The 144,179-nt window shown below is 39.5% G+C and overlaps 1 protein-coding gene across 3 annotated transcripts; it reads left to right on the forward strand.

Annotated features, from left to right (window-relative positions):
- The first annotated feature begins 11,413 nt into the window (after nucleotides 1–11,413).
- On the forward strand, nucleotides 11,414–112,948 carry LOC149238350 (alpha 1,4-glycosyltransferase family protein). Of its 3 annotated transcripts, XM_089372995.1 has the most exons (6): nucleotides 11,415–14,137; nucleotides 59,832–59,981; nucleotides 78,370–78,507; nucleotides 101,370–101,564; nucleotides 112,249–112,393; nucleotides 112,492–112,948. In XM_089372995.1, the coding sequence occupies exons 1-6, from the start codon at nucleotides 11,649–11,651 to the stop codon at nucleotides 112,660–112,662; spliced, it is 3,288 nt and encodes a 1,095-aa protein (XP_089229121.1). In that variant the 5' UTR covers nucleotides 11,415–11,648; the 3' UTR covers nucleotides 112,663–112,948. The 3 variants fall into 3 exon arrangements, with proteins under 3 accessions (XP_089229123.1, XP_089229121.1, XP_089229122.1); XM_089372997.1 differs by lacking the exon at nucleotides 78,370–78,507 and having other exon boundaries at nucleotides 11,414–14,137; XM_089372996.1 differs by having other exon boundaries at nucleotides 11,416–14,137; nucleotides 112,249–112,636.
- Nucleotides 112,949–144,179: the final 31,231 nt, after the last annotated feature.

Here is a 144,179-nt window from a genome sequence, read left to right on the forward strand (position 1 = left end):
CCTTCGCTTTCTGAAACACCTCATCATCATGGTTAACTACATCAACCAAATCAGTTTTCAATTTTGAATTACAACCATAAAACGCTTCATAATCAACATCAACATTGGGTTTGATCATAAGAAGCACTAAATTCTTGCTTGAATTCACTAGTATTTTCATTTGCCTTGCATTAACTAATGAAAGATTTAGTTTCTTGCGATGAGCTCTCACAATATACTCCACATCATCTTTGAACAAGTGTTACTTGTTTTCATGACGATAGAAGATTGCTTTTCTATCATAGAGGTAAGGACTACCCAAAACAATTCCTCATATATCAAGCGGTACAACATCTAATTCAACTTCGTCAATGAAGTTTGCTATTATTGCAAACCAAAGAATACATTTTCTTGTAACCTATAAGTTTGTGTCCTTGCATATCCAACCCAATGGATATGGCTTGGGATGTAACATGGTTTCAAGATTAAGTTTTTTGACTAAGTCATCAGATATCAAGCTGGCTTGAGACCCACTATCAAAAAGTGTGTTGATTTTTGTATGTTTTGAGATTACCCTCACATGAAATAATTCAGTCCTTGTTTCTTCATTTGGAGTGCTAGTGTGACAATTTGATATACTAATGCTAGCAATGAATTTTTTTTCTTTTATATCCATGGCTATAATTTTAGTTTCATCACCTGAATCAGATCCCAAATCCTCTTGAATGACGACGACTGTCTTTTCTTTTCCTTTGTTGTTGAATTTATTTGGTTTCATCTCGGGATGAAGCTTCCAACGATTAGCTTCATCGTGACCCTCTTTGGAACAATGTTTACATATTATTTTCTCTCCTTCCTTTTTAATGAATGCATTTTTCCTTCCTTTGAAACCCTTTTCTTTCTCTTTACCCTTAAATGGCTTTTTACTACCCTCTTCTGGAGTGTTTTTCCCTCTTGCCTCAAGATGAGTGGCTTGCACACACACATCATCTAGATTATTGGGATTAAACATTAAGATAGTATGCCTAAGGTAACTGTGTAAACCCCCTATGTACTTCAACAACATGTCTTGTGATTGCAAATCTACACCTAACATTAGAGACATTTTTCTGAATTCTTGGGTGTAATCTTGCACATTTTGACCTTTAAGTTGTCTAAAGTTATGCCAATTCATGATGGATTTCTGCATATAAGCTAGAGGGTAGAATTGTCTTTTAATTGCAGCAATGAAATCAGACCAAGAAATTGAGATCTTACCGTGTTTTTTTTATCTCCTCTTGTGTCTTTGATTCCCACCATACTAATGCTGCACCCTCCATCCTCAAGGAAGCTAATTGAATCTTTACGCCATCCTCTTGAAGGTTTTGAATTATGCAATAGACCTCCAACTGACAAATCCAATTATTAAGATTCTTTGCATTCACTTCACCATTATACATGGGCAGCTTAAATTTAACGTCAATTTTTAGCAAGGGTGATTTACTAGTTCCTTTTAAGGTATGTTGATGAGTATGAATAAGGGTTGTGTTATTGGAAGAGGGTGAAGATGCCCGTGAAGAAGAAAATGAAGAAAATGGTGGAGAGGGTGGAGGTTTACCTCCATTTCCATTACCTCCTCCTCCTGAAGAACCTTCTCATTTGGGATGTTTGGAGCTTCCACCTTGCACCCTGGTATTCCTCTCTTCATAGAGGACCTTCACCATCTTTGTCATATCAAAGAAAGCCTTCATGAAGAACTTCTCATCCTCTGTCATTGTAGGCTCTCCTTCATAAGACATGCTCACTGGAGTCTCAACTGCAACCTGAGGAAGAATTAGTGTTGGAGATTGTGGCAACCTTACCCTCCTTCCCCTTGACCCAACTTCAGGGCTTTCAACCAACTTCCCTTCTCCTCTTTTGAGTTTTAACCTTGTAAGCATGAAGTAAACTTGCAAATAGTTAAATCCTTCTTGCACAAATAAAACCAAGAGCTCTGATACCAAAATTATCTGATTAGGAATATTAGTTTTGTTTTGCTAAGATCCTCCTTAGATTATAAACAAAATGTTATTCATGTGTTTAAGGATTCATGAGTTTATTGCAAGTGAAAATGAGTTTTTATGTTAATTTTATGAGCAATTTAACATAAATAAGAAACTGAACAACAACATATAAATGTACAGAACATCACCAACAACACATCACAACAGGAACACGATGAAGGAGTTCACCCCTCCTGGGATAGGTCTCCTTGGTCTAGCTTCCAATGGCTTGAGCCTCTCTATTTTGCTCAAAATGTGTAAAAATGTGTTGACAATGCTCAAATGCTTCTGCAACCTGCTCCAATGAGTCCAAAATGTCCAAAAAATGGCCATCTAGCTTATTTTTGCTCCCAATTTGGTCGAAAACTTAAGAAGTTATGACCTCTCCTAGTTTCTCCACTATTCTCTCCACAAATTGCCCAAAATCAGGCACCAAACCCTCATTTTCGCCCAGATTCCCGTTAACTAGCCACCAAATTTGCCAGAATCCAGGCGGATTTGCCAGGCAGATAAATTGGCCACTAAGGCCAAAAACATTCAGAGATTAAAGCCATATGGAGGGCCATGCGCCCAGGGGCTAAGCCCCGACACTGGCCCCTTTCCTCTAGCGGTCGCATAAATGTTGGCGACTTAGACAACGATGTTTACATGGCAGTTATGTCCACGGGTTGGCCCCCACGGGCTAACCCAACCTCCAAACTACATGGTCATAAACTTTAAATACAACTCACGGTCTATACATATTAAGAACTACAATCGTGGTGTAATGGTCAAGACTATGTATTAGTGTTGGGAGGTCGCGGGTTAACCCCCATTACCTCCGCTCGAACTATAGCAAGGGCCACGTGTCAGCCCTTGGTTGGCCACTCCTTCAACCAATCAAAACCACTAAAATTCGACTAGCAAGAATGTGCCACTTGGCACGATATAATTTGCCGAGGATCTCATTGACCAAGTCAATGTCCACATACCCTGCCTAGTTAGCGCCACACCAATAATACAGATTATTGACTGGGCTGTCCTTTTTTTTTTTCTTTTCAAAATTCACATGTTTGGGAAAGTGAACATAACTCGTTTTTGGAGTCACACGAAGTCCGTTTTGTGTGAAACAAGTTGCGCCAAATTAAGGATGACTAGCACTACGCGGTCGTCCAGGTTCCACACCAATCCAACAACTTTGAATGTTGAGCTATTTTTTGAGCACCTAATCATTAGATTAAACTAACTTGTCAAATTTTAGTAAGTTTTTCTTTTTGGTTATTTTATTGTTGCTATATTTGTGGATAATTTTTAAACAAGTGTAATGATTTTTTATTCTTAAACTTTGCAAAAAAAATCATTCAAAATTAAAATCTTTAAAAATATTTGATACTTAGGTAAATAATATATTTTCCATTAATGACTTCCCATCATAATTTAAGTCTTTACATAAGGAAAAAAACGGGAATGGGAGGTAAATAAAAAGATGTTGTCAGGGTCTTGATCTTTGTTATGCTCTTAACCTGCAAAGTAATACCCAAACACAGAATATGCGAAGAAAAGATACCCAGAACACAGAATATGCGAAGAAAAGATACCCAGAACACAGAATAGCAATGATTTTATTATTCAAAGAGCAATGTTCACATGCCTCTTCGAGGGGGCAACCTCCAATAGAGCAGAGCTCGATTACAAAATAAGACACGATACTCCTCGCAGGGAGTCTCTATCCTTTATATATGACTCATACATGCAATACCACGGGCCAATACCGTGGGTTTTATTAATACCATCTATCTAATACTACTACCCATTTGCAACTAACTGTGGTCCCGTCATTAATTGCGGGTTAACCACTTACAAATATTAATATGGGCTTTATTGACTCTTGACTATGACGTGATCCCATGACATAAATAAGGGGGTTAGGGTGGGACCCTAACATGCCCTCCCCCTTAAGACTAGCCTTGTCCTCAAGGCTGAAGCTACGGATACTGCTGAAGAATCGTGGCTGGTTCCCAAGTTGCATCTTCCGGAGAGGTGTCTTTCCATTTGACGAGGACTTCCTTAATCATGCGGCCGCGCAGGTGCTTGTCCCTTGTGTCTAGAACCTGTTCGGGTTGAAGCCAGATTGACCCTTCTTCGTCCAATTCAGGTAGACTGGTTTGAACTCGGCAATTGTTCCCAATCACTTTCTTGAGGCATGATACATGGAAAACTGGGTGGATTTTTGCTGTAGGTGGCAAAGCCAACTTGTAAGCCACTTCTCCAATGCGCTAAAGTACTTGGTATGGTCCGTAGAATTTTGGAGAGAGCTTTTGACAACCCTTGTCTTTGAGTGATGTTTGCTTATATGGTTGCAGCTTCAAAAAGACCTGATCCCCTTCTTGAAATTGGCGCTCTGAGCGATGTTGGTCGGCCTGTTGCTTCATGCGGTTCTGAGCTTGATGAAGATTCTCGCGAAGATGGGCGAGCATGGTTGCGCGGTGTTGTAGGAGTTGATCCACGGCTTGTACTTTGGAGCACCCCGTGAGATAAGAAGTAGGGGAAGGCGGAAGTTGACCATAGACTGCTTCATAGGGAGTCATTTTGGTGGTGGCATGATAGTTGGTGTTATACCACCATTCAGCCAGAGGTAACCACTGTACCCAAAGGTGTTGCTTTTCTGAAGTGAAACACCTAAGGTAGGTTTCTAGACATTTGTTAACGGCTTCAGTTTGACCATCTGTTTGCGGATGATATGAAGTACTGAGTTTGAGTTGAGTGCCTTGTATTCTGAAGAGTTCCTGCCAAAAATTACTGGTGAAGATCGGGTCGCGGTCGGACACAATAGAAGTGGGCATGCCATGCAATTTGAAGATCTGATCCATGAAAGATTGAGCCACCAAAGTTGGTGTAAACGGTTGGGGTAGGGCGCAGAAATGAGCATACTTCGACAGTCGGTCCACAACCACCATGATGAATGACTTGTTTCCAGACTTTGGAAGACCTGTAATGAAATCCATGGAAACCTCCGTCCAAATTAATGCCGGAATGGGCAATGGTTGTAATGTGCCTGGTGTGTTGACGGTTTCCCCTTTGTGGCGTTGACAGACATCACATTCTGCTACGAAAGTAAGGATGTCCTTTTTCATGCCGGTCCAAAAAAATGATCTTCTGGTGCGAGCATACGTCTTCTGAAAGCCCGAATGTCCTGCAATGGGAGATGAGTGCAATTCTGCCAAAATGCGACTTTTGAGGGTGGATGTTGGTGATATTACGACTCTGTCCTTGTAGCGAAGAATATCATTCTGCCACGAGTAGCCCTTGCTGGAATTAGGATCTACCTGCAATTGAGAAATGAGTTGGGAGAGCCCGGGGTGTGAAAACCATTCCCTGCGAGCCTCTTCAATCCAGTCTGGAATGGGGAGGGAAATTGCGAGCATAGTACTTTCCTCCTCAAATTGGCGCGACAATGCATCTGCTACACTGTTGTCTTTCCCTTTCTTGTAAATGATCTCATAATCATATCCCAGCATTTTGGCTAACCATTTATTTTGTTGTGGGGAGGATAGGCGTTGCTCCAAAAAATATTTAAGACTGTGATGATCTGTGCGGATTTGGAAGCGTCGCCCCAATAAGTAAGGTCGCCAGGTCTCGACTGCATGTAAAAAATGGCCATCATTTCCTTCTCGTATGTAGATTGGCCCAGATTCCTCCCACTGAGTTGTTGGCTGGTGAAGGCCAATGGTCGCCCTTCCTGCATTAAGACCACTCCAATACCTGTACCCGAAGCATCACATTCAATGACAAAGGATTTGGTGAAGTCAGGTAGTGCTAAGACGGGAGTGGAACACATGGCGTTTTTGAGAGCGGTAAATGCCTGTTGTGCTTCCTCGTTCCAGAAGAAGGAATTTTTCTTTAGGAGTTGAGTGAGGGGCTTTGCTATGCGGCCATAGTTGCGGACAAATTTACGATAATAGCCTATGAGACCCAAAAATCCTCTCAAGCTCTTCATGGTCTTAGGTTGAGGCCATTCTTGCATTGCCTGGATCTTTTTGGGGTCCACCTTGACACCTTCACGCCCCACAATGTGGCCCAAATACTCCACTTCTTCCATGCCAAACGAACACTTAGACATCTTGACAAATAATTTATGCTTGCGGAGCAGTTGCAAGAGTAGATCTACATGCTGAAGATGTGCCGCCCAAGTGCCACTATAGATGAGGATGTCATCGAAGAAGACAAGGACAAAGTTTATGAGATATGGTTTGAGGAGGTGATTCATAAGGCTCTGAAAAGTAGAGGGGGCATTACAGAGACCAAATGGCATGACCAGGAACTCATAATGGCCTTCATGAGTTCTGAAAGCCGTCTTGGGAATGTCGACTTCCTTCATGCGAATTTGGTGGTAGCCTGAGCGAAGATCCAACTTAGTGAAGAATTGAGCCCCATTGAGTTCGTCCAGCAAATCGTCAACCACCGGAATGGGAAATTTATCTTTGACTGTCAACTTATTGAGGGCCCTGAAGTCGGGACACATCCGCCACTCCCCATCTTTCTTGAGGACCATGACCACTGGTGATGAATAAGGACTAATGCTGGGACGAATGACACCTACTTCCAACAATTCCTTGATGATTTTTTCTATTTCATTCTTTTGGGTGAACGGATATCTGTATGGCTGCACATTTGGGGGTTGGGCCCCTGGAACCAATGTGATGCTATGATCATGTTCCCCTCGCGAGGGTGGAGCTCATGAGGCTTGTCAAAGACCGTCTGATGTTTATTTAAAATCTGTTGCATCTCAGGATGAATTGGCAGAGACATGGTTTCGACTACCTGGATGGCATTAAATTGAGCTACCACTCCATGATGGCCCTTTTTTAACAATTTTTCCATCCTATGCGAGCTGATGATAGAGGGGGCTCCCGCCTGTAGTCCACAGAGGGTATGTGTGGAGTTGTTCTGCTTAAAACTCATATATAACTCCTGGAAATCCATTGTGATTGGCCCAAGAGTGCGGAGCCATTCCGCGCCTAGGACAATGTCGCAACCCCCCATGTGTATTGCAAACATGTGGGTTTTCAACTGATAATCCCCCATTTGAAGTTTGACATTTTCACAGCGGCCTTCACATTTCATTGTGCCCCCATCTGCAATTTGGACTTGGAAGTTAGAAACTGCCCGGACAAAACAATGCGCTGCTTCAGCGATCTTTTGATGGATGAAATTATGGGTACTTCCACTATCAATCAAGACTACTACTGGGCGATGTTTAAGAAAACCCCTGATTTTGAGAGTTTGAGGGGAAGAAATTCCTGCCAATGCATTTAGCGAAATAATTGGTTCGTCAGATACACTCTCCTTTTGGTTATCTTCTTCAATCGCCTCCGGTTCCTCAAGTGGTGGATCTTCCTCGGTGGAGCTGTAGTCAGTGGCATCTATTTGAAAAAACTTGGGCTCCTTGCATTTATGACCCAGGGAATATTTTTCATCACAGTAGTAACATAGTCCTTGCTTCCTTCTTTCGGCCATTTCCGCAGGTGACACCTTTTGAATCTTAAGTGTTTCAGTCGTGTTGGGAGCCTGTGGGGGACGACCTTTAGCGGGGAAGTTGGGGCGGCTGGATTGGGCTGTTAATGCACGTTCCACCTTACGAGCTACCTGACAAGCCTCTGTCCACGTGGGAGGGTGGTGGAGTAGAACCTGAGCTTTGATGGCTTCTTTAAGACCGCTGATAAAGCATTCCATGTAGAACTCATCTGTGAGACCCTTAGTGCGGAAGGCTAAGGCTTCAAAAGCGGTAATATATTCATCCACTGTACCCATCTGTCGGAGCTTAGTGAGACGCCCCAAAAAAGAGTCTTCCTGTTCAAAGCGATTTTGAAGAGCTTTGGCAAATTGGGCCCAATTCTGAAAATGTCCATTGCAACGCTGATGCCATTGCCCCCATTGCCATCGTTCATTGTCCAAGTACATGGTGCCCACCATAAGGTTAGTCCCCTCATCTATGATATGATTCAATTTGAAATACTGCTCCATTTGTGCTAGCCATGCGGACGTGTGAGAACCGTCAAATTTATGCATATCCAACTTGGGAGGTCGCTGACTGGGTGGTGGATGGGTGTGCCAGACGTGGGGAGAGTGGCTAGACTCACCCTCATGGTATTCATGGCCATTATACGCCTCCTCGTGGGCTGGCTCCTTGCCCTTCGAGAGTGCATTCTGTATCTGGATACTTATTCCTTTAATCTCATGTTGTATTTCGTTCACCGCAGTTTGGATGGAGTTCACATGGTCTTCAATTTTGTCCATCCTTTCATTGGCCATCGCTTGAGCGCGAGTTTCTACCATACACCAACCTGATGAAAAATTGGGACCGCCTAAATTTTTTTTACTAAGAAATTGAATGGTACCACCTTGCTCAGCTCGTCGTCCTGATTCTGATGGGCTAGATCACCAATAAGCGCCCCGGAAGATCTCAGACTCTTTTTTTTTGGAAAACTCCTAACGAAGTTTTACTCCTTCTTGATCAATACTGTAGTCGCCAAATCCTCAAAATGTCAATGTCGCCAAAAGTCCTGCGAAAAGTATATCCCGGTACAGGAACCCTTCACAACTACTCTGATCTGGTGGATCTGAGAGATTTGAATGGTGGAACAACTGCTGCTGCTGATCTGATGGAGCTGCCGAACTGATGTCTGCTGCTGCTGCACTTCTTTGCACCCACGGATCTGGAATAGATGATGTGTGATCCCCCGATAGAAAGGGAACTATGGTCTTGAGGAGTGTCAGGTGCTACAGATCGCAATATACATAAGGGTCTGACAGTAGTACTCGGCCCAATGTTTTAGGGCTCTAACTAAGGAGGATCGACCGTACCCTTAGCCGTACAACTCGACTACCCTATCGTACGGGCGAGTAATCTCTCCGAGTGCTGTTCTCGGTGTACTGTAGCCACAAGACGGCCGAAGGTTTATCTATGGCGAGGTTTCAAGGGAGCCTAGGGGGCTTCCTATATACCCAGAGGGTACGTGGAAGACAGTCCGTGCGCGGTTCTGTCTAATGCGCTACTACTCGAAGGGGTACCCACAGGGGTTACAAGGGAGTCCAACAGACGTGACCACCTCTTGTATTTCCTGCGTGCATGCCTCCCCAAATCCGCAGGTTTATGCGCTTAACGACAGATCCCGTGGTTTAAAGACGCCGGAACACGTCTCTAGCCAAAAAGATTTTGCTAAAAATTGGAGATCCCACCGAGCCCTGGAAAGTGCTTTGATACCACTTGTTATGCTCTTAACCTGCAAAGTAATACCCAAACACAGAATATGCGAAGAAAAGATACCCAGAACACAGAATATGCGAAGAAAAGATACCCAGAACACAAAATAGCAATGATTTTATTATTCAAAGAGCAATGTTCACATGCCTCTTCGAGGGGGCAACCTCCAATAGAGCAGAGCTCGATTACAAAATAAGACACGATACTCCTCGCAGGGAGTCTCTATCCTTTATATATGACTCATACATGCAATACCACGGGCCAATACCGTGGGTTTTATTAATACCATCTATCTAATACTACTGCCCATTTGCAACTAACTGTGGTCCCGTCATTAATTGCGGGTTAACCACTTACAAATATTAATATGGGCTTTATTGACTCTTGACTATGACGTGATCCCATGACATAAATAAGGGGGTTAGGGTGGGACCCTAACAATCTTGAGATGTGTGGAGAAAAGTAATAACGTGAATCACGAGCACAAACATCATCATCATTAAGGGAAAAAAATCAAAAGCTCTGTGTCCATGGATAATTGGCACACTGCCGGACCTGTGAGATCTGTAGAGGGATGTAAGAGTGGGGAAGCGAACGTGAAGGACAAGCCACAAAAGGACCAAGTCAGCCATGGGTTATGATGTCAGAGTGGGGAAGCGAAGGTGAAGGACAAGCCATCAGGGTACTCATGTTGTTCATTTAATGGGGAAGACACTAACATTGGTAAAACCTTGCAATTCAGATGGAACAACACATGTTTACTCACATGTTTTTATGGCAGAATATATTTTTTCTATCGCTTAATATTTTATTGTATTTCATTGTATTGGGTAAAAATTGGAAGGAAAAATGTTTGTAATGAGATACTCTATTTTTACATTTGATTTTAATTAAATTGTAAAAATTATTATTATAATATTAATTATATTTCTAATGAATTAAATGTTTTTCAAATCCCAACTCCAATAAAAAATAGTCTTCGATTTAATGATTTAATTTGGATAAAAAATGGGTTATGGGCTATATTTTTTTTGGTTGAATACTAAAACTATTTAATTTGTTTTTTTGTTTTGTTTTTGTTCTTGGGTTACGAGCTATGTTTTTTGGTTTACTATTAAATAATGATGAAAAGATAAAACCCAGTTAAATGATTTTTAAATGATGTCCATCAATGTTGCGTGTGCATAATTGTAAACAATAAATGTGTCTTTACTTATGAGTGGAAATATGTTCCACTTACCTTTGAAGTGACAAATTATTTTGTTGGTAGTGTAAAACATTAGGTGAATACCATACTAGAGAGTTCATACAAAAGTTCCATGCATTGCAGGTCCATTAGATGATGTAGAATTATAAAAGTTTCCATTGTTGGCAATATAAGAACCATCCTTTGAATAACTACCACATCTTATATTGTAAGTGACAAGAAGATCTCATTTCTCATTGCTAAGTGTGCATATGGCACCAAGGCCTATTTGATATGTATAGACAAACTATGAGACTCCATAGAAATGGGGCAATGTATTGTTTCTGAGTTACTCCACAAATGCATATGTAGAATGTTATGCATTATGAAAGAACCTATGGCAACTGGATGTGGTACATTAAGCAAAGATCTCTTTAAGCAAACAATGTCATCCAAAACCTACTATTGAAGCAACCAATATACAACAATAAAGATTCTTCTAATTTATCATCTGTTGGGTCAAGTTCAACTTGATGCAAAGTAATAATATATTGTCTTGATTTACAACAATAATAGATAATTTCCTAAATGTGATAATCATCAATAATAGAGAATACAAATCAGAATAAGAATACAACATACATTTACCCTTCATCAAACGACATAGAACACCTAAAATAAGGCAAAAGTAATTTGTACATTTTGTTTCTTCTTTGAATAAAAATTACCCATTCTAAAAAATCAATATTTCTTCACAATCATTTTATATATTTCATTGGTAAAATAAATAGTAAATTATATCAAAATCAACTTTCATCATTTCAATTATTATTTTAGTTGTGAACTAAATCAAAATACAACTTTTCTAATTCCACCATTCTAATTTAACCACCAATGAGCTTTCTTTGCGCCTTTTGAGGCCATTGCTAATTATATTGTCCTACTTAAACACATTAAAAAAAACTAAAATAAAGACTGTCAGTTACCAAAATATTGGATAAATGTACCGGATTTCCACCATAGTGTCGATGCATATCTCCACTGTGTTCTACAATCCTCAACTGAATATCATAAAATTCAATCACTAGGCATAGCTGTAAAATCATCTGGGTGTCAATAGCTCTCTGGCTGTTACAAATATTCTTCCACCGCCATGGCAGCTTCTCCCGTCTGACTCCCACAGATCTGGCTGTATCAAATTCGAACGTTACATTAGAAGATGCTGAAGAAAATCCACACGAGGGCCCGGCCGCGGATATTCAAGCCCACCATGGCCAAATCCCGTTGGAAATCCAACGTCTGTGTGGTTTTGGCCGTCTTTCTTCTCTTGCTCTCTGTATCTCTGCTTCATAGCAGGCTCGGCGCCGAAGGAAACGATTCGAAGAAAAACGTTAAATCAGTTCATGTAAGTAAATTTCCCGTTTCCAGGAAGCAGTTAATAAGTCGGGGTACAGATGGCAAAGATAGGGTTTTGGACGGTTCCGAGCAGCTTGGTGCTAGGACTGGCGGTGAGGATGGCAGTGGGCTTTTAAAAGGTGGAAATGATAAGAACTGGGAAATTGATCAGAAGGAAGTATCTGATGATGCAGAAGAAGATGATGACAATGGCGGAGATGAAGATGCAGGGAATAACGAAATGGAAGATTTTGATGGTTTCGACGAGGAGGATAGAATTGATGAACTTGATGAGGGGGATGATGTTGTTGATGATGATGATGGCGGTTTTCGGGAAAAAGGAGGAAGTAAGGCGGGGGATTCGGAGAAATCTCTTAGTGCTAATGAAAAAAAAATAGAAGCGGAGGGTGAAGAGAATGGCTCAGGAGATAAAACACATAAGGTTAGTACGGATGACAGTATGTTTAGCAAAGATTTGAGAGAGGTATCTAAACAGGTAGAAGAGGAGAAGAGGAATTCGGGAAAAAGGCTAGAAAGGTTGGCGAATATACGAATTGATCGGCAGTTAAATTACAGTGATGAGCAAAAGAGATTGAGAAATTCGCTGGATGCGACTTTCATTCAGGAAATGCCGCGGCAGCTTTCTCACAAGGACAAAGCAGGATTGTTTTGGGATCATGTGATGGGAGTGACAAGGAAGGCGTTTATGAAGCACCGAGAGAGGAGGCCGAAGTGGACAGATCCAGGCAATGGGAAAACAGAGGAGGGACTTGATATTCAAGCCGATGGAGGCTGGAAGGATGAAATTATCGATGATTCGCTTAATGATGATAGAGGCAAAGAAGCATTTAGTTCTGACGATGAACCAGTTGATGAAGGTATCCGAAATCGGTTAGAGGAAGTAGCTGCCATAGAGGATGCATTATTGCTGAAAAGCAGTGATAGATCATCACCTCTGAGGAGTGGTTGGGCTCCCTGGTTTGATAATGTTCAGAGGAGAGCTTCTAAAGGTGATTTCATAAAGCGAGATAGGATGGCGAGATCTACTCTAGACCTGCTGAATCCTATGAACAATCCATTACTACAGGATCCAGATGCGATTGGAGTGGCAGGGCTGACCAAGAGTGATAAAGCTATACAGAAGGCTCTGAAGAAGGCTACTATTGAAGGTATCCCCTTTGTCGGAGATCCTTCGTCTCCATTGAAAGAAGTGGCGGACAAGAATTTGGAAGAGGAAACAGACATCGTGGAAAAGAAAGAAATACAGAATGCGGTAGCTCTTGGAAAAACTCTCGAGGAGAGTAATTTAGATGGCGGTGAAGAGGCTTCTCTAAAGGAGCTAAACAACGCTGATAATGATGATGATGCATCATTAAAGACTGGACTCACACAGTTGACGAGGAAGGCTTTAGATAAGAGTGATAGCAACAGAACCTATTTTCTAAGGAATGTGGATGAAAGGAATAGCAGGTCTTTAACTGAAACTTTGAGAGGGAATGGGCGGGTGAAGTCTATGAGTTTAGCAGAGGTAGTGGAAAGGAGTGGATTGTTGGACAAAAGCTTGAGCAAAGACATCAAATCCTTAGGCAATAATATTGAGAGACGAAAACTAGATGCTCAGAAAAGTAATTCCAAGAGGAAGAAAATGCTGCTGAAAAAGCGAGGAGGTGGTAGTGAGGAGGATACTGCAAGAAAGCTGCATAGCGTGAGTGCATCAAATCTACACGAATCAAAGTATCGGGATTCTTTGGGCTTTCAGAGCTCATCCTCTGTTGGTACTCGTTCTGCAGAGATATATAGCTTGAAAACTCCGAATAGAATTGCAGAAGACGTTATTGATAGTTTCCCAAGCGACAACATAGTGAGTTCAACGAATAGTGCGGATGAAGATATGGTCAAAATGAGTAACAGCAAGAACATAGATGCTGAAGATGTTCTGATACATGAAGGGAACAAAACCACAGGAATCACAGACACTGAGGAAATACAGAGGCGAGGAGATCGAAACCATAAGAATTCAGTATCTCATAAGAAGGTCCAGAGAAAAGTTCATGACAATGAAGACACTCGGAGATGGGGTTATTTTCCTGCCCTAGATCCTCTCCTATCATTCTCAGAATTTATGGATGAATTTCTAGAAAATGGTAACTGTTCTCTAAGAGTGTTTATGGCATGGACAACTCCACCCTGGTCATACACCGTGAGACACCAGCGTGGCCTTGAAAGTCTTCTATACTTTCACCCTCGTGCTTGTGTCGTGGTGTTCTCTGACTCCATTGAACTTGATTTCTTCAATGATTTCGTTAAGGACGGGTACTTTCCATTCATTATCTTTGTATTGTTGCTTGTTTTGCTGTTTTTTAATTCCTGAACATGTATATTGCAGTTTGCTTTGGATAAACTGAATCTGGATTCTACTGCAGTGAGTTGTGTGGCAACTTCCAGACAGCGGTCACAATTCAATTAACAAACAATGCCTAACACCAACTTGCTGCTACTGAGCCGTGATGTGTAATATGAATTGCCCTTTTTGATTTCATGAGTGCTGAATTTTGACTTTTTCCTGATTGGGGGATCTAGGGCAATAGATGATATTGTTTTGTAAGAAAATGGCACGTTGTTTCCATGCTTCACGTGGTTGTCCAGAGAGATGCATAACTCTAGGGGAGTCATGAGTGAAACAAGGCTGCCCTATTTCATTGACATTGCTAGGATTATATAGATGGTCTGAAAGCCCAAGCTGGAGTTCATATTCAAGAGACCACCGAGGCAAAGCATTATGTTGTGCACAATTAAAAAAAACAAGGTTGCACGTTTCCATTGTTCTTGTTCCAACTATGTAAACGGGATGGTACATAGGAGCTAGAGAAACCTAATCAAGAGACCATCGAGGGGTGGTTTTTGCCATTCACTCTGTTATGAGTGTCCTCATATTGTTTAAAGATATGATTCTTTGTGAGTCCATTCTCTAACCACATGCATTTGAAATTCCTTTGCATCTTGTTGCAACTATTAGAACTATCTTATAAAAGTTAATTTTGTTTTAAGGTGGTTTGGGTATACAATCATTTTTCTCCATTTGTCGATAGAGATCAATTGATAGAGTTAGTTTTGTGAGAAACTGGTTTGGGTATGCAATCATATTTCTCCATTTTTGAATGTGTTTGACATTGATATCTTGATTGGGTAACTGCCCCCCTTGCACCCTTGGAAGCATAGCGCATTGAGCTTCACATGTCAAAACTGTTTGATACCCTTGTTAGACAATTACTAGCTAAGGAGGCTCAAATTGAGAGTATTTGGAAGGATGCCATTATATATCGTATATTCTATATTTAGAATTGCCAAAAGTATTATATAAGTTGAGTTTGGTGCAAACCCATTATGCCTCGAGATTGCGTTGGAGATAACCATGTCTTATATATAAGGTTTTTTTTACAGATGGTGCACATTTATGTGGGGAGAACAAGATATCCAAGTGTAGAATTATACTTTTCTAGATTAGATTGCGTTGAGTTTCATCTAGGTGCATGAGTTGGTATGTTAAAGTCTTATAATCAAGATCTACTCATTGGTAGCTGCTATCAAAGTCCACATGAATGTTTGGAATCTCAGTCTATGTAAGAATGTGATAACAATACCCTCAATGGTAGATCTATACAAGAATATATTTCTTTTATGGTTTACAGTTTTCCATGCAACTATTCAAAGCGTGTTTGCATTTAGCTTCACGTATTGCATGGCTGAAATTGACACATGTATTGGCAACGGTTGGTGAGGTTTGACAATGATCACTTAATGTCCAGTGTTTCCTTTAACACAAGATTAGAGTAAAATACAACTGCTTGTTAAGATGCTCTAAAGCCTCCCTTGTCACTATATCCTTCATACTGGTTCAAGATGCATCAGTGTTTCCTTTAACACAAGATTAGAGTAAAATACCACTGTTTGTTAAGATACTCGAAAGCTTCCCTTGTCACTTTATTCTTCATACTGATTCAAGATGCATCGATAAATTTCTGATTTGAAATGCATCAACCAACTTATCAAATAACTTTTCGTTGACACAAGAGATTCATGTCTAATATCCATAGATATCCTACTACATAAAGATTGATTATGTCATTCCTCCGGTCTTTGTTATACTTGTCAATAATCAAATTCCCTTCATGCTTCATTAATAATTCAGCATATTGTAATATACTGTTTTGATATATTGTACAGGGGCTGCTGTGTAAATAGTATATATCTAATTTTGCCTAGTTTCCCAGTAACGCGGACTTATAATAGGTGCCTCCCATTGTATATTTTCATTTTGTACATATGTAGTAAGTTGCATGACCTTGTAAAGATTCACAATAGGAGCCTAAAGCCAAGGTCAAGGCCAAGGCCCTAGTAGAGAATATAATTCGCTTTATTTATGCTATTTATACGCCCCCCCAAGTTGGACGTGTTATTGCACAATCTAGCACCCCATTGTAAATCCTCATTAGGTTGAGAAGGGTGTAACATAGGAGGAACCCCTGTTGTCACCTTACAGGTCTCCTCTATATTTAGTGTAGGAGAAGTTTCTTACACAAGGGGGAGGTGTCCCTAATTGGGTCTAGGAATCAAATGACAAGGGGAAAATCTAAGTCATGTTGAGTTTCCACGACCTTGGGTATAGGTTAGAGTCTTAAAATCACTGATGCTACCAAACCAAGAATCTCAAGCATAAACTACTTTGCACAGGCGGAATATAAAGCAGTAAATCTCATATGCACAAATATACACATTTTTTAACAAAATATTGTATAATATGTACAACCCAATTTTCGTTATATTAAACCAAATCTGAATAATACAACATGGTATACAAGATACAAGGACAAACTTCACTGCAACTTCTTTGTCGTATCTTGTCCTGCCGGTCCTTCGCACCCGTACTGCTCACTAGTAGTGCCTTAGTCCATCAAGGCCACTACACATCGAGGCTCTAGGAGGGCTGCCAGGTGGGCTGACAAGTGGCTGTTGGAAGCCCTAACCAGGCAGCAGTCAAAAGGTATGTTTGACCGAGTTTTGTCTTGTGATTGGGTCATAGTTGTGACCAGATTTGGATCGGTTTCTTAAGCAGCCCGTGGAAGCCATGAATTGAAGTTGACTTGGGTTGAAAGAAGACTTCAATTAGTTGCAGATTTCATAGTGAAGGATTGGGCATCTTTGGATTGTTGGAGGGCAGCGTGTGGATGTCCAAAGTAGCCCTAGACAAGCTATCTTGAAGTGATGAAGAAGAGTTGAAGGTTGGGTGAAGATTGGTGTGCCGAAAGTGCAGCACTTCGATGGACAAAAGTGACTGTTAGCCTGGTAGATTGGAGCTTGGGAATTGGCCAGCCTAGAGAGTAGATTGGATCAGCCTGTGTACATGCAGCAGAAGTGAGACTTGTAGCAGTGTTAGGTGGCAGCTCCCTGGAGTCTCGATGTGTTGTCCTTTGAAGGACTAAGGGGCATCTAGTGAGTAGTACGGGAGCAAAGGACCGGCAGGACGAGATACGACATAGAAGCTGCAACGAAGTTTGTCATTGTATCTTGTATACCATAGACTGTTGCATTATTCAGATTTGGTTTAATATAACAAAGATTGGGTTGTACATTATTGTACAATTTTGTTAAAAAATGTGTAGACTTGTGCATATGTGATTTACTGCTTTATATTTTCTGCTATGCAAAGTAGTCCTTGTTGAGATTCTTGGTTTGGTAGTGTCAGAGATTTTAATATTCTAACCCAGACCCAAGATCGTGGAAATTCAACAGGGTGACGTGGGCCTTTTTGATGATGGTGTCACGGTGGAGATGTCACTGGATGTACCCATGCACTTTGACGATGTCCCTTAGATTGAGGAGCACTCTTGGACCCACTTTGTCACTTGCTTGATGAAGATGCCCATTTTTAGAGAATGACATCTTGTTGGAGAGCCTCTTCTCCCACACGCATGGAGGAATTATGACATATTTCTTATGTCTTATCATTTTGTAAAGCTATCTTAAGGTCAGCTTGTGACCTTTGGGCCTAGTTGAACTCTCTAAGCAAACTTTTTGGGCTTTTTGTTGTAAATTAGTGAACACTGAAAAGTGATATGGTTTCCCTCATATAAATAGAGGGAAGTTATTTTCACTTGTTCATCATCACACACACTCATCTCTTCTCTCTTCAGTGAGTGCACACTAGCATTCTTTATTTTTTTTCTCTTTTTCTTTAGATTGATGAAGTGATTCTTCATTGAATGGTGTAAATTTGTTGTCATTTTTATATGATTTGGCAAGCTATTTTTTGAAATGAGGGTTTCTATTAGGCCATGTTAAAAAGTGCAAAATATTTAATGAAATCTTGTTTCTACATGTTATGAAAAAATTTTCATTCAAGAATTCATCAAAGGAACTTGTTGAATGCACACAATTGCAGGAACTATCCCATCCCCCACCGTCCTGTCCGAAATTGCACACCGTGACCAAAGCATCCCTGGAACTGTGCTTCCAAAAAACAAAACCATGCTTTGGGTTCAATTTGCACAGTGCCTGCAAATATAGAACCACCACATGCTGAAACTTTCTTCCATGTGTTAATTTGTGCTTTCCGGATGCTATGGTAATGTTAAATTTTTAAAGTAAAAGTGACATTCTCCTTTATCTTTCATTTCCATCTTTTACTAAATTTTTTAACATTACCATGAATTGACTTAGGATGTTTGAGAGTGGTTCTGACCTCATTGGATTTCATATAGAGAAAGTAGAATTTTAAATACCACTCAAAACAACTTTCAGGATTTCAGGATCAATGGGATTGTGACATTTCATTAGATTCTATCATGTATGAGGGTATGTGATTGGCATTTAATCAAGAGCACCAAGCCATATGTTCACCCCAGTGTTGGTGGTGTTGATTGTTGAACTCCTCTGTCATGGCCTTAGCAAAAATGTACCCTTCACTCAACCAAAATAATTTATCAGGCACGTGAATCTTTTTCTACCATATTTTAAGGCTTGGATTAAGCAGTTTGATCAAAATTGGGCGGTGTTGATTTATGTCCCTATAGAATTGAGGTAGAGACAAAGGATTGACAAGAGGAGAATAGTGAAGGGTGATACTAGTGATGAGGACCCCGATATAAGTGATGGTGGAATATTGTTTATCAAGGAGTGGTGGAACATGCATGGCAATGCTACCCCATAGCTACAACATTTGGCAACCTGGGTGCTTTCGCAATTAGTGAGCACTTTCTTCTAAAGAGAGGTGTTTAGCAACTAGCTCAATTTATTGTTTTGGACCTTTTGGTCTTCATATTTTGGTGTGTAGATGCCCTGTTTTGTAAACATAACTATTTGGTCATTTTATTGTTGACAATTGCTAGATAACCTATTTCATTCCATATGTTAATGGTCTACTTTCTATTATATGACTTAAAAATTTGTATGTTTGTTTGTAATTGATAGAATTTAGATTTTACATGGTTGATGCTTAAATAATTAATCATTAATATATTGTGGATGCCATTTCTGTCTTGGTTTATGTACAAATATGCATGCTTTCATAGATTTTGCAACTAATTTGGCATTTTGGATGTATTTTTTGAATATACATGCTATATATATGTATATATATATATATATATATATATATATATATATGTATGTATATATATATATGTATATATACATATGTATATATATATATATATATATGTATATATATATATGTATATATACATATGTATATATGTATATATATATATATATATGTATATACATATATATATATATATATGTATGTATGTATATGTATATATATATATACACGCTTCCCAGACACTTCGCTTATGAGGATTTTTGGAAAATGATGCTTTTGACGCATTGCTTCTCAAAAATGTACCAACTTCGTCCCTGCTTCATGCAACATTGTGCATGCATCCTTTGACCTTAAATCTACTACTACAAGAAATCGCTAGGTTTTCTAAGAGAAGATATTTAGTCTTCCACCCTCTTCATGCAAGTCTTTTTATCATTCACCTTACTCTCTTTGATTCCATAACCGAATTGAACAGAGGCACTAGTCTAGTTTGGGGATCACCTTGTGAAATTTTTGTCTTTTCCATATTTCTTGGTAACTAGGGTTAGGGTTTGGTCTAAATCTACATTTTATAACAATTTTACATCTATATGTTATTGTTCTATTGGTAGGAATTGCATTTAATAAATTTAAAAAGGCAAAATCTAGCATTAATGGTATGTTTCAACTTTCACCTCTAAAATAGGGTTGAAATCTAGATATTTATTGTTGTTACATGCATTTTTAGCCATTAAAAACTTAAAGTTGACCTATGCCTTGCTTATCTCTTTGATGGCCTTTAGTCCTTTGTTGATTTTATGATTTAAAGGTTGGCTATTTCTTTGTTGTTATATGCTATTGCATGCTATAAATCTGCATAACATAAGGACCCTAACTTGTAACAACTTTCCTTTAGTTCAACGGGGTTGGTGGAAGGTGTACATAGACTTTTCTAGATGATTTATCTCCAAGATCCTAAGAGAGCCATTTGGATTGGAACCCTAGTCATCTAACCTTGAAGTCTTGTTAGGGAAGCCTCCCTTGTGAGGATAACATCCAACCACGAAACAACAGGAGAGAGGTCGCTAGTAACAACTTTCCTCTAGTTCAACGGGGTTGGTGGAAGGTGTACTTAGACTTTTCTAGATGATTTATCTCCAAGATCTTAAGAGAGCCATTTGGATTGGAACCCTAGTCATCTAACCTTGAAGTCTTGTTAGGGAAGCCTCCCTTGTGAGGATAACATCCAACCACGGAACAACAGGAGAGAGGTTGCTAAGGTGACACTAGTGGCTAATCTCTTTGTTGCCATAACTTAAGTTGCCTAGTGAGGCTTTGCACTAGGCCTACTAGGTTTTCCGGTAACAATTAGCATATCTCCTAAGAGCTATACGTGCCTTTACTGAATATGTGGGTTCTCCTACATGCCCCTGTGCATCTTGTAGATTATGAGTAAGCTAGTTTGGCTTCTCGCTTCTATTATGCTTTAATATTAAACTTCTAGATGCTTTGCTCAAATATGGAACAATAACAATTTACGAAGAATGGAACCCCTTTCTTTCTTAGAAGCCTAACATTTAACGTAACCCAGTAATAGTCTAAGGTTAGGGTTAGAGTTTTTGCGTGACTCAACTCTTAACTAATATTAGGGTTTTGGACCCTCTAGAATCTTCTTGAAAGTCCACACATGAGTAGTACCACATGTGTGAGTAATGTAAATTGACATTGTGGTCAATATGATAAGTTAACTTGCAAGAGACAACTTCTACATATGAACATCAACTGAGGTGATCTTTGCATTGTTGGAAAGCTATTGATTTGTAGACCAACATCGAGAGGCTAGGAACTTCATATGCATATTTTTGATCCGAAAATCAACTGTTTAAGTCCTAAAATGGGCTTTGGAAGGTTCTAAACCCCAAATCACCAAAGTGGGACTTGCCCCTAAAATGGGCCTTAAAGCCAATAACTATAGTTTTTCTACCCAGAAAGTATGAAAATAGAGGACAAATTTATGTAATGGTCCATTTTGGATTAAAATTGGATAACCAAATGCCTATGTTACCAAGATGCGGATATGGATCCGGATACAAATCCACCAGTTTTTGGAAAAACCAGGATCTGGATATGATAGGAAACAACAAGTACAAATAAATATAACTATAATTTAATAATTTTTAAAACTTAAAAATATGTAAAATTATTTATAAATATACAATGTTTATAATACATATATTTTATAATAAATTTGATGTATATCAATTTTTATAGTCATTTTATTTATATGATAAAAATAATATATAAATTATATATATAGGTAATATAAAAGTTTAATTACAATTTATTTTCTATGTGGTTCATGGTCCTCGAAGATCGGTAACCGCTACGTTCACGAAATAATTGTACTAGGCAAATTTACTCGAAAGGATCATTTCTTGCTGGCTCAACCACGGAGCCTGACCCCTATAGTGTCGAGAGAATTGAACATGTGACCTCTCAATAGCAAAGGTGCTTTAACGATGGGGACTTGACCAACTAAGCTAACCCTCGGGGATAAATGTAATTGATTACCTCATCTCAAAATTAGTTAACTTAAGCTATTTCTAAAATAGTTGTGGCTAAAACATACTGTGTTGGCACCTATAATTGGTGATTTAATTAATATAGATAATGTATATGAGACTCGAGGGCACACTCTAGAATGATAGACAACACAAAGGACAAAGTATTTAGTGGAGGTTCGAGGGCACATTCCAGCATGACGTGTTGAAAAATGTAACTAGTTTCGGTCTTCATTATTGTTGTACTCATTTCAATATGTATCATATGTAACAAACAAGAAAAAGAAAAGATAAATTATTATTATTAAAGCATGGGTTTCATGCTCATTATCGATGATCTTTTAGGTAAAAGCATGTTCTTCGCGCTTCTAGGGTTTGTTAGTTCTTAAGATTTATTGTCATGAGTCAAAGGAGTCAAACTCATGCTTATAAGACCCTTCCAGGCAATTTGTAATTGTAAAAAGAATTATTTTTGAGACTAGAAAGTCCTGGAATGTCCAAGAGGACATGTCGGCCCCGGGATCCTCAAGTTGGCCTGAAGGAGGGAATTTGACCCTTTGAGAAGGCTATATAAAGAGCAATTCAACTTCATTCAGTGACACACACACAAGTTCGATATCACAAGAAAGAGTTTGATCTATAGTTGGGTAGCTACAAGGAGAGCGAAGGTCAAGAAGAAGGAAGAAGGACGAAATTTCTTGGTTTTTGGGCTTTATATCTCTCACACGTGCGAAATTCTAGGGTTTCTGGGTTGTAAAAAGAAGTTGAAATTGCAGGTTCGAGTTATAGTAGGACAAAGTGCAGAAACTTGTAGTTGGCAGGAAGGAAACTCTGTCTAGACCTCGCTGACCTTAGGAGCTGTCTTGCTCTTGAAAGGTCCCAGAAGGAGGCTTCATTAGGGTTTCTTCAGGAGCTGCAAGGCCGAAGTCGCAGGTTGAGTAGTGGTGTTGTAGTTGGTAGGCTGAAGTTGTAGGTGTAGTAGCACTGTAGCAGTGCTGTAGTTGGCAGGTCGAGGTTGCAATGTGTAGTAGTTTGGTGCAGATTCGAGAAGGACTTGAGGAAAGGGCTGACTTGGTATTGGGAGAAGGACTTGGTCTAGGGTGTTGATCTTGCAAAGAAGTCTACTTGGAAGACATCAATCTTGGAAGTTGTTCTATGAAACATCCTTCAAGGAAATCTCCTCAAGGCTCTTGAAGATATCAAGAAGGTTGGAGATATTGTTCAAGTACATATCACACTATTTCATAATGACTGAATCTTCAAGTCATGTAGGTTATTTTTGCAAGAAGAGAAATAAGCTCATTTGGGCTTCAAACTATCTAGTATGGAAGAAAAGGATTGACTTGATACTCATAGAGCAAGATGTAATGGGATATGTTACTGGATAAGTTATTGAACCTGAGAAAGATAAGACACAAGAACTAGCAAGGTACAAGAAAGGGGAAGTAAGAGCTCAAAGAATCGTAGTTGAATCAACCAAGGATTCTCTTATTCCATTTATGGGAAACCTGAAGACTTCTAAGGTAATGTATGACAAGCTAGTGAATTTGTATGCTGTATGTACAACCTGTCAAAAGATGTCATTACAGAACAAGCTATATAGAATGAAGAAATCAAAGGATGAGGATATGGCATCCTTCCTCATGAGAGTCTCTTAGCTAAGAGACCATTTGCAACGAGGACTTGGGGAACCTATCGTTGATTATGAGGTAACCATATGTGTTCTAAATGCATTGCTGCCAAAATGGAGCAAATTTGCAACAAGTGTCTACTCCAAGAAGGATTCATCTCCCTTTGATGAATTGTGGGCACAATGAATTCTGGAAGAATTGAGGATTGAGGTCAAGGATGACATTGGATCAGATGAGTAGTCTCAAGCCTTTCTAGCCCGAGTCAAGAATATGAAGAAAGGAAAGTTTGACAAGTCCAAGAAGAAAGATATGTCCAAGGTACAATGCTTTAAGTGCAATGAGTTTGGACACTATAAGAGGGACTGTCCAAATCAACAAAACAATAAGGGAAAGGATAGAAGTGAAGCTCATGTAGCTGAAGCAGTGGGAGAACCTGAGAAGAAGGCAAAGAAGGAAGAAGTGAAGGATATTTACTACTGAAAGAAGGTTCATTGACTTCTAGGTTCTTTATGAATGCTTGTCTTTCTTTTAGATGATATGTTTTGCATAAGCATAATAGGATAGAAGTATATGATAGTAGCATGTCTAAAATTTATTATGTTGCTTAGTAGAGATCATCTATGATATAATGTTAGACCTTTTTGCATATTGCTCATCCATATATTATCTGTAATATCCCTAATGGAAATATTAAGTGATAACAGTAGTGGAATTATAAACATGCAATAAAAATTGTACACAAGCAAAAATACTAGATTACACCAGAAATAACACCCAAAACGCTGAGCTTTTTTATTATATTAACCAGATACAGTACAATGAGTAGGAACAAAAGAACCAGGGCTTTCTACAACAAGCAAGGCAAGATCCTAGGTGAATAGGATGGTACCTAAGTACTGGAAATGGCTTTGCTACCAAATCTACGTCCACCCATAAAACTATTGCTGCTGCTAAAAAGGAATTGCTGATTTAGCCCTCCAAACTACTCCAAAAATTCTGAGAAATTAGCCACAGGTTCTACTCGACCCGCTCAACAGAATCCAGAAATATCTCGCGAACCCAAGTGGTGGAAATGATCCCAGAATAAACTGTACCCTCCAATAATTTCTGGTGCTGCTTTCTAAATGCAACTAGGAATTCTGCCCTCTGGAGTGCTCAGAAAATTCTGCTAAATTAGTCTTGGCCTCTCCTCAACAAACCCAGAAAATCTCAGAAAGGGTTGGGCCTAATTCCAAACTCTGAAATTACCCCCAATTGTGGCTTGCTCCTCTAACAATTGGGTAATTCGACCTTGCAGGAAATACTGCTGCTCGCTGCCTCCAAAATGCTGAGCATTCTCACCCACTATCCACCTTATGTCCCCAAGCCAACTCAGCCCAAAATCACTGATCAAACCTCCACAATGAGTGGCCTTTTCCAATGACTGTGCAGACCCCAAACCATTCACTTATGTGCTAGCCTAGAAGAGAAGAATTCGGCTAGTAAAGTAGCCCCTCAAACCACCGAGCAAACCTCTGCAAAATTGTTGTTGAACCCTGAGGGAATATGCTTCTAAATTCCCAGAAATGTTGCTGCTCTGTAGCTCGTTCTCCTCGGGAAAGCGTGGTACCTCTTTGCGCCCAAACTGCTATAGAATGCGACAAATGAACTTGCAGAATTACCTCCCGAACATTTCCACAATAAAGCAAAGGCTCCTCTAGGGTGGCACTCGAAGTCCACCGAAGGAGTTGAGATTTCCCCTTAGAAACCTTGTGTGCTAAACAACACAATGTTGACTTGGCTCAACAACTCAAGCAAACAATAGTATAATTTTTAGATTGAGAAAAGCTCCCAAATGATGGCCCCTCCTCTTCTATTTATGCTCGCTATCCTCTTCCTTTCCTCGTGGGCCCCATTATACACTCGTATGTCTTCCTTCTCTCTCCAGAAGTGCGTTTTCCTAAGAGGAGTGTGTATTCCTTTTGTGTGTGCCCCCCACAACCCGCTAAGAATTCAATTTTCTCACTCTCCTAAGTCAAAATACCCAAAATTGTTGCTAATTCTAAATTTGTCAAAAAGTGTAATATTTCCTAAGTGGCTTAGGAAAATTGGGGATATTACAGTCCTCCTTGCCAAAATTTGTTTGTCCCCAAGCAATGCCTGAACAATCGTTCCCACTATTTAATGGCCCAAACAGTCACTGCAAATAATACCAGGGTCCCAAATGTGCCACTGAGTCATCCCTGTCCCATGCACTATCCTGTCACAAAGGAATCCCTCGATACTAGGATCCCAAGCCACCTTGATCAGTGTGGAGCACCCCTTGCTCCACTCAATATCCAACCAAGTGCAGGTACCAGAAACCCTGCATACTTTCAAGTTTCAATAAGTAGAGCATCATGATAATGCAAGACTTTGTCCAACTCCCCATGAAGCGACCCTACCGGGTAGTCCACCTCATGCACTCAAAGAGTAAACTCCTGAAGATACACCCCAACCCCTATGGGGAGGAAGTCTCTCCCACATGAGCTTGCCCTGATATCCTCCTGGTTACCAACTTGCCATGCTGATGAAGTCCCCCATGCCATCAACGGGTCACAAAAGCCTAATGGAAGATCTGGATGGTCTCCCCCTGTAGCAGCCAGATAACCCCTAAAGGTTGTTGAATGTGATGCCCGGGTCCCATGCTCATCTCAGGAAAGCGCCACCATGCTATCGTTGCACCATTCCGACTCTAATAGGCTTCCCATTGTGTGAACACTGCATTCTCCTCCCTTGAAGCTTGGTGGTGAAATATTGTTGAAGGCTAAGCTCATCCTACCCAGGTATCTCTATGATGTCAATATCTACCCTTCCATCGCTAATTCCGATCCTAAGCTACAACTGGAAAATCCTACCTCACTAAACAATGGAGGCTTTAGCGGTCCCCCATGTGTCAACCCCAAAGTGAGCTAGATCACCCTCTGCTATGGTACCGCTTCTCACGAAATGGAGTGGCCTATCAACCAACTGAATCCCTAGATCCCCTAGCCTGACCTGCTACGACATAGCTCTAACAACTACTGGAATCCATTTGTGCCTCGTCCTTAGTCCTTGCATGCAATCAATATATCGGCCCCATATATCACGAATTAATCTGATGCCCTGTGCCTGCCACTGCGTAGTACCGATGATCGTTGGAAGCCACATGTCCCAAATAGCTATCCCCTGAATGCAACCAATAGATGGGTATCTGATACTCGCAATCGACTCAGTGTATGCGGATCCATGCTGATCTTGCCAACCATCACCACTGAGTCTGCCATCCGCCATCTCGTTAATGTGCCAATACAATGTCTGGAGTCAGGACACATATTGGAAAATTGCCTTAGCCGTACACAGTATCCTCTGCTCATGAAGGGTCCCGACATGCCCTGTGGAAAGAGACACACGTCTCCCTCGTGACCAACTCCCCAGGTGTAGGCTCAGTGATGAATGATATGCCATCCCTGCAGATGATCACCTCCTCTCCCAACCTGTGGCTGCTAACTCGCACACCGACCCAATACCACCACTGAGAAGTCTATCCCCTAGTGCACTGAGTGTCATCCAAATATCTTGGGTGAGCTCCCTGTCCCCCGCTGCTCGTGCCCAGAGTGTCAAAGGACAATAGCTAAATTGTTTGTGCCTATAAGTGGTGTAGAAGAGGGACAGGCGTGTGGGTCCCCATGGATACCATCAAGTGTCACTCCTCTGCGTCCCCGTCGATCCTAGGTGAACTCAAAGGACAATAGCCAAATCGTCTGTGCTTGTAAGTGATGTAGAAGAGGGACAGGTGTGTGGGCCCCCATGGATACCATCAAGTGTCGCTCCTCTGCGTCCCCGTCGATCCTAAGTGAACTACACCCAAAGGTATGTCTAGTATCTTCGTCCATAAGTCTCCTTGGAGGCAACACTCCAAGACCCCGTGGTGCAGCACCATATGCCCCTGCATACCACCAAGCATCCCAATACTCCTTGGCATGCCACTGTACATTGTGACCTACCCTTGTATACTGCTGGATACCCCTTGCTATTGGTGTACCATCCTATTCCGTCTCGTGTCTTGCCTGTGTCATTGTATCTGATACTCCCCACGAGTATTCAATCTGATGCTAGTCACTCCTCCTACTCCACAATGTAAACCAACATGCTCTGGCATACCACCATGCATCTCCATGCTCCTCTGCAGGCCATTGCTCCTTGCTACATAGCCTTGCACACCACTGGATGTTATGGTCTAAAATTGGGTTTGTATGCATCAGGCCACATCCCTCTATATAACACTGGACCCTACGACATAACTCTGTGCAGTCCTGTGTACCACTGCCTACTGTCATACCACCCTGTAACATATGGTATCCCGCATGTGCCAAAGTATTTGCCACTCTGCTAGTGAATCCACCATGACATGCGTCATGTCTCCTCATCCATCCCGGTAGACCTGAGCAACCTAACTCCACACCTGCTAGAGGGGATATCTCTGCTATGCCGATCCTCAATGACCCCTGAGCCCAATACCTCAATGGGAGAACATCATCTCCATACAATGCCCGGTCCGGTGGCCTACCCATGCCACCTCCTCCAACTAGCTCCTGCCAGAGAATGCTAATCATCTTGCGACCCCATGTGAAACCAACATGCCAAAACAACCCATGGAGTCTGCTCACAAACTACCTAGCCACTAGTGCCGACTGGAACTCCCCTAAAGAATGCATGTGCTCAGTCATTGGGTCGACTACCTCATCAATGCCATAGCCATCCTGCATGTTTGATATCGAATAGGAAGCCCCACTTGCATCCCAATGCTAAACTAGGCCTCCAGTACCCTCGGTGTCTGAGAGATCCCACTGAGCTTCACTTTGGACTACGACCATCTCCATGAGTCGAGCCCACTCCACTGGGTACCAACTCAGAATCTCTCGCCATCCAACCCTAAGAGAGGAATCGAATGCACGAACTCTCGCACATAGAACAAGCCCTCCATCTTGTGAGTGCTGCACCCTGCGCAACTCATGTCGCCTCATCTCACCATCCTGGTCAACACATAAAATCTGTCGAGGTGACTCTGCATATCTCTCTCCGATGTGCAAGAGTAGCCTAGCAATCTTGCAAGCCCCATCTATAGAAGTACCGCAACTCTGTTGATGGTCTGTGCATCTATCTGCTCTAAATTGGTGGTCAACCCAAAAGATGATTGCTCGTCCTCCTCCACCATGGGCTCAACATGTGTCACAAATTGCCCCTCCATGACTAGCTCATGTCCCTCTATGTGTTCTTCATGCTGTTGTAGGTGGTTGCTGCCTGGGAACTCAGTCATGGCTCCAGGTACCTTTGTGTCTCCTGGAACCCCATCTAGGAACGACATCTCATCAACATATGGCTCTATGGGTTTATGCTCTACTCTCTCTGCCAAGGTGTCAACTGGTGCTATCAAAAAGGTCTCCAACAATGGTGACTCCTGTGCTACACTGGGTATATTAATGTGCTCCTCACACTCCTGTGTGTACTTTGCCTCATGCTCAACCTCCTCCTCAGGCTCCTTATATCTAAAGCCAGGTCTCCACCAACAAAAGCGCCTTTCGGTCTCACCCTCTAACTTTCCCTGTCCTACCTGCTCCTTTGAGGAGATTTGGTGCCTTGAGTCGGTCGAATTTCCCCACATGGTGTAGATGGCTGCACCCCCATGGCCTGTGCACCTCTAGTGTCTCTGTTGTAAGGATGAAGATGGGTTTGGCCTATCACCCTCCTCAATTGGGCCACCCTCTCATCGTTCTAATGGATTCCACCCCAGAATTCCTGCATACTAAATCTCCTTTGAGCCATGGGTTTGTCTACGGTTTAACCTGTCACTGTGCATACATACCCAAATCTTCCATGATCTTGCTGACTACCCACGAATGGGCCAAGATCAAGGCTCTGATACCATTGTAATATCCCTAATGGAATTATTAAGTGATAACAATATTGGAATATTAAACATGCAATAAAAATTGTACACATGTAGAAATACTAGATTACACTAGAAATAACACCCAAAACACTGAGCCTTTTTGTTATATTAACCAGATGGAGTACAATGAGTAGGAAGAGAAGAACTTGGGCTTGCTATAGCAAGCAAGGCAAGATCCCAGGTGAATATGATGGTACCTAAGTACTGGAAATGGCTCTTCGACCAAATCTACGTCCACCCAGAAAACTGTTGCTGCCTTTGGAAAGGAACTGCTGATTTAGCCCTCCATGCTACTCCAAAAATTCTGAGAATTAGCTACAGACTCTACTCTACCCACTCAACAAAACCCAGAAATATGTCGCGAACCCAAGTGGTGGAAATGATCCCAGAATAAACTATGCCCACCTACAATAGTTTCTGCTGTTGCTTGCTAAATGCAACTAGGAATTCTACCCTTTGGAGTGCTCAGAAAATTCTGCGAAATTAATCTTGGCCTCTCCTCAACAAACCCAGAAAAACCCATAAAGGGTTGGGCCTAATTCCAATCTCTGAAATTACCCCTAATTGTGGCTTGCTCCTCTAACAACTGGGTAATTCGACCATCCAGGAAATAGTGCTGCTTTCTACCTCCAAAATGCTGAGTATTCTCCCCTAATATCCACCTTATGTTCCAAAGCCAACTTAGCCCCAAAATCACTGATCAAACCTCCACAATGAGTGGCCTTCTCCAATGACTGCACGAACCCCAAACCATTCACTTCTGCAATAGCCAAAAGAGAAGAATTCAGCCAGTAAAGTAGCCCAGAATTCAACCAATAAAGTAGCCCCTCAAACCACCAGACAAACTTTTGCAAAAATGTTGCTGAACCCTGAGGGAATATGCTCCTAAATTCCCAAAAATGTTGTTGTTCTGTAGCTCGTTCTCCTCGGGAAAGCGTGATACCTCTCTGCGCCCAAGCTACTCTAGAATGCCACAAATTAACCTACATAATTACCTCCCGAACAACTCCACAATAAAGCAAAGCCTCCTCTAGGGTGGCAATCGAAGTCCATCGAAGAAGGAGTTGAGATTTCCCCTCGGAAACCTCGTGTGCTAAACAACACAATGTTGACTTGGCTCAATAGCGCAAGCAAATAGTAGTATAATTTTCAGATTAAAAAACGCTCCCAAATGATGGCCCCCCCTCTTCTATTTATGCTTGCTGTCCTCTTCCTTTCCTCGTGGGCCCCATTCTCCACTAGTACGCCTTCCTTCTTCCTTCTCTCTCCACAAGTGCGTTTTCCTAAGGGAGTACGTATTCCTTTTGTGTGTGGTCCCCACAACCCACTAAGAATTCAATTTTCTCCCTCTCCTAAGTCAAAATATCCAAAATTGTTGCTAATTCTAAATTTGTCAAAAAGTGTTATATTTCCTAAGTGGCCTAGAAAAATTGGGGATACTACATTATCTAACATTATGTTAGAGGTTGTCATCTTGCTAAAATGGATCATCGTGATCCAGGAAGGACCATCATTTTGGAAAGTCCTTGTTGATTTGGGGTAGCATCGGATGTGCCCTAGCCACAGAATTTGGTGGAGAGGTTGGGGCACATGAGATCTTCAATACCCAGAAATGGTTTGGGCAGATTCTAAATAGATCAGGAGATATTAAAATAATTAATATTTTTAATGGAGTCCCTAAGTCTAAACTTAGGGAAAATAAAATATTAATGTGTATTAATATGAATCTGTGTTAAAATGGTCCAAAAGACATGGATCAAGCCAGATCTAATCTTAGCCGTTGATTAGGGACTTAATCTCGGCCGTTGATTTATCAACGAGAAAAGTATAAGAGGAGGCTTGAGGGTCACTTGGAGGACATACTGAGGGAGACCAGTCAGTTCAATTTCTGGATGGGGGTTTGCTGAGAAATTGAACCAGTGGTTTGGAGAGCAGTTAGGAGGCAGCAAGTACGAAACAGAGAAACGGGAGGTCAACACAGAGGCAGAAGAGGCGGACGCAGAGCCAGAGGAACCCACACAGAGCTAGAAGGGCCTGCGTCATCCACGTAGAGGCTGCAGGAGTGACACAGAAGGCCAGAGAGGCTGCGTAGAGCCTCAGTAGGCTGATGTAGAGGGTTTCAGGCTGATGCAGAGGGTTTCAGAAGAAGTGCTGGAAATTTGTCTATCTGTGGGTAAGCCAGTTTAGCACCCTGTTGTACTAGCAAATTGCTGAATAATAAAATCCTCCCTTGCTGCACCGATTTTCCCACATTGGGTTTTTCGGGGACATTAGTCCAAAATCACTGTGTCAATGTGTGCATATGTTTGTTTCTGTATTACAGTGTGATATCTGCAGCAGTATTTATTTTAATGTTTGTTGAAGTAATTTCATGAATAACTTATGACGAAATAAGTAGGAAAAGTAAATCAGTTGCTGCAGCAATAGAATTTTCACATGGTATCAGAGCAAGTAGAGACAGAAAGGGAAAATCAGTTATGGGCGAGACCACAATGCAGAGGCATCCACCTTAGGGGACTCACGTAGATTTTCAGAAGATTGCACAAGAGAGAGAGATTTCGATTTCTCTATGTTGGCTTCCAGGTTGGAAGAAGAAGTGGCATGCATAACTAGTGAGTGGCATGCATAACTAGTGCTGCATCATCAGAAGTATGGTATATAGACAGTGGAGCCTCATGGCATATGACGGGAATCAGGGAGTGTTTCTCGGAATATCGAGAAGAGAAGATGAATTTTCAGATCACCATGGGGAACAAGGCAAAGTGTACTCCAGTAGGAAAGGGTACCATAGTTTTTTAGACAGAATCAGGAGAACGATTTCGTGCCACAAATGTGCTGCATGTACCAGGATTGGGGATGAACTTACTTTCCGTGTCACAACTACAAGGCAAGGGCTATGACGTTTACTTCATCAAGGAAAAGGTATACGTCAAACACCCGAGCTGGAAAAAGAAAGTGCAGATCGGGATCAAAAGTAATCGGTTGTATAGGTTACAACTAGAATCTCCAATGGCACTAATAGGTAGTCATGGGGACAAAGACTTGAACGAACTATGGCATAGAAGGATGGGTCACTTGCACCATGGAGCTCTGAGAATTCTTAGGAGCACTGTAACAGGAGTTCCGGATCTGAGTACGGAACGAGATGATGTATGCAGGGGATGCGCTCTAGGAAAGTATGCCAAGGCGACATTTCCTAGGAGCAACCACAGGGCCAAGCATGTACTAGGATTGATACACTCAGATATCTGCGGACTTATGTCCGTCAAAGCTCTCAGCGGTGCCGAGTATTTCCTTGTAACATGAGTTCCGGATGTGAGTACGGAACAAGATGATGTATGCAGGGGATGCGCTCTAGGAAAGTATGCCAAGGCGACATTTCCTAGGAGCAACCACAGGGCCAAGCGTGTACTAGGATTGATACACTCAGATATTTGCGGACTTATGTCCGTCAAAGCTCTTAGCGGTGCCGAGTATTTCCTTATCTTCATTGATGACTACTCGAGGAAAACTTGGATCTATTTTCTGAAAACCAAGGATGAGGTTTTCGATTCAAGGAGTTCAAGGCTCTAGTGGAGAATCTGACAGGTAAGAAAATAAAAGTCTTGCGCTCAGATAATGGTGGAGAGTATGTCGATAAGGACTTCATTGATTATTGCGCTAAGGAGGGCATCAAAAGAGAGTGGACAACTCCCTACAATCCGGAGCAGAATGGGGTGGCAGAAAGGAAAAACAGGACTATTGTAGAAGCAACTAGGGCCATGCTGTATGATTAGGATATGCCAAAATTCCTGTGGGTAGAAGCATGCAACACAACTGTCTACGTTCAGAACAGGACTCCTCATCGGGCATTGGGCAAGATTACTCCAGAGAAAGTCTTCACTGGGAAGATCCCCGAAGTCAGTCATTTAAGGATATTTGGGAGTTTAGCATATTGTCGCATACCTGAAGAAAAGAGGAATAAGTTGGATCAGACTGCAGAAAAGGGGTATCTGGTAGGATATAGCGAGAACGCTAAGGCATGCAGAATCTATCTTCCAGGAAGCAGGAAGGTAGTAGTAAGATGAGATGTAAAGTTCATGGAAGACAAAGCTTTTAGAAGATCTTGCGAAATGCCTTCCGAGGAGTAGTTGAAAGAGGATCCGTTGGTCATGCCTCTTCAACCAACGGAAGTAAAGAATTCTTCCTCAGATCAAGAAGATTCTCAGGATGAGGAGGAGGAGCAAACAGAAGCACTTGCTGGCAGAGGAAGAACCAGCAGGGAACTTCGTCAGATTCTGCGTGATGCAGAGAACTTCATCGGAGAGCCAAGGAACAGTAAGAGAGAGCGGAAACAGCTAGACAGGTATCAGGCGTTAGCAGCTCAGGATGGGGAGCCTGTCAGCTTCAAGGAGGCAACTCAACATTAGGTCTGGCTAGATGTGATGGTGGAGGAGTATAACTCCATAATGATAAACGATGTCTTGGAGGTGGTGTCAAGGCCTCAAGACAGATCTGTGGTAGGTTCAAGATGGATCTACAAGATCAAATATGTTGCGGATGACAGTGTTGAAAAATACAAGGCCAGGTTTGTGGCTAAGGGGTATGCTCAAAAGGAAGGGATTGACTATGAGGAGACCTTCGCCTCGGTAGCCAGGTATACATCTATTAGGACCGTGATATCTCTTGCAGCTCAGATGGGATGGGAGATCCATTAGATGGATGTCAAGACGACATTTCTAAACAGGGTAATAGAAGAAGAGGTATACATTGAACCACCAGAGGGCTTTGAGACTCATGAGAAGAAGTCTCATGTATGCAAACTAAAGAAAGCCTTGTATGGGCTGAAGCAGGCACTGAGAGCTTGGTATGGTCAAATAGATGGCTACTTGCAGAAGATGGGGTTTGTCAAGAGTGATGCGGATCCGAATCTCTACTATTTGGTCGTAGAGAACGAGCCACTTATCTTAGTATTATATGTGGATGATCTCTTCCTGACAGGGTCATCCAGACTCATTGAGGTCTGCAAGAAGAATCTAGCCATAGAGTTCGATATGAAGGATCTAGGACGAATGCACTATTTCCTAGGGTTGGAAGTTTGGCAGCAGAAAGTAGAAATCTTCCTTGGGAAAGGGAGGTATGCTATAGAAATCTTGAAAAGGTTCGGGATGGGAGACTGTAGACCTATGGCTACGTCAACGATCACCAATTGGAAGAAGATTGATGCATTAGAATACAAGGATGTTGATCCCACTCTATATCGATAGCTCATAGGGTCCCTAATGTATCTAGTCAATACCAAGCCAGATATTTGCTACGCTGTCAACGCCCTCAGTCAGTTCATGGTGGAACCAAAGAGGGCTCATTGGGCAGCAGCCAAACACGTTCTCAGGTATTTACAAGGAACAATTGATTATGGGCTCTTGTACACCAAGGGGAAGGATATCAGGTTGAGTGGATTTACTGATGCAGATTGGGCAGGAAGTTCAATGGATCGGAAAAGTACCTCTGGGTACTATTTCAACATTGGGTCAGGAATGACCTCCTGGTGCAGTAGGAAACAGAAGTCCGTGGCTCTGAGCTCGTCTGAGGCAGAATATATGGCAGCAAGCACAACTTCGTGTGAGGCCATATGGCTTAGAAAACTGTTGGTAAACCTATTCAGAAGAAATATGGAGGCGACTAGGATCATGTGTGATAATCAGAGTTGCATCAAACTCTCTGAGAATCCATTATTCCATGATAGGTCGAAGCATATTGATATCCGGTGCCATTTTGTCAGAGATTGTGTCCAACGAGGAGCTGTACAGTTGAGCTACACTCCTATAGGGGAACAAGTGGCAGATATCCTCACCAAGGCCCTTGGAAAGTCAAAATTTGACTACTTCAGGGAAAAGATGGGGATGGTAAAGAACCCCTTTCAGAAGTAGTGTGTTAGCAGCACAAATGAAGAGGGAGTTGTAGTGCAGATGTAGTGTTGGGAGAAAGAACCAGCAACAACACAGATGCAGAGGGAGTTGTAGTGCGGATGTAGTGTTGGGAGAAAGGACCAATAGTAGCATGGATGCAGAGGGAGCTGTCGTACAGATGCAACAGTGGCAGTAGCAGAGTCATGGGCAACAGTACAGGATGCAACAGTGCAGAGGATGTTGGGCAAGGAGGCTTAACATCAACACAGGGACCAATGCTGGATGATCAGAGTAATACTTAGTAAGGAGTATTTCTAGAGCACAGTCCTCGCTAAGAGGGAGTGTTGATTTGGGGTAGCATCGAATGTGCCCTAGCCACGAAATTTGGTGGAGAGGTTGGGGCACATGAGATCTCCAATATCCAGAAAGGGTTTGGGTAGATTCTAAATAGATTAAGAGATATTAAAATAATTAATATTTTTAATGGAGTCCCTAAGTCTAAACTTAGGGAAAATAAAATATTAATGTGTATTAATATGAATCTGTGTTAGAATGGTCCAAAAGACATGGATCAAGCCAGATCTAATCTTAGCCGTTGATTAGGGACTTAATCTCGACTGTTGATTTATCAACGAGAAAAGTATAAGAGGGGTCTTGAGGGTCACTTGGAGGACACACTGAGGGGGACCAGTGAGTTCAATTTCTGGAGCGGGGTTTGCTGAGAAATTGAACCAGTGGTTTGGAGAGCAGTCAGGAGGCAGCAAGTACGGAACAGAGAAACGGGAGATCAACAAAGAGGTAGAAGAGGCAGACGTAGAGCCAAAGGAAGCCACACAGAGCTAGAAGGGCCTTTGTCATCCACGCAGAGGCTACAGGAGTGACACAGAAGGCCAGAGAGGCTGCGCAGAGCCTCAGTAGGCTGACGCAGAGGGTTTCAGAAGAAGTGCTGGAAATTTGTCTATCTGTGGGTAAGCCAGTTTGGCACCATGTTGTACTAGAAAATTGCTAAATAATAAAATCCTCCCTTGCTGCATTGGTTTTCCCACGTTGGGTTTTTTTGGGGACATTAGTCCAAATCAATGTGTGTTTATATTTGTTTCTGTATTACGGTGTGATATCTGCAGGGGTATTTATTTTAATGTTTGTTGAAGTAATTTCATGAATAACTTATAATGAAATAAGTAGGAAAAGTAAATAAGTTGCTGCAGTGATAGAATTTTCACAGTCCTTGGAAAAAGCATCACGACAAAAAATAGTATGTATTCTATGTAATGTGGAAACATACCAGTGAAACAGGAATCGGCGATTTAGCCGATTAATCGCGATTCCCGCTCGGCTCGGTATGGAAACGATAAGATCCGAATCTTCCGGAGTCAAATCGCGTTTACGGTTTATCACTTTTACTGGTTTACGGTTTATCACTTTATCGACCAGCGTTTCTGTTTGTGGCGTTTACGGTTTATCGGTTTATTCATACTCCCGCTTATTCACGAGTTCGAGTTATCAATACGTTTAGCTAATATAGGAAGGATAGTATGGACGCGGCTTTCTTCTAGTCAAAAGCGACTTCACATTATTTCAATATCAGAGTCTGAAACGTGATTTGTTTGTGCTAAAATCAACAGATGCAGAATATCATAACCGGGATTGGTTGTGTGCTAGAACCTAGGTAGTCCCAATTGAATTGTTAATTAATAATAAAGTTGGCATTGAATTGTTTTTTACTCAAAACCATCGCTTTGTGTTGATCAATAGTAACAATCTGTATAATTTATGTTTTATTGCAATTGGTTTTTTTAAGTGAATGTGTCCAGCTACCTCCTCGTATAAGATTCATATAATAGAAGGAAACACAATTTTTTCAAATAAAAAGTTATTTACTACCTTTATATTTGCAAACAAGCTCAGAACCATCATAAACTCGAACTCGTGAATCTGCAGACGTTATCAATACGTTTATCGGTTTATCGGTTTGGTAATGCGGCCGGGCATTTCATTCCCAACTGCATGCGCTTCAAAATTTGAATTGAATTGGCTGCACAAAAGAGAACGATCCAGCTTTTTGTTAATTTCCTTTTTGTCTGGTTTTATTTTTTCATCTCTTTTTTTCTTTTTTTCCAAAATATTTATTTGGTTTTAAATTATAAATACTTTTATTCGACTTTTAATATTTTTAATTATCAAAAATTTTATTAAGCTCGTTTTAAATTATAATGATTTCTATTTAATTTTTAATATTTTAATTATTAAAAATATTTTTATTTGACTTTTTGTTTTTTTAATTATTAAAAATGTGTATATGGTTTTAAATTATAAATATTTTTCTTTAATTTTTGATATTATATTTTATTTTTAATTGTAAAATCGATTTTTATTATATTTACCATTTTTTATATATTTAAATTGATCAAAAACTTGATTGAATTTTGAAAAAGGAAAAACTTAGGCAGGTAACATCATAGTTATTAAAATATATATGTATATATTTTAATAACTATGATGTTACCTGCCTAAGTTTTTCCTTTTTCAATCCAATGTTACCAGACTCGGAATCGGATCATGTGTGGACTCATAACACATATGAGATACTTATTTATTCATGATATTTTGGACATCTATTGATATTATGCATTGTTTGGACATACCTTTACCCAATATTAACGAAAAATGGTTTTTTTAATTCAATATATGTGTATATTTTTATTTAATGAATTCAACGATTTTTTGCCGATTTTTTCCCGATTCGATTAAAACTCTTCGCTCTTTTGCCTCGCCGATTCCGAGTCTGGTAACATTGAAACATACTGGCAAAAAGGGTTGAAGGGTTGCAATGGGTCAAGATGCAAACTTTTTGTGAGATATATGGATACCTTGATGATTGGATGAAAGCATAGGAATGTAGAAAAGTAAACTTTAGATAAGATTCACATGTGCAAGAATCTTATGAAATGAAGTTGGTTACAAAGATATGCTTAAGTATTAATGATGCTAGAAAATAATAGAATTTGACTTACTTAAGAATGTATAGAAGATTAGGACTTTCTCTAGAATATGTAAGATCCAAGTATAATCTCCAGAAGAAAAGTTGTAACTTGGTAATCAAGTTCGATCCTTGGGCACTCTGATGCATGAAGGAAGTATCAAGTGGAGATGGTCAATGTGGATGTTGATGGTATGAGAAGGTCACCATGGTGAGGTAAGTCTATTTCATTTATGGTTTGGTTATTTGGCTAACATATTATTTTTGGCTACCGGGAAAAGAATGTTGCAGGAATACATTATGACAGTTGGGGCAAGTTCAACTGTATGAATGAAGAATGTTGAGAGCTCAATGTCTGGTACCTGGCAACTGTAAAGTCAAGATGAGTCCATCTTGGGATTGAAAGGGTAGTTGTACGAGAAGATAACCTGAAGGTCAAGGAAGATCACTTTCATGATCAGATTGAAGATCGAGAAGGCTCAATGCAATGCCTTCATGATTAAAGAAAAAAAAGTGATGAGAAAGTAAGATGACCTGGATCGTGTCACAAGAATGAAAGTGGAAATGGCTCCATGATACCTCGAAAGAAAACAAGTGATGCAAAAGAAAGAGGGAGCCATGTGGCTATGAAGATCAAGTAGCTGATACTATCATGAAGACAAGCAATGAGGCTTGTGTAGCTGGTTTCCATTATTGGAAGGAAGGAATCTCCTCTGGTTTGAGAGGGAGCATGAGGAGTCTCCGTGAATAAGGAGCAAGGTTCTATTCTCAAGGTTAATGGAGAATAGGGATATCCTCTCTGATTGAGAGGGAGTGATGGTAAACATCACATCTGCATGCTCTTCTTCAGGTGGTGAAGAAAGAATGATAGAGGATTGGATAAGCATCTATGGTTTCCTTGTGGATATAACATCCAAGAAAGGAAAGGGATCGACACTCTTTGAGGATGGGACAAGAATCCAAGAGAAGAATGGTCAAAGATGACTGCTATTTTTTGAGAACTTAGGTATGTAGATCCAAGATAAGAATAGTCCTAAAAGGACATACCTTGTGGACATCCGAATGGTATAGGTACCTTAGAGAGGTAGTATGGTATCACACATAAAGCCTCCCGGCATAATGCTCTTCAATAAAGAAGAGCTTGTCCAGTTAGGCCTCAGGGACAACGCTGGCTATAATGATGATGCTTACAACATGGCTTATCAATCCTACTCTTCTTAAGAACTCTTTAGTTTGAAATATGATGTTGCACTGGTTGTACAATTATGAATACCTCCCTAGTTAAGAGGGAGTGTTGAGAAATGTAACTAGTTTTGGTCTTCATAATTGTTGTACTCATTTCAATATGTATCCTATGTAACAAACAAGAAAAAGAAAAGATAAATTATTATTTTAAAGCATGGGTTTCATGCTCATTATTGATGGTATTTTAGGTAAAAGCACGTTCTTCGTACTTCTAGGGTTTGTTAGGTCTTAGGATTTATTGTCATGAGTCAAAGGAGTCAACATCATGTTTATAAGACCCTTCTAGGCAATTTGTAATTGTAAAAAGAATTATTTTTGAGTCTAGAAAGTCTTGGAATCCCAAGAGTACAAGTCTGCCTTGGGATCCTCATGTCGGCCTAAAGGAGGGAATTCGGCCCCTTGAGAAGGCTCTATATAAAGAGCGGCTTGATTTCATTTGGTGGCACTCTCACACACAAGTTCGATATCACAAGAAATAATTCGATCTATGGCTGGGTAGCTGCGAGAAGGAGAGCAAAGGTCAAGAAGAAGGAAGAAGGACGAAATTTCTTGGTTTTTGGGCTTTATCTCTCTCACACGTGGGAAATTCTAGGGTTTTTGGTTTGTAGAAAGAAACCGAAATTGCAGTAGGATGAAGTGCAAAAACTTGTAGCTGGCAAGAAGGAAACTCTGTCTAGACCTCGCTGACCTTAGGAAGAACTGTCTCGCTCTTGAAAGGTCCTAGAAGGAGGTTGCATTAGGGTTGCTTCAGGGGATGCAAGGCTGAAGTTGCAGGTTGAGTAGTAGTGCTATAGCTGGATGGTCAAAGTTGCAGTGTGTAGCAATTTGGTGCAGATTCAAGAAGGACTCAAGGAAAGGGCTGACTTGGTACTAGGAGAAGGACTTGGTCTAGGGATTGGGTCTTTGTATCTCATTTGAAGTAGATTCTAAGAAGATGAGTTTTCAAGTTTTCCCCATGCAAGTGTTTTTCCCTTGCTGAGAATCTACGTCTGTGTACTCTTTTGTTGTTGTCGTCTCTTGATATTGTTTGATGAAAAGATCTAACTAAAAGAACATAAAGAAGATAACTAAGATTCACAAGCAAGTATCAAGGTCAAAGAAATAAGTTTAATAAGCTACCACTTTACATTTTCTAACATGATGGGCAAAGCATTTGAGGGAGACCCGAGGGCACATTCCATGTGATCACCTTCAGAACCATTGAAAAACACATTAAAAATTATTATTAAAGATAGCTTGTTGATAGGTGAATCTAATGGTTGAATTTAATTGAAATTATATGACCTTTCTTCATATGTGTCCCAATTTGAGTTTTATGAATGGAATTTTACGAATGAGTTGACTTCGGTTGACGTTAATGTTTGCTGTCCCTACGAATTTTCCATTTGTACAAATCCCGAGTGTCTAGACTCTGTACAAATCTTGAGCGGATCACAACGCATTAGATCCAAATCCTATTAGATCCGGGGATCTGTGGATCCAACACCCAGGCCTGATGGATCTGGTAACATAGCCAAATACACATTGTCAAAAAAAATCTAGAACCCCCAAAATGTAAATCCCAAGTAGAAGGTGTTAGTTTGTGCAACTCAAGATGACTACCCACTTTCACCTTAGTACTTCTTCCTTTCGCTTTAGGATGGCTATTCTCCAACTTTGGGGTGGTATCCCTAAGGCAAGTCTATGTCCAATGTTTAGATGTGTTAACAAAGTGTTTAGGGACCATTGTGGTTTGATTTAGAATCTAGTTTTATAGGTGTTTCAATGAAATGTGTATGTTGAGATTTCCAATCGAGTTTAAGTCTAGTGTAGGATAATGAATATGAGGTTCTTAGACTTGTGTCAAATCTAAATTTTAATGATCTTCTGTGAAATTTTCTTTTCATATTTGCAATTAAAAATGAAAATTGAGCTAAATATGGAAGAAATGAAAATGCAAATGCCTAATAATGCAATCTAGAAATTAAATTTGTGTTAAATATGAATGCAAAATGCAGAAATTTAATAGTGAAATTCTAAAGAGAGAATTCCATAATGTTAAACATACAACATGAGCCCGATATGTGATCTAAAAAGTGATATCTAAGGTTCTAATAAAATCTGGAAAAGGGAAATTCTTGAACCATATCAATTGTTGGAAATGCACTTGATGTAAAACAGATTCAAAACAATTTTCAGAATGCATAAGATCAATTCTAACCTAGTTTATGATGAATTCTTGAGATATTAGGTCACTGTGCAATGTTATAAATGCAAATATCTGAATAATTCCTCTAAAGCCCTACTACTGGAAATTAAACAGAATACCCAAATTTAATCACAAATGAAAATTTGCTATCCTAAATTATGAATTAACCAAACAATCTTAATTTTAGTAAATCATTTGCTAGTACTTACTTGAATCTCTTGTGTGAAGGTGTTTTTTTGGTCTGCAGTTGCTCCTGTTCCTGCTACCAAACCGACCATTTCCTCCCAACCTATCTGGGATCAACCTATCCGGTTTATAGATCCATAAGATTTGTCTTCTGGCCCTCGTGCCCAAAACTCCAAGAACAATCAAGCTCAATCTTTCTCTTTGTCTGTGGCTCTATTGGGATTTTCTCCTATCTTTGTAATCCTCCAAAAGAAAACTCTTCTTCCTTCACTTCACTACCCAGGGCAAAATTCCTCCCTCTCAATGTCGTAACCCTTCTCCTTATATGTCCCAAAATCACCGCCTCTTCCATTCCACTGTCTTAGCATTTCTCAATATAGTAAGGTTTCCAGTACTCTCTCTGTCGATACCTGGCACCCAGAAAGGCCTTTTATGAATTCTTGAGGTGTCATGTTTAAGAGCTGACCATCATAATTTTGATTTTAGTTCAAGTGACAACTAACTTAAATAATTTACAAATATGTATTGAATTCAAAAGAATACCTCCAAGCAAAGTCAAGTCTCCTCCTATGATAAGGCACCATCAAGAAGCTCCTTCAAGCATGCAACACCACCTAAAGAACCATCCGAAGTCCACTCTTCAAGTCGGCTTGCAAACAGTTGACTAGTTGGCCTTCTAGTCGGCCTAAATGGAGGGACAATCCTCTATTTATAGAGGTTGTCCACTCCAATACAACGCATTGATTCAGCTCTGAAATCCGCAAAGGAAAGAAGGAGAAGAGGAACGAAGGAAGCCGAAGAAAAAGGGTCTACAAGAGCAACGAAGTAAGAAGGAAGAACAATGAAGGTAGGGGACTGTTTCTAGGGCTAGAAACAGTCACATGTGCGAGGAGAAGGAGGAGAAATCTGCGGATATGACAACTGGGACAAGCAATCAACATTCTTGTGTTGTTTGGGTTTGAAATGAAGGTCTACAAGGCCTCCCTCAAGAGCGAAGAAGAGACCCTCACAAACAAAGGAATAAGGAATAAGGTCGAGGAAGAAGAGGACTGTTTCTAGGGCTAGAAACAGTCACACGTGCGAGGAGAAGAAGGATAAATATGCGGATATGACAACTGGGACAAGCAATCAACATTCTTGTGTTGTTTGGGTTTGAAATTAAGGTCTACAAGGCCTCCCTCTAAGAGCGAAGAAGAGACCCTCACAAACGAAGGAAGAAGGAATAAGGCCGAGGAAGAAGAGGACTGTTTCTAGGGCTAGAAACAATCACACGTGCGGAAAAAGAAGAGGACAAGTCTGCAGTTGGTGAATAGTCCATGTCACATCATTGTTTGGGTGAGAAATCATGCCTACAAGGACTCTCAAGTCTAGTGAAGGTGTCTATCTCTCTAGCGAACGTGGAAAGGAGGTGGAAGGACCTTAGGACGAAGTGCTGGGGGACAAAGTGCCAGAAGCAGGAAGCCTATGTGCCGGGGAACAAAGTGCAAAAAGGAGGAGAGGACTTGACTTGTGCTTGGAGGATATTCTAAGTCAAGGTTCTAGGGTTTGGCATTGACCAATAAAAACTTCAATAGGAGAAATTCACTAAAGGGTTTTCCTCTCAAGAGAAGAGAGGTTTTGGCTGTGGTAGAGAGGCAACATCTTGTGTTTTTGTTTTTATGTTTTGGTAGCAGTTTGATGAAGTACACACATATGCACTAATAATAAGAAGAAGAATAAGCTAGTAAGGAAAAGTAAAAATACTCCACAATTTGTTATCAAAGTAACGAAGAATCACACTACACTACTTTGCCCTAGATTCTTCAACATGGTATCAGAGGTAAGGTGACACATCAAGGAAAGGGCAACTCAAGAACACTCATCAAGGAGAAGCATCTACAAGGTTGAAGCATCAAGCCTAGAAGTCTCAATCACTTCAAGGACAAGAAGGGTATACAATCCATCATTCATCAAGGAGGTCTACAAAGCTAGAAGAAGAGCCTTACATAAAGGCACCTACAAAGAAGAGCAGATTGAAGTAGGACCTACACCAAGGCACAACTCATCAAGCAAATTTCATCATCTAGCAAGTCCACTTGGAGAAGGCAACGTGAAGAACATCAAAATTCAATGAAGACAAGCCATCAAGCCTTCAAGGAGGAAGCAAGTCCATTACATCTCAAAATCTATCAAGTAAGTACATGTCCCCTTTTGAATATACATCAATTTCTTTTTGCAAGGAAAACATTAAATTGGTAGGTACCAATAGCTTTCTTGCATGGAAGAAGAGGACTGATCTACTTCTCAAGGAGAATGAACTCCTAGAACATGTCAAAGGGAATATCACTGTCACTGCTAAGGAAAAAACTGAAGCCTTAGCCAAGTACAATAAGAATGAGACAAGAGCTCAAAGGATTATGATAGAATCAATCAAAGACTCTATCATTCCCTATGTCTCCAAGTTTGAGACATCAAAAGAAATTTATGATAAGCTAGTAGAGCTATTCTCGGGATCTACAACTGGAGAAGTAATATCTCTAAGGAATGACTTGTTCAAGGTGAAGAAAACAAAGGAAGGAATAGCTCCCTACTTCATGAAAATCTATGAAATGAGAGATCAACTTCAAGAGCTTGGGGAAGTCATGTCTGACAGAGAGATGACAACTGTAGTACTCGATGCTCTACCTGAGGAGTGGGGAAACTTCACATCAAGCATATATGCCAAGAAGGAAGCAACCACTTAGTGAAATGTGGTCTCTATGCAAGACAGAGGAAACCAAACTTAAGGCGAAGAAAGATGTGGGATCAAAGGAGCAAGCATTTGCTACCATGGCCAAGAGAAAGGGTAAAATTGGCAAGTTTGGTCCATGAAGAACAAACAACAAAGACATGTCCAAAATCTAATGTTTTGGATGCCAAGAATATGGACACTACAAAAGGAATTTTCCTAAGCTTAAGAAGGACAACAACAACAAAAGAAAGAGGAAAGAAGCTCACATAACTCAAGAAGTGAAAGAAGAAAGAAAGAAGCAAAAGAAGGAAGATCCTCCGGATCTCTACTATGACGAGGTCAAACTCTTTACTTCTAGACTTCTTTCAAAATTTTGAGTAGGATAGGAGCATGTAGGAATAGATTAAAATTGCATGGCTAGAAACATCCTCTAGAATCTAGAAGCATGATGTACATAGAGTTCTAGATACTCATGAAGACGTACCATTTATAATAAGAGCAAAAATGCATGAGTAGAAATATTTTCTAGAATATAGGAGCATGATAGATATAGCTCAAGATATTCATGTAGAAGAAGCATACCTAGTATAGGACCTCATCCACGATGAAAGGAAAATTGATCATGATTAAGAATCTTAGAAGACCTCCATCATAAAAAAGAAAAGAAACATTTGCAAGGCAAGGATCTTTAAGATCCTATGATGGAATCTTCAAAAGAAGGTTCATGGACCAAAGCAGATGTCTCATTGGGAATCCCATTCATGGGATTCAAGAAAAGGATGATATGTAGGCAAGCTAAGATGAAGCAAGAAGGGCCACACCAAGGACAACCAAATGAAGCTAAGATGATCAAAGGAGAATCAAGATGAGGTATGTATACATCAAAGGTTTAGTCATGTTATCATTTGTATATTATTGAGTCATGGGAATAGTTCTATAACATGATCAAGTATGAAAGAATCTCTTTCACCATAGACATGCTCGAAGGCATGCACTACATTGCAATGAAGGTCAACAAAAGAATATGCTCACATAAGGAGCATAAGATTGCTGACTAAGAAGCAAGAAGAAATGCTGACAAGTCCAGAAAGCAAGCAATGAAGGAATTCTCTCACAAGAAGCATTAGATGGTTGACCTATCTATCTGAGAAGAAGCAAATGAAGAAAGAGATCAAGCATGTGAAGAACACCATGATCACCGAGAATCACTATCTGACAAAATGCTTTGAAGATATCTCCCGAAAGAAGGCAGGACAACTCTGACAAAGAAAGAAAGGACCCTTGACACCTATGAAGGCCTTGGAGATATGAAAGATGAAGATAATTGATTCTACTCTACAAAGATGTCGTGATGAATAAGCCATCCAGCAAAAGAAAAAGCAATGTTGAAGCAATATCAGGATGAAGTCATAATGGGCTACTAGGTCAAAGCATGTAAACAAGCAAGTACAACGAAGCATCCATGAGAAGAATATTCTGAAGCATGGACAAGATGACAAAGGAGTAGCCAAGATGACAAGAAAACCTGATGTATGACATGAAAGCCACTTTCCACGAAGGAAGCAATGACATGACAAACCAGGGAGGAAAGTGATCGATGGATGGTGCCCTACCTAGAAGAAGTTCGAACAAAGACTTCATGACATCAAGAAAGGAAGGAGATCAAGCAGCTGAAGGACCCACAAAGAAGTTGGTGATGAATGAAAGAGTCCCTAGTTAAGAGGGAGCTCTGATAGGTCCCTAATCAAGAGGGAGTTTTGGATCACCCCTGTTTACAAAGGAGTGACAATTGTGTTTTCCATCTGTCATCAACTCCACATGACTGCTCGTGCTCCTCTAAGGTATCGTTGTATGAACCCATGGACTTGTCCAACGAAGATTCCTCATCATGACATACATAACGAATATCTCCCTGCTCTACCGTTGTCATCTCCTCAGTGTCACTCACTCATGAGTGGTCAGGTCCCCAAGGTCCTTTGCAGATGAAGCAAAGTCCCTTCCTCCTCATCTCATTCTTGCTGCATGAGCCCCCAAACCTGAGCTGCTCCTCCCTGGTCAACTGTCTTCTGAATAGCCCAATGTTTTGCTCAACCAACCTCTCTGCTAGATCATAAGCAGCAGGTGAAACCAACTGCTCTCTCTTCCAAACAGACAACAATCGGGACTGCAACTCCTGACAAATGGCATCACAACCTCTCATACATGAGGACAAGATGGACTGCATGTGTACTATGACTCTGTCGGGATGATGTTTCCTAATGCGGAAGAAGCATTGGAACATCTGTAGGATCAAATTGTCACACTCCAAATCAAACAGGATCTCATAAGTCCTAGTCATGGCCATGCCTTCTAGAATATCAAGCTTCTTCCCAAAGGTAGAGCCTGCACTGTTGTCCAAGTCTCGGAAAGTTTCTATCATCAGTCTGAAAACTCTCCTCATAACATCATCATTGTAAGGAGCTATAAGGGCGATCAGTCTCATGATGTTACTGAGACAAGATGCAACAGGGAGTCTAACGCCTTCACAAGGTTCCTCCAAGAACTTGTGTTGTATGAGAGCAAACATCTCTGGTTTTAGAGCCCAAATTAATTTCTTCCCTTCTAACTGGCTCACTTTGGTAAGGATGGCATTTAGTTCATCAAGTTTGATGAGAATCTTCCATGTAACCCTCATGTGCTTCAAATCTGATCCAAGTTTAAAGATCTTGTGTCCTATTTCCTGCCGTTTCTGTAAATTTTTTGGCGGTTCTTGCTGGAGAAGGGTGTGGATCTCTTTTGAGAATGGTTTGCTGTTCTGTGTGGGTTTTTGGTCCAGATTGCAGTCCACCAATGTACTGCTGTGTTGATTTAAGAGGTGCTTTAAGTATCCCATCCAATGTTGCTTGGGAGCGGGAGCGGGAGTGAAAACAGAAGCGGGAGTGACCATTTTCAGAAGCTCCCGGTTTGGGAGCGAATCCGGGAGCAATTTTTTAAAAATATATATATTTTTTATATTTTTTAATTTTTGATATAGATATGTCAACAAAAACATGTAGAATGATGAATTAGACATAAAAAACTTAAAAAACCATAGATTGATCATTGAACCATATCACATCAATCATCTAGAAATTATAATCGTCATCAACCATGTCCACAAGTTAGTAAAATACATATTACAACTGCAACATATTGAGTCTCATGAATCATGATTCATCAAATTCAATCTTAAAGTTTTAACTTCAAGCTTTCAAAATTGAAAATTCAATAACATTTATCATCATTGATCACCAAAGTTGTACTTGTAAGCTAAGTTTAACCATTACAAGAAGTAATATCTAAGATATTTCTAAGTCCTAACTTCTAACTGTTAACATGATATGAAATGTTATAAATTTATAAAATGAAACATGAATAATGAAATGAAATGAAACAACTTTAGTCTTTCACGAAGCATCATATTCATAATTCACAATCATTTCCAATGAGTTATAATTGCCAAGGCCCAACTTCAAACTTCAAATTTTCATTGTCACAGTGATATATTGTTTACAAAAAATATCGTTATGATATGAAAGAGTCAAGAGTCAAGAGTCAAGGACTCTAAACTCAATAGTTATGAAAACTAAAGTCTAATAGAAACTAAAAAAGACAAGTAAACTGTAAATCTACATGTGGCCCTTGCCACGAGAGTCTCCAGGAGTATAAGCAGGTCGTGGTGGTCTTCTAGGAGTCTCCCGCACAGACCGACGACCAGAACTAGAACCTCCACGTGAGGGTGTAGATGGAGGTGGCGACAGCAAAGGAACAAGACTTGGACCTCGAGCACTGCTACTGGATGGTGGAGGTGGAGGTGGAGGTGGCATGGCTGCTGCAGCTGCTTCATCTTCATCCCTTACAAGTTCCTCTTCCAGTTCTTCAATATGTACAATGCCATCCTCCAAATTGTCATCCTCTGGGTGATTGTCCCAAATTTTATATGTGGGATCCTCATAAGCCCGATCACGGTAATGACTCAACAACCTCAAGTTGTAGTGCACATAAACCAAGCTTTCTGCTCGGTTTTCATTGAGTTTGTTTCTTTTCACATTATGTATGTAGCTGTAGGTGCTCCAACACCTCTCTGCAGAAGAAGTATTTACAACCTGCGAAAGAACTTTTTTGCCAATTTTGGCAAAAGTCCATGCTCGCCATATGTTTCCCACCATGTGAGAGTATCAAATCTATCTCTGTCGTCCATTGCATGGAAGTTACCATACAAACCAGTGCCACTGAAGTATCTGCCTATTTCAAAGTGCACAACGGCACATTCCTCCCTGTCAGGTACCAACTTTTCTAATGCTTCCAAATATCCTTTAGTTACCTCTGGATCTAAATGGGGTTTGGTCCTAACCCCACCCCCTGCTGCAGGTTGGCCCAACCAAGATGTAGAGTAGTATTTTGGCGTAAGGATATATGCCAAGCAATGTAGTGGAAGATTAAGCCTATTCCACCGTTCACACACACAATCATGAATCAGTTTGTACAAGTTGGGATCTCTATTATGAACAATGTCTTTTATTTCCCCCAACATGGTATCCATTTGCTCATACACCTCGCCAATCACTGGTTTGTCTGTATCTGCAAACCGAATCATGTGATAAATCGGCTTGGTGAAATCCAATCCCTGCCTCACACTTGTCCAAAACTGCCCATCAAGAGCGGCCTCCTCCACCATTTCAAAACCTGCCATGTCAGCTACATTTGTAGCCCTTTCCTTTAATACCTGCCAATGTGGACTTGATACCATGCTAGCTAATGCCTCTCTTACCTTCAAAAGGCGCCTGAAGGTGAGGTAATAGCTACCAAATCTGGTCTTCGCAATCTTCAACAACTCCAATCTCGAGTGACTACGGAAAAGGCCATGGGTATTGCTATGATTTGTAATAAATTTTATCATTTGTTTGCCTTTCTTGTACAAATCACCAATCAATTGGTATTGTTCATTTTTGTTCTTGACAATATCATGCAACAGAAGTTCAATGTGTGAACCAAACATCTAGACCAAAATATGTTGGGGTATTTATCCTCAATAATTGCTCCCGCTGCCTTACAATTAGGAGCATTATCAGTGATGACTTGGATGACATTGTATGGGCCAATATGCTCAATTGTTTCAAGTAATGCTTTTGCAATGTTGATGGCGGTCTTGAACTTGTTTGAGTAATCATGTGCAGCTAGAAAGATGGGACCACTAACAGACACAACAAGAACACTTATCAATGGATTGCCTTTTACATTTGTCCATCCATCAGATACAATGGACACCCCATGGTCAGTCCAAGAACTTGTCATTCTATTCAAAGAATGTGATATTTTTGCTTTTTCATGATCAAGGCCAACGGTTCTTGCCTTGTCATACCCAGGGCTCTTGTATCCTTTAGGGGCATCATTTATGGCAGAAACCATTTTGTGCCAATAAGGTGAGCGAAGAACATTGAATGGTATCCCACATGCATAGAGAAACCTGTAAACCTTTGAATCCACATCATTCCTACACCCCTCATCAAGGAAATCTGATATGGTTCTACGCCTTAAAGATGATGACCCTGTGCCTCCATATCCACTGCCTTGGGAGGATGTTGAAGGAGTTCTTTGTGATTGTGAGCTTGGTTCAAAGAAACCCCTTGATTTTTTTGATCTGTATTGGGCTTCCTCCTCTTCCCTTATGTATTTGGCTCTATCCGCTGCTGACACCGCTGTACAAGTTTTGATCCCTATTTGTTTGTCTCCATCCCATGGCCTTTTCTCGCAGAGGTGTCTTCTAGCACGGGTGTATGAACCTGTGTAATTAGTGTTGCAATGGGGGCAATGAAATTTAGTGGTTCCACCGCCTCTCCCTGTTTCAGCCCTGTTAACATATTTCCACGATGGAGTTTGGTCTTGTTTAGTTTTTTGAGGGTCATGTTCACCCTCTTCCAACTCCTCCTCACCGGGGTTTTCACCAATTTGACTTTCTCCAGCTTCTTCATCCCCCTCTTCAGTTTGGCCCCTCCGTTTCCTACTCTCCAGCACCATAATAACCATAAAAGGGACCAGGAAGAGGAAAATGCCAAGAAATATAGCCAAGTCCATGGTGTTTGATGTTTGTAGGGTTTTGATTCTTGAATCTACAAATTAATTCAATTTATTGGGATTAATTAATTTAATTTATTAATTTAATTTAAATTTATGATTTTTAAACTAAATAAACTAAATTAAATTAACTAAATTACTACCTAACTAACTAAACTAACTAAATTACTAAGTTACTTACCTCTGCAGGCTTGCTCCTCGCTCCTCGGCACTTGCTCCTCGCTCCTCAGCACTTGCTCCTCACTCCTTTGCTGTTGCTCTTGCTCCAAACTCTTGCTCAATGAAGTGACAATGAAATTTTTTTAGGCCCATTGGGCTTTTAAAACCATATTTTTTTTTTTTAAATTCGATTTTTTTTGGCGTCCGCGGAAATTTTTTCCGCCGGATCGCTCCCGGCGCCCGTCGAAACGCTCCCGGGCGTTAAAAATCGCTCCGGGAGCGACGGAGCGATCGCTCCCTGCAACGCTCCCGAAAAAGGCAGGGAGCGCAAATTTTTTTTTGGGAGTGCGCTCCCAAGCCGCTCCCGCCCGGAGCGTGATTTGGGAGCGGGTTCAAGGAGGGGGGGGGGGGGGGGGCGCTCCCCCGCAACTATGATCCCATCATTCCAGAGCAGCAAGACATCAACATACAATCAATTTGATCTCAGCTATGGTTCTGGTCATCAATTTACATGGCATTAAGACATACACATAAAATCCTCATTCTCTGACAGCAATACCGACCTTTACTATGGGTACATACGGTGTTATACTTTAGATTTACTAATGAAGGCGCTATTAGATATTGAGAATCTGGAAAGTATGGCCTAAAAAGTGTTCAGCCCTTCCTCAACATAAGAAAACTTCTGCAAGGAGAATACACCTTCCAGAATTGTGTAGTCGTTTTAACAGGGACTCAGCTCTATAATTATGCAGCCGCGAAATTGCCACTGTATCCTTAGGATAACTTAGGTGACTTTCTTAAGAACCCAATTCTCATAGACAGAGAAATTCTGGTTGTAAAACTCAGATTTAGAATCTCTCCCAAAATGACTCAAATTCCGAGTTTTCAGTGACTGTTTCAGCTAGGCATTTAGTCAAACATTTCACAGGCATATTGCTGTAGGTGAAGTTCTCTTATTTCAGTTTACTTTTGTCTTGAAAATTCAAATGTACATGCTCATATGTCTCACAATCAGAGATATGTCATGCATTAAACTCAATCCCCACCAGTGTTATTTAAAACAAAAGAATTATAATGAAATCTGCCATTCTCCATGAACATATACATTCACATTGAAACACATTTGTTATGAGACTGTAATAGAGAACTGGTATAAAAGTTGAGAAACAGAGAACCTAGTTATAAGGTGGAAACAGCATCCCTTTCAGCGTGCTATAACCCAAAAAATTGCAGAATTCGTGGCATTTGAATCTTGGCATATAAGGCTCTTCCCATTAGTCTTACGCACAGCCAATGAAAGGGGTGGCCTAGCTCTGTTCAGCAAGAAAGAAATGACTCCTAAATGTCTTCCAGCAAGTTTACTCATGCAGAAAATGATACCACCAGCACCCACGTCCAACAAAAAAGTGATTCCGTCACTGATTACAAACACAGGCAGCTACGATCTCTGAGATTAGATAGTATTTTGTCTTTTGGTATAAAATATGGATAACAACCCTCAACCTTCTGCTCAGAAATTAAAATAGACCGTGACGCTTGCACAATTCGAGGACCCCATAATGTTTGTGGATTTGACCCCTTCTCAAGTCTGGGATATCCCACCAAAACGCTGCCTTCAACTGGTTAGAGGGTACTGTACTTCATGAGCTCGATTTCAGCAAGGTGATACACTGTCTCAATGGGCAGAACTTGAACAGGAGGTGTTTGAGACAAGCTCGACTTCCTCAAATAGGCTGCTACAGGTATACTTGGAATGTAACAACCAGTGTCTACTCGGCTCCCTCCAAAGATATTCATGTAGACTCCCTTAACAAATAGTGATACTTCGAGCCTTCCTCTGAAATGGCAAGTCTGCTACAGAAAATAAAAATAATGCAGTCACTTATATAATGATTCTGGAACCAATTATAAGTGCCACCCGTATTCGACCTGGAGCAAGAAAGAAATGACTCCTAAATGTCTTCCAGCAAGTTTACTCATGCAGAAAATGATACCACCAGCACCCACGTCCAACAAAAAAGTGATTCCGTCACTGATTACAAACACAGGCAGCTACGATCTCTGAGATTAGATAGTATTTTGTCTTTTGGTATAAAATATGGATAACAACCCTCAACCTTCTGCTCAGAAATTAAAATAGACCGTGACGCTTGCACAATTCGAGGACCCCATAATGTTTGTGGATTTGACCCCTTCTCAAGTCTGGGATATCCCACCAAAACGCTGCCTTCAACTGGTTAGAGGGTACTGTACTTCATGAGCTCGATTTCAGCAAGGTGATACACTGTCTCAATGGGCAGAACTTGAACAGGAGGTGTTTGAGACAAGCTCGACTTCCTCAAATAGGCTGCTACAGGTATACTTGGAATGTAACAACCAGTGTCTACTCGGCTCCCTCCAAAGATATTCATGTAGACTCCCTTAACAAATAGTGATACTTCGAGCCTTCCTCTGAAATGGCAAGTCTGCTACAGAAAATAAAAATAATGCAGTCACTTATATAATGATTCTGGAACCAATTATAAGTGCCACCCGTATTCGACCTCTGACCCAGAGTGTATATGCTCAGCCAGTCACACGAAAATCGCAAACCTGTTATGAACTAGGAAACTCGGCCTCTAATCAGCTAATGGAATTCGACCCACAAAACCTGGGAAAGATAGCAGAACAAAGGGTAATCAGCTCCACGATAAGTGACAATTTTTGTCCTCGAGGAATTTCGAACAGCTAATTAATTGGCTCAGCAAAAACTGAATTGGCTCAGCAAATTCACATTCTTTGTCTCATAACCTTGAGTGGACAGAGACCTCTGCAAACACTGTGTTGCATCAACTCGCAGCCTTCACGCTAATGGGGGTTCGGTCCCTTTGCAAATGAATAGTCAGCCATTCAAGTCGAAGAATTTTAGTCGGTTCCTTTAGTTGTGGATTTTCAAAAAAAAATTAACTCTCGGTGTTCAATTTCACCCCATGGTGCTTAACTATAATAATTTTGCCCTCTTTAAAAAAAGATAGTCGGCCCCTTCCAATATAATACTTAACGGCCCTACTTTCAATTTACGGCTCCACCTTCAATTTAATCAGCCGCAGATTTTTGGATTTAAAAGAAAAAATGTAATTCGTGCCCTCTCTGAAACATTAAAAATTTTGCCAAAAGTATTGGCCTCCTCATACGAAATCCGATCTTTGCCCCATTTTTGATGGTACCTTCCCACCTTCAATAATAGAAATGACACCGTGTCAATAATAGGAACCCTGAAAATGAAACTGCAGCTTCACGATGAGATTTTTATCTCCCTTTTTAATAATAAAGTTTGACTCAAATAATCATTTTGTGAAACCAAAATAGCTGCAATTGAATACTGAAAACCTGCAGGCTGAGCCAAGTTCAAGGTTCTGATACCACTGTAGTGTCCCAAATCAGAAATTTTTGGAACAAACGCTTCATATAAAACTAACATGCATTTTCCAGAGGATTGCCATGTAAAACCAGAACCATAAATCTATAAATTGCACGAAATTTCATTAAAAGATCACAATCCGAGGAACAATGACAAATGCAGCAACCAAAATCCAGCTTTACTATATATAGATAAATGCCATTACAATAGCTAGGAATGATCCTCTGGTCTCCAAACTGAAATAGAAAAACAATCACTACACCTGTGGATTTTGAATGAATCCACCAATGGGAGATGGGTGCTAGCCCAATCTCTCTATATCACCCGAGGGTTTTCGTCCTGGGGCTACCAAGGGAGTAGGGAACGAGGTCCTCAACCTCTCATACAAGAAACAATATAAAAAACAAGATGTCCTCCAATGGTTTCCTCCTCTTTTATAAATTTGATGGACTCCTTTAGAACCTTCTATTTTATTATTATTTTAATCATGGAGCACTTTTCCCTTTTTTATTTCAATTAAAATATTCTTTTAATGCGGGAAAAGTGTAAATTGGCCACCATGTCTCCTCAGGCCATTGAAACTCATATCTAACCATCCCATCCTGTAGATCTTCCCGTTCCAGTTCCAACGAGCTATTACACTGAGGTGTTCCACCAATTAATCTCCTCGGAATGCCACCTCGAGCATAATTAATTAAGTTATGCCCAATAATAATGTTGATTTCTGAAAGTTGTCAGAATGCGATGGAACGAAAGGCAAACTGTGCGGATGGTGGAATATGCCAAGCGAATGCCATCAAATCCCATAAAAACTCCGCAAAACTCCATCGGAACCCCTGATGACATAAACCTGCTCCACTGACCTGGCCATCTCCTGCCCTGGAAATCCACCCCGGCTGCACTATGAAGAAGGATAAAAATGGGGACATGACACACTGCAAAGAGAAGTCACAAATTAACTGTCTGTCTAAGGCATAAAAGCTGACTGTTGCACAGCTTGCTTCAAATAAGCACAAATTCTATATATAAAGAACAAGCAGCCAAATGCCGAGTGACCGAGTGCACAATGTTCTATTTAGGAAGCATCATGTTATAAATAGAAACAGAGGATAACATTCCATTGACTAGGTTTGACTGTTCCACAGTTGCAGTGTGTAGAAAAACAATTTATGAAAGCCATACAGGTAGGTCCTAATTTTCCAGAAAGGAGTTTAAAGCGACATGAATCTCGGTTGTGTGGTGCTACAGCAACATAAAAAAATTGCCTGCGGAAAGAATATCTAAGGGTTGACTGTCAGAAAAAAAATCACAAAATAGTCTCCTGCTTGTTGATCTTTTTGCAAGAACAATGGCCACTTTCATAAATAGAGTCACTATTTGAGTTGTGCTGTCACTTGCCCTTGTGGGTTATTGTGCGTCTGTGGCTAAGAAGTTGAACGTGGGAAGTTGGGTCAACCAAAATTTCCATGGTCGCATAAACCAATTTAACTTAAAATCACAGTCATAATTTCCTTTCTATTCTTTGGTGGTCAAATCTCTCCACTCAAATGTCATGTTGCGCTAAACACATATATCACATAAGGCTATTTAATTTAATTTTAAAGTAGCTAATAAAAGTTCATCTAACTTGGCTGGCAATGCTCAAAGTCGCCTCAGGCTATTTCAAATACTCTATGATATACACAGAAAACTTGTTATATAAGTTATACCCTATTGAGAGACACATAAGGTTCAATGCCTTGTACATTAAAAAAATTCAAGTGGAAGGAGATATTATAATAAAAATTTGGAAGTCTATCAAGTGTTATTATGTATTTAAAAAATAAATTCCGAGTCCGAAGTGGAATTATAAACTGAGGATCTAAGTCAAGGTGCTTTTTATCTCAAGGGAAAGTAAGGGTATTTTTAAAGGGCCCACAGGATATCATTATATGAGCGGAAACAAATGGATTTCCGTGAAAGTAAGAAAGATTTTAGAATTTATTTTAGAAAAAAAATTCCAAGTGCCAAGTGGAATTATAAACCAACGATCCAACTTCCAAGTTAAGGTACCTTTATCTCAAGGGAAAGTAAGGGTATCATTAAAAGGCCCAAAGGATACCATTATATAAGCAGAAGCAAATGGATTTCGGTGAAAGTAAGAATTTTTTCTAATATAATGGTCATATAAAGGTCACCTTTCCTTTATTAGAACTAAGAGGGACCATTCAATGGAAGGAAGTTGTTATTAGAAACTCGAGTGAGATCCACAATCGCATCAATATTAAATTGGGAAATCTACTACAAATTCTTGAGACAAACATCAATGAATGCCGAACTCTTGGTGGGAACTAGATGTAACCAACAAATTACAATTGATTATTGGCCATTATGCTTTGGAACATCATACATAGTCTCAAATATATGGTGTGATTTGGACACAATTTTAGCTGCTTCATGGATGGAAACATTAGATCCCTTCACCTTAAATCTGAATAAGAAATATTTAACATTTTTCCATATCAAAAGAACATAACTTGGCATGACATTCCAATGAAGTCCCGTGTAGAAGCAGTCTCAACAGTTGACTTGGTTGATGTGTTAGAGGTCAGCATTCAAGGTGATGGAAGGTGCAAAGGATGAAAGTTGAAAGAAATAACTTAGAAAGATAATTACAAGACTTTAAATAAAGAGTCAACTTTAGATGGAGCAATCCCTTGACTTAAATCAAAGAAAGATAAGGGAATCATTCGTTTAAAAATTCGAAATGGCTTCACTCACAAAATTTAAAAAATTGCAAAGATGGAAAAAGATTAAAGTGGAAGTACAACTTGTCAACAAAGAAACATTGATGGATCCAATTGAATTAGGAATATTTTCAGAAGCTGAAGTACAAACTATGGATACAGAAGCATGAACAAATTCAACCAGAGTTAAAAGATCAAGTGTCATTACTAATGAAATACCAATGATTGACAGAAGCACACATCTGTGATGAGCATATAAAACCTAAAGCTAATGAGGATAATATTAACCCAGAGATCAATACAAATTGAAGTACAAGGACAATTTATCGACATCCTAATCTCAATTATTGTCACATTAAATGACCAATTTATCAACACCATTCTGAACAAGCACAGTATGCTGTGAAGAATCTCAATTTCAATGCAACCTGGTCTCTTATTCAAAGCCATCCTTGGAATCACAATCCAACAAATTATGTCCAAGACTTTTGTCAACAAACAGTCCTAGGGAATATCGACCTAGGATGGATTGATTAATCTACAATGTGACAAAATTGTTGAAAACTTCAAACATCTTTAGGTTGGGTTTCTTCAACTACTTCTAGTATGAAGCATCTCGACAAGGGTGACATTTATTGAACATAAATTACATTGTCAATTATAATAGTTACTATGACCTATGGTTGCCTCCCTAAGCATTGACATGTCTTGTGCACTATATAAGGAGTTTTCTTGATTACCTTCTAGTCATTGTTGTATCGATCATTCTTATTAAATATTTTTTCTGTCCTTTGGACAGTATATTTATGGACTCTTGTCCCTTATGGGATGGCTCAGTTAATGAACCCTCTGGTTTATTACAGTTTAATGGAAACTAACTTTGAAAAGTTTACAGGAAATGGACTTATTGAAAAGTACATGAATCACATAGTAAAGTTGAAAAAGCTTTGGATAAAATTTAGCTTAAACAGGATAAATTATTGGATATCTTATAACAGTTTAGAACTTCATTTGTATTGATGAATATTTCAAATCAGTTTCTTAAGTGTCTGTTTAGAAAATATTTTGTTCACCTACCAAGTCCAGGTTAAAGCCCCACAATCCTTTTGATTCAGTCTTATAAGAATTGCATTTTTGGCCTCTTAGCTTGATTCTGTTGAATTTGTACAACCTTTTTCTAAGCATTCATATTTTTCATGTGTGTGAAGTCCAATATTGTGCTTGTTTTCCTATGGAATACTCGATGCTCATCGAGAGATATCTTACTATGCAAATGCATAACTGCATAATTTTAAGGTGCTTGTGATATCAGCAGAACAGGGACATTCTGAAGGGACTAGGACTATGCATTTAAGAAAGTGTGGGATGGTGGGGAACCTTTATTACCATCAAAATATAAGTTGTAGAAAACATTTAGTGTAATTCTACACAAATTAAAAATTATCAACATTTTCCATAGGAGTCAGGATGGTTCGAAGATCAACACTATTTGGATAACCCCTTGTTCTTCAAACTCAGGAGTTCTTGGGTGGCAGGTTCTTCTGAAGGGGTTGGAAAACAAACACATGCTTGCCAGGACTGGCGTTTTAGATGTTTGTGTGTGGAAATTGGTTTTTCTCTGGTGAAGCTCAGGGCTCAACCATAGCTCCATTCTCAGTAGGCGTCTGTGTTTTCACAACAGCTTGGGAGGTATGCACTGGTCACTTATTAATTTTCGATCATCTTAATCTATCTGCTTATGATTTTTCTCATAGCAGTCCTGGTGACTGGGTAAAGAGTAAGGACACTAAGCATATTTGTTTTGGGAATGGCACTGCGAGGAAACTTTAGAAGCAGATTTGTAAGAGGTTCCATGCTCTTTTTAAGAGGCCCATCTAGTGGAGAGATGCCATGTTTGTTGATCTAGATTTCTTTAAGCAAAAAACTTGGTAGTTCTGGTTTGTGCTTCATCTTACTTCTACCTTTTTCCTTGCTTTGCACTGTAGGTAGTTCTGAAGAATCTAATTGTTCTCCTTTAAAATGGTTTGGCATCAGTTTTTTGATGACCTATCAATTCAGTTTATTGTGAAGTCCTTTCTTCTACAGAAGTATATTGTAGCTAGAGGTATTGGAGCATGGCCAACAATGCTTGCCCTTCTAGCCTGGGTTAGAAGAAGTGCAGTAATGCAAAGCTCACTTTACAATATACTATTTTGCTACCCTTGTATGTAAAACACACTGTTGTTGTGAAAAGAAAATCTTTTACATATTTTATAGAGGTAATTGGTGATATTTTTCAACAAAATAATCATGTAGGTGCATGTAAATTTTCATGTTCAACTGCTTATTCCTTTTGGGAAATGTTGGACAAAATGTCTGTATCATGAATATTAGCCACTAAAATTGCCCCTGTTCTAAACACTAATTCACAGATGAATAATAGCTGGATGGATAGTTGAAACAAATTTGTCATGAAGCTAGTTTGGCTTCTCCTATTTTATTTATTTTTTCATATGATTAATTGAGTTTAATACCTCAAATTTAATACTTGATCCCTATAATGTGAAACCCTTTCTATTTGAGACAGTTAATTAGAAGTAGTTGTATCCATCTTTTCCAATGAACACAATAATTTGGTCCAGTTTAATTACATTTGCGTGCTTTCTGCTAGGAGCTGACTTAAGGGAGATTATTGATTCCTCACATGAAATTTATCTTGGACATTTCAGCTACAGAGTTGCAGTTGTCATGCCAAACCTGGATGAGCTTTTGATCGACACTCCAACACACATATTTGCTTCTGTTTGGCTTGATTGGAGGAAAGTTGATCTTTATTATATTCATTACACTGAACTTTTGCGGCTTGCAGCACTTTACAAGTAAGTTTTCCTTCATAACTTAGATTTAAAGCTTCCATTTTTTGTAATTACAGTATTGAAGTAGATACACCATAGACCAAGATTATTAAGTGAGTAGTCTTTTGACGAGGGAAGATATCAAATGCATATAAAGTGATAAAAGCTTGAACTGATAAACTGCAAGTGAAAACTATGTGTATGTTTAAGGTATGCTATTAGGTGTTTGGGCATGCAAGTTTGTTAATAATTTTATATTAAACCCATGGGAGTGGTGGCAAGTGGCAAGGTGATCGGGCTTGCATTAATATGGAGACCTGGTTTTAAAACCTCCAAAGTGGATGTGGATGAGGCTATGTTCAAGTCTTGTGTGACTTTGACAGCATAGATATTCCCCTCATAGCATGGCAGCTTAGCCAAATAGATTCTATACAATCTCTCTCTCTCTCTATATATGTGTGTGTGTGTGGCAACTGCTGTTATCACATTAAAATTATTGTCGTTGTGATTTCATTGAGATGAATTTCTATTGCTAAGTCCTTCCATTTGATTAGTTGCCCTGTCAATATTCACTTAATTTTTTTATTATGAAGAAAAAGTCGTGCCCATAAACCACTGTGTAGTTGTCATGGCTGCTAACATATTGAATTCCTGGTGAAGACTATGCCTATAACCTGTAGTCCATATTTACAATTTGGTCAGTATCCTTCTAGAATTGAATGTTTTGTTAAATGTACAAAATTTGAAAATACCCATGATGTATGATTTATTTTTATTTTTATTTCGAATTTGATCAATGTGCTAGTAGGCTTACCGTTTTAAAATGTCGTGTTACTCCTAGAAAGCATCCATGGTGGAGGATTCTTTGTAATGTTCTACTACAAATACGTTGTAAGGTTGACCGTTGTATCCTCCTTATATAGAGTATATTTATTTTGATCGTTATTTTGTTAAGGCACTGCATTAAAACTTCCTAATTTTTCGATATATTTTCTGACAGTTGCTTGTAAGTTTGCATCCCATAAACTGTAAGGATGAGTTATCCTTTGATATATATAACCTCCAAGGTTAATACTGGGAACAGTGTTTACTTTAATCGTGAGAATGTTAATTATATCACTTCTTGGAGGACTTTCTATATATTTTATATCTATGCTACCACAGATCTTTATACCTTTTCTCTCAAATTTCTTAGCTTTAAAAACGTACTTTTTGTCTCTTATTTTTGATAGTATTGAGAGAATATTCCCACTTTTCACTTAGAGAACTTCTTTCCCATAAATTTGTACTAGGGGAACTCTAAAAGAAAATTTTGTTTTTGGCTTTCGATGCTGTCAATGTTATTTCTTGGTGGCTGATACTCTATATATAGTGATTGAGGTTCCATATTTTAAATGTTTATTTTATTTCGTGTTGTCTGGGAACTGTTCATGTGTTACAAGGGAACATCTCTATTACATATCTAGGCCTCCACTACAAGGCAATGATTACTTTCATCATTTGCAACAGTAACTGGTGCCCAAGCTTTGCGCTTTACTACTCTTGTTGGTTCTCGAGCAAGGCTTAGTTGAAGAGATTAGAGCAGATTCTCAAATTCTTTCTTTGGTCCAAGAATGGTGGTGCACAAGGACTTCCTATGGTTCATTGGGATGTGCATACTATGTCAAAAGACAGAGGTGGTCTTGGACTTATTGATGTGGTAACACAGGGTCATATCTTGGCCATGAAAGGGATAGTTTAGTGCCTTGAGGGATCTGCCCCTTTGTGTATTCTCTTGCGTCCTTAGTTTCAGTTTGCTTAGCATCTAGTTTTGTTCTGAGGCCCCTTTGGGCTGTGTGATATAATTTTTTTCCCCAAGCTCTTTAAGGTGTCTGGTTTAGTGATCTGTGGGATTATTTGGGAGGCTTGGAGGTTGATTGCTTCTTTGGTCAGATGGAACTTCTCTAGGTGTTATGCAGGATGGGATTTTTTGTGGCAGTCTATTTGGAGTCGGTGAATCAAGGCTAGTCTATCTTAGATTGTCACGGATTTAAGGTCATAGGCTAGGCAAGAAGGGGGTCTTCTTTTGGAAAGATCTTTGGGACTTTTCTTCTAGGGATTGGAAGGATTGGAGAGAGCTAGCCCACTAGAAGGCTTTTCTTTTCTCTATAAACCAACAATCAGAGATATTATGGGTTTGGTACACATTGAATATTGACATGTAGGGCCCCTTTTGGAGAGATTGGGGACGGAGGTTTGGAAAACTACTTTGGCAATATGATTCAAAGAAGTTTTACTCTCTTCTTCATGAGAAACACCGACTATTTGTTGTCGTGAATGCTAGATGGATGTCGTTTGATCTTCAAGCTACAAATGATCTGCCAGTTGCATAGTGTTTGGTCACTCTAGTTGAGATGCAAGCTCTAGGTCTTTTGTTGGTTACTTTGTTTATGAGGGGCTTCCTTCCAAAGGTTGTCTTGCCAAAAGTAGGATGATAGATGGCTTCTGCCCTTGTTGCAATCGCTCAAAAGCCTTGAAACATATTTTATGTGACTATAGTTTTGCTAGATCATCCTAGTGGTTGTTGTAGGACCAACATTCCATGTTGCTTAAAGGGCAACTTCATTGGCTTGCAACTCTTCTTGTCTACTTAAAGTCTCTTGGTATTGTCCCACTTCTTGGCCATTTGGCATGGTCTTTGAGTTACGACTTTATTTACAATCTAGAAACTAAGATGCAAATATGTCTTCTTCGATGAGGTTAGTTCAGTCCAATTGTTTTCTAACCCTTGGTGAAAAGAGTTATGTGTGCAATTGATTAAGGATGCCAAAAAATTCAATGCACTAGCTAACTTTGAGTTTATTGCTACCCTAGCTGCTCTTAACAAGAGGATATGGGAATCCATTGTATATACCCTTATGCATTTGGTTTGACTTTTTTCAGCTATCTTGTAAAGTTTTCCATTGTAATATATGATGTATTTTGCACACACAAAAAAAAAACTAGTGTTACCGAAATAAATTTTTGAAATGGAGGGCATGAGAAGTAGAAACGCTGAGGTCAATCCTTGAATCATAGTAGATGGTCGATGCCTTGGATTATAATAGATAACCAAATGATAATAAATAGATGGTGAATGACTTCCTTGCATCTACAATTTTCTAACCTAGGCTATTCTTGTGGGCATGACTTTGTGGTCTCTCACCCACCTAGGTTTAGGTTGCCCCTACTTGCGACTATTGCTTACAATTTCAGGTTGTAGCTTCAAACTATCCTTCTATTTATAGGTTCACGTGGTCTCTCTTTCTTAGGTTAATGTTGCTTTAGCCACAGTTGATTGTTAGTGTTGTTGCTTTCAAGCTTGCACTATTCTTTTGTTCGTTTTGCTTCAGTGCTCTTGTAGCAATGACTTTGTGGTCTTTCTCCCTAGGGTTTAGTTGTTGGTGTGGGTGGCTTGTTGTTGGTATTTGCAATCAGTGGTTGTAGGCTTTGTGACACATAGTGGGGTTGAAATTTTGCTGAGTCACAATTTTGTTCTACCTACCTAGTTTGTTGCGATTGTTCTTGCTTAGTTGCATTACGAGCCTATGTGTGTTGAGCTTGTGGTGTAGGAAACTTGGAGTTATGGCTTCCTTGGATGAGGTAATTGATGATATTATGTCTTTTGATGGCAATGCCTTGATTGCTAAGGTTGGAGTGGTTAAAGAGGGGTTTAATGAACTTTCAATAGAGGATCTCTAGTTTATCACAAATAATCCTCTATCGAATCCTGATATGGGAGATGTTGCAATGAAAGTGTTTCATGTCACATGGATTCAAGGGTGCTTTGAGCAAGAATTTAGAGGTTTAGAGTTATGGTGGCAACAATAAGAGGAAGTGACATGTCAAAAAACTCTTCTATTTCAAAAAGTTGACTATCGAGCATAAAGGTAATCTTGAATCTCCTCCTCATGAGCATGCACGCGAGGAAGTGAACTAGGATAATTTCGCCTATCTGCACAAGCAAAATCAAGGTTTAGATGGATGGTCCTATCCATCAAAGTCTCTCTTGAAAGTTGGAACGTAGTTTTTCTTGACCATTGGTAGTGAATATCTATCCATCTATCTATCCATATGTATGTATGTATGTATGTATATATGTAAGCATACATACATATGCATATGTACATATGTTGTATGTATGTATGTATGGATGGATGGATGCATGTATGCATGCATCCATGTATGTATGTATGAATGTATGTCTGTATGTATGCATGCATGTATGCTTTAGCATATGTGTAGCCCTAGCATGAGGCTCCTATGTAGAGTTTGTGTCTCAATAGATATCCTTTTTGAATGGTGTTCCGTTGCATGCTTAAACACTTTTGGGCCTGAAGGAAGAAGCTACTGCAACCTTTTAGTTAGTTGCTTACTGGAGATAAGCTTGGTTCTCACACTTTGTGGCCCAGTGCGAGAATTTGCTTAGAAGTGGATATTGCACGGTAGCTCCTATCCAATAAATGCATTTTGTTCCATTTCTCTATCCATGTATGCATGTATGTGTGCATGCATGTATATATGTGTGCATGCATGGATGTATGTATGTATGCATGGATGCATAGATGTATGCATTGATGTATGTATGTATGTATGTATGAATGCATCAATATATGGATGTATCAATATGCATGTATGCATGGATGTGTGTATGTATGCACGTACACATGTATGTATGCATACATATGCATATGGATGTATGTATATATGTATAGATGCATATGTATGTATGTATGTATGTATGGATGCATGTATGCATGCATATGTATGTATGTATGTATGTATGCATGCATACATGTATGTATGGATGTATGCATGGTTTAGCATATGTGTAGCCCTAGCATGAGGTTTCCAATATAGAATTTGTCTCAACAAAAATATTCTCTTTGAATGATGTTCCATTGCATGCTTAAATACTTTTGGGCCCAAATTAAGAAGCTAGTGCAACCTTTTAGTTAGTTGCTTGCTGGAGATAAGCTTGGTTCTCACGCTTTGTGGCCTAGTGCAAGAATTTGCTTAGAAGTGGATATTCCAAGGTAGCTCCCATCCAATAAATGCATTTTGTTCCATGTTTCTATCCATGTTCAAAAGGTCATGTATCTCAATCTCTCAAATTGTTGTTTTGATTGTTATTTTCCTTCTCATTCTATGAAGAATCCTCTCATGTTTATGAAGAATCCTTTCATGTTGCACCTTCATCATATAATTTCTTTATTGAAACACAAAAAACCATTGAAACAACTTGAAAAGTTAAAACTAATCGACAATTTTCAAGTGTGGCAAGTACAAAAAAGAAAAATTTAAAATAAGTAGGTGCCAATGTAAGGCACAACCCTTGTGCCTTAAGCATTCCTTGTGCCTTCAATGGGTATAAATTTTAAAAAATTGATGCCAGGTAGGAGTGGTCAATACAATTTGTACGACATGTTACAACTGGTCCTATGCATAGTGTCTGGGATAAGATAAAATGACTAATAATAGGGGGTGTTGACACAGTGCTAGTGCAATGCAATAGTCAACAATAAATTTACTCATAGTGTTGTACCACTTAATCAATCAATTAGTTTGCATGCCTCTTTAGGTATTCCCCCCTCCAAGGATGTTATCGTTAAAACCTCATTTCTATCCTCTTGAGTAGGGACTTAAGCAGGTTTGCCCAAGAAGCAAAATATTTTAGCTTGAAATGTTAAAGGGGCCTTTGGTGATGATAGATGGAGTAATGCTAGAATCACCATGGCCAATCTACATATTGATGTGTTCTTCCTTCAAGAGGTAAAGTCCCCGACTTCACGTTGCACTTGTTGATGCACATTTGGAATGGTATATATGTTGCTACCTCTCATGAAGAAGGCAAGGAGGGGATATTTGTGTAGTTTCCTCTTGGTTCGTCCCTCTTATTCTTTCTAAGGGGGAGAAGCCCTTGGTATAGTGTTGTCGGTTGACAATCATGCTAGCTTGCAAGGGTGGGGATGTTGTTCGGTGTTTGTCCCCAATGATCATGTTAGTAGAACGTATTTTTGGAAATGATGCCTGATGTTGAGTGGATACTTGGAGTGGACTTAAACATGGTTGAGTGGGATGGGAACCATATTGGAGGGCATGAGATGATGTTTCCATTGGATGAAAGATAGGCTTAGAAGTTGGAATGTTTATAAAAGGATGCCTGGTGTGTTTGACATTGTGTGGAGTAGAGGAATATTACTCTAGTATGAAGGTAGACTTGGTCCAATGGACAAGTGGGTAATGACTAGATCTAAAGTACACCTCACAAGTTATATGAAAATCTTGATATTGTCATGTTTCTCTTCAATAGCGAGTGATTTATCGATGTGGACTTGAATATCATTGGCTTTTATAATTTCCCTATCTCTACATTTATGCTCATTCCTTGTGATTGCTAGCATGAGGATTCCTCTTCCTTCAAGTAAAAAATATCTCTTTTCTTGAGTTAGAAGAATGCTAATGAGTTGTTTGCAAGAGTTCGGCATCATGCCTTTGCCAATAGGGGGCAATTTTGGATACTTTGATGCAGGGAAACCATTCAACGCACAAGCAAGTACCTTAGTGGTTGGGCAAAGATGGTTGCTAGAACAAGTAAAGGAAAATAAAGCCAAGTTTAGTATCGACTTTAGTAAGGTTGCTAATGGTTGGAAGTGGACCCATTTAATGAACAAAATCAACAGGCCAATGCGCTAGAGGTGTAGCTTAGAGCATTTGAAAATTATCGAGAGGTAATATGGGTTTTATGCAATGGATGGCTAATCAGGATGTGTCATCTAAACTCTTTCTAACACCTTTAGGGAAAATAGATATCAGAGTGGTTCTCGTTTTGTGAGACCCTAGTGGCAATATGTTATAGAAGGATGAGATGGAAATTTGTTGTATTTTTGAAGAACATTTGGAAAGGATCTTCATGTTAGTAGTTTCCTATCCTCTTCATGATTCTTCTATGGAGCTTGTTAAATAGGTTGCTCCTTAGAAACTAGAAACTCTTTAGAGGGTTTCGCTTTCCAAAGAACTCGATTTGGACAAATTGAAGGTGTTGTTCTCTTTTCTCACTAGGGTCTCAATGTGGGGGCATAGTGTGTAGGAGCACCTTCATGCACCACTCTAGGCACTCAGACTAGGGTGGGTACCCTCAGTGGTCCTAAAGTATTCTGAACATCACATTTTAACATTTTTTGCAATGAATCTCTGGCTGGATTTATTGTAGGGCAGGATGGTGCATGGTGTTGCCTCTGCAATTTCTTTAAAGCAAAAATAAAAATAGTCTAAATAGTGGTTTGGAGATGACCAAGAAGCAAAGCAACTAGAGGATTCAATAGGTTTCAGCCATAGAAATGATCTTCTGAACTGTGGGCACCATGATTTAGTTTCTGCTTGACAGATAACTCAGAGAAAATGAACAAATATATGCTGGGGCTGGACTGCTTTTCTAACACACATTCATTAGACAGAAAACCAAATGGGCATGGCAAACATAGATCTATTGGCTTATTCAACACCATGTGAAATAGGAAATGAGGAGGGAAACATTGATAACTTGCTTAAATCTATTATTTCACTAGTTGCCAAAGCCTTGGTTCTGATTACAAAACAAACCCAGCAATCCATTTATAAAATAACAACTCTAGGGGTTGGGATTATAGAATCTCAGTTTTGAAACGACCATTTATTGAAGACAACCATGGCGCCAAAGGGGACTATCAAATCTCAGTATTGGGCTTGCTTGCCTCCCTTTCATATTCTTTTGCTTAGATAAAGCTTACAAGGATAATGAGAATGAAATTAAAGAATTAGAAGAGGAAGACTGTTGCACTTACAAAAATAGTGATACACCAGGCAAATCTTTAGTTTCTGATGGCCTCTTTGCTCTATTCTACGGTCTACCTCCTTCTGCTGCTGATTTGAACATTTGATCATTGTGAATGAGAAAACATTTTTGTTATAGACTGCTGGGAGAAAAACGTGAGCCCAAAGATTAGGTCAAAGTTTTTTATCTCTCCAACAATGAGAATGCTTCTCTTTCACTTTTGTCAGATTCAGTTAGTAGCCCAATTTGGGACTGAGTTGCAGCTGCAATAATTTTCTCTGTTTTAGCTGTAGCAACTTTTTTCACAGCCTATTAGATGCTTTTACCCATTGGCTACACACAAATGCTCCAAATCTGGCACATTCCAATCTAAAAACAAAATCCCTATGCAAAAAGAATCAAAATGGTGAAGAGATTAACTGATTTGGTGCTGATTTGGTCCTTCTTTAGCTTTCACAATTATTGTTGTAGCGACTGTAATTTTCTCTTTTTTTTTTTTTGTAGCAGCTTTCTTGAAAATTCATTAGAATCTTTAGTCCATTAGCTACACAAATTTGCTCCAAACTGGCCCAATTGAAGTTGAAAACATATGTGAAAAACAAGCATATTGGTGAAAGAATGATTTCATTTGGTGGTCATTTGGCCTTCTTTTGGTTTTCACAGTGTGATTGTAGTATCTCTTATAGTGGACAGGAATAGAACCCAGCAATTCCATTGGCCTTTAAGTGTCATTGCACTTTAAAGTTTATAATATAAACCCACTTTGACTTGAGCATTAAAAACCTGCTTAATTTTATAAAATGAAAGTCACTTTGTAGAAGTGCAAAGTGGTGGTTGAGTTGGGTGTTTTGGTGAGTGCGTGACATAATATTTTAAAATTAATTTAATACTCCCCAAGTTGGGGCACACTACTATGTATTTGTTGGTTGTAGCAGGGGGGGATGTCATGTTTCAAGTGTTCGCTTCACAATGTACATCCCCACATAATTCATGTGGATTAGAAATAAAAAATACCACCAACTAAGGCATCATATGATGCAACCCTTTGTAAACAATATTTAAACAGTTAACCTTGTTCATGGAGAAGGTGGTGAAGCCCAATCCAGAAATTTTTATGACTGGATTTGGTGTGGGCAGGCCTTTAATCCACTCTTCACTGCAAGTGAGATTTAGGGCACTGCCATAAACTGCCATCCCTTGATATGCAATGGTAGTTGTAGAATTGATATTGTGGGGGATTCTCATTGACCTTTTGGCCCTCCGTTTATGTCAAAATCCTTGGCTGTAAACTTCATTCAATACCTCAAGAGCTGAGGTTTGTTTTAGGTTCTGAAAATTCAGGCATAGGCTAGTCTTGGGCAGATTTAGACTTCCCTAGAGGATTTCTTGAATAACAAAGTGGATTGTGAGAATTTTGCCATGCAAGTTGATAGGCAAAGCCCCATTGTGAAAACTACGCTTGAGATTTGTTCCCAGTGTGATGTGCTTGAGCTCCTGAAAACTGAAACAAACAATGCTGAAAATTGAGATAAACAATCCTCATGCCTAGACTTAGAAACACTTGTTTTAGTTTTGGGTTTGAAGCATATGAAACATAGTTTTTTAGCGAAAAACATGGCTTATACATGGTTTTTTAGCGAAAAACATGGCTTTATATATATATATATATATATATGATGATGATGATGATTAGTATAGAAGAGGCGTGTCTCTAGGGACATGACCATTCATGAAAGGGCACTTGCATAGGTATATAAGTGGGCCCTCATTTGTAACAATTCCATCATCTCATATCTTCTCTACATTTCTATATATATATTTGTCCTATCACGGGTACTTATATATTTCAGATTTTTCTGAGTATTTTGTGCATATATGAACTTTGTTCATAACATTGGTATCAGAGCTGTTTGATCCTCTGGCTGTTCAACCGTTGCACAAAGCCTGTCTGATTTGGCCTCTGGCCATCAACCTATCGTCAACTTCGTTGCCGTCGTGATTCAAACATTTCGCTACACAGTTTTGGAGTTTCTCCATTCTCCCATTAGGCCTTTGACCATTAAAAAAAGTGACATTATACATATATTTAGAAAAGGAATAAAAAAGAAAACATATATAATTTAATTTAATTTAATTTTTTCGAACTTTTTAATAATATATATATATATATATTATTAAAAAGTTCGGAAAAAAATATATTAAAAAAAATAATAGTGAAAAGAAATATATATATATATATATATATATATATCCTTTTATCCCAGAGGAACCTAGTGGCTCCCCTGACACGTAACTACTAGTAAACCTCTGGGGGTCTACGACTTGTCCTCTTCGTAAATCGGGTCACAACTGGGGGATTTGAACCTTGGATCTCTTAATTTTCACAGATTTCACATGACTTCGATCACCAATTGAGCTGCGCCCTTGTGACATCGAAAAGAAATATATTAAAAAACAGTGATAAAAAAATAAAAATAAAAATAAAAAAGAGCAATGGACTGGCCCGCCGCCGTCATAGTCGCCCGACTAGCTGTAATTGCCATCGTTGTAGGGTCGCTCATTCCGCATTCCGCCGTTTGCATAGCCGTACTAGGCTGTGGTCTTCGTTGCACAGCGAACGTGCCGAACAGTAGTTGCCGATGGTTAGCTGCCACTAGCAATGCATTGAACAACAACTGCATAGAGTCTATGCTGAAAATTATTTCCTCCGCAGTGTTGCTAATTAAAATACAATGTGACCTGTTGCCACACAATATAGCAGGGCCCTAAGGAAGGGAAAACCTAAGGGACAACTACTAGACTAAGTGACAACAATGAGACAATGACCCACTGTCGCCTCAATCAATGTCCCTTGCTCTTTACGAACTTTCATCGATGGGAGGAGTCCCGGTAAATAGGAAATTACTTGAAATAAATATGTTAATAGCTAGGGACTAAGTGATTTCTCAAAGCCTATTCAAGGAAAGACACAATAAAGGCTCAATGCTTCAAAGAAGTTAACACGCTCTCTAAGAAAGACCTTGGGGAGAGAAGATCAAGACCTAGGGTTTGAGATATGCAATGGTAATATGTATTCCTAAGGTCAAGACTTTAGGGGATGAGGTAGGACCTCTCAAAGGAGCTCTATGTAATGATTTAACACTTCTAAAAGGCTCTTCACTCTCTTTGAAAGACCTATGAAAGACCTAGGGTTTTATGAATAAGCATGGGAAGAAATACTTCTAAGGTACTCACTAGGTCAAGGCAAGGGAGGAGAAAGGGCTTCTTCTGATTTATTCCAATGAATACCAAGCTCATACAACCCTCAAAGAAATCCCTAAGGTGAGAGAAAGACCTAGGTCTTCCCTCTTGGAGTGGCATCTAGGGCAAGAGATTTTATGGATGAAACTTGGGCGGATGCCCACCAAACTTGGAGCATAGGTAGCATAGGCCTTAAACTTGATGTGTGGACCCTCAGATTCCTGAAAAACCGCCTCTTAAAATTTCACTCCAAGCCCTAGATTTCCACCCTACCTTGAGGGGACCGAAATCTAGGAGGAGAAAATATGGAGAAGAGAAGTGTTGATCACCAAACCTCTTGGACTAGTGCCTAGTCCTTTGGGCTATGGAGTCTTAGATGATTTAAAATTGGCCAAACTGCCCTTAAGGAGGCTAAAGATTGATGCCCTAGCAACCAACCTTTAACATTTACCCACTTAAGATTCTGGGCAATTTCAGCACAAAGCCAGGAGAGAGAAGCAGCATGTTTGAGAGGGACTTCTTATTGTTCATTTGGGCTTAGCTAGCTTGCCTTGAGCAAGCCCAAGTGCACTCTTCCCAACAACTCATTGTACCCTCTTCTTATTATAATAAAATGGCTCAGCAATGCAGTTTTTGGCTTTCAAATGGTGTTTTGATGTTTGAGTAATTTTCTGTGTGTTTTTGGCTATGTTTGCTTTGTTTATCATTGTAAATTTCCATTAGGAATATTACATCCCTTTGCCTTTGGAATCACTCGATCTGGAAAGATCAAATTTTTCTGCCCCTGACTCAGAAAAATTGAACCTCCTCAAGTAGTTCGGCCTCCTAGCAGATTGATTGCACTGCCCTTGGGAATTTCGGCCAACTGCCCACAATGAGCAACGAAATTCCTTCTCTCTTCACCTCTGAGCTTTCCAACTGATCAACTGCGCTTTGATACGATGTGAAAATTCCAAACCAAAATCCTATTGCAGCAACTTGAAATTATTCTCCTAATTGTTAATTTAATTTAACAATTTATTTGCTGTTTGCTATAACAAATACTAAATAAATCACATTGCAATCTACACAAATAAAACTGCAAAAGAATAAACGTTAGAAGAAATGCTAGCACACACACATAAAATAACACAATTATTTTTGGACAAAAGTCCTCGGAAAAACCCAACTTGGGAAAACTAGTGCAACAACTGAGGGTTTTAATATTAAGCAACAGTGAAATAATCTAAGTACATCTAGATGCCAAACTGGTAATTCTATAGAGAAATATTGGCAAAAATCTGGAGAGGAATTTTCCTCACCCAACAGGCAACCTTCCGGCACAACTTGCCTTTAGAATTTCGGCCCTCTGAGCCTTTGCGTTGCTGTGTAGCTGGCAGGACGTCTAGCCTCACGCTGGACTCTGATGAAGTCGTCTTACCTTCTGCTGACCAGAAAGACGCTTCTCCGACACTCTGGGACTCCTTCCTAGCCTTTGGAACTGAAAATGTCAATCACTCAGAGCAAATCGAATTTGCGTCTAGAGGCTACTGCGCTGCCCCAACGTCAGCCTCTCTGTGGCTCTCTTGCCTCTCTGCAAATGCACTCACCAGATCTGGAAACCTTCCTCCGGCTTCACTGTCTTTTCCCCTCTCATTGCTTCGATCTCACTAGCTCTCTCTCCAACAACTGACTGCTGCTACTCAGGAAATCGATCTTCTCATGAAATCGAACTGCTCAAGTGTCTTCTCCATCACCACATCGACCTCCTCTTATAATCCTATGTTGGAGCACCAATGACCAAGATTAAAACATAATCGATGGCTAGGATCATCTTGGAGTCGATTCTCGTGAGTTTCTAGATCATTCACACCTTGACTTAATTAATTTTGATTAATTAACCATATTCCCTAAGTTTAGACTTAGAAAATATTTAAAAAGTGGTTAATAATCTAATTAAGTCATTTCTAGGTGGAATTTCTAGAAACGATTTCTGGGTTTTGGAGATCTCATCTATTCTGGCCTCTCCACAAAATTTCAAGTCTAGAAAACATCCGTGCTACAAAAACTAACATGGAGCACCACAAAAATCACTTGTGGGCTTGGAACCCAAGGTTGGGTTTTTGCACCCATCGATGTTTGGGCCAAAACCATGAGGCATTTTCTACACGAGATGGATGGAGATGATGGAGGATGGCAATGAGAATCCAACGCAAAAAGAATCGTCGAAATCTGAGTTGTAGGAGATGAGTAATGAATTTTTGAAGTTGATAATTGATTTTTGGGCATTCAAGTCATGTAGGCTTGAAGGAGGAATGTCCAAAAGACATGTCTCTTGGGCAATTCGGTGGAGCCCTCTTGTTTGGTATAAATAAGAGGTGATGTGAAGTCATTTCATCCATCCAAGTGCATCAAATCATCACCATACTTCTCTGAGGCAGCCGCAGATGCAAAGAAGGACTAGCATAGGGCATTTTATGTGTCTTTTGTCATGGTACAGGTTCGAGCTAGTGCAGGAAAGAGGCCGCATTACAGAGAGAGGTTTCAGGGTTGTTTTAGGTAAGGTTTTGGGTGGAATTTCTCTCCTACAGTAGGTCGCAACCCTAGTTGTGTGTTACGGGGAGGCTGCAACCCTAAATGTGTGTTATAGGGAGGCCACAAGCCTAAACTTCCTTGGACAGAGGGTCGTAAGGCTGGTTACTAGAATAGAAAGGGCCACAGGTCTGAACAGGAAGCCGAGAAGGTGTTTGTGGGGTACACACTAGCCTAGGACAATAGTAAAGTGTGGACAAAAGTCATTGGAGGGAGGCCGCAACCTTGGAGGAGGTTTGGAAAGTAGGATAAGGGGCTGCAATAGTGTGTCATCAGCCCTAACCAGGACCAAATCCGTATTGCAATTGAACAGTCCTAAAACAAAGGTATGTTATGGTGATTGTTAGGTTGATTTGATGCTAGGGATGGTGTCCTAGCGTGGACAATTTTATTGTAGCCTGTGGGAGCCAATTGGGAGGCTTGACTTGGTGGTTAGAAGCCTCTCCAAGGAGCAGATTCTACAGTGATTAGATTGGGTGCCATTGGATTGGTGGAGGGTAGCGTGTTGGTAGCCCAAAGTAGCCTTTGACAAGCAGTCGTAAAGGGAGTTTGACAGTTGAAGTTTGGGTGAAGATTGAAGCTTAATGTGCAGTACATTGATGGATTAGTGTACTGCTAGATTGGTAGATTGAAGCTTAGGTATTGGCCATATGGATTAGTGTACTGCTAGATTGGTAGATTGAAGCTTAGGTATTGGCCAACCTAGAAGAGCAGATTGGATCAACCCATGTTCATTGTAGCAGAAGTGACTTGCAACAGTGATAGGTGGCAACCCTCCTGGAGACTCTATGTGTTGTCTCTTGATGGACTAAGGGGCAGCTAGAGAGCAGAACGGAAGCGAAGGACCAACAGGATGAGATACGACATAGAGGCTGTGATTGTGCACTAGAGCAACAAGTTTGTCATTGTATTTTGAATTCTTGTACTTGTGGATAATTGAGGGCCATTATCCTTTGTATGGGAGCCCTAGACAACTGTATTATTTATTTGGTTTAATATAATGAGATTGGGTTGTTGTACATATTTGTAAAAAGTTGTCTATACTTGTGCATGTGTGATTTACTGCTATTTATATTATGCTGTGCAAAGTAGCTTTGTTGAGATTCTTGGTTTGACAGCGTCAAAGATTTTAAGATTCTATCCTAGATCCCAAGATCGTGGAAATTCAACATGGTATTAGAGCGTGTCTGAGCTACTTTGAGAGACAATGAATCAGAGTGTGCACAACGAAGTACAACTTAAGAGGGAGTTGGTCACATTGTAGGTGAAGGGCTCACTACAATGTCAAAGTTGCAGGCTGGTCTTCGGTATGAGGACAAGTTGGAGGGGTTGTCCAACTATAGTCCATGGAAGGAAAGGATCAAGTTGGTCTTGCAGGTCAACAAGATTTGGGAGTTCGCCGAGAAAGCCATCAAGAAGCCAATTGACCCAAAGGAGCTGGAAGTGTATGAGGATTTAGATACGAGGGCGAGATTGATCATCCTAGATGGTGTGAAGGATGCCCTAATACCTCATTTGTCCGGGAAGAACACTACACATGAGATGTGGATGGCTCTTCAGAATTTGTTCTAGAATAAGAACGAGAACCAGGTACTAGTATTGGAGGATAAGTTGAAGTCCACCAAGATGATACAGGGTGAAGTAGTGACTTCTTATCTGACGAGATTGTCTCAGGTCAAAGATGACTATTTCAAATTCTAATATGGTGAGGATTGCTTTGAAAGGGTTCACTGAGGAATGGAAGTCCTTCATCAAGGGGATCGTTGCCAGAGAGAAGTTGCTAGACTGGAATACGCTATGGGACGAATTCATTTAGGAAGAGTCGAGGATCTTCATCCAAAGAAGAAGGTTTCGATGATGACGTGGCACTTGTAGCACGAATGAAGGGTAAACAAAAGGAGGACTTGAGTAAAGTCAAGTGTTTCAACTGTGGCGAGATGGGTCATTTTTTGTTGACATGTCCGATGAAGAAGAAGACAGGAAATGACGAGAAAAAGAAAGGGAAGTAGGTTGTCGGTGTTGCCACCTCTGCTGGGATAGATGCCCTCACCAGGAGTTTGGAGGATGAGGACTTTGCTATGATCTCTCATTTCTCGCAGGGTACTATCGATGAGGATGGATGGTACGTGGACAATGGTGCATCGAAACATATGACAGGGTCACAGGAGGTATTCGAGACTCTAGCTGAATGGGACTCGAAGTTGCACATGGTGTTGGGTGACAAGAGTTAGAAGGAGATCTAAGGATCGAGAGTTGTGCCATTCAGGATGGAGACAGGACGGGTGATGCAGGTCCAGGATGTACTGTTTGTACCAGGACTCAGATATAGCGTGATATTTATCTCGATGATCGAGAAGAAGGGGTTTGAGGTCTTATTCCAGGATGGAAAGGCAAGACTCAGGCCCAGAGGCTCTAGCTCCACAGGTATTGTGCTTGGAGTTAGAGAGCATGGTCTATATAGGCTGACAGGCAAGCCTATAGATCATGGGAAGAAGCAGGAGGACCAGGTGCAGGTTCCAGAGAAGCAGGTGTAGGTGCAGGCTTCAGAGGGGTAGGTACAGGTTCTAGAAAAGAAGGTCTAGGTTCCAGAGACTCAGGGAGAGTCGAGTTCTAGAGGGAGTTTGCAGATTCAGAGGGAGACTTTGCAGCCCAAGAAGAGCACGTGGTTAGTGGGGAGCAAGGGTGCTCCTACAACTACCAAGAAGGAATCATGGAGAGAGTGGAAGACATTCTAGGAGAAGAAGAAAGCATGATGCTTCCAGTGACATCGACACTTTCGAGAGAGGTGTAGTTCATACTATAGGGATTGCTATAGTGGTGAGCGCCAGGAGTTGGGCAAGTGTTGCAAGTAGTGATGATGATGATGAGTTACTTCCTAGTCTTGGAAGTACCTCCCTCGCTAAGAGGGAGTGTTGATTTTTGAGTAGCTTGGGAGGTACTCCAAGCCCTAGGGTTCGGGGTTTGGAGGTTGGAGTACCACAAAAGTCACTTGTGGGCTTGGAACCCAAGGTTGGGGTTTTGCACCCATTGATGTTTGGGCCAAAACCATGAGGCATTTTCTACATGTGATGGATGGAGATGATGGAGGATGGCGAGGAGAATCCAACACAACAAGAATCGTCGAAATCCGAGTTGTAGAAGATGAGTTATGAATTTTTGAAGTTGATAATTGATTTTTGGGCATTCAAGTCATGTAGGCTTGAAGGAGGAATGTCCAAAAGACATGTCTCTTGGGCAATTCGGTGGAGCCCTCTTGTTTGGTATAAATAAGAGGTGATGTGAAGTCATTTCATCCATCCAAGTGCATCAAATCATCACCATATGTTATGAATAAAATATAGATATAAATAATAATAACACATCATAAATAATGATTAATTAGTAATTAGTTAATGAAGAGGTATGTCCCTAAAGGACATGACCGTTCATAAAGGGACACTTGCCTAGGGTATATAAGCAGGCCCTCACTTTCATTTGTAACATCATTCTCATTCATACATTTTTAATATATATTCTTGTATCCTCAATGGAGATCTACATATTCCAAGTTTTTTGGAGTGCCTAACCTGCTATAACGACAACAAGTGTTGTAGTGGGTTGAGTCGAAGTGTCTAACCTGCTATAATGACAATTGACATAACAGTGGGTTGTTGTTTATAGTTTTCACCAAGTGCGAATAATGCTTATTTTTCTTAGGCATTTCCAAAACTTAGTCCTTAGCAGTTTACAGGCATAGAGCATTTCTGTTTCACTGGGCAAAGTTAATGTTTGCTAATTCAGGAATTAATTTATACGGGTTCTTTCTGGGACATTGTAATTTTTAGAGTATGCAGGACTACTGCAGAAATCTGTTCGCATGTGAAGATCAAGAATATTATTTAGCTAGTAGAGTGTGCCGAACAGTAGAGTCCAAATTGGGAGAGATGTAATTATTCTTCCAATGTTTCTGGATGAGAAAATGGAAGGTGCTTAATGTTCTGGATGGAAAATTTAAAGAGAGAATACAGAAACTATAAATATCATAAAAGGTCCAAAATTAGATCAGTGTATTGTCTAAGCCAGTTATGGTGGAATGCCTGATTTATACCCTGAGAAAACAAGAAGTAAAATAGAAAGAATCGGGCGAGAGGATTCTCATTGATTTAACTGTTTTTTTCTTTTAGGTTGGCTTTTATTATATTGTAAGGATGCACAGATTTGACTGGTGAGTAGTTCATCTCTTTTGGTACCTCTAGTTCAGTTATAGCTTTAGCATTGTGCACAATCGGGTATAGCCCATGAGAAAACTCTCCATCCATAATAATACAAAGAGAAAATTCTGAAGGAATATTTAAGATAGCCCATAAAATTCACTGAGGCATATGTCATGAACAAGAGGGAAAGGGAGAGGCTTCTATGGTAGTTTTATTTTTTCAAGGTTTCTGAAGCATTGCCATGAATGAGCTTGGTTGTTTATTAAGAGCAAACTGAAAATGTTAGAATGAGTTGAGCATGGTTGTAATTAAAGTTCATTGGGGTTGTATCGTTTGGCTATTCCCCTTTTTTTGAGAATTCATTCCTACACGTATTTTCTTTGGCTAATCTGGGCTTTGGTTTGAACCTTAAAACGTCCATTGTGAAGTTAATGGAGAAGATGATAGACCATCTTTTCATATTTTGATTTGATATTATTTACAAGGATCCATGATGCCTATTCCCTTGTTTATGTAGTTTTCTTGTAAAAGGAGTTGCTTCCGTTAACTTGCTTTTATGTTTTTTTCAAACTTGCAGATATGGAGGGGTTTATCTTGATTCAGACGTCGTAGTTTTGAAGCCACTAGATTCCTTAAATAACAGTCTAGGGACAGAGTCTCCTGTTGATGAGGAATTGAGTCTTAATGGGGCTGTTATGGCATTTGAAAAGAACAGGTTTGAGCATTCCTATATATCCTAACCTTTCTATCCCTTCTTTCTGTTTCACTAATTAACGAAATAGATGTCAAAGAATGATGTTTATTTGGTTTTGCTTTGGTAAATATGAAGGCTATATGATATATATGGCATCGAGTTGATAAACTCCATCCCTGAGAAAGAAAATTCCTTCTTTAGTTATTAGTTAGGTTATGTGTCATTTAAATTATTTCATTGCTTACATTCTTTTTGCATTTGTGCTTTGAATGGTGTGTTAATGGAAAATATAGAATTCATGAAATTTGCTTGGTGCCTATTTTTTACATTGAAACTATTGGGCTATAAGTATCATATTCTATCATTAGGCAATTCAGTTTTGAGGAAACTGAGCTAACAACCTGAGCTCTATATCCTGTCTAAGCTTTTTTAAAGCCGATTTCAATGCTGTGTAGGATTCTTGTTTCAAGCTAGAGCATTCCGTGCATTCCCTTAGTTAACTTCTATGTTTTCCAATTATTTTACAATGATTTTCTTCTTCTTAGGCATATCTAGGCTTGCTTTGAAAACTGTTTTGGCTACCTAGTACCAACATGTTGGTAAACCGTTGTGATGAAGTATTTACTATTTTTAGATATTAAGTAAGGAATGATGTGTTGGATTCGTCTTATCCTTGGATTTTAGGCTTGGATGTAAAATTGAAGGGCAGGAAATTATATTTGAGTCTACTCTTGTAAACAATATAAAACAGCATTGCAAATATTGGCAATATATCATCAACATTGTGATATATCTTGATTCTTTCAGCTCAGTGATATTATCACCAGAAAAGTTAACGAAATTTTTTTTTTTTTTTTTTTTTTCAAATTTTGAATATCATGATATATTGGCAAAATATAGCGAGAATTTGCAAAATATTGACTTAGCAGATTTTTGGAATTTTTTGCTCAGTTTGAAGAGGGAAAGTGGGGGATTGAGAACAAAGGAATTATTCACTGTGGACTTTCTCTTCATTGACCATGTTTGACCGAGTTGCTTGGGACTGTTTTGACTTCATTTTTACTAGCATTTAAGGCTGCATCCTTCGGTAGTTGACCAAGCTCTTTTGGAGGAGTTTGACCATTGACTTTTGGACTGGTTAGGGCATCTCTGACTGTTGTTGACTTTGACCAGAATTGCAGATTTGACTTTTGGGCTCATCTCTTGGATTTTCGATATTGATTTGTTGTAAAGTCAAAGCTGTTGACCTTTGAATCTTGGTTGATGAATTGGATCATTGTAATCTCTCTGCTGAACATTTTATGACAATCTAATAAGGAGAAGAATGAATTTGAAAGGGTTTTCCCCCTTGTGGGGTTTTGATGCCAAGGTTCTGCCAAATTATGTCTCGAAGAAAACAATTTGTATTAAATGTCAAATTTTACACAGTCACCCATTGTGAAGTGATTCAATCTATAGATTGAAAAACTAAATTCATCGAAATCCATTTGTGGTATAGCCAAATAGCCAAGTGATATCATTTCAACAATTGATCAACTTACTGGAATTTACAAACTTATGAACAAATCAAACTTCTGAGCAAATCAACTCTGGAACCACACTACTATTCTGGATAAAATTTCACATAAGCATGACATCGAGTCTAGCGCTAATAGATACCACTGAATTTTGTTGATAAACATGGCATATATTGCTCATCTCTTGATGTGGCTCAACAGTAAAGACAAGGGAAATCACATTGGTGGAGAAGCACGATCATGCTCAATCTGTGATTCCTACAACTGAGTTTACTCTGGCTGCATGTGTGACCTGATGTAGTATTCTAACACTAGTGTCTCTCTCCACTGCTATGTGCCATTTCGTAGTATGGGCATGGCAAATTTCATCAGATCCGTAGCTGGCTGAAACATTCTTGAGATTAACATATCATACTGTTAGTGCACAAACATTATCAAGCCAATGTTTCCATCAGAAAATAGAATATTGGGTGTCGCCAGATAGAACAATAAAATGGTTGCAATACAAATTAAACAAATGAGTGAACTTTTGAGACTGCTATGCATCACTTAAAGGAGAATAGATGGTGACCTCCACTAACTTCTGAATCGTTATATATATATATATATATACACACACATTGCCTGTATATTCATTTACAATACTCCACAAAACCAAAATAATATCACATCTTGAAAAATATATTACAGTAAGATAGTTTTTTCTCCAATGACTCAAGAGAGGATTCATAATCGAAAGAATTCACTTTCTCCTCTTCTTACACTCATACTGCCAATCCTTTTCTAGTTCACCACATACTTAATTATTTATAAAAATCATTCTGAATCTAAAATAGGATCAGGATCCATAATCAGTGGATAAGATCCATTTAGTAACTAATTTGGAAAATCAAATAATATTGGATGATAATGTATAGATAGTCCAACTAATTATTACAAAATTAAAATCATTGCATGACGAATCCAAATTCCTCGAAATAAATAATAATGTCCAATAATGTTTATAAAAGTTTGTCAATGCTCCTGCATCAGACTCCTGAAGAACAAAATATTCTTGGACTCCTGTACAGGAGATCTTTAACCCTTCGCTGTAACTTGACTTTGGCTGAAATTTTTCATGATGGCTTTAATTTCCTCCATCATAATGTTTTCCGTTCAACAAATGAAGTCTATTTTGGTATGCTCTTGGAAACTTAGCTCTCTCAATCCTTCTAGCTAATTCCTTCAAGAATTTCTTTGGAAGGACCCGAACGTATACAATTGAAACCATCTTTCCTGTGCATGAAACAAATATGTCGGAATTAATTTGAAAAAATTTCTCTATGGTTCCCAAGGTACTTGCTCTATTGACCGCTTCCATTTCTTGTCCAAAGGATGTTGATTTGTGGTAGCATCGGATGTGTTCTAGCCATGAAAATTGGTGGAAAGGCTAAGGCACATGAGATCTCCAAGACCCATAAATCGTTTGGGAAAATCCCACCTGATTGGAGAGATATTAAAATAATTAATATTTTTAACGAGGTTCCTAAGTCTAAACCCATTAAAATTAAAATATTAATGGGTATTAATATAAAACTGGATGAGAATGTTCTAAATGACATGGATCAAGCCAAATCTAATCTTAGCCGTTGATTAGGGACTTAATCTCGGCTGTTGAAGACTCAACATGAAAAGTATAAGAGGAGGCTTGAGGGTCAGTTGGAGCGACACCAAATTGATCAGTCAGTTCGATTTTCTGGAGCAGGCTTTTGTTGAGAGAAGCGAGCTAGCAATCTGTTGCGGCGAGGGGTAGTTCAGCACGAGGCCAAGAACACATAGCAGAGAGGCAGAGATAGTGCTAGAGAGACAGCGCAAAGCTTGGGAAGGCTGGCGCAGAGGCAATTGGGAGCTATGCAGAGGCTGAGGAGGACAACGTGGGTGACGTAGAGGGTCTGAGGGCTGATGGAGAGAGCCAAGGGGCTGATGCAAAGGCATCAGTAGCTGCGCAGAGGCTAGCAAAGTTGACGCAGTGCCCAGAGATTTTTCGTGGGGCATACTGAGTGCTGGTGAGCTGGGAAGGGTGACACAGTCCCTGCAGAGTGATGTAGAGCAGTAGAGAAGGTTGGAGCAGCTTTCGTTGTCCAGCTAAGGAGCTGCCGTAGTTGTTGTGGGATCGTTCATCCGGTGACTGATCAATCGGAATATCTGTCTTTGAGGATAGGTACTTCTGTCGAGGGCATTCTCTGTTGGGTGAACCATTTCTGGCACCCAAGTTGTATTCAGAAACTGCATAATAATAAAACCCTCATATCTGCTGCACCGGTTTTCCCGCATTGGGTTTTTCCGGGGACGATTGTCCAAAAATAACAGTGTCCCTTGTGTGTTTGTCTCATTTATTTCAGTTGCTAATATGTATATGTGTTAAGGCTGCATATGTGTTTATTTTTGGTATTTATATTTATAAATAACTTGTTAATGAAAAGAACAAGTAGGAGAAAATAAACCAGATAATGTAGTAGGGCTGTCTGACGTGTCAGATTTAGAAATTTCAACATGGTATCAGAGCATTGTAGATCACAGGAGGACTGAAGGCACCAACAGTAATAAGAAATTTGCATCAGTAGCAGCTGTCTCGAGAGATAGCGCTGTTCCAGAGCAGAAGTAGCAGAGAAGAAGTGATGCAGAGGGCTTGCATCATCATTTTGAGCCAGAAGGAGGGTCAGCGCAAGGGCAGAGAGGGGGAAAACACACTGACACAGTGCCCAGTCATCTTTCTCAGCCAGGAAGGATCGACGCTGTGACCATGAGGAGCAGATTCTGCCGTTGCTAGGATTGCGCAGAGCTTGAAAGGCTCAATTTTTTCAGTTGCCTAGGCTTGGGGAGCTGTGGGCAGATTGTGATTGAGAAGTTGGTGGGGTGTTGTTTTTGTCAGAACAAAACAATACCTAAGGAGACGAAACCAAGGTAGAGGGAGTCACTACCTTGACGGATTTCTAGCCAAGAAATCCAGATCCGAGTTGTGGTTGCAAGGAGGATTGGAGAGGAGCGGTTCGACAACTGGCTAGAGGATTTCCAGGAGGGAAATCAGGACTTAGAGGGAGATTTCCAAGAGGGAAGTAGAAACTCAGAGAGAATCCAAAAGAGGAGCTGAAATGGCAGTGAACGGACTGAGGGATCAAGACAGGTTGGACGGGGCTTCCAACTCTGTCATCTGGAAGGCCAAGATCTTGGCAGTCTTGGATCGACATCACATCAAGGACTTTGCCTTGAGAACCATCGCTATCCTGGTCGACCTGGCTGAGAATGAGAAGTATGAGGATGCAATGGCGAGGGCGAAGTGCATGATCCTTGACGGGGTCAAAGATCATGTCATACCACATATTGTTGAAAATAACACAACAAAGGAGATGTGGGATACTTTGAAGACCTTTTATAAGGGCACTTCTGTGGAATGGAAGATGCTATTGGAGAATCAACTGCGGTCGTATTAGATGCATAAGGGAGAGCAGATAGATCCATTCCTTCTCAGGTTGCAGGAGATTCACAACCAGCTTACTTCCGTGGGGTCTACACCAGATCCAAAATTTATGGTTAGGATTGCCTTGAATGCAGTCTCCGAGGAGTGGGAGACATTTGTCCAAAGTATTTTGGGCAGCGCCACTCTTCCAGGATGGGAGGAGATGTGGGCAGCGCTTCGCTAAGAAGAGATCATGCGGATGACTAAGGCGAGGCCGAGGAGTAGTGGCAAGGGAGGTCGAATCAAGAAAGAGGAGGAAGAGGATGCGACTCTAGCATCTGCCGGACAACAAGGGTAGAGGAAGAAGGACATCTCCAAGGTGAACACTGAAGTGCTTCCACTGTGGGGAGCTGGGACATTATGCATCCCAGTGTCCCAAGAAGAAAAACAAGGGAGAGGCTTCCGATTCCAAGGCAACTCCAGCTAAGGCGGAGAAAGAGGTCGAGACTGATGACGACTGTGCCATGAGTGCTCATGCACCTCTAGAGAAGAGGTGGGGAGACATCGAGTTGTAGTCAGGAGGACTACAAACTAGGGGCAAGATCCTTGAGGTGCCCAAACTCTTGGATCATATCCGGCTACGGGAGCCCTTAACGACAGTAGCAGAATGACAGATGTCGGGTGGAGCAAAGTGTAGTGGAGTAGCAAGGCAGTGCTTGGGTGCAAAAATTTGAGGCAGCGCAGTGGAGGTTGCAGCCTTGCGAGAGGCACAAAGGTATATGCAATAGTGCAGTGGCAACAGAGGGAGCACAAAATAGTAGCAGAGGTAGCTTCAGTTTCACGAGGCTTCCAGACTGACTGGGATGTTAGTATTTGGGAGAAGTCAGTTACCTACTTCTCGGTCACTGAGTTGTGGTGCAACAGTTAGTAGTGGCAGTGCTAGGGGCAACATGGGCAAGATATTGAGAGGGAGTTGCAGTACAGATGTAGTAGTGGCAGTGTCATGGGTAGTAGTACAGGAAGTGGCAATGCAGATGATGCGAGGCAGCAAGCCAAGCATCAACACAGGTAACGATGCAGAGGATTAGTGTGATGTTTCCATGGTTAAACATTACTAGAGCACATTCCTCGCTAAGAGGGAGTGTTGATTTGTGGTAGCATCGGATGTACTCTAGCCATGAAAATTGGTGGAAAGGCTAAGGCACATGCGATCTCCAAGATCCAGAAATCGTTTGGGGAAATTCCACCCGGTTGGAGAGATGTTAAAATAATTAATATTTTTAATTGGGTTCCTAAGTCTAAACTTAGGAAAATTAAAATATTAATGGGTATTAATATAAAACTGGGTGAGAATGTTCTATATGACATGGACCAAGTCAAATCTAATCTTAATCGTTGATTAGGGATTTAATCTCGGCCGTTAAAGACTCAATAGGAAAAGTATAAGAGGAGGCTTGAGGGTCAGTTGTAGAGACACCAAATTGATTAGTCAGTTTGATTTTCTGGTGCGGGGTTTTGCTGGGAGAATTGAGCTAGTGATCTGTTGCAGCGAGGGGCAGTTTGGCACGAGGCCGAGAATAAATAGCAGAGGCAAAGATAGTGCCATAGAGACAGCGCAGGGCCTGGGAAGGCTAATGCAGAGGCAGCTGGGAGCTATGTAGAGGCTGAGGAGGCCAGCGTGGGTGACGTAGAGGGTCTGAGGGCTAATGCAGAGAGCCAAGGGGTTGACGCAGAGGCATCAGTAGCTGCGCAGAGGCTAACAGAGCTGACGCAGGGCCAAGAGGCAGCGCCGAGAGATTTTTCGTGGGGCAGACTGAGTGCTGGTGAGCTGGGAAGGGTGACACAGTCCCTGCAGAGTGACGCAGAATAGTAGAGAAGCTTGGAGCAACTTTTGCTATCCATCGAAGGAGCTGCCGTATTTGTTGTGGGATCGTTCATCCGGTAATTGATCAGTCGAAATATCTGTCTCCGAGAAGAGGTACTTCTGCCGAGGGCATTCTCTGTTGGGTGAGCCATTTCTGGCACCCTAGTTGTATTCAGAAACTGCATAATAATAAAACCCTCATATCTGCTGCACTGGTTTTCCCGCATTGGGTTTTTCCGGGGATGATTGTCCAAAAATAACGGTGTCCCTTGTGTGTTTGTCTCAGTTATTTTAGTTGCTGATCTGTATATGTGTTAAGTCATTTGTGTTTATTTTCGGTATTTATATTTATAAATAACTTGTTAATGAAAAGAACAAGTAGGAGAAAATAAACCAGATAATGCAGTAGGGATTTCTGACGTGTCAGATTTAGAAATTTCAACATTCTGCACTATGATTGTCTTCATCTGGAATTTGGAGTTTTTCACACATTAACTTCTCACTGGTTTCCAATCCAACCTTCTCCTTGACATTCTCCTGCTGTTCATTTATTAAAATGTCTTCATTCATAACCATTTCTGCTATGGACACTCTTAGATGATCTCTATTTTCTACCATAAACATTTCATTGATTATCATATTCTCACATTCATTGAACAAATCCTGCTTTTCTGGAAACAAGTGATTTACCTCAATTAGTGGTTCACATTCCTTGCATTCTGCTTCATCCTTAAAAAATTCTTTGTTAATCAACCTTAACACCTAATTGCTGCTTGCATCCTTTAATGGTAGAAGAGTATGTACTTTCCCATCTTTTTCAAAAGTGTAAGTGTTTTGGTTTCCATTATGTGTTACATCCTTGTTGTATTGCCAAGGTCTTCCTAACAGAATATGGCAGATGTCCATTGGCAAGACATCACACACAATTTCATCTTTATAACTTCCAATTTGAAATTCTACATTACATTGCATAATAACCAAAACTTGATGACCCTTTGTTAAATTATGGTATGTTCTATGCTTAAGAGCAATTTACTTCAAATTTTCTTATTAGCCCAATGTTAATTTCCAGAGTAGCAATCACATCAGCGTGATAGTAAAATGCAGATAGAACATAAATGTAAACAGTGGAAGACAAGCCAAGACAAGAGGACACAAGATGTGGCACCGGCCAGGGACAAACCCTAATGCGGGGAAACCCTTGATCAATTCTTCTTATATTCTTCAATAATTCAGCAGAGAGAGAGTACAATTACACAAATCTGTAATTTTGTGACAGCTGCAACAAAACCCTAACCAACAAAGTCAAGGCTGGTCAAACAGGTCATAAGTGACCTCAAGTCAACCCTAGTCAACTCGGCCTCCAACAACAAGAATGTACAGCTCAAAACAATACGAAAATGATGGTCAAACTGCAGTCAACGAAGGTACAGGTCTGCGGTCAAAACTCAACAGTCAACGCTAGTCAAATGGTGGTCAAAACAGGTCAACGTTTGCTGTCCAGAATTGCGGCCTACCTAGGAGAGGCTGCCCAAACAAATCCGTAGTCAAAGGATGCTCCACGCTAGTCAACACTGCCAAAATTGTCCACCTGTAGCTAGGTCAACCCAAGTCAACGCTACCCTAACCAGATCTGTGTCCTCCTTCCCATGTGTGAGAGCCTGCTCCTCCTACACATACCCAATCAAGCTAGGAGAGAAGAATGAGATGATGAGATGAGTTTGTTTATGCCACAAGGTCTCCTACTTTTATATGCCACATTGAGGATAAGCTGTGGGTGTAAAACATTGTTTTGCTTGTTGGTCGACCTTGACAAATTGTCAAGAATACAAATAAATTCATATATCCATGAATCCATGTCGGAATCGGATGATCGTTAGATCAATTCTACACCTCTCGATGAGAGGAATCCAAGAAAAATATCAGCTGCCATAAATAAGGTGACCCACATGGTGTTTGGCCCTAATTGCCAATTTTAACACTCCCTCTCAACCAGGGAGAACTCCATCTACTAATCCATCTGTCTGTCGATACTATCTCTGCCTTCAATGCGCTGCTCTGCTGAACTATGAAGAAGAAGAAGTGATCGAGAATGTATCATACCATCCTCTACTGACTCGGAGTCAGTCCCAAATAAAAGAGAGTGTCTAATAGCACTCTTACTGACCCAAAGTCAGTCCCAATGAAGAGAGTGTGTCATACCACTCTTACTGATCCAAAATCAGTTCCAAATAAAGAGAGTGTCTCATACCACTCTTATTGACCCGAAGTCAGTTCCAATTGATCCCAGATCAATATCATCCTAGCATAAGGAGTACAGTAGTTACATGATGCGTCCATCGGTACTACTATGGTCCCTATCCTCATTTCCCTACTCATTGGCCAGATGAGAGGTACTTCCCATGAGTCCCAAACTGCATGGGTAGGATGTCTCAGCAAGAGAAGGATGAACCACTCTTCCTGCCTACATGTCGCCACAAGGTATCACAGGGGAAGGCTGAACCACTCACCCTATGGTTGCTCATCGCTCCAAGAAGTACCCCAAGCTCCTCGGAGCTCCCAGAGCTCAATGTATATATCATACAAGACCCTCATAAGAGGGTCTCTCCACGACTCCTAGTCATTCTTGGAAAGTCAAGAATTTGACCTTTCCCAGGGGTTTTGTCAGAATGTCGGCAACCTGCTCATCAGTCCCAATATGATGGAGCCTTATTGCTCCTCGTTGTACCATATCCCAGATAAAGTGGTACCTGATATCGATGTGCTTGGAGCGATCATGAAATACGGGATTCTCTGATAAACGAATCCCACTCTGGTTGTCGCAGAGGATCACGATAGTATCCAACAGTAAAGAGCTTCCTCAACAAGACAACTTCACAGGAGGCCATACTCTCAGCAATGTATTCAGCCTTGGCCCTTAGTAGTGCTCAACGCCATTGACTTCTGCTTCCTGCTCATCCAGGATATTGAAGCATAACCCAAAGAGAAACAACACTCGTAAATGCTCTTTCGGTCCACCACACTGCCTGCCCAATCAACATCGGAATAACCATGCAGCCTCACATCTCCACAGTGTATCTCAATCCATGAGTGATTGTGCCCCGAAGATATCTAAGAAGATTCTTGGCACCAATCCAATGTGAGTGATGAGGCTCAACCATATATTGGCTCAACGTGTTGATTGCAAAACATATATCCGGACGAGAGTTCACCAAGAACATCAATGCTCCTATGAGTTGACGATACCCATAAGCATTTCCCAATACAGGTCTGACAACACTACTGCATAACTCCTTGAAGTTAAGCTCCATCAGGGTAGTCATGGGCTTGCAGTCTACCATCCCAAATCTTTCCAATATCTTCACCACATATTTTCCTTGAGATAGGAAAATTTATTTTGGCTTTTGCCAGACCTCCAGCCCTAGGAAATAGTGCATTAGTCTTAGGTCCTTCATCTCAACTTCGGAAGCCAACTCCCTCTTACATTTGTGAATGAGAGGGTCTGCACCTGTCAAAAAGAGGTCGTCAACATACAACACCAGTATGAGAGGCTGATCATCTTCAGCCTTAAAGTAAATGTTTGGATCGACTTCACTCCTAGTGAATCCCAACTTCATCAAGTAGCTATCGATCCTCTCATACCAAGCTCGGGGTGCTTGCTTCAGCCCATAGAGAGCTGTCTTCAACCTGCATACTTGAGATTCCCGATTATGAATCTCAAATCCCTCGGGTTGTTCCACATAGAGTTCCTCTTTAATCGAACCATGCAAGAATGTGGTCTTGACATCCATCTGATGTAGGTTCCATCCTTGCGAAGCAGCAAGGGCTATGATCGAGCAGATGGTGGTGTATCGGGCAACAGGTGCAAATATCTCATCATAATCCACACCTTCCTTTTGAGAGAAGCCTCGAGCAACAAAGCGAGCCTTGTACTTTTCAACACTCCCATAAGCTCCATGCTTGATTTTGTAAAGCCATTTCGAGGTGACAACTGATTTGTCCTGGGGTCTGGGGACCACATCCCAGACATCATTCTTCATGATGGACTCATATTCTTCATTCATAGCATCCTTCCATACCTGATGCTTCACAACTTCTTCGAACGATGAAGGCTCTTTTTGAATGATGGTGCTCATAATGGTCAAGCATCCCTGATACCTGACTTCTTGCTTTCACGGAAAGTCCCTCTAGGTGCAATATGTCTCTCAGCATCTTCAAGAGTCCCCCTAAGCCATGAGGGCCTCTTCCTAGAGGAGGAAGGCTCCTGTGGAGGGGGATCAATAGGATCCATAGGTTCTTCAACATCGCGCATCATTTTGTCTTACTTTTCACCTAGCTCCCTGGTGTCAGATTCTTTATCCTTCCTTAGAATAGGAAGATTGTCAACCTTGCGATTTATTATGTAATTTGCACAGTTAATTGCTTCTGCCCAATAATTAAGACTAAGTCCTTTAGATTGAAGCATACAATTAGCCATTTCCTTTAAGGTGCGATTCTTCCTTTCAGCTACACCATTTTGTTGTGAAGTATATGGAACAATATGTTGCATTTGAATTCTATTCTCAGTGCAAAAGTTGATGAATTTGTTGTTAACATATTCTCCGCCATTATCAGATCTTAGCTTAAGAATTTGATGTCCAGATTGTTTTTCAACAAAGGCCTTAAAGGCCAAGAACATGTTAAATACTTCACTCTTGAGTTTTAAGAAGTATACCCAAGTGCGTCTGGAGAAATCATCAATGAAAGTTAAGAAATACTTGTAACCAGAGAATGAAACAACTGGAAGTGGACCACATAAATCACTATGCACGAGCTGCAAAGGGGCTGAGGCGTGCCAAGAGGCACGTTTTTCAAAACTGTCCCGATGATGTTTTTCGAGTACACATCCAGAACAAACACCATCTTTGCAAGATACCATTGGAAGACCTATCACCATATTTTCTTTACATAGATTCTGAAGAGAGCGATAGTTTAAGTGACCAAATCGCTCATGCTAAAGTTTGCTCACTTCATCATTATGAGAAACAAATACTGAGGGAAGATTTGATGACCCAAAGTTGTGAAACTTATACAACCTTGTAGAATCATCAGCAATGCCAGTAGCTAAAATCTGTCTAGGATCTCTTAGGTCCTTAATTACAACATCGTGAGGTGAAAATTCAACAATTTTACCTTCATCTGAATGAGTTATTTGATATACAGATAGAAGGTTGCAGGATAAGGTTGGAACACATAATACATCATTAAACTGATCATTGTCTAGATGAACAGTTCCAATCCCTACAACACTAAGAGATCTATCATCACCAACATATATATTTTTGGTGTTACAATCATTTAAAGAAGAAAACATGGCTTTGTTTTTGGCCATGTGATAAGAAGCTCCAGAATCAATGAGCCACTCATGAGAATGAGAAGAAGAAGATACATTTAGTGCATAGCCAGACCGAGATGCTTGACAACCACATGCAAAAAGTGCCAATCCTGAAGATGAAGTTGAAGTTGAAGAGTGCTCCAAATGGATGTTATGCTTCTTCATTGCTGCTTCCAAGGCTTCCATCTTCTTAAAGCATTTGGATTCTAAGTGGCCATCTCGATTACAAAAGTTGCAATGTCTATCAGTCTTCTTCCCTTTGTTTTTATTTGTCTTATCATTTTGTTGAAATGATTTTTCATTTTGAGGCTGAAATTGCTTAGGACCCTTGTTTGGTTTAGGACCATTCCTTTTAGGATACAACTTCTTAGGATTCTTTGGATTTGGTTGCTGCTGGGCGGCTAACGCTTTCTTAGAAGAGTTTCCAAGATTAAGAAGACCAAGGTGTAAGAGTTTTTCTTGTTCTCTTATTAAAGAATCACAAAAAGAATCAAAGGAAGGGGACTTGTAGTCTTGTCCTTGAGAAATGAAGGCTTCTCTTGTAGAATGGAAGGTGGAAACAAACACAGAGTAGGCTAGTCCCAACTTAGTAAGAATGGAATAGATAAGGTTACTATCTTCTTTCTTAACCTTAACACCTTCCAAGAGAAGTCTAAGGGTCTTGAACTTGGACAAAAAATCTTCAATGCAAGAAAAATTGTTGGGGTCCAATGTAAGCAACTCATTTTCAAGTTGATGGGCTCTAAGTTAATTTTTTATTCCAAAAACTTTAGTAATCTGTTTCAATGCTTCATCAGGAGTATCAAGTTCTGCAATATGGAATCTAAGATCTGGAGAAATAGACATCCCTAGACATCCCTATCAACCCACGTGCTTGATCTTGCCTATTTTCCCATTTAGCTGCCTTATCTTCATCTTTCGGTTTGGTTTCTTGGCCTGAGGCTATTTTGTAGAGACCTTTACTTCTAAGTAAATCCACAATGTAGGACCACCATTGGAAGTAGTTGGTGCTGTCAAGAATAACTTGGCATGGACTTTCCATTTTAACAGAAACTGAAGCTATAGATGCTGAAACTAAGTGTTGCAATGGAAAGATCTCAAAAAATTAGGCTGTTTAAAAAAAACGGTTCTGAAAACAGCTTCCGGATGAAGAAGTTATGGCTTTTTGAAGAAAATTTGATGAAGATGTCGACGAAGTGCGGGAATGTGCGGAAATGAAAAATCCGCCCCCACAAAAAGGAGACTTGAACTCAAGACCTCTACTCTCATAAATTAGCTTTGGACCAAGTGAGCTATACAAAAAGTTTGAGAGAGAGAGAGAGAGAGAGAGAGAGAGAGAGAGGGGTTGAAGCTTTGGGTTGCGTGCTTGCTTTGAGAAAGCTCTTTTTCCCTACAAAACAAAAAACACAAAACCCAACACGGACATACAAAAAAAAACGAACCTTACGACTCGAAGTTAGCTTTAGCTGGAAACTAAATATTTTCCTCAATGTTTCTGATTTTCCGAGATCACACTAAGGCGCAGCGGAAAAGAGCATACGCATGAGAAAAATCCTTCCTTTCTGTTTCTGATTTGCCCAGATCGCACAGAGTCGCGGGGCAAAGAGCATATGCAGAAATGAAAGGTATAGATCCGGTAATAAAAAAAGCTAAATAAACCGAAACCGAAATAAACAGAGAGAAAATAACTGTAAACTGCAAATAAACATTGTATACCTCCAGATCTTAAAAATGACGCAGCTAGGGCTACCGGAAACCTTTTCGCGTGAAACGAAAGGGGTTCCTCACTGGAACAGATGCTCCCAACACAACAGAGCAGTCCTCTCGGCCCGAAAGCAGTCAGAAACAGTAGATCTAGGAAACGGTAGTTGGATGCAGTTCTACCGGCTTCAGATTTGGATCACCAACAGACGCGGCCCTCAAATAGCTCTGATACCATGTAGGAATTTACAGGGTAAGTTCCTCAGACAGAACACCAAAGGACACCGCTCACAAACAGATCACAGATCAATACACCAGTACTTTTGACGTGGTTAAATCCCTCAAAGAGGGAAACAGTCCATGGCCTGAGCCAACGCGGCCACTTCAGGCAATTTATTAATAAAAGAATGAAAATTTACATAAGCTTCTCTCATGGACGGGTTAACCTACAAATGACCCTCCATGCTCTTTAAAAAGAGATCATGGACCAATCGGGTGTTAAGCCACGAATCAAGTGTCGATAATACCGAGGAGAGAATGAACCGTCAGATCACTACATATCGTGACCGTCGGATTGTAAGTTACAAAATGTACATAGTAAAGAAACACACTTTACCTAACTCTATACTAGACCAAGTTATACTTAACTATTTCCTATGTGTCGGAATATCCTAACGTTGTTCATATTCGTGGTATTCTTCTCTTAGATGGTTAGGAGATCATTAATAACCACTTTGTAGATGATTCTTTTCTCTCAATTAGAGTGGAAAGGGCGTATGTTGATAGGGCCCTTGCTTTTCTTGACACATTTTGCTCAACCTTTAGTGCCATAGTCAGTGCTTATAGAATTGACTTCTGGATAGTATATTTGGATTCCTGCTAGATTGGATCCCTGTTGCTTGGTCTTATATTCAAATTAGGGTGATTACATGATATTTGGGGATTCCCTTAAGAGTTGAGCTTTGGCAATTGCCATGTGCAATTGGTGTTTGTAAAGGTTGCAAAGTAAGCTTCATATCTGGCATCATAAGGGCCTTACTTTTGTAGCAATGTTTATTGATATTGCTTGTACTCTTTAGGTGTCTCATGTTTATTATGTGTCCTTTTGGTTTCCTAGCAGTGCTTCGTTTTGGTGGCTTGAGCAGATTTTGAAAGCTTATTTGTGGTCGAAGTATGGTGGAGATTGAGGCTTGCCCTTGGTACCATGCCCAAGGACAAAGGGGGCTTGGTTTGGTTGATGTTGCCACTTATGGGAGTATTTTGGTGGCCAAGTGGGTGGTGCAGTTTCTTAAGCGTTCAACTCATTGGTAGATCATGATTTGACATCAAGTGCTTTCAACATTCAAGTTGAGTTTGGGGTGCTTTTGAACTTTGTAACATCATTTTGCCCCCTTGTCACTTTCAGGTGTCTAGCTGTCTCATTTTTTGGATCGTGTGGGTTGTGTGGAAAACGGTTGCCTATTTGTTTCATCGTTAGTGGGAGGGTAGTTGGTTTGGTTGGGATTTAGCTTCCCGCCCCATTTGGAGTTGGAAGATTTATAATTCATGTGTGCTAGAGCTGCCCCATTTTTTGTCTTGTAGATTGAGTGGGAAGGACATCTTTCTTTGGGGTGATATGTGGGATTTGATGTCTCATTCTTGGAAGGAGTGGCATGCTCTTGTTCAAGAGTAAGGTCCCCTTGCTTTTCATCATCTTTTGATTATTGAGTTATCGAAGCTTATTTTGGAGATTGATTTGTATGAATTGACCATTGGAATGATTGAGCCTTTTTGGAGAGATTGGAGGTGGTGTTATGGTTGGCTGCTTCAGTAGTGTGACTCTTGTTATCTCTATTATGTACTTCATCAGAGGCCTCTGTCTTTTCTGTCAGAGATGGGAGACAATGAAGCACTATTTTTGGGAGTGTCAATATGCCAATTATTGTTGAAGGTTTCTTGAGGATAAATGCTTAAGAGTGCCTCAGGGTGTTGAAGTTGTAACTAGAGTCGTTCTTCATAATATAGATTTATCATTAATGTATTTATCACATTTATTATTTTTTATACTTTGTCAAAGCATGTTCTTCATGCTTAGAAAGTCAAAAAGAGTTAAAATAACCTATTATGAGTAAAAAAGAAAATGTATTTGAGTCATGTCCCATTTGGACATTTGAAAAGAAAAAGAATTTTAATTTTATGTTGAGTCAAAAGTCCACAAAAAGACCAAGTCGGCCCTCCTTGGACAAGTCGGCATGGACCTCGAATAGACACCTATTCGACCCTCATGGAAAACTATATATAAAGTACAAGTTCGACTCATTTGAGAGCACATTCAAGCACACAACAAGAAGTATACTTGAACCTAGAGAAGAAGGAAAAGAAGCTGAGTTAGGGAAAGAAAGAAACAAGACAAGAAGTCGAGAAGAATTTCCTTGTTGACCGAATATTTGACTCTAACAACTTGCACGTGTGGACAAAATTCTATGAACGAGAGGCTGAATTTTCTGAGGTTATCACAGGCCGAAATTTGGCCCTAGTTGCTGATCCAAAATTTCTGAGGTTGACCATTTTGGAGCAGATTTGACCGGCGTTGACTTTGGTGGGGACTTGGAGGAGGGTTTGGACTTGGTCTTTTGGTGGCATTTTGGTCTTGGTCTTGGATTTCTCACTTTGATTTGTTTCTATAAGAGAAGGATTGTTGGGTTTTCGCCTAGTGGGGTTTTTCCCTGGCTAGCAGCGTAATTTTTGGTGGCTCTTGTCTCTTTGTGATCTTTATATTCCTGAAAGATTGAACATTTGTATAATTGCTTGATGAAGAAGATATAAGAAGTAATAAAAGAAAACATCCAATATTAACAAGTAATTATCAAGAAAGAGAAATTAGGTGTTGATTTTTACTACACTTGGTTTCTCAACATGGTATCAGAGCTAAGGTGAAGGAAGGCAACTTGAAGATCACAACTTCTTAGCATACTTGAAGATACCCTTATAGCAATTATCTCTCTCTATCAAATCTAATGAAGGAGGCTCGAGGATCATTCTCTTGAAAACTTCATTATAAGCAGCTTTCTCTCAAGAACATTCTTGAAGATACTTCTTTAACAAGCTTTATCTCTCACCTTCAGGTAAGTACTCTCTTATTCTACATGTCTAATAATCCCAACCAAATGGCATCTATCTACAAGGAAGGCAACAAACTTGATGGAGCAACCAATTTCAAAGCATGTAAAAAGAGTATTGATCTAGTGCTTAAAGAAAATGAAGTCATGCAATTCGTTGAAGGAAAGGTTCCAGTTTCAGATAAGAACAATACTCAAGAAGTGGCCAAATACAATAAAGGATAAATTAGAGCTCAAAGGATTCTCTTTGAATCCATCAAGGATCATCTTATTTCTTTTGTTTCAGATTTGTCTACTTCCAAGGAAGTCTATGATACATTGGTCAAGTTATATTCCATCAACACAACTGGTTAAAACTTAAAAGATATCCCTAAGAAATCAACTCTATGGAACAAGAATGTCAAAAGAAGAGGACGTGGCTTCATACTTTATGTTGAGAAATGTAACTAGTGTCGATCTTCAAAATTAAATAATGATGTAATTTATTTATCAAAAGAAAAAGAATTTTTTTATTGTAAAAGAAACTTGACTTATTAAAGCATGGATTTCATGCTTGGGTCATTTGTCAGTAGGTCAAGCCTCCATTGAAGGATTCTAGGATTGAGTCATAAGTATATGTCATTGTCATCATGGTCCAGACCCTTATTGGGCATTGTATATCAAAGAAACAAAATTATTTTTATGAAAATGAGTCATCTTATCCTCATCGATAAAGTCCGCTAGCCTAGCATTCATGTCGGCCTCAAGAACAGATTGAAACAACTATAAATAACCTGCATTCGACCTAATGAAAAGTGTGTCATCAAATCAAGCCGATCTGAAACTACAAAGAGAGAGAAGTGTGGATTACTTAGATGAAGGAGAGAAAGGCAAGCGAAGGAGATTAGAAGTCTAGAAAGGATCAAAAGTTGTCATATTCTGCCATACGTGGAAGTAGATTGAGATTTTGTTGCAGGGCCGAAAAAGAACAGCCCTTATTGCAGGACCAAAGATATAGATTGCAGAGAGAGTTCATCCTTGTTTTGAAGAGCTGAGCTATGTTGATGTAACTACATGGAGGCTGGCTTGATGGATGGAGGTGATTCTGTCTCACAGTCAAAAGGTGTCCAGGACTGTCTCATTTTGAATTGGTTCTACTAGTAAAGAGTTTGACTTGGTTTTCCCCTTCTTAGGGCTTTTGCCTTGGCTGAGTGCTTACATCGGTGTTCATTTGTTTTTGATGATCTTCATGATTTGATAACTGTTTGATGATCAACAATAATAACAAGAAGAAGAAGAATCTAATATGTCACAAGCAACTATCAAAGTAAAGAGAAATCAAATTAATTAATCCTAACTAAAGCTGCCCTAGATTTATCAACACTTTATGAGGATACCAAAAATCAAAGATCAACTTCAAGGGCTTGGTGAAACCATATCTGACTCTGAATTGATCACTTCTGTAATCAATGCTCTCCCTCCAGCTTAGGATGGTTTTGCAGGAGGCATCTATGCTAGAAGGGAAATTCCAACCTTTGAAGAGCTATGGGCTTTATGTGTTTTAGAAGAATCAAGACTAAAGGCTAAAGTTGATACTTAACCTAATAATGAAAACTCTCAAGCTTTTGCAGCCAAATTGAAAAAGAAGTTTGGAAAGTTTGGATCTCATGGAAAAAGGTCTCATAGAAACAAGGACATGTCCAAAGTTCAATGCTATGGTTGTCATCGATATGGACATCAAGTGAGATTGTCCCAAGAATCCTAATAACAGTAAGAGCAAGAAGAGGAAGGAAAGAAATGAAGCGCTATCAGCTAGACGTGAAGAAGCTCTGAAGAAACCCAAGGTCAAAGACAACACGGATCTTTACTACTAAAATTAATGAAGAATATGGCAGGTGTACTTAGCTCTACAATCTACTTTTGTTACAGGTTTGCAGTCAAGTTTTCTATTTCTTGTTTAGAAGATGGCAGATAGAATAGTATTTGTTGATAAGACAATTATATGATTTATGAGGGATAGCATAAAAGATTGTTGGGATTCATAAATTAAGTTTTTTCATGGAGATCGAAATTAAGAAGAGCTCATAGTTATCTACAATGGAGTAATTAGAATCAATTCATTAAAGTAAGAATAGGAGTCTCCTTGACTGTTGTCTACATAGAATGCATTACAAAATTCTAGAAAGAAGCTCTTAGATACATTTGCAAATAATATAGAAAGATTCATATTTACAAGATTTCATCATGAAGATTCAAAGGAAGCTAACATTTCTCTCCAAGAAGTAAGGAAGCAAACAAGATGGCAGTTAAGAAAGGGGCATAATAGTCAGGAAGTATGTCAGTGGAAGTCAATATCTAGCTTGCAGCATGTTAGAGATTCTTTCACCTAGAAAGAGTTCTTATTCACCTCAAATCTCAGTGAAGCCAATTCAAATTTATACATCAAAGAATGAACCAATGATACTACGATGACTAAAGCATAACATTTATGGTAGCATATTTTTCTACAACAGGATGTAGCAAAGCATATTCTACAGAAGCAGGCAGTTTGAAGCATGTACTAAAGAAGTCAACACTTAGCATTAGATGGCAGTGTGAGAGGAAGCCTTGAAGAAGTTCTCTTAGTAAAAAGGAGAAGTTCATAATAAGACAGTTATTTCAGTTAAGGTTACTCTTTGAAGACACAAAAACCCATGATCAAGAAAAGACCTTGTACTTTGGAATCAAATTGAATGATTTAAGAAGAACTCATAAGTTAAAGATATTATCTTCAGAGGGAGTTGAAAGCAGAATTTTACATATCTTGGATGGATATAACACTACTTGAAGTTTGGCAAGAAAAGCTTGTGATCAGGAATTCTTCAAAAGAACAGATGATAGATCTATGACAACTTCATCTAATAGAAATTGGAGAGTTCTGATATTGTTGGGCCATCATTGTACCCACAGCTGATTGGTTCTCCGTTACATTAATCTCAAGAATACATCGATTGAGTTGGCAGTACTGATAATGGAGAAACTACTGATAATTGGCTCTGTTTGGGATCTGATATGATTTCTTGAAGCAAGATTCTGTTGCACTGTGAAGAAAGAAACTATGGATGTCTGTACAGTCAACTACGGAGTAGTTCGGCTCTGTCAAGTGTTTGATGGACTATCTGATGGCATGTTGGATTCAAGTATGATACCTTGTATTGATCAAAGCTAAATGAAGATTGTCAGAAAACCAGGAAGGTTGAAGGACATTATGGGTTGTGACATGACGCAGAATGGAGCCATAAAGCTATAGTATATCTCCACTAACAAACTGGTGGCCGGTGCATTGATGAAGTTCCTTTCTAAGGGAAAGGATGAGTATTTTTGAGACAAGCTTGGGCTTGTGGATATCTTCTCCCTGTTTGAGAGGGAGTGAGGATAGACACCATATTCTCCATGTGTCATGAACTATGGCCAGGACTAACTGACGTAAGTCTAGTACATGAACATAGATAGGGAGAATGATCGATTGGATAAGCATCAAGGACGAACATTTTTTAGTTCTGTACTGTGACCAGGACTAACAACTGTAAGTCAAATACATTGATCTAGTATAAGAATGGTTCAGTGGACGAACCTTTCCACGGGATTAGGAAATGGTCCTGTGAGGACATACCTTGGTGAACCTAGGTGGGGTATGTGCCTTGAGAGGCGGTGGTGTCCAATTGAATGCCTCCCAGCATTGTGCTTTGATCTAGTGGAGAGATAGAGCTTACTTGTCAAGGCCTTGGTATTTTGACAATGCTGGCTATGATGATGTTATTGTCATTTGATGCTTATCAATCTGGGTCCTTTCTTATATGAATATTTCAAATTGAGATTATCTTGTTGAGTCGTTATGAATACCTCCCTAGTAAAGAGGGAGTGTTGAAGTTGTAACTAGAGTCGGTCTTCATAATATAAATTTATCGTTAATGTATTTATCACATTTATTATTGTTTACATTTATTATATTTTGTCAAAGCATGTTCTTCATGCTTAGAAAGTCAAAAAGAGTCAAAAGAATTTACTATGAGTAAAAAAGAAAATGTATTTGAGCCATATCGCATTTGGACATTTGAAAAGAAAAAGAATTTGAATTTTATGTTGAGTCAAACATCCACAAAAAGACCAAGTCGGCCTGGACTTCCAATAGACACCTATTCGACCCTCCTGGACAGCTATATATAAAGTACAAGTTCGACTCATTTGAGAGCACATTCAAGCGAACAACAAGAAGTATATCTGAACCTAGTGAAGAAGGAAAAGAAGCCGAGTTAAGGAAAGAAAGAAACAAGACAAGAAGCCAAGAAAACTTCCTTTGTTGACCGAATATTTGACTCTAACAGCTCACATGTGTGGAGGACAGAATTCTGTGAAGAAGAGGCAAAATTTTCTGAGGTTACCACAGGCTGAAATGCGGCACCAGTTGCAGGGCCGAAATTTCTGAGGTTGACCATTTTGGAGCAGATTTGACCAGTGTTGACTTTGGCTTTGGAGGTTACTTAGAGGAGGGTTTGGACTTGGTCTTTTGGTGGCATTTTGGTCTTGGTCTTGGTCTTGGATTTCTCATTTTGGTCTGATTCTATAAGAGAAGGATTGTTGGGTTTTGCTCTTGTGGGGTTTTGCCCTGGCTAGCAGCCTAATTTTTGGTGTCTTTTGTCTCTTTGTAATCTTTATATTCCTGAAAGCTTGAACATTTGTATAGTTGCTTGATGAAGAAGATATAAGAAGTAATAAAAGAAGACATCTAATATTCACAAGTAATTATCAAGAAAGATAAATTAGGTGTTGATTTTTACTACACTTGGTTTCTCAACACAGGACAGCATTCACTCTCTCAGTTTGCTTTATTTGGTGATTGGTGCGCTTAGGTTCAGCTAGCATTTGCGGGCTGTGGCATTGTTTGAGGATCTCAGCTTTATTTATTTTGCGGAAGATTAGGTGTAAGGCTGTTTCCGTTCACGAGGTTAGCTTGCTGTCTCCCTTTTGTTCTATGTGGTGGGATGAAGATCGCCATTAGCTTCTGGCCAAAGGATCTCTATTCATAAAAGATGTCCGCCCTTTGGACCCACCCTAGTATTCTTTCTTTCAGTGCTTCCTGCTTTGAGGAAGAGGATATGATCACCTTTGTATATACCCGTCCATCCTTTTTTGTACAGTTTTTTGTAAATAATTTTCTATAAATATAAGATGCATTTTTTCAGAAAAAATGGCCGTCAATGCCTTCTACAGTTTTTTTCCTTCTCAACCAGAGTTTGTCTTGATTTTGGCCAAAAAATTGTTAATTTAATGAGGGTATTTCAAAATGTAAAATGTTAGGTATATGTCTGGGAAACCAGAGTTTGTGTCTTGTTTTTGGCCAAAAAATGTTAATTTAATGAGGGTATTTCAAAATATAAAATGTTAGGTATATATCAGGGTGATTCATTATCGTAATGATTGCTAGTCAGAAATTTCTTATGCAATCATCTTTGAGAATATTACAAAAGCTGGTGATCTAAACTTGAGTTGCTTTAGGCAAAGACATCCTGTGTATTTGTGTTTGAGAGTATATAGAAGGTATCACTGATGGAAATTCTCCTTCATTGTGTTGATGGGGAATTTTTGTTGAAATGATTTAATCATAAAGTTCTTTGTTTGTATTGCATATCAGAGGATAGGCAAAGAGAATTATCGTCATTGCTCTACTCATTGTTGGTTCTGTATTTGATGGAGGTTTCTTTTCTATGAAGATGATTTGATAGAAATATTTTGAATTCTGCTCCATTAAGCATATTTATCATGGAGAATGTGTTTTAGATCTGGATATTCACAAATGGTCTACATAGATGATTAATTTTGACATTTAATTTTTTTCCCTCAAGTTTAATGAAATATCTAATTCCTGTTATTGCAGCTCCTTTATACTGGACTGTCTTACAGAATTCACTGCCACGTATGATGATACTTTGTTAAGGTGGAATGGTGCTGAGCTTCTAACTCGTGTAGCAAAAAAATCCATTAAAGGAAGTGGTAAAAATTGGGTGAATAAGACCTTTAAAATACAACCCCATTGGGCCTTCTTTCCTTTAAGCTTCCACAATATCAAAAGGTATGACTATTGTTCTCTAGTGTTTGCAATATAACAGTTCAATTGTTGTTCCATCTCCAAATGAGATATAAAGATGATCGCTTTGAGAATACAGAAGATAGGCATGCATATTTCCAAAACACTTTTCTTGAACATAGCATTTGTTTGGGAATTTTTTTCAATGCTCTTTATATTAGGAATGCAAGAAAGTTTGTTTGCTTCCTCGCTACCCTTCTGCTGTCACTCATTAAATTAATCAAATCATATATTCTGCCTTCTTTTCTTTATCACAAATTTGATCATCAGAGCAGGCAATGCTTCAAGAAATTTTAGGCTTACCAAAGTCGGATCATGAGGAAGAGCAAAGCCGCTTGATTATAGATTGAAAATGATCCATGTTGACAAAATTATATCTGCCTGAAAAACATCAATTTGCTGCTTTTTCGAGACCTGGTTGTGTGTACCATAAACATTATAAACTAATGCAAAGAAAAATATACAGCAAAAGAAGCAATCTGTCAGGAAGCTATATAAAAAGTGGAAATTTATATATATGATTATACTGAATTTTCTGACATATTATTATTTAATCAATATGCCATTTTTTGGTCCTCCCTGGCTTTTAGATGGTATTCGAGTGAATTTCAGCAGGGCTTTGAGGAAATTACTCCTCATGCATCTTGGACTGCTGAAACTTCTGACCAAGTAGGAATGAAGTAGAAAGCCTCTCAAACTACAATGTAAACATGTCGTAGATTTGTTAAAAGTTACAATTTAAACATTTCAAGGTCAGAACTGTTGTAACAGTAGCCAGTTGGCAGTGTGTGCAGTTGGTTTATTTAATTGAACAAATACAATTTTTTGAATAAAAGGTTATTTATTTAACCCTGCCTCCAAGATTAACTCTGGTGCGGCTTTGGGAGTGCGGGTTCGAGTTTTATCAAATGGGCATGTCGTACAAAGTGTCTAGGCACCACGACAATGCTCAGAGTAAGGGCTGTCACTCTAATCCTTACTCACTCCGTTTAGACTCTTCTAGACAAGTCAAGGGGGGTAGTCTCTAAGGTGAATGAATGAGAATAGCCTGTGGAATACAGGCTCTAGGAGATTTAAAGATGGACACCTTGATGAAATTAGAAGTAATCTTGGTCAACTGAGATGGATAGATTAAGATAAGACACAACTACAAGATAAAAATAATTATAGACCAGTGCCTTTATACTCAATTAAACAGAAACTAGATATCCTGAGCAATTTATAAATATGGCGAAGGTGACGATCATGAACGATTGAATGTAAACGCCGAAAACTTTATCATGCAAGAGATTCCAGATTTAAGATAATTTTCATTAATAACTCAGATCTAGAATAATTTATCATTCTCCAATAGTCAATGATTTTAAAACATTAATCACCCCTGACAACCACCAAAGGACACCAAGGAAATTTAGATTAACAATCTAATTATTCCTTAGGCAATTAATTTAATGTGGTAAAATGAAGAAATTAAATTCTTTAATATGACCAAAATTAATAAAATAAAAAAGGAATTTAATAAATTAATTTTTTTTATGGGCCGTAGGCCACATAAAAAATAAATTTTTTTTTTTTTTTAAATGTGAAAGTGAAAAGTCCTCTTTCGATTTTAATTCATTTAGGAAATTTGAAGTAACATAAATGAAAGGATTTTTAATTTTTAGATTTTATATTTATTTAAATTTTTTAGTTTTTTTTTAAGATTTTAAATTTAAAACAAAATCAAAATCAAAATATGAAAAGCCTAAGTCCTAAAAAAAATTTAAAACAAAAGAACAAAATCAAAATCAAATATCACAAAGATTAATTCTTTCTATTTTTTTTTTTTTTTTGAAGGAAATCAAATATAAAATAAAATTTGAAACAAGAAAACTAAAAAAGAAAATAAATGAAACCCAAAGACAAAATCGGATTTATAAGACCTAGCCCTAATGCATATTCAAAACAAAGTTAAAACAAATAAAAAGAAATAAATCGAATGTTATCATTTTTGGCTGTGCAGGTAGGCAACGGCGTATGGAGAGGAGCTCGAAGGAAGAGAGGAGCAACTCGACGGAAGGGAGAGAAGCAAGGGAATGCCGCGGGAGGAGAGGGAGCAAGCAGCGATGCAAAGGGATGATGTAGGCCGCGGGGATGACTGCGGGGAGTTTGAGAAATGCGGCAGGAGGAAACTCGAGTGAAGGGATTTGAGGGAGAGGCGTAGGGAGCAGCGAGGAGGACGTAGCAGAGAGAGACGTAGGTAGTAGGGGTTTGAGGGATGCAGGTTGGATAAAGGAGAGAGGGACGCAATAGAGAGAGAAAAGGAAGGCAGCATGTATATGGTAGTAGTGATTGGACAACGTTTGAGGGCTACGGGAGATGGCAGCGAGGTTTGGGATGAAGAGGGATCCGCAGGTTTGCAGTAGGCTATGGCAACGTAGAAGAGAAGGGTGAGGGACGTGAAGGAAGGGAGCTACGAGTTTGTAGGATGAGGGCAGCTGATGGAAAAAATACAGACAGGCAGCGTGAGGGGTTTGCAGATCTGCGGGTAGCAATGAAGGAGGAGCGAGGAGAAGGGAGAATGCTGCAAAGAAATCCAAAATTTTCCAGAAACCCCAAAACACAAAAAAAAAAATCGAAAATTTTTAGGAACCCAAAAAACCAGGCATCAAATCGAAGAAACCAATCAACAAAAATGGCAGCCCAGAAACTCTTTGAAACTCTTTCAGAAATCTTAATTAAAATGTTTAATCCACTTGCTTCAGATTTATCCGTTAAACCCTTACGAAAACTTCCAGATTTAGAACTTTTTAAACCCTTTTTTTTGAATAATGTTTTTGCAAAATTATGTTGATAAACCCCCAGAGAACCAAATCTTACCCTCCAGGGCCTAGATCTGGATTTTGCACAAATTTCCTCCTCAGATCTATAGCTGAACGACAACAAGAAAACACCCAAATCTAATTCCTCCTTAGATCTGTAGCCATTTGTAGCATATTTGACCTTGTAGATCCATCTCAAACCTACAACTGATCTGTCCTGAGGCCTAGGTACCACTTCCCAGACATCATTGATCATTATGGAACTGTATTCCTCCACCATAGCATCTACCCATACTTGATGCTGAACGACCTCCTGAAAACTAGAGGGTTCTCCAACTTGAGCCACCAAAGCTTGGTATCTATCTGGTTGTCTACGCTCCCTTTTCTCGTTCCTAGGAGCTCCAATGAAATCCTTTGCATCTCGTAGTATCTGTCGAAGTTCCCGGCTTGTTCTTCCACTGGTAGTGGGTAGATCTATTTGCTCCTCCTCCTGAGATTCCACCCGCTGTGATGCCTTTGGATTCTTGTCCTTTGGAGAAGTACTGGTGTTGGTTTCTGCTAGTCGAAGTGGCTGGACCAATGGATCATCCTTTGATTGCTCTTCGGAAGGCATTTCTCGAGATTTCCTAAAAGCTCTGTCCTCCATGAACTTTACATCCCGTCGTACTACGATCTTTCTATTTCCCGGAAGGTAGATTCTATATGCCTTAGCATTCTCGTTATATCCCACAAGATATCATTTTTCTGCAGTTTGATCCAACTTCTTCCTCTTTTCTTCGGGTATATGGCAGTATGCCAAACTTTCAAATATTCTGAAATGACTCACTTCAGGCTTCTTGTTGGTGAAGACACTCTCCAGAATAATCTTACCTAATGCCTTGTGAGGAGTCCTGTTCTGAACATAGACTGCGGTGCTGCATGCTTTTGCCCATAGAAATTTGGGCATATCCTGATCATACAACATTGCCCTCGCTGCTTCAATAATAGTTATGTTCTTCCTCTCTACTACTCCATTCTGCTCCAAAATATATGTAGCTGTCAATTCTCTTCTGATGCCTTCCCTTGCGCAGAAATCAGTGAAGTCCTTATCAATGTATTCTCCACCATTGTTTGAGCGCAACACTTTTATCCTCTTTTCTGTCAGATTCTCAACTAGAGCTTTAAACTCTTTGAATCGATCAAAAACCTCATCCTTGGTTTTTAGAAAGTAGATCCAAGTCTTCTTGGAATGGTCATCAATGAAGGTGACGAAGTATTCGGCACCACTAAGAGCTTTTGTGGACATGGGTCCGCAGATATCTGAGTGTATCAATCCCATAACACTCTTTGCCCTACTGTTACTTCTGGAATAAGCCGCTTTGGCATACTTTCCCAGTACGCAGCCTCTACATGCATCGTCTCGTTTGGTCCTTAATTCCGGAACTCCTGTGATGGTTCTTCTGAGAATTCTTAGAGCCCCATGGTGTAAGTGCCCCATCCTTCTGTGCCATAGTTCATTCAAATCTTTTTCACCACTGCTGCCTATCAGTGCCATTGGAGATTCTAGCTGTAACTTATACAGTCTGTTACTTTTGACTCCAATTTGGGCCTTCTTCTTCCAACTCGGATGTTTGACATATACTTTCTTCCCAATGAAGTAAACATCATAGCCCTTGTTCTGTAACTGAGATACAGAGAGTAAGTTCATCCCCAATCCAGGCACATGCAACACATTGGTAGCTCGAAGCCGATCCCCTGCTTTTGTTTGAAAAACTACAGTACCTCTTCCTACAGGGGTACATTTTGACTTATTTCCCATGGTGATTTGGAAGTTCATTTGTTCTTCTTGATAGCTCGAGAAACATTCTCGTATTCCCGTCATGTGCGCAGAAGCTCCACTATCAATATACCAAACCTTAGAGGAAGCAGAACTTGCCAAGCAAGCGACTTCTTCTTCCAGTCTGGAAGCTAGCACAAAATTGTCGTGATCCATTATATTCTTCGTGCTTTCCTCTTTCCCGGGAGAATTGCGTGAGTCCTTTTGAGTTGCTGCTCCAGCATCATGTTCACGACTCATTGCAGATTCTCTAATCTTGTTGCCCGATCTCTGCTCTGATACCATGTGAAAATTTCAAATATGAAATTCTACTGCAATAACTGATTTATTTCTCCTACTTATTTTCCACAATAAGTTATTTACAAAACCCTTCAGTAAACATCAAAGTAAATTCTACTGTAGTTGTCACATAATAGCATAGAGAAAGGAACAGTGAAATACAAGCACAAGAATCAACCACATCAACACAATTATTTTTGGACAATAATCCTGGAAAAACCCAATGCGGGAAAACCGGTGCAACAGATGAGGGTTTATTTATTATTCTTCAGCAACAATCTCTTTACAAGGAATGATTTGCAGAACATAGAGAAACCTTTGAGAAAACACCTGAGATAATTTTCCTCCACCCTTTGGAGAAATTCTGACACCCAAGAGACCCTCCAGCCTTCACTGCGTCACCTCTGCGTCATCTCTGCGTGAGGACTGCGTCCCTTGCTGCGCTGCCTCTCTGAGCTGTCCCTCTGCACTGTCCCTCTGATGCACTGCGTTTTTTCCTCCTCAGTCTCTCACTGACGCTGATACCCTCCTCTTCCTTCACCCTGCAACTCTCCCTCTGAAATCAAACTCTTACTTCTTGAGAATCGATTTCCCTCGGGTTACTGAGTATTTGCCCGGTGTGTCTCCAAATGACTCTCAAGTCTTCCTTTATACTTTTCTTGTTGAGATATCAACGGCGGTGATCTAATCTCTAATTAATAGCTACAATTAAATTAGACTTGATCCTTGTCTCTTAGAAGCTTCTCACCCATATTTTCATTAATACCCATTAATATTTTAATTTTCCTAAGTCTAGACTTAGGAACCCCATTAAAAATATTAATTATTTTAATAAAATACAATCCGGGTGGAATTTCACCAAACGATTTCTGAGTCTTGGAGATCTCATGTGTTCTAGCCCCTTCACAAAAGTTTGGAGCTAGAGCACATCCAATGCTACCCAAAAATCAACAAATAGCACTTGAGGGTGTTGCTTCAGCATGGGACCGAAAGTTGTCTCTTGGTACAGTAGGAAGTAGAAGTCCGTGGCACTAAGCTCTGCGGAAGCGGAGTATATAACAGCGAGCATGGTGACATGCAATCCCATTTGGTTTCAGAAGCTATTAGTAGCCTTGTTTGGCCAGAAAATTGAGACGATAACGTGACACTGTGACAATCAGAGTTGCATTAGGCTATCTAAAGATCTAATGTTTCATGACAGGTCGAAGCATATAGACATCATATATCAGTTCATCAAGGATTGTGTACAGCGCGGGATAGTTCAACTATAGTATGTACCTACATATCAACAAGTAGTAGATATTCTGATGAAGGCCTTGGGGAAGGCAAGTTTCATCTTCTTCAGAAATAAGGCGGATGTTATGTGGAACACCTTCCTCACTAAGAGGTAGTGTTAGATTTTGTAGCTCAGATAGGTGTTCTAGTCTCAATAGGTGTCAATTAGGCTAAGATCACAAGAGGATAAATTATCTCCAAGCCCAGTTTATTTTTCTAAGGGAATGTCTTAGATTATTAACCAATTTTTAATTATTTTCCTTAGTCTTACTTAGGGAAAATGATTAATCAATCAATATTAATTGAGACAAGTCGATTTCTCTCTAGTGACTTCTAGAAAAGTGTTTGATGGAGTCAAGATGATCTTAGCCATCGGTCAGGATTAGATCTTGGCCACTGATTTTTAAATGATAGATTATAAGAGGAAGTCGATGGGCATCTTGGAGATCATAGCGAATGAGCAAGGGTGCAGTGGTAGTGTGGGGTTTAACACCAATGAGGGTTTCAACAGTGATTGAGGAGAGATTTGCCGAAGGGATTTCTTCACAATTGATTTTCAGTTTCTGAATGACAGAAGGAGGCCAAATTATTTATGTAGAGGGAGGCCGATTTTGCTAGTGTGAGTTGCTGAAGGACCAATTCATGTTGCCAGTTTCTAGAGCGAATTGCTAGAGGCAGTGCGAGTGGCCTGTGCATTTCCAACTGGCCAGTGTGAATTCAAGAAGTGTGAATTGCTAATTGGAGGTCGAGTTTATTTGTAGAGGTTCGATTTGGTCAGTAGAAGTGAAGAAAAAATATTTGCTAGAGATTTTCCATTTTATGGCAAGCAGTTTATGTGATCTATCAATTATAGATTTGCTGAAGAATAATAAAACCCTCATTTGCATAACTGGGTTTCCTCACATTGGGGTTTTTCCAGGGACATTTGTCCAAAAATCTTGGTGATTATTTTTGTGTGTGTGTTTTTCTCAGTTTCCGTGGTTTATTAATTGGTGAATATTGTAGTAGTGAATTTTTATTCAGTATTTGTAGTAAATTAACTTGATGGGACAAATAATCGTTAAAAGATAGGAGAATAATTACCAGTAAACTGCAATAGAATTTTCACAATGACCAGAAGAGCTTCCAGTTCAAGGAAGCAGATAGTCAGGCCGAATGGAAGGAGCAACCTTCCAAGAGGATGTCATGGGATTAAGATTGTCAGACTGGATGCTCAGAGATGGGAAGTCTCTAGGAGTAGTATGCCTCCTAGGAGGGGACCATGCTAAACATCAAGATATACTCCTGTGACAAAGGGAGCAACAGTGGCAGAGGGAGCAACCATAATTGACACATGAGGATCTATTTCAATGTTAGAGGGAGCACCCAGTCAGGGTGACCAAGAAGCAAATGTGGTGATGAATCCTGTGAAAGAAGCTAGCCAATTTATGGTTGAGCCACGACATGCAATGAAGCATGTGTTGAGGTACTTGTGTGGTACAATTGGATATGGTTTGAGATATGTCTTAAGTGGTGAAGTGAAGCTGCAGGGATATACAGATTCATATTGGTCTGGGAGTGCAGAGGACCAAAATTGCACATTAGGGTGTTGCTTCAACTTGGGATTGGCTATGATATCCTGTTTTAGTAGGAAGTAGACTTCTGTCGCACTCAGTGCATATAAGCAAAGTATATTGGAACTAGTGCCACAAGTGAGGAAGTAATGTGGCTTCAAAAGCTTCTTTCACGGCTATTTGATCAAGAGCTTGAGTCGACCTTGATATTTTGTGATAATCAAAGCTGTGTCATGATTTCAGAGAGTCTAGTTTTTCATGACAGGTCGAAGCATATTGAGATCAAATATCACTTTATTCGAGACATGGTGCAGAGAAAAGCAGTGGGGCTCTAGTACATATCTACAAATGAGTAGATTGCGGACATTCTCACCAAGCCTCTATCTAGAGCAAAGTTTGTATACTTAAAAGACAACCTTGGCGTGATGCAGAATGTCTTCCTAATTGAAAGGGAGTGTTGATGTCTTTGCAAGCTCGAGCAAACCATTTCCTGAGATGCCAGAAGGACTTGGCTAGGTCATATTGGTTCGACCAAGGGAGATGGATACATTCACTTGAGAAGCCTTAAAGACTTGGCTGGGTCATGTTAATTTGACCAGGAGGTGAATGACCCAGGGAAATTGCAGATTAGATAGTTCTTCTCCTGAGAAATCATAAAGGACTTTGACTAGGTCATGTTGATTTGACCAGAGGAGATTGATGTAATTCACCAGAGAGGCCATAAAGGACATCGGCTGGGCCACGCTGATTTGGCCAGCGGTGAATGGTCCAAGGACAAATCTTCTCTTGAGAAGCTAGAAGGACTTGGCTAGGTCATGATGATTTTACCAGAGGAGATATATGATATTTTTCTGAGAAGCCAGAAGGACTTGACTGGATCACGCTGATTTGACCAGAGGAGATAGATGACATTTACCGAAGGAGCCATAAAAGACTTTGCCTAGGCCATGCTGATTTGGCTAGGGGTAAATGGCCCTAAATACTTACATTGCCTACTCCAGGATGGAGTCATCTCTAGACATGCATCAACATAGCTAGCTCATGAACTTTTCTTACGAAGGAAAAATTTCAGCTAAGGGGAAATCTATTGCAGCCAAGGAGAATACGTCCCTTGCTAATCAGGAGTGTTGATTTTTTGTAGCATCGGGAGGTATTCCTGCGCCAATAGGTCTCCGAAGTCGGCCTAAAAGAATTATAAAAAAATAAAATAAAATCTTTATTTTTTGGGGATCATGTAGGCTCAAAAAGGACAAGTCAGCCCCACCATGAAAGGGCGTGTCCCTTGGTCAAATTCAACCCCATTTGACAAGTATATATACATAATGTGACATCTTCATTTTGATCATTCATTCATCATATCTTCTCTCTTCTAGAGCAGCCACACTTGTGACAGAAAGAGGTCCAATTGAATGAAATTTGACCGAGTTTGAGTTTGATCATCGACTAGAGTTGACCACAGTATGGATTTGACTGCAGGACTGAACTTGACTGTAGGCCTAAAGTTGACTGTTTGACCGGCATTGATTTTTGTATTTTTGGCTGGTTTGACCAACGTTGACTTGCTGGAAATTGACTAATTTTGACTGGTAGTTGGATTTGGATATTGGCACAGATTTCTAGACAATTCGGATTTGTAAACCTTGCTGAAGAATAATTTCTCCTAGAAGAAGAGTTGCTGGGTTTTCTCCCAAGGTTGGTTTTTCCAGGTTAAAATTGTTCTCTATTGTGCATGGCTGTCTCTTTATGATCTTACTATTTCTGCTGCATTTTCTGTTGAGATTTTCTGTATATAATTTCTCAATGATATCAGTGGCATGAGATAATTTGTTTAAATATCATTAGGTAGTAATTATCAGATCAGAAAATTGATTTCCACTGTCTATCTTGTAGAAAATTCAACACTAATTTGAACCAGTACCTTTTCCAAAATATCATCACTGGTGCCTTGGCATAGTTTTCTAGCCAAAAACTATCTCAAGGGAACAACAAGAACTATAGGGATACTGGATATATATATATATAAATATTTGATGGAAGCTTATCCAATGAAATCATCTGTTTTATCAATAATGGCAGAATTTTAGCGTGGTAACCAAATCTTGTAGAATATTTAAGTTGGGAAAATATCTATAACTAGGAGTGGAAATGCATTGCAGAAGATGAATGTATAAAATGTAATATTATTAGTTATAATGCACTCGAGGAGCTAGTGACTCAATTGGTGCATATGTTTCTGGTAGCAGAATACTTATCTAGATATCTGATGTAGCATGATTCTTATGAAGCTATATAATGGAAACTTGGATTTTGTCCGAGTGCCACTTTACCCAAACGTTCAACATTTGCTTAAAAAAGGACCCATGAAGAAAAGAGCTGGAACACTCTTCTTTGGCTTTGTATTGCAAAGTTGAGAGAACATTGCAACAAAGTTATGATGTCTTCATCTATAGGAGTTTAAGGCACCCTCCAGGTGTCAGGTGTTTTGACTGCACAAATATTCTTGATTGCTTGCTTCAATCGACCATTTTGTTGAGGAAAGACCATAATTTAAGATTTCTTACAAAGTGCCATTTTGGCATTTCTGCTGGATTGAATTTTTTATCTTTTGGGAAAGGGTCTTGGTCTTGATAATGAATTCTAATGCTGTTTACTTCTGTTATTTGAATCTAAGGTTGTCTTTATGATACAGATGAGAACAAACTTACAAGAATATTATATTATCCAGTACAGCATTATAGGTTGTGTCTAATTCAACCATATAATACCCTACTTGGTTAAAATGCATGGAATTTGATACAATGGTCATTTGCCCTGTCCTGCTACAGTAACAAATCTTAAGTCTTTGAAATCTAACCAATCACAAGCAAGTTTATTCTTTCTATTTTTAATTTCTTTGCAATATTGTATATAATGAGAGAATTTTGAACTTGTTGACTGGTGTGCAGCTACTTCACAGCTCCTGAAAACCAGTATGATACTGAAATGCAAGAAGTGCTCTTCAAGAGGATTTTGAACGAATCCTTCACTCTGCATTTTTGGAACAATGTGACATCAAAGATAGTTCCTGAAACTGGTAGTCTTGTTGAGAAGGTCCTTAATTATCATTGCCTCCATTGTACTGATTTCTTGTAGTATTATAAATCGATGTGATTGTATGTAATTTTTATGCATTATTATAATGTTTGAAGTGGCATAGGTGCCCAGTCGAGTTCCAAAATAGTGGATCTGACCCCAAATGTTGGAGGGCAAGGCTTTCATATCTTGTATATGTAAACTTCATGTGCCGGGATATCTGTAAGCAGAAATTTGGTACCATGTGCTCTATGGGTACAATCATTGGAGATGCATGGCTTTTGTGAGCTATCGAATAGAAGGCAATGTGTGATGAATTAAATTGCAATTGCAACGCTTTTATCAGGAATCTGGTGGAAGGAAATTAGATTCCTGTGCTGCTTATAGCAGAAAAGAAGATTTTACTTTTCTTTCTTTTGGGATCCCCAGAATGGAAATTCCAAATAGTATATGCAGGTGCCATTTTTGGCAGTCGATCCATTAAGAAGGCAGAGATAACTTTATGTAGTTTATAATGTAAATGGAAACCCTCCTGGGATAAGCCATTATTGGTGGATTTTACTGAAGTGTGCATATGATTTGTAAAATATATTACTATAATCTGCCATCTAGGGTGCTTCTGCACGTTATTCTTAAAACATTTGTATATTTGGGTTTGCAGTCATATTGCATTATTTGAGTTAGTTGTTTTACATCCCTAAAGGAAGACCAGGAAGCAATCCTGCTCCGAATAATGTAGTGGAAAGCAGATTAAAATTTTCTGCTGCCTGCAGAGTCTCGCATTTTGTATATTTACTTTCTTAGTGCCAATTTTCCTACCGTTAAATGAATGGGCTCAACTACACGGAGGATTATTGCTATAAAAGTATCGGGGCTGTCAATAATTGATTATTGAACAATTCTGTACAGGCATACAGGTATCGGTTTGTTTGAAAGAAGGTTCATAATTGGGGTTACATATTGCACTGTTTGAATTAGCTACTCTCCAAGAAAAGTTGTGGAAAGTTTGCTGCCGCATATTTACTCCAAATATCACACTTTGTATAAGTTTCTGCCGTAAGCATCATTTTCCCGTGAAGGTCCTTTGTGTGCTTAACGGTTTTGCATTTAAGAAATTGGTTGTTCTCAATATTTGAACAACGCTGTATAATCCTGACTCGTTATTCTGCAAAAATTGTTAGTATTTGCAGTCACATTGTTAATTGAGTTAATTGTTCCGTATAGGGGAAAGCCATCCCTGTCCCCCCCAAAATAGCAGAAAGTGAATTGAAATTTGTTACTACATAGTCATCTTTCAAATATCACATTTTGTATATTTACCTCTAAAGGCACTGCATTTTCCTGTTGCAACCTAAATGTGCTCAAATGTTTTGCTGGATAGAAGGGGGTTGTTAACTATTGATCAATGGCGTATGGTTTTAACTGGAAATCTGATCGTTTATTTTCTAGCAGTGGATCAGATACTTGCAACCTTGTCATTAAGTTCCCAAATATTACATAAAAATTAAAACACTAATGCCGCTTTGATATTTTAAAATCTGCCCCAACAAGATGATAGTGTCCAGGGTAAACAAATAAGCAAGGGAAATCGTGTAAACCTATTCGAATCCCAGTACTCTTGTTATAGATTATAGTCTTTGAAGTTTAGTAAAAAGCTTTTCGAAGTACAATACGGTTCATTCAAGTGAGCTTAATAGAAATCAATGCAAATAAGATGGATACTTGATTGTTTCCATTTTCATTTCCTTGCAACATTTCGTTGGAGAAATTAATTGTTAAGGCTGTCAAATTGAAGAAGAAAATTGCATAGGCTTAAAGATCCCTTTAAGTCCTTTCCAACAAACTATAGCATACCTCCTAACTCCTCCCCATTGAGGAGAAATTAATTTTTTAAGACAAAAACCACTTGTTTTTGATCCTGCTAAGTTGGCTCCTCTTGAGAACAAGTCGGCCTCCTCTTATAGACATGACAGTTCAATGTGGGATTGAACTAGTATAAATAAGAACCATGCATCTGTTGAGAAATCCAAAGTGTGGCAGTTAAACGATTTGTCTTATTATGACATTATCTTGTGATGGTTTTCATTATTATTATTAAACGATTTCTCTTATTATGGCATTATCTTGGGATGTTTCTCATTATTATTATTTGTTCTTTCAAATTATCTTTTCTCATCATCAAGACTAATGCCAAGCAACTAATAAAAGAGAACACAAGATGTAGGCACGCTGCTAGGGAAAAGCCCCACTCTAGGGGAAAACCCGGTCAAAATTCTTCCTTCGGTAGATTCAAGATGAGATGACCAAGACCCTTACAAACTAGACTAGAGACTTCCTCCATTAGGCTATCTTTGTTTGTTCTTCTTTTCACTGTGTTTGGATACGAAGATCCATGTCACTGTGTTAGCACCAAATTCTTGTCACTGTGTTTGCACGGAGACATCATCATTGTAATACCAACGAGACCTTATCACTATAATGGCATTGAGACCCTTACAAACTAGACTAGAGACTTCCTCCATTAGGCTATCTTTGTTTGTTCTTCTTTTCACTGTGTTTGGATACGAAGATCCATGTCACTGTGTTAGCACCAAATTCTTGTCACTGTGTTTGCACCGAGACATCATCATTGTAATACCACCGAGACCTTATCACTATAATGGCATTGAGACCTTATCATTGTAAGAGCACTGAACTGAGGTAACTGTGATACTACCTAACTAAAGTCACTGTAATAGCTCTGAATTGACGTTACTGTGGTAGCTCCAAACTGAGGTCACTATAATAGCTCCGAACTGAGGTCACTGTAATAGCACCGAACTGAAATGGCACCGAAACTGTGAGACTGAAATAGCACCGAGTCACTGTGACATATCATCGAAATTTAGTCTCCATTGTAATCCACATTCTATCTCAGAAAGGTATGTCGAGAATATCACTGAAGCTTGTCTTTGTGGTTACCCGAAATTATCTCTGTAATTAATCCGAACTTCTGTGGTGGTGTAATGTGAAGACCTTATACTCATATATATAGTTGTCTCCATGTGTAATAGGCCGACATGACTTCGTTGAAGGGTTGTGTCTCCATATATGTTGAGGCCGACTTGAGTTCAGTTAAATGTAGTTGACTTGATGATGATCTATTTGAAGCCGACAATAAGGAGACTTGATGGAGGAGTCTTTGACCAATCAACAAAATGACTTTGACCCAAATAATCAATCCTCAAGCCTACAATGGAGGCTTGACCTATGACAGTTGACCCAATTGTGAAACTCATGCTTTAACAAGTCAATTCAATAATAATAAAAATTATTTTTTCTTTTCTTTTGACAAATATATTACATTTTGACTTCAAGTACAATTATGAAGACCAAACCTAGTTACATTCTTCAACAACCTCCTCCATTTGGGTCAACAACTTGGTGAAGACAAGAAAAGAAGAACTCAGACCTGTGGAGAAAAAGAGAAAAGGTTCATATCTCATGAACCTAAAGGCCAATTAAAGGAGCACAATTTGAAGACAATTTCTGTTTTGGTTAAGGTTTTCTTGGAGGATTAATTGTTTTGCTTTGAAGTATCTGCGGAGATTTTCTTTGTTGGGAATTTGGCCTTCTTTCTAAACATAAGAACTCTACCCATTAAGTTTGATTTCAACCTACATATATGGAGGATCTCAGACTTGAGGCAAGGGATTTCGACCCCCCTGTGGACTGTAATTTGACCCTTTTCTGTGGACATTTGACCTTGTAATAGGGTATAGGACTTGGCCCTGAACTTAACCTTCTGTGGGTTATTTTTAGTGGTTGTGCTTGGGCTCTGTGGACAAACTTGGTGCACTCTATGACCTTAGTTTTGGAGACCTTTGAAGAAACCCTTTTGCGCACATCCTTGGTACTTTTTGGAGTAATCTTAAAGACTTATTGTAGCACCCTTGTTGGAGCTTTCTTGACCATTTGTTGAAGCAGTCTTGAAGGCATTTTTGGACAGAACTTGGCGACATTTCAAGGCAGACTTGAAGACACCTTTGTGTTGATTTGGGATAGCATCAAATGTGCTCTAACCATGAAAATTGGTGGAGGGGCTAAAACACATGAGATCTCCAAGCCCTAGAAATGGTTTGGGAAAATTCCACCCGGTTAGAGAGATATTCAAATAATTAATATTTTTAATGGAGTTCCGAGTTCCTAAGTCTAAACTTAAGAAAATTAAAATATTAATGGGTATTAATATAAAATTGGGTGAGAATGTTCTAAATGACATGGATCAAGCCAAATCTAATCTTAGCCGTTGATTAGAGATTTAATTTCGGCCGTTGAAGACTCAACAGGAAAAGTATAAGAGGAGGCTTGAGGGTGAGCTGGAGATACACTAAGATTGATCAGTCAGTTCGATTTTTTGGAGTGGGGTTTGCTGAGAAAATTCGAACAAGTGATCTGAGTTGTAGCGAGGGGCAATGAGTGCATAACAGAGATGCATATATAGTGCCGAAGGACCAACGCAAAAGCAAAGGAGGCTATGCAGAGCCAACAGGAGCTGCGGAGAGGGCCAGAGTGATTGCGCAGAGGCTATTAGGGCCTGTGTGGGTGACGTAGAAGGCCAGAGAGCTAGTGCAGAGCAGTAGAAGGCTGACATAGGGGGCTTCTGAGTTACGCAGAGTCCAGGAGGCTGATGCAAAGTTTCAGAGAAGCGTTAGAGAGATTTTCGTGGACCAAACTTGCTGAATATCTGCTTCCGAAGAGAGGTATTACTGCTAGATTGATTTCTCTGTTGGGTGAGCCAGTTTGGCACCCTAGTTGTACCCAAGAAAGTTGCTTAATAATAAAACCCTTAGAACTGTTGCACCGATTTTACCAAGTTGGGTTTTTCCAGGGACGATTGTCCAAAAATAACGGTGTCCCTTGTGTGTTTGTCTATTATTTCAGTTGATGATCTGTAGATGAGTTGAGACTGCATTTGTGTTTATTTTCAATATTTATATGGTTAAATAACTTGTTAAGGAATAAACAAGTAGGTGAAATAAACAAAATAATGCAAGAAGAATTTCTAACTGGTTAGACTTAGAAATTTCAACATGGTATCAGAGGGTTGTAGATCACAGGAGAGTTGAAGGTACCAGCTAAATTAGAAAATTTGCAGCAAAAACAACTGTCCTGAGAGACAGAAGCTGTTCTTAAGCCAAAAACAACAGAGGAGTGACGCAGAGGGCCTGCGACATCATTTCGTGCCAGAGAGAGGGCCAACACAACGGCAAGAGAGGCAAGAGAGGCTCACGAAGAGCAACGTCATCCTACTCAGTCAGGTAGGTTTCACAGAGCGATTCAACCTTGCCAGGATTGCGCAGAGATAAGAGGCTCAGTTTTTTCAGCTGGGGCCTAGGGAATTGTGGGCAGATTGTGGATTGTGAAGTGGGTGGGGTGCTGTTGCTGTCAAAGCAGAACAATACCTAACGAGATAGAGCCAAGGTAGAGGGAGTCGCTACCTAAGCGGATTTTTAGCCAAGAAATCCAGATTAATGTTGTAGGAGCAAAGGGGATTGGAGAGGAGCAGTTCGACAGTTCGCAGGAGGATTTCCAGAGGGAAATTGAGACTCAGAGGGAGTCTAAGAGAGAACTTCCAGGAGGGAAGTCGAGACTCAGAGGGAGTTGAAGGGAAGAGCAGAGATGGCAATGAACGGAGTGAGCGATCAGGACAGGTTAGATGGGGCATCTAACTTTGTCATCTGGAAGACCAGGATCTTGTTTGTTCTGGATAGACATCGCATCAAGGGCTTCGCCTTGAGAACCATGGCTATCCCAGTCGACTCAGTTGAAAATGAAAAGTATGAGGATGCAATGGCCAAGGAAAAGTGCATAATCCTTGATGGGGTCAAGGATCATGTAGTTCAACATATTGCCGAGAAGAATACAACAAAGGAGATGTGGGATACCTTGATAAAATTGTATCAAGACACTTTCGTGCAGAGGAAGATGCTACTGGAGAATCAGTTGAGGTCGTATCAAATGCAGAAGGGGAAGCAGATAGATCTATACCTCAGTAGGTTGCAAGAGATTCGGGACCAACTGAATTCCATCAGGGCCATGCCGGATCAGGAGTTCATGGTGAGGACCGCCCTGAATGCAGTCTTCAAGGAGTGGGAGACATTCGTCCAAAGCATTTTGGGCATAACGACTCTTCTAGGATGGGAAGAGATGTGGGCAGCGCTTCGCTAAGAAGAGATCAGATGGCTGACCAAGGTGGGAAGTAGCAGCAAAGGAGGTCGAATCAAGAAAGAGGAGGAGGAGGATGCGGCTCTGGCATCCGCGGGACAACAAGGGAAGAGGAAGAAGGACATCTCTAAGATAAAGTGCTTCCATTGTGGGGAACTGGGTCATTATGTAACCCAGTGTCTCAGGAAGAAGAATAAGGGAGAGGCTTTTGCCTCGAAGGCAGCTCTGGCTAAGGCGGAGAAAGAAGTCGACACAGATGACGACTGTGCCATGAGTGCTCATGCAACTCTAGAGAAGAGGTGGGGAGACATTAAGCTGTAGTCAGGAGGACTACAGAAGATGTGGGGTAGGATCCTTGAGGTACCCGAACTCTTGGATCATATCCGGCTACGAGAGCCTCAAGAGACAGTAGCAAGATGATGGATGTTGGTAGAAGCAAAATGCGAATGGAGCAGCAGAGCAGTGCTAGAGTGCAGGGATCTATAGCAGCGCAGTGAGGGTTGCAGCAGTGCGAGAGGCACATAGGTGGTTGCAGCAGTGCAGAAAGGCATAAAGGTGTTTGCAGCAGTGCGAGAGGCACAGAATTGCTGCAGCAGCGCAGAGGCAACAAAGGGTGCACATGATAGCAGCAGAGGAAGCTTCAGCATCAGGGGGGGTTCTAGCTTGACAAGGATGTCAGTAGTTGGGTAGATGAGTTACTTACATCTCAGTCACTGAGTTGTAGTGTAGCAGTAGCAGTGGTAGTGCTATAGGCAGCACGATGAGAGAGAGCTGCAGTTCAGATGAAGTGTTGGGAGGAAGGATCAACAACAACACGGATGCAGAGGAAGCTGCAGTACAGATGTAGCAGTGGCAGTGGCAGAGCCATGGGCAACAGTACAGGAGGTAGCAGTGCAGAGGATATTGGGCAACAGGCCAAGCATCAGCACAACTACTGGAGCCAGATGATCAGGGTGATGTTCAGTGGTGGAGCATTACTAGAGCACATTTCTCGCTAAGAGGGAGTGTTGATTTGGGGTAGCATCAAATGTGCTTAAGCCATGAAAATTGGTGGAGAGGCTAAAGCACATGAGATCTCCAAGAGCCAGAAATGGTTTGGGGAATTCCATCCGGTTAGAGAGATATTAAAATAATTAATATTTTTAATGGAGTTCCTAAGTCTAAACTTAGGTAAATTAAAATATTAATGGGTATTAATATAAAACTAGGTGAGAATGTTCTAAATGACATGGATCAATCCAAATCTAATCTTAGCCATTGATTAGAGATTTAATCTCGGCTGTTGAAGACTCAACAGGAAAAGTATAAGAGGAGGCTTGAGGGTCAGTTGGAGATACACCAAGATTGATCAGTCAGTTCGATTTGTTGGAGCGGGATTTGCAGAGAAATTTCAAACAAGTGATCTGAGTTGCAACAAGGGGCAATGAGTGCATAGTAGAGAGGCAGAGATAGTGCCGAAGGACTAGTGTAGAAGTAGAGGTGGCTATGCAGAGCCAACAGGAGCCACACACAGGGCTAGAGTGATTGCACAGAGGCTAGCAGGGCTTGTGTGGGTGACGCAGAAGGCCAGAGAGCCAACACAGAGCAGCAGAAGGCTGATGTAGGGGGCTTCTAAGTGACGTAGAGGCCAGGAGGGATGATGCAGAGCTTCAGAGAAGTGTCGGAGAGTTTTTTGTGGAGCAGACTTGTTGAATATCTGCTTCCAAAGAGAGGTATTACTGCCAGATTGATTTCTCTGTTGGGTGAGCCAGTTTGGCACCCTAGTTGTACTCAAGAAAGCTGCTTAATAATAAAACCCTCAGAACTGCTGCATAGGTTTTCCCAAGATGGGTTTTTCCGGGGACGATTGCCCAAAAATAACGACGTCCCTTGTGTGTTTGTCTATTATTTCAGTTGATGATCTGTAGATGAGTTGAGACTGCATTTGTGTTTATTTTCAGTGTTTATATGGTTAAATAACCTATTAAGGAATAAACAAGTAGGTGAAATAAACCACATAATGCAGGAAGAATTTTTAATGGATTAAACTTAGAAATTTCAACACTTTGTGTAGTAGACTTTGGAAGAATTCTTTGAAGAATTTGGTGCAAACCTTAGAGCAGATTTGAAGGCATCCTTGAGCAAGTTTTGAAGCATCTTTGAAGCATACCTTGGAGAGCATTTTGGAGCAAATTCTTGAATATTTCTTACGCAGCTTTTGAAGCATCTTTGGAGTAGACTTTGGAGAGCTTTATCGATGACATCTTGAAGCAGTGTTGGGGTAAAGTTTTGAAGTAAAGTTTGGAAGTATATTGGTGTCCTCATTGAGACCTTGTTGGTGCTTGTATTTGTGTTTGAGGATTGGACTCATTATTTAAGGTTGGGGCCTTGAAGAAGTTTTAGATTTTATTGTACAAGTTGAAGCCTGAAATTTTGTAAGAGGAATTGGAGTCCTCACTATCTTCATTAATATAATTATTTTCTTGTTCTACTTCTTCTGTTCTGGTTTAACTTGTGACAAAATCTTAATTGGCATATTATAACAATTGAAAGAAATATTAATTCACCCCCCCAGTGTTTCCAACACATTTTATATGAAAACATTCCCTCTGACTTATGGTCGTATTATTAAGAATCATATTCTGTGAGGGCATATTTGTAGCACTGCTTAGGCTACTTGATTATGACGCGATTCTGTTGTAATTAAGGGGTTTACCTTCACTGGCCCACGTTCGTTTCCTAGCATGTTGAGGCTTGCACTGATTTGTCGAATTGGCCCAAGTCTTTCTTGCGCCAACCACCATAGCTATGGATGTATTTGCGGTTTATAAATGATTTGGCATCTAATGCATGGTGTTTGTTTTAGTGTGTGATATATGATTTGTCTCATGTATGCTTTGATGCTTAATGGTCTTAACAGGCCCATCAATAGAGATGGTGGAGACTCATGTCAATGCTTATAGCTTATGCAGGAGAAAATGCTATAGAGCAATTGGTCGATAGGAGCATCATAATCTTCCTAGCATTAATTTCTATTGTTTACTTTAATGGATTGGTTACTACCCTACTTCCCACAATGCAATAGATTGTTTTCCATTTCCAGTGATTCAATTTTAAGCCAAAAATTTGATGTTTTCGGCGTCTGTAGACTTCACCATAGATGTAAGTCTAGGCACTGTCGAAAGTGAAATTTGGATGTAGGGTGGTTTGGTTTCATCGAAGGGTTTGTCTTCTAGGCGGCATTATTTTTGAGTGTTTTGATTTATTGTCTCGTGTTCTAAGTAAAATAATTGTCGCTCCTTTGAGGGTGGTTGGCACTTGTTATGGTCGTATACCTTGAGTTTGTTGCCATTCCTTGATTAATCTTTGCATTCATATATGGTATGCATTCATGTGGATATATGTTAAGTGCTGAGAAGCACTATCACTTATTGCTAGACTCTGCTATAGGAAATGGATTGTTTAGGGACAAATTTTAGACAACAACAAGAAAGTTCAAGGGGTTTCTTGTCTAGCCTTTGCTACTCTTGAAGAGGAACTTGCAGAAGAGTTGGCACCCTTGTTGGAGCTCATCTTTTATATCTCTAGTAAATATAAGAGAGAAAATCTTCAAATTGTGTATGATACATGTTGATATTGTTGGAGACGAGCTTAGCTAGGTGAAATATGCTAATTTCAGTTAACAATGGTATGTTCTATGCTTAGCACAATACTTCAATGTCCTTTTAGAAACCCAATGACAATTTCCAATTTAGTTTCCAATAGCAATCATATTAACCATAAATCACATTAACAGTGATTGTAGATAGAACATGAACAATAAAAAGCAGAAGACAAGCCAATACAAGAGAACACTAGCTTTGGCGAATGTCAGGGAAAAACCCCAAGATGGGGAAAACCCTTTGACCAATTCTTCTTATTATTACATCAAATGTTCAACAGATATGGAGTACAATAAAGTCAAAATTGACTTTCTAAATGATGATCAAAGAAGCCATGTCAAATTTGAAATTTTCCTGCAGTGGTTAACATCCCTAACCAGAAAGTCAACGCTGGTCAAAACAACAAACTGTCCTCAATGCAACTCGGTCATACACTATCAAAATCGACGTTTTAAGCTGGTCAAAGTCAGACCAAAACAATCATGAAAGCAACGATCAAACTTGGTCGAAGTCTGCAGTCAACCCTGCGGTCAACTCTAGTCAACGTTCCCAGAATACCTTGGTTTCTGTGCCAATAGATGCAACTCTCCAAAATTGAAAATTTGACCCGAAAATCACAGTCGAACTTGGGAAACACACCCCTGGTCAACACTTGTCAAACCTGCAACTGATTCCTGAAATTCGGCCTTGTAATTTTTCCTGAAATTCATCCTTCATTGCCACACGTGAGAAAAGGAGATGCCTAATATGCTGTATGAACTAATCTGACAAGGAGAGAGAAAAATATGTTGATTTGATGAAGTGCCAAATATGTTTTCTGGATGGGAGTTTACAAAGAACATTAGGGCCCCCACAAGTTGCCTATACTCGGAAGGGTTTTCCAATTTGGGCCCAGCAACACTTCCACATTGCTACTTGAAATTGAGTTCCATCAGAGTAGACACATACTTGCAATCCACCATCCCACATCTCTCTAGCAACTTCACAATGTATTTTCCTTGAGAAAAGAAAATATCACCTGGATTTTGCTAGACCTCCAGGGCTAGGAAGTAATGTATCAGGCCTAGGTCCTTCATGTCGAACTCGGAAGTCAACTCATTCTTGCATTAATAAATGAGAGGGTCTGCACCTGTTAGAAAGAGATCATCAACATAAAGGACCAAAATAAGAGGCATGTCCTTTTCAACCTTGAAATACAGGTTAGGATCAACATAGCTCCTCATAAATCGTTTCTTCACAAGATAATTGTCGATCCTCTCATACTAAGCCCTAGGGGATTGCTTCAACTCATAGAGATATTTCTTCAACTTGCATATATGTGTCCTTCGATCTTGAACCTCAAACCCTTGAGGTTGCTCCAAGTAGACTTCCTCCTTAAGCGAGCCATGCAAGAAAGCCGTATTGACATCCATTTGATGTAGGTTCCATCCTTGATTGGCAGTGAGAGAAATAATAGATTAGATAATGGTATATCTGGCGACTGGTGCAAATATATCATCATAGTCCACTCCTTCCTTTTGCAAGAAGCCATGGGCAACAAATTTGGCCTTATATTTTTCAACACTCCCATCAACTCCATGTTTGATTTTGTAAATCCATCTATAAGTGACCACAGACATTTCCTTCGGCCTAGAAACCACATCCCAGACATCATTCTTCATGATTGACTCATTCATCGCATCTTTCAATACTTGGTGTTTTACAAATTCTTCGAACGTGTATGGTTCAACTTGAATGATAGTACTCATGGATGCCAAGTACCCTTGATACCTGTTCGACTTCTTACTTTTGTGAAATGTCCCTCTTGGAGCAATATGTCTTTCAACATCTTCAAGAGTGTCTTTGAGCCATAGTGGTTGTTTCTTTGAGGTAGAAGGATCACGAGGTGGTGGATTAATAGGATCCATTAGACCATCAACATCGGGCATAGGCTCATCTATCATAGGTTCATCCTATTTTTTCGCAGCATCATCATCTTCCTTCCTTGAGATGGGGAGATCTATGGATTTCCCAAGGGCAATGTCTTCATCAAAGGTGACATCATGACTTACTTCTACATCTCTTTGACCAAGTACATAGATCTTATATGCTTTCGAATTTTCACAGTAGCCAATGAATATCCCTTTCTTCCCAGAAGTTTCCAACTTATTCATTTTCTCTTTAGGCACGTGAAAATACGCGGGACAATTAAATATTCTAAAATGAGAAACCTCAGGTTTCCTACAAGTGAAGACTTCCTTGGTGTCTTGAAATCCAAGGCTTGATGCGAGCTCCTATTTTGAACATATACGACAGTGTTGGCAACTTCTCCCCATAAGAACTTTGGTAGACCTTGATTATGGAGCATGGCACGGGTGGCTTCCATGATTGCTTGATTCTTCCTTTTAGCAATGCCATTTTTCTCAGGAGTGTATGGAACAATTGTCTCCCTCTTGATGCCATCCTCTCTGGAAAAGTCATTGAATTCATTTGCTTCATATTCGGTTCCATTGTCGGTCCTCAATATCTTGATCTTCTTCCATGTTTGATTTTCCACCGATTCTTTGAAAGAATGGAACCATTTGAACTCTTCGTCCTTCCTCTTCAAGAAATAGATCAATGTTTTTCAAGAATAGTCATCCACAAAGATAACATATTATGAGTATCCTCCCAACGATGTTACAAACAACATATTAGGTAGGTAAAAATGGACCAATTGAAGAATATCAGTTGTCTTGCTTTCACTAGAAGGGAATGGTCCCTTTGTATGTTTCCTAGTTGCACAACCTTGACAAACTCCTTCATGGTTCATATTAAACTCAGGCATACCTGTGACGATTTTCCTTACCTATAAAGCTTTGTAGTTCAAGTGGGAAAACCACCAGTGCCATAGCTCAAATTGAAGAGAAGTATCACTAGCTAAAGCTCCTAAAGGACTTCCTCCAACTTGATAAAGACCATCGACGCTAAATCCAAGAGTAAGTGCATCTTTAAGGTTTTTTTTCCAAATCCGTACCTTTCCATCAATGAATGCTACCTGAAGCTTTTGTCTTCCATCATAGAAATAGACACCACGTTCTTCCTCAAATCGGGAGCATACAACACTCCTTGTAGATGTATGGTTTGACCTTGATTCAAGTGAAGAGTGACAGTACATATACATTTCACGGGGTAGGTGGCGTTATCTCCAAGTATGATCTTTAGATTAGTCTTATTTTCAACCAAATTTGAGAGGGCCTCTTTGTATTCAATGAAGTGACTTGAGGCTCCACTATCAATCAACCAATGATCCAAAGTATTCAGAGGAGAGGTAGTAGATAGAATAGAAATAAGACAAAACTCATCTTGCTTTTCTACAACATTACTTTCATTATGCCTAGCATTTATTGTCCTCTTGGCAGGTCGACCATTTCCATTTCGAGCAGCGGGAGCATTCCTCTTTCCTTTGTTGTTGGCCTTTTGTTCCTTTGATTTCCATTGCCTTTGAAATTGTTGTGGTTGTTGTTGTCATCATCCCTTGAAGTATTTTTCTTGTGAGGACACTCTCTACCATAGTGGCTGACGCTGTTGCAATTGTAGCACATTCCTTTACTTCCTTCCTTGAATCCCTTCTTGAATCCTTGACCTTGTCTCCTTGGACCAACATTATTCTTCCTTTTTGTATGAGCGGAGAAGGTTGTAGGTTTATTTCCATTGGAGGGCTTATCTCTCTCCATCATCTTAGTCTCATATTGAGTGCAACTAGCCAATAATTCATCCAAACTAGGTATCATATTATTGTTGAGAATGGTGGTGACAAATACATCCCAAGGTCTTGAAAGACCTTGAAGTGCAATGAGAGTGAGCTCCTTGTCGGCAATAACTTATCCAATAGATAGCAATTCATTTTTGATTTGAGTTATTCTCATGAAGTAGGATTGGATAGATTCCCCTTAATTCATTTCAATATCCTTCAACTTGTTTTTGAGAAAGAGGATTTGATTTGCATTGTTCACTTTGAACGTCCCAACCAACTTATCATATATTTCCTTAGAAGTTCCCAAATCATAAATATAAGAAACCAAATGCTTTTGAATGGAGAATATCAAAATTTTCTTTGCATTGACCTCACCTTTTCTATACTTTGTCTTAGCAACCGCTGGTGCATTTGAAGGAGGCTCCACCACGCTTCCCTGCAGATGGTCCAATAATTCATGCTCCCCCAAAGTCAGGTCCAAAGTCATCTTCCATGCATGATAGTCAGATTTTTCATTGAGCTTGCCCTTAGACTTGAAGTAAGATGTTGAAACCATTGAGACTTGTCCAACATATGTCTCTTAGTGATTGATTTTCTCTCTCTTTCTTGGGCTTTGTCTTCACCTAGCTCTGATACCATGTTAATTTTAGTTAACAATGGTATATGTTCTATAGCACAATTACTTCAATGTCCTTTTAGCAACCCAATGACAATTTCCAATTTCCAATGCCCTTTTAGCAATCACATTAACCATAAATCACATTGAAAGTAACTGTAGACAGAACATGAAAAATAAAAAGCAGAAGACAAACCATGACAAGAGAACGCCAGATTTGGCGAATGCCAGGGAAAAACCCTTTGATCAACACATATTTCGTTAAATGTGGAATAAAGCAATGGATCTAGAATTTCAAAGTATCCATAAAAGTCTTTTTTTTTGTAGGATAGACCCACGTGGGACTTGAAACGATGACCTATAACAAGGAGTACCTTAATAATGCGCCAATTCACCATCAATCCAAAGCCCCGTGGGCTAAAGTACCCATAAAACTGAGTTCTAGTAATGTTCTTGTATTATAATTTTTCTCATTTTAATGAAATGTGTTAGTTCTTCTTATTATTCTATCAAATGTTCAACGGAGAGAGAGTAAAATAAAGTCAAAATTGACTTGCCAAATGATGACCAAAGCAACCCTGTCAAATCTGAAATTTTCCTGCAGCAGTCAACCACCCTAACCAGAAAGTCAACAATGGTCAAAACAATAGAAAAATGTCTTCAATGCAGCTTGGTCATACCTATTCAAACTCGACCTTCTAAGGTGGTCAAATTTAGCCCAAAACAATCATGAAAAAAATGATCGAACTTGGTCAAAGTCTGCACTTGAAGTTTGCGGTCAACCCTGCAATCAACTCTGGTCAACATGCCTAGAATACATCGATTTCTGTGCCAATGGATGCAGCACTCTGAAACCGAACTTTTGACCCAAAAATCGCAGTCAAACTTGGTTAACGCACCCCTGGTCAACACTGGTTAAACCTGCAACAGATTCCTAAAATTCAACCATGTAATTTTTCCCGAAATTCACTCTTTTCACTACCACGTGTCAGAAAAAGAGGTGCCCAATAAGCTGTATGAAACAATTAGATGAGGAGAGAGAAAATATGTTGATTTGATGAAGTGCCAAATGAGGGTGGAGGTCTCTCTTATTTATACAAGTAATTGAGGGTCAAAAGACATGTCTGTTGGGCTTCATGAGCCTACATGATGATGTGATCGACCTTGACAATTTGCAGATGTGTGGGCTTGACCTTAAAAACATATTTTTCCTTATCCAAATTTGATGATATTTAGGTTGATTTTGGTTCTCTCGAAAAGAGGAATTCAAAGCAATAATCATCTCCATCGAATGAGCTTTCCAAGGTGGATTTTGGCCCTAGTTTCCAATTTTAACAAAATATCTTGACATTCTGATGCCACCATTGATTTCAAAGTGGAAACAACACTCTTAACATTTTTTTCTTTTTTCTTTCACATTTTCCTGGGTGCTTCACTTCAATAACACATGCAATAGGGCTTGGTTTTTCTTAGAATGTTGAAGCTATGTTGAACCCAACAAGTTGCAAAGGCTGATCCTGTAAAGGTAGGCCGAGCACTACATATGATAAGGAATTTATAGTTACTTTTTGAATTTTGTTTAGGCTTACAGAGATTATTAGCATCCATCAACAATCCCAAGATCATTAGCATCCCTCGACAATCCCAAGATCATTGGCATCCACTGCACATTCAATCATAAAGGTCAATTCAATATCAACATCAAGAATATTGGTAACTTTCAAATAGTTTTGTTTTGTAAGTTCACTTGCATTTTCTCGGAATCCAGTTGAATTGTATTGTAAATAGGGAATTTTCTATTGAAGCTGACACCCTGAATTTGTTGAGTTTGAATTTTTAAAAGAATGGCTCTAATTGATAAAGTATTGGAGTTACTTAATACTTTAATACTTTCTACTATTGATGAGACTACAAGTCAACAAAATTGTTAATTTGGCAGCTTAGGGACACAAAAGTCAAGGTCGGCCTAGAAGACAAAATAGCCCTCCTCCAACACCTATAAATACAACTTCATGGTACCTCATTTGGATACATCACATCAAGCATCTATCCATTCTTCTATTGGTTCATACATCTAAAATATTGCAAGGTTATCTTCACACATGTGAAGGAGGAAGGGTCTCTTTTTTGTTGATTGAATTATACTTTTGTTTGAGGGACTTTGACTAGCGTTGACCAACATTGACTCGACTCCTTTTGACCAATTTTGGACCTTTTTTTGTAAGGCCACATTTATTGGCACAAAGACCGAGGTTTTCTGGGCATGTTGACTATAGTTGACCACATACTTTAACTCTAGACCCTCTCTCTTCGTTGACTAGGTTCGATTGTGATTTTTGGCACTGTTTTGATTGAGGTTTGACCAACAATGGAGGCAAAATATTTTGACTATTGATCGAGCTCTTGGGGGACAATTTTGACTATTGAATTGTGACTAGTTAGGGCACATTTGATTGCTGTTGAGTTTAACATATTTTCAGACTTTGAATTTGACTAGATTTGACTTAGGGCAAATTTGACTATTGGATCATCATTAGATATTGGTTGGCTGACTTTGTTGGATGGTAAAAGGATTGAATTTGACTCTTTGATGAATTGGATCATTGCAATCTCTTTCTTGAACATTTTATGACAATCTAATAAGAAGAAGAATTTGAAAGGGTTTTCCCCCTTGTGGGGTTTCCCTTGGTATTTAACCAAATTTGGTGTCTCTTGTTATTTCTTATGATTGTATCTTACTGTACATTGCATTTACTGTTCTATCTAAAATTTTCATTTATTACTAGAAGATTGAATTGATTGCTAATTGAAGTTAAGAATTGGGCTAAAGTGATAATAGCAACATAGAACTATGGAAAATTAACATGGTATCAGAGCCAAGGTGAAGACAAGCCCAAAAGAGACAAGAGATTAAAGCAATAATATTTGGAAGAAGCTGAAGGAGCCCCATCTAATTAGATCAAGATGACTACCTCTTTCTTCAAGGATTCTGAGAAGCTAGTGACTCTTCAAATTTTGTAGCTTGGAATATTAGGTTGGAAGTGATATTAGATGAAAAAGATATCTTGGAATATGTGGAAGGAAAAGTAACCGAGCCTCCAGAAAATGCTCTTGCTGCCACCAAGTCCAAGTACAATGCAAAGAAAATTATCATGGATAGTTTGCAGACGTCTAAGGACATTTATGATACACTGGTTGGGATGTATCGAGTCAAAAAATTAAACCAAATCCTCTATGTTTTACCTTGGAAGATAACCTCTGGTTGAGGAGAGGTCAGTGCCCAAGACATTTATTTAAAACTTTGATTAAATAAGTTGGTTGTCCCATTGTTTAAAACCCCAAAAATTATAATCATAAAGACAATGCCTCTTAATCTTCTATGGGAAAAATAATCATTCAAAGTGGCCTTCTGATGTTGAATACAATTTTAATGAAAGTGTAATGAAAAGGATAGTGGAAAGTCTTCAAATAGGCTGCTTAATGCAGAATCTTTGTTTTCAACTTTAGAGGAAATATGTAGTTAAGATGAAATGATAAATAGAAAAGAGGAGCGCATTATTAAGGTACTTTTAACTTTAATTCACAGGAAACTGATTTGCAAAACTGTAAAATTAAAGGCCAACAACTTCATTACTCTTTTCTATGAAGAAAAACATAAAATCAAAGTAACATGATACACATTTTGTACTCAGCACGTGTTTGGAATCACTTCGAATTCTTTATTCAAGTCCATATGAAGATTGAGAGATACAAGTAGTTTTTGCTTCTGAGGTCCAAAATTCGGAACCTTCACTTCTCTTTTTGAATTGATTTTATACAAAATTTCAAAAGGACAGTTAAGAAACTGTGAATTGCAAAAACTGCTAACTTCCTAAACAACTTTAGAATTAATAGTTCTTTCAAACATTACATTCTGAAAATAGAAAAATGAAATAGATTATTTCGAAAATATCTAAAAAGGAAATTGCTGCATGATAGGTGGAACTGGTTCATTTAGTAATATGAGACTCTAGTGTAGATGAAGGTCCAACTTCTACACTCGCTGTTGTCAGTGACATCCATTCTTTGCACTTTTTCCAGATGACTGTATCTGAACTGGGACTCTTAGCAAACTTTGTATGTGCCATTATGAAGTTAGTGATTCTGTTGTATGTAGGTTTGTCCATAAAAAGAGTTCTCATTAACCATAAAAGTTGGAAATCCCTTTGCAAGTAATTGACAATTGTTGCTCCCTTCAACACTGTTGTTCTTTCATGAGTTGAACCAATTTTTCTCTTAGCTTCTACCAACAAGGTTTCATAAGTCTCCCAAGGTAATATATTTCCTTGTTGGTCCCAACATGAAGGCAAACCTTCTCTTGTTCTTTTATCAAAATCAATATTGAATTTCATTACAACTTGTTTTAACTCTGTTGATTTTGCGTCTATTGTCTTCCTGTACAAGTTATTCACAATCATTTTATTAATATCTAAAACACAATCAGTCCTGCATTCAACTCCTAATTCCCTTAACTGCTGTGAAGATCTTGAGTTAAGGAGATCAATCATTTTCTTTGCAAATTGAGCTCGTTGCTGTAAGTTTTTCTTATTAGTAGTGATGAAGATTTCTAGGTCTTTGATAATGATCTTCTCTTCTACTATAGACAACGATTCCCATATGTTCCTCATAGTATGGATGATATCATTCCATAAAATTTCTCTGCCCTAAATAAGGGACATATTTCCCTTCACCTTTTCTTTTAGCTCTTTAATTTCTTGAGAAGCAACTTGAAAATCATTTATGTACTTCTCAACATTCTCCTTGGACATTGCCAAGTCTCTTTCAGTGGCTTTTATAATATTTAAGGCACTTTCATAATCCCTTTGAATTTTCTTCATCTCATTCTTAGAAATCTGCAGCTCAATCATGACTCTAGTTAACTTATTAGTCGGGTCTTCAGAATTTTCTTGTACTACAATAGTAAAAACACGAGAATCAATTTTCTGTTGCAAAACAAAATTGATTTCCTTCAGCGTGGTGATTTCATCATTCCTCTATACAAGTTCATCAACGAATGCTTCTTTTTATTTTTCTACTTGTGCTACTTCTGAAGCCATTGGATGCTCTATGGAGGGCATCTTCAATTTCTTCCTCAGTGCCTAGATTTCTATCGCTACAACAACTTTTGAACATCACTTCTATCCTCTGGATTAACCCAATCTTAACAAACTAATTCTTCATTTTGAGTGGTTAAAGCTCTATAATTTGTTTTTTCTAATTTTAATTGACAATTGTTTCTCCCTTCAACACTGTTGTTCTTTCATGAGTTGAACAGATTTTTCTCTTAGCTTCTACCAGAAAGGTTTCATCAGTCTCCCAGCGTAATAGATTTCCCTGTTGGTCCCAACATGAAGGAAAACCTGCTCTTATTCTTTTATCAAAATCAATATTGAATTTCATTACAACTTGTTTTACCTCTGTTAATTTTGCCTCTGCTATCTTCTTGTACAGGTTCTTCACAATCATTTTATTAATCTCTAAAACATACTCAATCCTATCTTCAACTCCTAATTCCCTTAACTATTGTGAAGATCTTGAGTTAAGGAAATCAATCATCTTCTTTGCAAACTGAGCTCGCTGTTATAATTTTTTCTTATTAGTAGTGATGAAGCTTTCCAGATATCTGATAATGACCTTCTCTTATTCTACTATAGATAATGATTCCCAGATGTTCCTCACAGTATGGATGATATCATTCCATAAAATTTCTCTGGCCTGAATAAGGGACATATTTCCCTTCACCTTTTCTTTCAGCTCTTTAATTTCTTGAGAAGCAACTTGAAAATCATTTTTGTACTTCTCAGCATTCTCCTTAGACATTGCCAAGTCTCTTTCAGTGGATTTTATAATCTTTAAGGCACTTTCATAATCCCTTTGAATTTTCTTCATCTCATTCTCAGAAATTTGCAGCTCAGTCATGACTCTAGTTAACTTATTAGCTGGGTCTTCAAAATCTGCTTGTACTACAATAGTACAAACATGAGAATCAATTTTCTGTTGCAAAACATAATTGATTTCCTTCAGCTTGGTGATTTCATCATTCCTCTGTACAAGTTCATCAGTCAATGTTTCTTTTTATTTTTCTACCTATGCTACTTCTAAAGCCATTGGATGCTCTATGGAGGGCATCTTCAATTTCTTCCTCAGCACCTGGATTTCTGTCTCAGCTCCCTGCAACAAATTTTGAACAACACTTCTATCCTCTGGATTAACCCCAATCTTAACAATCAATTTCTTTAATTCTTCATTTTGAGTGGTTAAAGCTCTAGAATTTTATTTTTCTAATTTTAATTGATTAACCACTTTCTCTAATAAAGTCTCAACCCTACTGGAAGCCAAGGAAGTCTTTTTCAAATCACTGTAAATTAGTTCACCAATCTGCCTATGCAAGTTGATTTTATCAGGCAGTGGGATTTCTCTAGCATCTACTGTCAAATTGACAGTCTTGAAACCTGATGAAGAAGACACAGTCAAAGCAAAAGGGTGAGAGAAAGCTAGTTTGAGCTAATTTCTCTCCAAATCCATAGCAGAAAGCAGTCTAGTTTGATAATATGAGATAAATTGAGCCTCCAACTGAGATTCCATGCTTTCTTTAACCTTCTTGTTCTTTTCTTCAATATGAGAATACAACTACTTTATCATTGAAACAAAGCTCTGGCCAGTCTCTTCTGGAACAAGAGAAGATGGTGTACAAATAACCTCTCCTAACTGTAATTGGAAACTTGAAGCAGATGATGAACTGCCTCCCTCAGATAGCTTAATTCTTTTAGTACTTCTATCTGTTTCTTCTTCCAAGTCAATGAAATATTCACTGTATCTCTTTAAATTATTCTCACTTTGAAGAGGAGTTTCAATTTCCACCCCTCCTAACACATTGGTTTGTCCTCCATTTGCTAGCTTCTCGAAATCTTAATAATCTTGGATGTTCAAAGATTTCACGCAAATACCCGAGTGGTGGGTAATGTTGAATGGAGTTGCAACTTGTACAATTGGATTCATGAAAGAAAGAGCATAGGACAATGGTAAATGAAATGAGTAAAGAAATGGGATTTTATAGAAGAAACAAAACAATGGGTGGGAAAAACAGAATTAAATGCGAACGTGGGAAATTTGAATGATGACATGGTGATAAGATGGTTGATGAGCTGGCAGATGACATGGACGATGAGGTGGCAGATGGTTATGATGAAAAGTGGAGACAGAGCAGTGGAAGAATGGCTAGATGTCACTCATGCTCGCTTGCCGACGTAACCGTGCTCGCTTGCCAACGTAATACAGGGGCTGAATCCTATACGGAGAAAATTCGATGGAGTCCCCCCATAACCATTGTAATCCGTTGATCTGAGGTCAACAAAGATCTTGAACAGTCTTCACAGAGGCACTCATAGAGCTAACTGTCGGGCATATAGTGCCATTGGGATTGCTCCATTCGATGGGCCCCACTTCTATCTTCCCTTTGCACCTGAAAATATAATCGATATTTAACATCTCCGACTTTGATGTTGCCGACTTTAATATATAGGGACCCACTTGTTTTAAAATTAAGTCTGCATTAGGATTTAATTAGTGTAGCTTAATCCACCATCATACATTAATCAAAATTCAAGATCAAAATTTCTTTGCCTTTTGATTTTTTTTTTTGATCTATATATATATATATACATTTTCTTATAAACATAGATAAAGATAAAATGAGCTACAACACTCCCCTTGAAGAATAAACTCAAGGAATTGAAAATGAACATGAGGAATTTGTGTACACCTATGTCGTGAGAATATCCCAACTAAGGGAACAATTTCAAACTACTGGTGAGCCTATATCTGATAGAGAGTTGGTGATGGTTAGTTTACATGGTCTTCCTCCTATTTGGAAAACCTTCATCACTACCATTAGCAAAAATAATCAATTTCCAACATTTGATGAGTTGGTTGGAAAATTTTGTTGGCATTATGTGATACAGGTGTTGTCCTTGATGGCAACTCACTCAGATAACAGCTAGTAAACATCAAAGAATTAATGATCAGAGAGGTATACGCAGGTGTGCTGTGACAAAGAAGCATATACATGCGGGTTCACCTTATACCAAGTCGCGTATACGTACACACGCACGTTTATAGAAGGAAAGGCACGTACATGTTGGGAATCTAAGTTTTGGTCCGTGGTATTGGTCCATGGTATTTGGTCCGAAGTGTTGACCCCAGGGATTGGGTCCAAGGTATTGGTTCTACGTGGTTTTGGACCATGGTATTGAGAGAGGCCTAAACCTATATAAGGAGAAGATCATTAGGCCAAGAGGGGCAAGAGTGCAAGTGATGAATATCTGATGAAGTGTGAGATCTAGTACGATGGTTATGGGTTTGTGATGCTTTGCTCGATCTGAACCAAGGAGGCTCCTATGTGGTTGATGAAGGTTGATGGATCGGGAACATGAAGACTAAAATGCATTATCGATATATGGTATGATCATGAATAGATCTGAATACTGACACATGTCTTATCCTTTATATCTTATGGTTTGGGTATAGTTGAGATTGAAATTGCAGTGAAGGAATAAGTAATTATTTTCAGATCTGTACGCGGGTTCCCTCTGGTAAAAGAGCGTATACACACTGGTTCGACACAGTAAAGTAGTGTATACATTATGAGATTTGATATTTGAGGTTGTTGTTGGTTCTAGCGGTTATTGCATAGTTTTGGGCTCTGCTCTATGTTCTAGTGACTGTGTTTTGATGACAGGGTTTCAGTGATTCAGAGTTGATGGTTGTATTGCAGCGGTGATTATTTTGTATTGATGGATCCAGTCTGAAACTTTATGAAACGTGGTCCCTGAAGAAAAGAGAAGGTTGTAGCCTTCTGTAGGTCAGCACCTATGTACTAGTACATCAACTAGTACAAGAGCTAAGGGGGTTGTAGCTCCCTTCCAGAAGAAGCTAGAGAATGAGAGAAGGTTGTAGCCTTCTACAGGTAGAAGCCTGCATACTAGTATAAGACTGCACCAGTACATAAATATTGTAAAAAGAAGTTTCTTATTAAAAGAAGATAGAGACGAATTGCAGCAGGTGGTTTTCACCCACATTGGGTTTCCACCTTATATCATGGTGTTCATGTGTGCTTCTTATGTGTGATGATATGTTCTATTGTATTGCACCTGTCTACTGTTTATATGGTTAATAATGTTCTGATGCACTCATTAAAGATCAACTAACTGATGCATAAGTTTACTGGATATACACTAGTTGCATTAAACACAATTGTGTATACACGCGGGTTGCCTTAACTGAGTAGCGTATATGAATCTAATAATGGAAATGAAAATATTATTGATTTGATAATACTAATTCACCCCCCCTCTCAGTATTATTTCCAACAACTGGTATAAGAGCAGGTCCTTCAGAAGAAGCTTGATCGCTTGAAGGAAGATCCATCAGGATGAGTAATCAAGAAAGAGAGGGATCCATCAAACCACCAATCTTCGATGGGAGCAATTTTTTCTACTGGAAGATAAGAACCACAACATATCTACAATCACTTGGAACAGATGTTTGGGGAATCGTGGAAGGAGGATATACATATCCATCAACAACTCCTACAGATACGGCAGGTAGAAAGCAATATGAACTCAATGCCAAAGCTGTTACTATCTTATTGGGAAGTTTGTCAAAATTAGAGTTCGTCAAGGTCATGCAGCTCAAATCAGCCAAAGAAATATGGGACAAAATCATTCGAAGCTACGAAGGATATGATCAGGTAAAACGTGCTAAGCTTCAAACTCTCAGAATACGGTATGAAACTCTTAATATGCATAGTAATGAAAGCATAGCTAATTACTTCCTGTGTATAGATGAGATTGTCAATTGTATGAGGAATCTGGGTGAAGAAATTAAAGAAGTTGTCTTAGTTGAGAAAGTTTTGAGATCCTTGTCTGCTAAATTTGAATCCAAGGTGTCTGCTATAGAAGAAAAGGATGATCTACAGAAAATCACTATGACGCAGCTTCACGGAATCCTTACTTCTTTTGAAATGAGAAAAGGAGGACCATCAGATATGAGAGAAGCCACATTTAACATATCGGAAAAATTCAGTGAATTAGGATACATTTCAGAAGAAGAATATGAGGTAAATTTTGTCAAGAACCTTCAACGGGGATCTGGAAGGTTCTAAGGTAAGCTACCTTTCAAATGTTTTTCTTGTGTTAGAGTTGGTCACTACGCTGTTAGATGCCCTCATAACAAAGGAAAGATGTCTGAAGAAGGTAATAGAAGTTCTTATACTCATGATAAAAGCAATGACTCTTCCAATAGTAATGAAGACATTATACTTCTCATGGCATATGAAAATAAGGATGTAGAAATAGAAGAAGTTACCAGATTAAAGGATCAACTGGAGACAGTAACTAGAGTAAGGGAGCAACTGTAGGATGTAGTAAAAGATCAGAGCATAACAATTCAGAGACTTGAATCTAAGATCCTCTCTCTAAAAGAAGATCTTAAAGAATCAAAGAAGCAGAATAAAGAAGCTCTTGAAGAACAAGAACATGAAGTGCTCGAATTAAGGCAACAAGTGGAAGAAGGAAGAAAATCTGAAGAAAACATAAAGAAGCAATATCTGGAAAAGGAAGAACAACATCAGGTTGAGGTAAATATCTTAAAAGGTAAATTAGAAGAAAAGGATAAACTGTTACGATTTCAAGATAGTACTAAGATTTTGGATGATATTCTTAGTAGTCAAAGATCCCCTACTATCAAAACTGGTATTGGCTTTTATGAAACTGTCGAAGGTGAATCTAGCTCATAGGGTGAGGAAAGGAATTCTAATGCAAAATATGAAATGATCAACAAAGAGATAAGTGGTCAACCCCAACAACAACCAAGGAAAGAAATTCTTCAAAGAAGATCTTTTCCTCCTAACTATGGAAGTGATAGTCGGTTATTTCCTCAAATGAATAATGTTGAATGTTTTTTATGTCATAATTTTGGACATATTGCAGCTAGATGCAGAAGCAAAATGGGTCAAGACCATCACACAGAAAGATCATCACGTTCCAGGTACTTTAAGGGATGTTGTTTTGCTTGCAATATGTTTGGTCACAAAGCTATTGATTGCAATAAAAGGAATATGAAACATGGAAGATGTTATGCATGTAACAATTTTGGACATAAAGGAATGCAAGAGCAAAATTCAGACACCAAAGCAAAAGGATCATACATCATCGCAATTCTAGGTATTGAAGAAGACATAATTAGAATAAAAAAGATGTGGCGTAACTCAGTTAGCAGACATAACAAACACAGGGGAAACTGAAAGTGTAGACCTTCAGTATTCCAATTTACATACGAAGATATTATAAAGAGAAATCGTGTATATACGCGAGTTAGAGGCTGCAGAGTCACATATATGGAGCTCTGAAGAAAAAGCAGCAGGACAGACTCAGGGAAAGAAGTCTGATATGGTTTAGTCATAGTATGTGTTGGTTGGCACAGGTTCAAGGGGAGCATATGCTTCAAATAATTGTTGGCATTGTTGGCATTATGGTTAGAAGACTTTGGTGATAATACTTATGTGGCTAAATGATACATCTTGCTACTTACTATTGGTTGGTCAACAAAATGATATTACGGGTTACAGGTTGCTGATATTGATGAGAGATGCTTATAGTGCAAATCATATGGTGTAGACAGTTACTGATGACTATCATGGTCTTGTTTAGACTTTGCATGTGCTCAGGGGGAGCATGGATGGATTGATACATCTTAGCTTATACAAAGGGGGAGCTCAATTAGAGAATTCAGCATGTACTCAGGGGGAGTATGGACAACAGAATGTATACCAAGGGAGAGAATATCTTGGTCCGCCCTTTGCCCTTGATGTCAAAGGGGGAGAGTGACTTGGTGTGGTGGTTGCCATCAAGTCCAAAGGGGGATATTGTTGGCATTATGTGATACAGGTGTTGTCCTTGATGGCAACTCACTCAGATGACAGCTAGTAAACAACAAAGAATTAATGATCAGAGAGGTATACGCAGGTGTGCTGTGACAAAGAACCGTATACACGTGGGTTCACCTTATACCAAGTCGTGTATACGTACACACACACGTTTACAGAAGGAAAGGTGCGTACATGTTGGGAATCTAAGTTTTGGTCCGTGGTATTGGTCCATGGTATTTGGTCCGAAGTGTTGACCCCAGGTATTGGGTCTAAGGAACTGGTTCTACGTGGTTTTGGACCATGGTATTGAGAGAGGCCTAAACCTATATAAGGAGAAGATCATTAGGCCAAGAGGGGCAAGAGTGCAAGTGATGAATATCTGATGAAGTGTGAGATCTAGTATGCTGGTTATGGGTTTGTGATGCTTTGCTCGATTTGAACCAAGGAGGCTCCTATGCGGTTGATGAAGGTTGATGGACCGGGAATATGAAGACTAAAATGCATTATCGATATATGGTATGAACATGAATAGATCTGAATACTGACTCATGTCTTATCCTTTATATCTTATGTTCTGGGTATAGTTGAGATTGAAATTGCAGCGAAGGAATAATTAATTATTTTCAGATCTGTACGCGGGTTCCCTCTGGTAAAAGAGCATATACATGCTGGTTCGACACAGTAAAGTAGCGTATACATTATGAGATTTGATATTTGAGGTTGCTGTTGGTTCTAGCGGTTGTTGCAGAGTTCTAGGCTCTGCTCTGTGTTCTAGTGACTGTGTTTTGATGACAGGGTCTCAGTGATTTAGTTGTTGTGTGATTCAGAGTTGATGATTGTCTTGCAGTGGTGATTATTTTGTATTGATGGATCCAGTTTGAAAATTTATAAAACGTGGTCCCTGAAGAAAAGAGAAGGTTGTAGCCTTCTGTAGGTCAGCACCTACGTACTAGTACATCAGCTAGTACAAGAGCTAAGGGGGTTGTAGCTTCCTTCCAGGAGAAGCTGGAGAACGAGAGAAGGTTGTAGCCTTCTGCAGGTAGAAGCCTACGTACTGGTATAAGATTGCACCAGTATATAAATATTGTAAAAATAAATTTCTTATTAAAAGAAGATAGAGACGAATTACAGCAGATGGTTTTCACCCACATTGGGTTTCCACCTTATATCATGGTGTTCATGTGTGCTTCTTATGTGTGATGATCTATTTTGTTTTACTGCACCTGTTTACTGTTTATATGGTTAATAATGTTCTGGTGCACTCATTAAAGATCAACTAACTGATTCATAAGTTTACTGGATATATGCTAGTTGCATTAAACACAGTTGCATATACATGCAGGTTTCCTTAACTGAAGTAGCGTATATGAATCTGATAATGGAAATGAAAATATTTATTTCCAACAAATTCACCCAAGAGGAAACCAAGATGATCTTGAGAGGAAGGATTCAACAACATGAAGAAGGAGAGGCGCCTGATTTTTTTTCTCGAGAAAAGAAAAGAAAAGGTAGAGGAGGTTCATTTAATTCAAGAAAGCCTTCTCTAGTGGACAAGGATTCTAGTAGAATATCAAGAAGAGACAGGGATATGTTAACGATTGAATGTTATAATTTTCATAGGTTTGGCCACTATTCTCAAGATTGTCGGGAAAAGAGGAGTGCTCCAAGGTCAAGGTACAACAACAATCATGGTTTCAACAATAAAAAGTTCAATAATAGAAGAAGAGGATATGATAGAAGAAGAAGAGATGCCCTGGATGATCGCGAAGAAGGCTGTTGTCCTTAAAAGAAGTCAAGGAACTCTAGGTATGAAAATAATCAACTGTTAGTCAATTTGAATATATTCTTATTCCTTCCCTCTGGATTTGTATGATAGTTGGTTGGGAGATAGTGGGGATTCTATACATTTTTGTGGATATTGGGAAGTCCTCTCATACTTGGCTGAGAGGGAGACATATTTGAACATCATTCTTGGGGACAACACTACTCATCCTATGAAGGGTTTTGGTTATGTTAAATTTCATTTGGACTCTGGGGAATCCATTCTTATTCATGATGTAATGTATGTTCTGAGACTAAAGAAGAACTTGGTATGTATTTCTACCTTGGAAGACAAAGGAACTTAGAGTAGCCTTCATATGAGGAAAAGTCCTCAACTGGCTTATGTAATCTCATGTGAAGGATGAGTTTACCTTGGTATCTAGAGTTGAATGACTCTATAGAGTCAATGGAAGACCCATGTTGGAAATGGTCCATGACACTAATTATCAAAGTGGGTTATGACACATCTACATTATGAAGCCCTACCAAAATTGAAGAATTTTGTCTCTGGGATACCTAATATTCGAGCTAGTCATGATAATGTATGTATGGGGTGTGCCAGTGGAAAGAAGACAAGGGGACCATTCCTCTTCAGCAAGAGCAATACAAATGATATTCTTCAACTCATTCAATCTAACCTATGTGGGCCCATGCCAGTGCATACTCTTGGTGGCCATCTCAACTACATAACCTTTTGTAACAACCCTTGTGAAAATTCCATGTAATAAAAGTTAATAAAGGAAAAATAATTACCACGGTTGATGGGACACTTATTCCAAGATGAATGTTGGGAAAGACATCCTAGTGTGGGTGTTCATTTGGTTTATCATGGCTAAGGAAACTGGGAAAGGCAATGGCTAAGGCTTTGGAAAGGCAAAATGACATTTTTGGCACATTTATTTACGAAAATAGTGGAAATTAGGAGAAAAGGAAGGTGAAAGGTCACAAGTTGCATGTGAGGAGGAAAATGAAGGAAAATAATGGAAAATGAAGAAAATAGAGGCCTAGTTGATAAAAAGGCTTGTGAGGATTAATTGGTACCTTTTGTCAGTTCAATTTTGGAGCTCTCTCATTATTCTCTCTCTCTTTCTCACTCTTGGATACTTAGAGTTTTCTTGGAGCACTTTGGCATTGGTTCAAGAAAGGCAAAGAAGGCAAGATGAAGGAAGGAGGAAGCAAGGGAGAGCAGGATCAAGCATCTACAACAAGATTCTTTGCAGGTATCGATTTGCATGTGTGTTTTTCTTGCTAGATTTGGCATGCATGGTATTTCAAGTGGTTCTTTGCTATTATGGCATCGGTTTTTCCATGTGTGACAGTGTTTTCAGCCTAGCCTTTCCATTTCCAGATAGTCATGGTGTGATGGGCTTCTCATGTTTTAGGTTGAGTTGGATTTATGGATGGATTCGAAGCCGAGTGAGGTGGATATCCAAATGATAGAATACATGGCCTAGTAACCCTTGGACCCGACTGTGGGTTGTGGTAAAGCCAGAGTTTTTGTTGCCTCGGTGAGCCTAGGAATCCTCGACTAGTGAATGGAGGGACATACGGTAAATCCTAGAGGTGGTTACCACTGAATATGCCTAGGAATCCTTTTTGGTGAATGGCGAGATATGCTGTAAATCTTAGAGGGTGGTGTCTCGATTTAGGGCCTAGTGATCCTTGGATCAAAATGTTGATTGCGGTAAAGCCTGGGAGACTAGGAGACAAGAAAATTCCTCACGGTGTAGGTGGAATCCATGCCTATTTTTTCCTAGTGATCTGGTGGAGATCATGGTAAAGCCTATTATTACATGTTTATTGTGTTGGCCTAGTGATCCGAGATGGATTACGGTAAAGCTTGGTTTCTATTGATGAGGGTGAGGTCATTTAGCCTCGGGATTCCCTGGTTGGTTCTTTTGGTTTGAGTCCCACATTCATGCTTGGAATATGGCACGAGCATTAATGAGCGAAGAGAGAATTGGCTCAACCATTCTATGGTTAGGTGGAACATGGTAGTCCCATCCCTAGTTGGATTTTTAATTCATTAATAAGAGGTTCTCTCCTCAATATATTATGTATAAATGTACTAGTTTATATGTGGATTTTATGGCATATGTATCCTTGATATCTCTGTTATTATTATGCTGGTTATAATCATGTATTATGACAGTGATGATGTAAGGATTTCCTCACATTTTTATTGATAAATGAATGAACAATGTATCTATGACCTAATAAAAGATAATGGAGCTAACGATATAAGGGAACAATGCTTCTTAGCGATTCTCAGATAAGTATGAGACCCCTATGCCCAGATTTGTTGTTTACTCCTGTAGATTACATATTTGAAATATGTTTGACGAAATGTCTGTCATGGTTAGTGTTATGCTCCTATACCAATAGTTGTCATATTTCATGATTGATTGGTAAAATCCCAAATATGTTCATCCTTTCCCTGCTGCAAAGGTTCCATATTTTGAAAAGATAAAAAAGCTTAAAAAATGTAAAGAGGGTATGCCCTAAAAGAAAAATCAAAGGGAAAAAAGAATGAAATGGTCAAGAGAAAAAAGAAAAGAAATGAACCCCAAAGAAGACCAGGAAAGTGTGCTAGTCCAAAATGCCACTGCTATTCTATTTTTGCAAAGAATCTCATTGTGTGCAGTTGGTTGACTCTTGCCACAGTTGATGGATGGCCAAACAGCTTAATCTTGGCCACTTCATGTTTAAATTTCTTGTTTTAGAGATAGAGAATAAAATCTGTCCAAACAGTTCAATCTTGGCAGATAAATAGTTAGGTAGAGAAGCAAAGGTGCTCAACAGCTAAATCTGAGCCCTTGGAAGAAATAAGGGTAGACTTAAATAGGATTGCAGTCAAAAGAAAAGAAGAGAGTAAGGGTTTGTTAGTCCAAGTTCACCCATGTAAAAGGAAGAAAAAATGTTAGGTATTATAGACTGAGTAGGCAGTTTTGATGTTGCAGAAACATGCTTATGATTAACTTTTGTTTCTCAAGAGGTTCATCTCATGTGATATCATAAGTACAATGGCAATTATTTGGCTACAAAACAGATGATGCATGTCTAACTTCCCCTCACACTTCTCCCAAAAACACTTACTAACCTCCCCCAAGGATATTGAGATCTGCTCAATACTCTTAAATCACTCCATTTCATGAAAAAACCTGAGGAAAATAGCATTCCTGCTTAATGCAAAGAAACCACATTTCTTGTGTAAAAATCCTCTTGTTCCCTTAGCCTAAGTTTTTAAAAAACTCCATAACTTAGCGCTCTTTTCAATACATTTCTCATATTAACTCTAACCCTATATTATATAAATCCTTGTCCTTAAAATACCCCTTCCGTAGTATGTATATAAAATAAAAACCCCATGTTCTAATATTCCCCACCCTGGTTTAAATATAAACCATATTCCTGTTAAAAGTTGGGAATTTATGGGTTCACCTGGAACTTAGTAAATAACCATAACCCACGCATTGTGTTGGAATCAATTAACCCTACGTTAATTGATTAACAAAGTCGAACCCCGCTAACCAATCAAACGAGTCTCAAACCATTAAAAAAGCATTTAATATTCAGTGGGTCCTGCGCCGTACCCCTCCGGCAGCTCCATTGAGCGCCAGCCGTTCGATCTGGTCCCGTTGATCGGATGGCCCATGATCATATCACGGCACCCTTCCCTGCCGATATTTACCGCACGAGGAGCCGACGGTATTCTCACCGTACCTGGGACACGCGGCGCCCTCCTGGCATGCTCGCGGCCCTCCCCACCAAAACCACTTCGGCCCATAAGTAATGCGGGCCCAAACCACTTACCGCTCCCATTGACCCCCCCCCGGTTG

This window comes from Pinus tabuliformis, chromosome 8, assembly GCF_031772625.1.
Source record: "Pinus tabuliformis cultivar Carrire ecotype Pingquan chromosome 8, CPIR1, whole genome shotgun sequence".
NCBI classification, from domain to species: Eukaryota; Viridiplantae; Streptophyta; class Pinopsida; order Pinales; family Pinaceae; genus Pinus; species Pinus tabuliformis.

What these genes read in the sequence shown, in the direction of transcription:
- LOC149238350 (XM_089372995.1), top strand. Translation starts at nt 11,649, where the DNA reads ATGCTGAAGAAAATCCACACGAGGGCCCGGCCGCGGATATTCAAGCCC. An exon ending in CGGCTTGCAGCACTTTACAA is followed by an intron (nt 59,982 to 78,369) that starts GTAAGTTTTCCT and finishes TCAAACTTGCAG; the next exon opens with ATATGGAGGGGTTTATCTTG. An exon ending in AGCTTCCACAATATCAAAAG is followed by an intron (nt 101,565 to 112,248) that starts GTATGACTATTG and finishes ACTGGTGTGCAG; the next exon opens with CTACTTCACAGCTCCTGAAA.